Consider the following 121,896-nt stretch of genomic DNA (forward strand, 5'->3'; position numbering starts at 1 on the left):
AAAATGTTATTGCTTAACATAATACTTTTTGAGTAAAAAGTAAAAGTACCTCAACTACAATTAATGCAGCTATTGTTAACAGCTTTATTGCTCTACAATTCAATCCTCTTTATTTTTGATAAAACGAAATTTGAAAATGACTGTCACTCATGTTAGTGTGCTTATAAATCATTAATGCAGCACAGGTAAAAAGCAATAGCAGGAAGCGGAATCTTTAGTCTGATAAAAAAAATCTTTCAAATCAGGTCAGGCTGTGATATTACTAATGTCCTCTGTGTCTGAAACACTTGACTTCTGTATAGCAAACAGTACTTTATTATCATTATTGTCATTATTATCTGCATTAGAAGTAGTGCTGTCTAATTCATCACTTGCCTCTTCGACTTTATCTTTGTTATCATGCTGTCCAATTACAAAGAAAGCTTTCACAAAGTTGGAATCATTGTCTATTGTTGTTCTAGCAATTCTTTGTGTGATGGCAAACTCTGAATAACTTTGAGAACTGATGCAAGAACATCAAATGTGTGGGAACCCTTCAGTCTTAACGCCAGACAAGCAGACTTCATCTCTAAAAGGCTCTATCAATCCAGTGGACAGTCACCCAAAGTGTAAAATTTTCCATGGTCAAAATTCTGTGAACATATTTGTCCACTAAAAATTGCGACCAGCTTCAGCTTCGTCTCTGCTTCAAAGTGACCCAATTCATCACTGTTCTCTTTGGATGGAGACCAGTAATAGCAAAATCCTGTTCTAGTTTTGCTGTTTCATTTGGTTTACTGAGAAATCATCATTTACATCTCACTTCCACTTTTACTTTTTCCTTTTAACTGCAAGTGTAACTGAGTAAAAGTAGTAAAACTTGGCAAAATTATTACTTCAGTAAAAGTAACAAATGTTACCCTGTAATTCTTTACAAGTAAAAGTAACAACATTTTAACTTAAGTACAATAATTAGTTACATTTACTTAGGGGGTCTTTTACTAAGCAACAGTAGCATTTTTTAGCTGGCGGTAAATGCCGAGATGACCATTATATTCCTATGGATACCTCAGCGTTTACCACCAGCTGATTTCTACTGCAAACTAAAAACGCTACCGAGGCTTTGTAAAAGACTCCCTTAGAAAGATATAGTGGAATTGGAAAAGGTGCAGCGAAGGGCGACAAAAATGATAGCGGGGATGGGACGACTTCCCTATGAAGAAAGACTAAGGAGGCTAGGGCTTTTCAGCTTGGAGAAGAGACGGCTGAGGGGAGACATGATAGAGGTATATAAAATAATGAGTGGAGTGGAACAGGTGGATGTGAAGTGTCTGTTCACACTTTCCAAAAATACTAGGACTAGGGGGCATGGGATGAAATTACAGTGTAGTAAATTTAAAACAAATTGGAGAAAATGTTTCTTCACCCAACGCATAATTAAACTCTGGAATTCGTTGCCGGAGAACGTGGTGAAGGCGGTTAGCTTAGCAGAGTTTAAAAAGGGGTTAGACGGTTTCCTAAAGGACTAGTCCATAAACCACTACTAAATGGACTTGGGAAAAATCCACAATTTCGGGAATAACATGTATAGAATGTTTGTACATTTGGGAAGCTGCCAGGTGCCCTTGACCTGGATTGGCCACTGTTGGGGACAGGATGCTGGGCTTGATGGGCCTTTGGTCTTTTCCCAGTGTGGCGTTACTTATGTACTTAGTTACTATATAACACTGTTAATGAGCATTGCTGCTTTGGGTCTGTGGGAAAAATGCTTTTAAGTCCCATTTTGCAAAGGATAATGAAGTAGGAACTGGGGTGTCCAGATCGGAATGTTCACAGTATTTTACATAAGTCTCTGTTGAGCACGAAATCTTTGTAAAATACCTATAAGGATGCTGGCAGCAATTTCAAGGACCTACATGTGCAGTAAAAGAAAAGCATCACTCGGATATTCCATGTATATTGCTGGTAATTATACATGAAAATACAGATTTTTCACTATTTCCAGTATATGAACTGGTGATTATACATATTGAAGCTTTATTTCAGACACTTATGTGGTCTAACCTACAAATTCCCAAAATGAAATTTTTACATTTTAAGTCTTAAAACGTTACGAGGAGGCTAAGCACAATTACCCTGTCAGTCACTTGTTTGAAGCCCTGCCAAAACGAGCATTTTGCAGAATTTTATGCACGCCTTGTGGAAGATGCAATAGCCGACATGGAAGTTTTTGGAACTAAATGTGTGTTTTTCCATTGTATCTATAGGGTGTAACATTCATCCCACAGTGGTCAGCTGTGGACAGAATTAACATAGTAGATGATGGCAGATAACTGTACAGTCCATCCAATCTGCCCAACAAGATAAATTCAAAGTATAAAGTATGATATGTATACTTGTCTTGATTTGCCCTTGACATTTTCAGGGCACAGGCTGTAGAAGTCTGCCCAGCACTGGCTTCCCTTCCCAATTATTGGTGTGCAATCTAATTACCGCTAAGCTTGTTTAGTTCCATGCCTTCTGTACAGGATTCCTTTGTGTTTAACCCAAGCATTTTTGAATTCCGTTACCATTTTAATCTTCAGCACTTCCCACGGGAGGGCATTCCAGGTATCTACCACCCTCTCCATGGAAAAGTACTAAAAAACATTATTTCTATCCCCCCTCCCCCCCCCCCCCCCCCCCAAAAAAAAAAAAAACCTCAGTTCATGTCCTTTAGTTTTACCACCTTCCCATCTCTGGAAAAGGTTTATTTGTAAATTAAAACTTTTCAAATATATGAACGTCTGTATCATATCACCCCTGTCTTTCCATTCCTCTAGGGTATCCATGTTCAGGTCCTCAAGTCTCTCATATGTCTTGCAACGCAAACCCCACACCATTTTGGTCTCTTTTCTCTGAAGTGCTTCAAGCCTTTTTATATCCTTAGCAAGATATGACCTCCAAAACTGAAAACAATACACCAAGTGGGGCCTCACCAACGACTTGTACAGGGGCATCAGCACCTCCTTTCTTCTGCTGGTTGTACCCCTCTCTATGCAGCCTAGCATCCTTCTGGCCTTAGTCACAGCCTTGTCGCATTGTTTTGACACCATCACCCCAAGGTCCCTCTCCTGAGCTGTGCTTATCAATCTCTCTCCTCCTATCTGGTACATCTCCTTTGGATTTTTGCACTCCGAGTGCATCACTCTGCACTTCTTGGCATTATATTTTAACTAAATGCAGAAATACAGGGGAATAAAGCATATAAATCATCTGTGCTCAAAACAATAAACAAACTGATCACGGAAATGAAATATAAATAAAGAATAAATTAAATAAATCATATATAATATAAATACAATATTAATGATAAATAACAAACGAGGAAGGAAAAGCGTTTACAAGAAATAAACTGATATCATGCACATGTTTATTTATAATAAAATCTAAACCCCCTCATACATATAAACCATATATTTGAAGCAGGGATGAAATCAGTTCTACTAGTTTCTCCACCCTAGGGTTCCCACTAGAAGACCCCTGGATATTGGATATCGAATGGTTATCTAGTAGAAAATGTATCAGTGATCCAATGATCCAGACAAACTTTGGAGCACTATAGCTGATGACCCATATACGTCTTCCAATTCAATACATTGAGGGGGTCTTTTACTAAGGCATGCTAAATGTTAGAGACGCCCATAGGAATGCATTGGCCTCTCTAACGTGTGGCATGCGCCCAATCTTAGTGCGCACTAAACGTTAGCGCGCCTTAGTAAAAGGGGGTCTGAATTGGGAGTCGTATACTTTGGGATTCACATTGAGCCTTTAAATACCTCAGCAGTTTCGGAAACCGAGGACGCTGGATTTGATTGAGCACTTTATGGCTGAGACCCCCACATGATTTTAAAATATTTAGGGCCCTGTTTACTAAGGTGTGTTAGCTTTTTTAACGCACCTACAATTAGCACACGCGCTAACCAGTGTTGTAGCTATGTGGGGCCACGGGGCCTGGGCCCCCATAGATTTGGCCCTGGACCCCCCTGCCGACGACCCTCTCGACCCCCCCTCCTGCCGCCAACCCTCCCCCACCATCGGCTACCTTTGCTGGCGGGGGACCCCAACCCTCACCAGCCGAGGTCCTCTTCTTCCGGTGCAAGGCTTCGTTCTGTTTCTGTGAGTCTGACATCCTGCAGGTACAACGTGCAGGACGTCAGACTCACAGAAACAGAACAAAGCCTTGCGCCGGAAGAAGAGGACCTCGGCTGGCGGGGGTTGCAGTCCCCTGCCAGCAAAGGTAAGTGGCAGGAGGGGGGTTGAGAGGGTCGTCGGCAGGGGGGGTCAAAGTTGGAGGGGGCGGTGGCGGGGGGGGGGCCTAAAATGTGCCCCCTCACCTCGGGCTCTGGACCCCCCTCCCGCCGAAGTCTGGCTACGCCCCTGGCACTGTGTAGGTGCCTATAAAGATATTGTAGGTGCATACACTGTTACCATGCATACATGGTTAACGCGCGTTAAAAACGCTCACACACTTATAACGCGGCTTAGTAAACAGGGCCCTTATGTTGTTCGTCATCAAGGAAGATAATTGAAAAGTTTATCTGAATGAGAATGGGTCATCACCTATTAGCATTCCAAAGTTTGTGTGGATCATTGATACAGTGGTGGAAATAAGTATTTGATCCCTTGCTGATTTTGTAAGTTTGCCCACTGACAAAGACATGAGCAGCCCATAATTGAAGGGTAGGTTATTAGTAACAGTGAGAGATAGCACATCACAAATTAAATCCGGAAAATCACATTGTGGAAAGTATATGAATTTATTTGCATTCTGCAGAGGGAAATAAGTATTTAATCCCTCTGGCAAACAAGACCTAATACTTGGTGGCAAAACCCTTGTTGGCAAGCACAGCGGTCAGACGTCTTCTGTAGTTGATGATGAGGTTTGCACACATGTCAGGAGGAATTTTGGTCCACTCCTCTTTGCAGATCATCTCTAAATCATTAAGAGTTCTGGGCTGTCGCTTGGCAACTCGCAGCTTCAGCTCCCTCCATAAGTTTTCAATGGGATTAAGGTCTGGTGACTGGCTAGGCCACTCCATGACCCTAATGTGCTTCTTCCTGAGCCACTCCTTTGTTGCCTTGGCTGTATGTTTTGGGTCATTGTCGTGCTGGAAGACCCAGCCACGACCCATTTTTAAGGCCCTGGTGGAGGGAAGGAGGTTGTCACTCAGAATTGTACGGTACATGGCCCCATCCATTCTCCCATTGATGCGGTGAAGTAGTCCTGTGCCCTTAGCAGAGAAACACCCCCAAAACATAACATTTCCACCTCCATGCTTGACAGTGGGGACGGTGTTCTTTGGGTCATAGGCAGCATTTCTCTTCGGCGAGTTGAGTTCATGCCAAAGAGCTCAATTTTTGTCTCATCTGACCACAGCACCTTCTCCCAATCACTCTCGGCATCATCCAGGTGTTCACTGGCAAACTTCAGACGGGCCGTCACATGTGCCTTCCGGAGCAGGGGGACCTTGCGGGCACTGCAGGATTGCAATCCGTTATGTCGTAATGTGTTACCAATGGTTTTCGTGGTGACAGTGGTCCCAGCTGCCTTGAGATCATTGACAAGTTCCCCCCTTGTAGTTGTAGGCTGATTTCTAACCTTCCTCATGATCAAGGATACCCCACGAGGTGAGATTTTGCGTGGAGCCCCAGATCTTTGTCGATTGACAGTCATTTTGTACTTCTTCCATTTTCTTACTATGGCACCAACAGTTGTCTCCTTCTCGCCCAGCGTCTTACTGATGGTTTTGTAGCCCATTCCAGCCTTGTGCAGGTGTATGATCTTGTCCCTGACATCCTTAGACAGCTCCTTGCTCTTGGCCATTTTGTAGAGGTTAGAGTCTGACTGATTCACTGAGTCTGTGGACAGGTGTCTTTCATACAGGTGACCATTGCCGACAGCTGTCTGTCATGCAGGTAACGAGTTGATTTGGAGCATCTACCTGGTCTGTAGGGGCCAGATCTCTTACTGGTTGGTGGGGGATCAAATACTTATTTCCCTCTGCAGAATGCAAATAAATTCATATACTTTCCACAATGTGATTTTCCGGATTTAATTTGTGATGTGCTATCTCTCACTGTTACCAATAACCTACCCTTCAATTATGGGCTGCTCATGTCTTTGTCAGTGGGCAAACTTACAAAATCAGCAAGGGATCAAATACTTATTTCCACCACTGTACATTTTCTACCAGATAACCATTTAATATTCAGTGCTGGGGCTTGCATACCTAAGCGGCCAAAATTAAGACAGCCCCCTTTACCATTCCTGACCTGCCCACATTTTGTTTTAGCCAGTCAGAGCCGATATTCAGCGGCACTGTCCAGATAAGTGTCACTGAATATTGGTGGTTTGGCGACCCCAGGTGATTTAAGTGGGCAGAAGCCTCTCCTGCCCACAAATCACTTTGAATATCAGCCCATATAATATTTTGACCCACATAAAACATGCTCCTTTTATATCTGTGCATTCTGGGCCTCTCCATATGCAATAGGAAGCATCCTAAAGCTGGCATTTATATGTGTCTGCAGCCTACATTTATTTATCTATTTGGAATTGGCTAATACCTTCTACAGTTATACTTCACGGCGAGTTACATTCAGGGACAGCAGGATTTCCCTTTCCCACAGTTGAAAATATGTAAAAAAAAAAAATTCAGTATGTCTAATTAGCTGATACACCAAAAAACAAGAGGGTCAAAGAGACAAATTCAATTCAAAATACAAACTCTTATCTGTTAAAATGATCCAGCAATTAGCTGATATGACACCACTTTGCAGAGGATTGTTAGCATAGGGGCCTTGGGCCATCTATCCCCCCTTCAGTCCGTTCAGAACGCTGCTTCACGGCTTATCTTCCGCCTGGACCGATATACTCATATCACCCCTCTCCTCAAGTCACTTCACTGGCTCCCGATCAGATACCGCATACAATTCAAGCTTCTCCTATTAACCTACAAATGCACCCGATCTGCAGCCCCTCCTTACCTCTCTTCCCTCATCTCCCCATGCGTTCCTACCCGTAACCTCCGCTCTCAAGACATATTCCTCCTTTCAGTACCCTTCTCCACCACCGCCAACTCCAGGCTCCGCCCTTTCTGCCTCGCCTCACCCCATGCCTGGAATAAACTCCCTGAGCCCATACGCCAAGCCCCCCCCCCCCATCTTCCCATCCCTGCCCATCTTCAAAGCCTTGCTCAAAGCCCACCTCTTCAATGTCGCCTTCGGCACCTAACCACCATACCCCTATTCAGGAAACCTAGACTGCCCAACTTGACATTTCACCCATTAGATTGTAAGCTCCTTTGAGCAGGGACTGTCCTTTTTTGTTAATTTGTACAGCGCTGCGTAACCCTAGTAGCGCTCTAGAAATGTTAAGTAGTAGTAGTAGTACATGCAGTTACATAGTAAGTGACAGCAGAAAAAGACCTATATGGTCCATCCAGTCTGCCCAACAAGATAAACATATGTACTACTGTCAGGCCTGTGTCACGAAAAGTGAGCCCTTGGGCCAAACAACGTCTGGCAGCCAGACAGTTCTGATCTTACCTGGAGAATCAGGGCTGAGACCTCCGAAGAAGGACCGGCTAGGATAGACAGAAGCAAAGTCCAGGCTCAATTAGAGGTTCAAAGGCAGGCGGCAGGCAATAGCAAAGTCCAGGTTCAATCAGAGGTTCAAAGGCAGGCGGTAGGCAATGGCAAAGTCCAGGTTCAATCAGAGAGTTAAAGGCAGGCGGCAGGCAAAAGCAAAGTCCAGGTTCAATCAGAGGTTCAAAGGCAGGCGGCAGGCAATAGCAAAGTCCAGGTTCAATCAGAGGTTCAAAGGCAGGCGGTAGGCAATGGCAAAGTCCAGGTTCAATCAGAGAGTTAAAGGCAGGCGGCAGGCAAAAGCAAAGTCCAGGTTCAATCAGAGGTTCAAAGGCAGGCGGCAGGCAATAGCAAAGTCCAGGTTCAATCAGAGGTTCAAAGGCAGGCGGTAGGCAATGGCAAAGTCCAGGTTCAATCAGAGGTTCAAAGGCAGGCGGTAGGCAATAGCAAAGTCCAGGTTCAATCAGAGAGTCAAAGGCAGGCGGCAGGCAAAAGCAAAGTCCAGGTTCAATCAGAGGTTCAAAGGCAGGCGGTAGGCAATGGCAAAGTCCAGGTTCAATCAGAGAGTCAAAGGCAGGCGGCAGGCAAAAGCAAAGTCCAGGTTCAAACAGAGGTTCAGAGGCAAACGGAGGGCAATCCAAAACACAGAACTCAGGGATCCGCAAGTAGAAGCCGAAGCAACGAATACTGCCAGCGACTGCCCTTAAATAGCCCCCTCCGTCTGGAGAACACTCAACAGCTGTTAGAAAGGAGGGGCACACAACCAGCCCCAGGGCTCCGGATAGGCTGGTCCCAGAGAGAAGGCGGAGTCCAGCCGCGACCAGCCAATCCGGACCCTGAAGGGGCGTTTCCTCTGCTCCCAGGTCCCGCACCCGGAAGGGATCTGCTAGTAAGAGAGCGCCGGCCATTTTGGCAGCGCCGGCGCTCTCCGGCCGCCACCGCGCTGAAGCGGCGAACCGGCATACCCCAGGAGGCGGGTACAACTCTCTGCCCACGCCGCCCATAGCCAGCGATAGCCCGCTCTCCCCTGCTCGCGGAGCGGGGCATCCCAGCGGGCAAGGCGGCGCAGGTAAGGGGCGCGACAGTACCCCCCCCGTAAGCCCCCCCTCTCCGTCTAGGTCCAGGCTTAGTAGGATAACGAGAGTGGAACTCGTGTAACAAATCAGGGGCAAGGATATTAGCCACTGGCTCCCAGGAGTTATCTTCAGGCCCAAAGTTCTTCCACGAGATCAAGTAAAACAATCGACCCCGCTGGAGTTTAGAGTCAAGTATCTCTTTTACCTCGAACTCTGGATCAGGATCAGAATCAGGAACCAGTAGCTTCTTTGGAGCAGGATGCCAGTGGGAAGTCCTAAAAGGTTTAAGCAGAGACACATGAAAAGCATTGTGAATGCGCAGATTACCAGGTAAGTGAAGGCGATAGGCCACCGTCCCCACTCTAGATGACACAGAAAATGGCCCGATGAAGCGAGGAGCAAACTTTAGGGAGGGAAGACGAAGTTTGAGGTACTTGGTGCTGAGCCATACTCTCTGTCCCGGCTGAAATACGGGAGCGGCACGGCGACGCTGATCAGCATAGTGCTTGTACCGAGCAGCCGCCCTCCCCAACTGCTGACGGACTGTCCTCCAAGTTGCATGAATGGTGGTGAGAGTGGACTGGAGTAGTGGAGGAGCTGTAGTCAAAGGAATCGGAGGTGGAAGACGTGGATGACGACCAAAAACAGTGAAGAAGGGTGACGTCCGTGAAGCAGAATGAAAACTATTGTTGTATGCAAATTCAGCCCAGGCCAGGAGATCAGTCCAATCATCTTGACGAGCATTGGTGAAGGCCCGAAGAAAGGCTTTAAGGGTCTGGTTCGTACGTTCTGCCATGCCGTTGGTCTGAGGATGATAAGCTGACGAGAAATGCGTGGTAACCCCAAAGGCAGAGCATAATGATCTCCAAAATTTAGAGGTGAATTGCGACCCTCTATCACTGATAATACGATGCGGCAGTCCATGTAGCCGAAAAATGTGCTGGATAAATTGGGAAGCCAGAGTCTTCGCGGATGGCAGGGACCGCATGGGAACGAAGTGAGCCATGCGAGAAAAACGATCCACCACCACCCAGATGATCGTGTTGCCCTTGGAACAGGGAAGATCAGTTATGAAGTCCATCGAGATCTCCTGCCAAGGTAGATGGGGTACAGGTAATGGTTGAAGAAGCCCCCACGGCTTGCCTGGCAAGGACTTGGTACGGGCACAGGTAGGACAGGTAGAGACAAACTGCCGAATCTCCTGGGCCATGCGGGGCCACCAAAAATAACGGGAAATAAGGTGATAGGTTTTACGGAACCCAAAATGTCCTGAAAATGCAGCAGAATGACCCCACTGAAGAACCTTGCGACGAGATCGAGCAGGAACAGTAGTCTTGAGACAGGCGGATGCCCCCACCATAGGAGAAAGGCAAGCAGGATCGAGCATGGGATAGAGCTCCTCAGGCTCCTCAGGAACGTCAAACGCTCGGGAGAGGGCATCTGCCTGAATATTCTTTTCTGCGGGACGAAACACCAAATGAAAAGAAAAACGAGCAAAAAATAGTGACCAACGGGCCTGCCGGGGATTCAAGCGTTTGGCATCTTGCAAATAAAGCAGGTTTTTGTGATCAGTGATGACTGTAATAGGATGCGCAGCACCCTCCAGTAGGTACCGCCACTCCTGAAAGGCGAGCTTTAGAGCCAGCAGCTCTCTGTCCCCGATGGTATAATTACGTTCTGCTGGCGAAAACTTCTTAGAAAAAAAAAAACAAGGATGTTTCTTACCAGAAGAAGTTGTCTGGGACAGCACCGCTCCCACCCCCAGAGCAGAGGCATCGACCTCCACGATGAAAGGCTTTGTGACATCAGGACTCCGGAGCACAGATGCAGACAAGAAAGCCGTCTTTAAGGCAGAAAAAGCCTCCAGGGCAGCAGGAGACCAATGCCGAACATCCGCCCCCTTCCGAGTAAGGGCTGTCAAAGGAGCGGTGAGGAGCGAATAATGGGGAATGAACTGTCTGTAGTAATTAGCAAAGCCAAGAAAACGTTGCAAGGCACGGAGACCCTGGGGCAGCGGCCAGTCCCGGATAGCCTGCAGTTTAGCAGGGTCCATTTGTAATCCAACAGCAGAGATAATATGTCCCAAAAAAGGAATAGTGGATTGATGAAATGCACACTTTTCCAACTTGGCAAACAGTCGATGATCCCGGAGTCGTTGAAGCACAGTGCGAACATGCCCGGGATGGTCCAGAGGTGAAGCAGAGAAGATCAGAATATCGTCCAAGTAAACAATGACTGAAGAATACAGAAGATCCCGGAAAATGAAGTTGATGAAGTCTTGAAATACAGCCGGAGCATTACACAGTCCAAAAGGCATGACCCGATACTCAAAATGGCCTTCGTGAGTATTAAAGGCAGTTTTCCAATCGTCCCCCTGACGGATACGAATCAAGTTGTAGGCCCCTCGCAGATCCAACTTAGTAAAAATGACAGCCCCCTGGAGTCGATCAAAAAGCTCCGGGATAAGCGGAAGGGGATAACGGTTCTTGACTGTGATGTTGTTAAGTCCTCGATAGTCAATGCAGGGCCGCAAGGACCCATCCTTTTTAGAGACAAAAAAAAACCCCGCCCCGGCAGGAGAAGAGGATGGACGGATAAATCCTTTACGAAGGTTGTCCCGAATGTAGTCCCGCATGGCAGCAGATTCCTCCCGGGACAAAGCATATAATCGCCCTCGAGGAGGCATCGTGCCGGGCAACAAATCAATGGGACAATCGAACGGGCGATGGGGCGGGAGGGAATCTGCCTCCCGGGCATCAAAAACATCAGAAAACTTCTCGTACTCCCTTGGAAGATGAGCATCACAGGGGTGGAGGACTCCAGGTAGCGCTGGCACATTAATAGGAAGAGGGTGCACTGGTGTCAGACAAGTTTCAAAACAATGACCACTCCATTGGCTGATCTCTCCCGAAGGCCAGTCTATGTAAGGCGCGTGCAGCCGCAGCCAGGGCATACCTAGAATTACAGGATGGATGGCCTGAGGTAAAATAAGAAATTGTATCTCCTCATGATGAAGAAGGCCCACCTGCATCTGAAGCGGGAGAGTGAGATGAGTAATAGGCTGAGGTAAAGCAGAGCCGTGTATGGAAGTGACTTGAAGAGCTGGTTTACAGGAAATAACCGGCCTTCCTAGGCCCTGAAGTAGCCTAGCATCAATAAAGTTGCCTCCTGCTCCTGAATCTAGCAAGGCTAGGGTGTTTATCCTGAATTCTTGCCAACGTAAGATAATAGGTACAGTCATTAAGTTATCCGGAAGGGTTCCTGAACGACCCAAAACCACCCCCTTCACAAGGCTAGGGTCTAAGCATTTCCCGGCTTGTTGGGACACCCTTTCACAAAATGGCCAGGTTTCCCGCAATACATACATAGTTTATTCTCCCTCCGGTGGGTTCGTTCCACAGCTGTCAATCAGTGCCTGCCAATCACCATAGGCACCTCCGGTGCCTCCACAGTCGGAACCACCGCCTCCTGGGGAGAGACAGTTCGTGGTCTTTGAGGGGAAAACCTGCGAGGCGGACGAGAGGCAACTTGTTCTCGTGCCCGTTCCTGGAAGCGGACATCAATCCGAGTACTTAGAGAAATTAGAGCGTCCAAGGTACTACGAACCTCCCGGCCGGCTAGCTCGTCCTTAATGCGCCCACTCAAGCCTTGCCAGAAAATGGCCGTAAGAGCCTCTTGATTCCATTTGAGTTCCGCTGCCAGAGTACGGAATCGAATAGCATAGGCTCCAACCGTACTGCTTCCTTGCTGGATCCGTAGTAGTTCTCCTGCCGCAGAGGAGGGACGCCCTGGAACATCGAAGACCATGCGAAACCGACGCAGGAATTCTCCAAGTTCCGAAAGGAGAGGATCCTGTTGCTCCCAGAGAGGTGAAGCCCATGCCAGGGCCGCACCGGAGAGTAATGAAATAATGTAGGTAATCTTTTGTTTGTCCGTAGGAAAAGAGGCAGGTTGCATGTCAAAGAGCATCTGACATTGGTTCAAGAATCCGCGACATGCGGAGGGTGTGCCGTCAAACCGGGGAGGTTCCGGCAAACGAAAGGCAGGCTGAGGTGGAGATGTCCTACTTGCCCCGGGAGCCGGTGCTCGCTGTGATGACATCTGGGAACACACATCTTGCAGTACTCCAGACAATCTGTTAAGCTGGGCCTGCTGCTGTTGGAGAGCTTGGGCCAAGTCGGTTAGATCAGGCTTATCTGGCGAGCTCATGGCTTCGGCTTTCTGTCAGGCCTGTGTCACGAAAAGTGAGCCCTTGGGCCAAACAACGTCTGGCAGCCAGACAGTTCTGATCTTACCTGGAGAATCAGGGCTGAGACCTCCGAAGAAGGACCGGCTAGGATAGACAGAAGCAAAGTCCAGGCTCAATCAGAGGTTCAAAGGCAGGCGGCAGGCAATAGCAAAGTCCAGGTTCAATCAGAGGTTCAAAGGCAGGCGGTAGGCAATGGCAAAGTCCAGGTTCAATCAGAGAGTTAAAGGCAGGCGGCAGGCAAAAGCAAAGTCCAGGTTCAATCAGAGGTTCAAAGGCAGGCGGCAGGCAATAGCAAAGTCCAGGTTCAATCAGAGGTTCAAAGGCAGGCGGTAGGCAATGGCAAAGTCCAGGTTCAATCAGAGAGTTAAAGGCAGGCGGCAGGCAAAAGCAAAGTCCAGGTTCAATCAGAGGTTCAAAGGCAGGCGGCAGGCAATAGCAAAGTCCAGGTTCAATCAGAGGTTCAAAGGCAGGCGGTAGGCAATGGCAAAGTCCAGGTTCAATCAGAGGTTCAAAGGCAGGCGGCAGGCAATAGCAAAGTCCAGGTTCAATCAGAGGTTCAAAGGCAGGCGGTAGGCAATGGCAAAGTCCAGGTTCAATCAGAGAGTCAAAGGCAGGCGGCAGGCAAAAGCAAAGTCCAGGTTCAATCAGAGGTTCAAAGGCAGGCGGTAGGCAATGGCAAAGTCCAGGTTCAATCAGAGAGTCAAAGGCAGGCGGCAGGCAAAAGCAAAGTCCAGGTTCAAACAGAGGTTCAGAGGCAAACGGAGGGCAATCCAAAACACAGAACTCAGGGATCCGCAAGTAGAAGCCGAAGCAACGAATACTGCCAGCGACTGCCCTTAAATAGCCCCCTCCGTTTGGAGAACACTCAACAGCTGTTAGAAAGGAGGGGCACACAACCAGCCCCAGGGCTCCGGATAGGCTGGTCCCAGAGAGAAGGCGGAGTCCAGCCGCGACCAGCCAATCCGGACCCTGAAGGGGCGTTTCCTCTGCTCCCAGGTCCCGCACCCGGAAGGGATCTGCTAGTAAGAGAGCGCCGGCCATTTTGGCAGCGCCGGCGCTCTCCGGCCGCCACCGCGCTGAAGCGGCGAACCGGCATACCCCAGGAGGCGGGTACAACTCTCTGCCCACGCCGCCCATAGCCAGCGATACCCCGCTCTCCCCTGCTCGCGGAGCGGGGCATCCCAGCGGGCAAGGCGGCGCAGGTAAGGGGCGCGACAACTACTTTATATGTATACCTGACCTTGATTTGTATCTGCCATTTTCAGGGTACAGTTATCACTGCTGTCCTATCCGAGGGACAGTGCTGGCACCAAATACATTCTCTGTTGGAATACTTGTCTCTTGTCTTTGACATGTCCTGCTGCCTCGCAGAACTTGACCTTGGATCAAACAATGAATCCCTGTTTCACAGACTAGACCTCCAGGGATTCTGATTAGGAATCCAGGATTCAGTGCTGCCTGTGTTGTTCACCTTCTGTCTGCTTTAGGACTTCTTTATTGGCATGGAAATGGTGGAAAGTTCTTTCCATGATCATTCTCTCTCTAAGGTGGGTCTGAGCACAAATTCCAGCTGCAGTCAGCCACTGTCCTTCAGGACTCCCTTGTAAGTAACCTCATTGCTCCCTCTGCCGGTTGCTTTGGATTCTTCAGTATTGTCAGGAAATTCCTTTCATTCTTGCTTCAGAGTATGATGAGCCAGTAGAAAATCTCAGACAGTGCAAATGTCTCATTGTATACAGTCATGTTTCTGCCATTTTATGTCCAATTAACATATAGTGGAGGTCATTTTAGAAGGGTTGATTTTTTTTTTTTTTGCACAAGTAAATAGTAACATAGAGGGGCATAATCGAACGTCGCCAGCCAAATAGATCGCTGGCGGTCTATGTTGGTGGCAGCGCTACAGCTGGTCGGAACCGTATTATCAAAAAAGATGGCCGGCCATCTTTTTTTTTTCGATAATACGGTTTAGCCTGGCCAAATGCCTTGGAGTTTGCCGGATTTGAGATGGCCGGGTTTGTTTTTCAGCGATAATGGAAAAAAATGCCGGCCATCTCCAACCTGGCGAAATCCAAGGCATTTGGTCGTGGGAGGAGCCAGCATTTGTAGCGCACTGGTCCCCCCTGACATGCCAGGACACCAGCTGGGCATACTAGGGGTTAGTGCGGTGGACTTCAGAAAAACCTCCCACATACACAGCTCCCTTACTTTGGGTGCTGAGCCCCCCAACCCTCCCCAAAACCCACTACCCAACACTACCAAAGCTCTTAGGGGTGAAGGGGGCAACTACATGTGGGTACAGTGGGATTTGGAGGGCTTCCATTACCAGCACAAGTGTTACAGGTAGGGGGGGATGGGCCTGGGTCCACCTGCCTTAAGTGCACTGCGGTACCCACTAAAAGTGCTCCAGGGACCTGCATACACGCAGGCCTGTAGGACTTGTTGCTGCTGTATAACCTTGGCACACCAGTTGACACCTGAAGACTAATCTCTTTGAAAAAGTCCTTTATTTGAATAAGCACATTTACTCACAGTTAACTGCAGATCAGCGGTTGTGCCCCACTGGCAAAGTCTCCCTGGTACTGAGATTAGCTGTAGGTCAGAGCTGGCAGAATGGTGTACAATGCCCTCTTTCAGCCACTTTCAAGGTAATAATGTTCTCTAACGTGGGTGACACATGAAAGGAATCTAAAACTGGCTTACAAAAATGGCCACTACCTCATGGATTACCGGAAACAAAACAGGGCACACTCTGAACCAGTTAGCAGGTGGGAAAAGCACCATGGGAGTAGAGCCCAGTACCCTACACCCACCACAATGCATTGCTGATGTGACTCTGCAGGGCACCTAACAGAAAAGGTGTCACACTCACCTGAGAGCCACATCGCAACCAGGGAAGGGCTGTCGGAGGATACAACACATTCTGCTGTCATGGAGGTGGGTACGGCATTTGAGGCTGGCAAAAAAGGTTTTTAGTTTTATTTTTTTAGTATGGGAGGGGGTTGGGGTGACCACTGGGGGAGTATGGGGAGGTCATCCCCTATTCCCTCCATTGGTCATTTGGGGCACCTTTTTGAGGCTTGGTCGTGAACATAAAAGGACCAAGTAAACCCGGCGATATACTGCTTATCACTGTTTTTGTTTTTCCATTATCGCCGAAAGCCGGCCATCTGGTAGCCACACCCATGCCCACCCATGTCCCGCCTTCGCTTCGCCGCCGACAGCCCCTTTGAACTTTGGCCAGTGACGCGACGGGAAAGCGGCGATGTTGGCAAAAAAGCGGCTTTCGATTATACCGATTTGGCCGCTTTTCCGAGATCGCCGGCCATCTCCCGATTTATGTCAGAAAATGGCCAGCAATCACTTTCGAAAATGAGCTGGATAGTAACATAGTAGATGATGGCAGAAAAAGACCTGCACGGTCCATCCAGTCTGCTGAGGTGGAAGGAGGTGTTTCAGAGAGCTCTGCAGACTTCCAGTGGGAGGAGAGTGAGGCCTAACTCCCTCCCCAAGGATGTGGAGGGCCTCTGGGGAGCGTTCCCCAGGACAGGCCCAGGCCATGGGGCCTCTTGGGCTCAGGGACCAGAGGGTCAGGAAAAGCGGTCTCCTCCCTTGCAGTGCCGCAGGGAGGAGGGAAAGGAGCCCTGTGGATAGAAGAGGGCCAGACTCCAAGGGAGGAAGCCGGACTGGTACCCCCCTCGCGGCCGCACGACGTCCAGCAGGTGAGGGGGAGAGAGAGCTGGCGGAGACCCTAGAGAAGAGCTGGTCTGAGAAGGAAAGAGTGGTAATGGAGATCTGTCAAGAGGCCCTGCCGGAGGTGGAGGAGGAAAGCAGTGAGGATAGTGACGATCTAGAGGAGGAAGAGCTTGTGGACTACTGCCAGGATCCAGAGGACCCGGCCAGTGGCATAATTAAAGTGGTGAAGAGAATTAAAAGTACGGAGAAGGAGGTGGTGGACCTGGGGAAGCGAGTCAAAATGGCAAAAGCCCTGAGCAAGCTGGCCCCAGCAGAGCATCGCAAAACCTATATGAAAGAGGAAACCAGGCTGCTTAGGCTTCTCCAGAGAAAAGAACAGCTGCTGAGGGCCCTGAGGAAAGGCCCTGGAAATCCTCTGAGAGAACTCTATATCAACAGAGACAGGATGGCCTCGGGGGGACAGGCCCCGTCAGCCTCGGTACAGTGGAAGCAACAAACAGAGCAGGAAGGAATCAGCCCAGGCTTTGGACCCCAGAACATTGAAGCATCAGGGGAGCTGCCAGGAACTAGCACCCAAAATACATTGAAATTCATGCAATACCTTGCTAGTCAGTCAGGGCCTCTGCAGGCAGCTTCTGGAGTAAGCAGGACTGAAGGTGGGGCTGTGGAAGCCTCATTGAGAGCACCTGAGTGTGGGAGAACAGAACAGGAAAAAAACTTAAACACTAAGACTTTTCACATTGTTGAAACAGAGGCTGCAATTTCAGGAGAGAGACCTTTTTCCACAGAAGTGGTGGTGGAAGTTGAAACAGAGAACTTACCTGGAGAAGAGGAGGTTGTCCTGTTCCCATTGCCTGTAGTAAAAGCAGACGGCAAGGAAAAAATGCCTGGGAGGCCTCACCCACAAAGCTCTGAGGAGCAGGATGTTCCAGCCAATCAGCCTGCAGCAGGGCTAAGGACTGAAAGTGGAGATGTTCCTGCAGGGAGCTGCCTCTTAAAGGAGAATGCAGGAAGAAAAGCAGGTGAAGACAAGGAGTGGTTTTCCATAGAGAAAGCACAGGAGGCCACACAGTGTTCCCCACATAAAGGTTCAGAATGGCAAGGAACTGCGCTGCCGGGTGGCGGGATGCCATGCCCGCCCAGCACATTGGAGCAGGAGGCGCCAGCCAATCGGGCTGGAGGAGCAGGGATGGCCGCAGAGGAGAATGCTACAGCGCAGGAGGATTCCCCATGTTTGGGAGAGCGAGTGGTGCTGGAGTGCGGGAAGCCACTCTTACTTTGCAAAACGGCAGAGCAGGAAGTCCCAACGAAGCAGGACGCCAGAGGGGAGACCAGTTCCCAGGAAAACAGCGGGCCCGCACAGGGAAAGCTGGAGCAGCACGTTGCAAGGAGGGACCCAGCACAGAGAGCAGGTTCCGGGGGGGAAGGAGGGGGGGAGGAGCGGGAGGTGTTTGCCTTGCAGTGTGCGCCAGAAGGAAACTTGACTGGTACCTTTGACTTTGCAGTTGGCCAGGCTGCAGGGGTGCGAGCCAGGGGGGAGTGTTCGGGCCGGGAGGGGAGGGTTGGCTCGGTGGGCGGGGGAGGGGGTCAGGGGCATTGGGAGGGGAACAAGTATTTAGGGGAACCTGCTCTCACTGTCTCTAGCGAACGTTTTGAAGGGGACAATGGCAGGTTTTTTGCTGCAGGGGAAATGGTACAGAAGCACACTGTGAAGGCAGGGGATGTGCAAAGTCTGCTGACAGAAGGGAGAGAAGGGAGGGAGGCTGAGAGGGGAGGCAAGAGAGAGAGGGGGGGTACGGCGCAGCAGGAGCAGGGGGGTCTCAGTGCAGGAGATGGAGGAGGGGGACGGTGGGGGGGGTGCTCCATCCTTTGCGGCGGTAGTAGGTGGGAGGGGCGGGCGCAGGGGGAATGGGGGGGCAGGAAGCATTGGGGAAGGATGGGGGGGAGGGTGGGGGGGCCAGGTTCCCAAAAGGAGGAATGTGATTCAGTTAAGGTGGGTGGGGGAGGGGGGGATGCCAAGTAGGGATGAGGCCCTGAAGTTGGTCTTGGGTTTAGGATTTCTCCCAGAGGACCTCTATGCCTGTATCCACCCGGTGAATATCCCAGAGTATGATGTTAGTTTTCTGACCCAGCGAGGCATGGAGGTCTTCTGGGAGAAATACGAGGGGGTAAGGGGGAAAGGGGATTGGAGAAACTTTAGGGCCGTACCGATCAGCAGACCTGACCTGGTGCAGGTAACCCTGCTGGTCCGAAATGAATCCATTTCAGGGGCGGACCTGGCCTTCTGGCTACAGCGGTACGCAGAATTGCGTACCCCCTTGTCCAAACTCCCTGACCCCAGTAGGGTGTGGGCGGGAGGATGGTGTGCGCAGGTTAGGCTGAAGCAGGCAGGACACGTGACCCAGCACATTCCCTCCGCGGCGTTCATTGGCAGGGATCGGATCCTCTGCTTTTACAAGGGGCAGCCGCGGCAATGTCACAAGTGCGGGTCATTCAGACATTTTAGTATGTCGTGCCCAGTACGGCAGTGTGGGAAGTGCGGGTCTAAGGAGCATCCTACGGAGTCTTGTGCATCTATCCGGTGTAATTTGTGTGGGGGTCTGGGGCATGCATTCAGAGCTTGCCCTTGGGCCTCCCATAACGGGGGAGAGGAGGACATGGGAGGGGGCGGTCCAGTTCAGAGGGAGAGGGGGGGAGTGAATGTAGGGCGAGATCAGGTTCCCGGGGTGGGGGGGAAAGGAGCTGCGGAGGGACAGGGAGTGGGAGGTGGGGAAGGGTTGGGGGAAGGGCGGAAGCGGCAGGACGGGGCAGATGAGGGTTGGACGCGGGTGTCAAAAAAACAACGGAAGGTGACGGGGGTACGGGAGGAAGGGGGAGGGGAGGCAGGAATGGGGATAGAAGTAGAGAACAGATTTAGGGGATTGGAAGATGAGGAAGGGGGTGACGAACTGGCAGGAGAGGAAGGAGAGGATGGGATGAGCCGGCAGGATGGATTGGAAAGCATGGCAGACGCTGGAAAGGGAACAGCGGGTAAAAGGAAGAAGAAGAAGAGGGAGAAGGTTTGAGGGACGAAGAGGAGGAAATGGTAGTGGAGGAGGTCGGGGAGGTGGTGGGCAGATTGGGGGGGCTGAAGGGAGGGTGGGGGAGAAAAGGAGGGTAGGACAGGAGGCAGGGATGAAGGCAAGAGAGGAGAGGGAGGATGGGCTGGAGGCAGGATTGATGGAGGGGGTCGAAGAAGGGGCAGAAGGGGCGGGAGAGGAGGCAGGGGGGGGAGGGTCAGTGGACGACTCCCAAGAAGGAGGGAGGTGGGCGAAGAAAAGAGGAAGAAGGGGAGGAAGAAAGTAAGGAAAGGGGGGGGGCTTTTTGAGCTAGGGGTCCGGGACTGGGCGGACGAGGAAGGGGAGGGTGAAGGGGAAGGGATCCCTGGAGGTAGTATGGAGCAGAGGGAAGGTAGCCAGGAGGGCGGGGGGTATGGAACGGCACAATGATGGCTGGACTGCTGTTAACATTCGCCACACTTAATGTGGCTAGTGTCGCCTCCCAGAGGGCGAGATGCTTGGCGTTCGATGGCCTCTCTGCCGTGGCGGTGGACTGTTTTCTTCTGCAGGAGACCAGGCTGCGAACGCTGGAGGAGGTTCGGCGGGCAAAGCAGGCCTGGAGATGGGGGCCCTCTATTTGGGGTCTGGCAGGGGAACGGTATGGGGGGATAGGCATCCTCTTCAAAACATTTAAAGTAGAGATCCAGAGGGTGGTGGAGCTGGGAATTGGGAGGTGTCTGGTGTTAGATGTGAGATTGCGGGGGGTGGCTTTGCGGGTGATTAACATCTACGGGCCGCAAAGCAAACGGGGAAGGGCAGCACTGTTTGGGAAAATTCGGCCGTACCTTTACACCTCACGGCAGCTAGTTTGGGGGGGGGATTTTAACACAGTCCTGAGGAAGGAGGATAGGGGGAGGAGGGCGGCGCAAGTAGGTTACGATGGGGTACGGCTAGCAGGGATCATGAAGGGAGCGGGATTGGTGGACGCGCACATAGAGTTTGGTGGTGGGACGCAGGGTTTCACTTTTGCCCGGGGCACTTGTAGAAGTAGAATCGACCGGTTTTTAGTTCGGGGAGGGGCGTGTGGGAAGGCACCAAGGGTGGTAGAGGTTGATTTCTCAGACCACAAGATGGTGCTGGTCGAGCTGGGGGGAGGGGGGATTCACGGATTGGGGAAAGGATTGTGGCGTTTAAATCAGAAATGGTTGAGGGAGGGGGTGTTGTACCAGGAGTATTTGGAGTTTCTGGCAGACCAGGTATCCATTCAGGGTGTCTTCCCTTCCCTAGGGGACTGGTGGGAAGTTTTGAAACACCGCACCAGGGGGTTCTTTCTCCGTCAGGCGAGGAGGCAGGGGAGGGAGGTCACCCGGCTAGGAACTGCTCTGAGGAAGCGAAGGGACAATTTGATTTCCAGGGGAGGGAAGAGGGAGGACATTGAGGCCTTGCAGCAGGAGGTGGAACGGGTACAATACAATCGGTACTCTTCCCTCGTCTATGAGCGGGACTTCGGGAAGCTGCTCAGCCCGAACCCTTATGACTGCTGTAAGGAAAGAAGGGAGAGGAGGGTGGTAGAGGGGTTAAGGGATGAGGGGGGGACGCTCCAGCAGTCTAGGGAAGGTATCTTGCAGGTGGTGGGGACCCACTTTGGGCGGGCCTTTTTGGACCAACGGTTGGGGGAGGAGGCCATGGCGAGGTACATTGAGGAAACCCCAGGGGTGGGTAAGGGGGGGCCTCATCTTCGGGCCTTGCTGCGGCCGTGGACGCTGCGGGAGGTACAGGAGGCCATTGGGGCCTTGCGGCGCAGGACGGCGCCGGGGCCAGACGGACTCCCGGCAGAGTTCTACCAGCAGTTTAGGGATCAGTTGGCGCCAGTCTTGTTGGCAATCTGGGAGGCGGCACGAACAGGGGGATCCTTGCCTGAGTCGATGGGGGCATCAGCTTTGGTCCTTCTTAGCAAAGGCAAGGACCCCCAGGATGTGGCAAATTGGCGGCCGATTGCACTTCTGAACACCGACCGGAAGATCTTCGCTCACATGCTCCTTGCCCGCATGAGGAAGATCTCCGGGGAAGTGCTGGCAGCCCCGCAGGGGTGTGGGGTCCCGGGAAGGGGGGTGCTAGAGGCAGTGGCCTGGGTGAGGGAGGGCCTGGAACGTAGTCGGGTGGGAGAGGGCAGGCTGGTCGTGGCCTTGGACCAGGACAAGGCTTTCGACCGAGTGCAGTGGGGTTTTTTATGGAAGGTCCTAGACCACTATGGATTCCCGGGGGAATGGATCGCGCAACTTCAGTTATTGTATGCGGGGGCGCGATTCTTTCCCCTGGTGAATGGATGGAGGGGGGCGGAGGTGGGGATCTCGGCGGGGGTGCGGCAGGGGTGCCCGTTGAGCCCCCTGCTGTACGCTTTCGCCATTGATCCCCTGGTGAGGAGGCTGGAAGGGGGGGGGGAGGACGGGCTCAGAGGAGTGGAAGTAGGCAAAGGGAATGTGTTGCGAGTCATCGCCTATGCGGACGATATCACCGTCTGGGTGGCGGATCGCAGGGAGGGGAGGAGGCTGCAGGAGACCCTTGCAGCATACTCCCAGGCTTCGGGGTCTCGGGTAAACCTGGGCAAGAGCACCAGCTTGTGGGTGGGGCCAGAGGGACGGCGGTTTAATTTAGGTGGAGGGTTCCCGGATGGGATAGAGAAAATGAGGGTTTTGGGAGTGTATTTTGGGGGAGGGGATTACGGGCGGGAAAATTGGGAACAAAGGATAGCGGAGGCGAGGGAGAAGGTGGACCGCTGGAAGGGGTGGCGGATGCCCATGGAGGACCGGGTCCGGTTGCTGAAGAGCCAGGTGGTCCCCATGTTCCTGTTCCTGAGCTACATCTGTCTCCTGCCGGAACGCTGTTTCACGGCAATTTACAGCGTGTTCTTTCAACTCCTGTGGGGGAACAGGATGAACCCAGTTCGACGTAATTTCACTTACCGGTCGCGGGAGGAAGGGGGGGTGGGAATGGTAAACCCAGTCTTGCTATTCTCCTCCCTCTTCATCCAGTTTAACCTGGGGCGGGCGGGGGGTCTGAATGCCCCAGGATGGGTACACAGTGTTGTCCAGTGGTGGGAGGGATTTTGGGGTCCTTGGTTGGGGGGAGGTAGGGTGGGACGGTTGCGGAAAGGGTTCCCGGAGGGGGTAGGCTACTATAAATCTTTGGTAAAGCTGGTTCGGCTGTGGGACATTACATGGGAGGAAGTTAGGGCAGGACAGAGGGAGATCTGGGTGGAGCGGGTTCGCTCCCAACGCTTCTCCTCTCCCCTGGCTCTTAGGGATGCTCCGGAGCCCGTGCTGAGGCAGGGCCTGCGGTTTATTTCATCCAAACGCATCCCACACAAGTACAGGGACATTGCTTGGCTGTCCCTACATGGCAGGTTGTATGTTAGGGCAAACCTTCGGTGTAGGAACCAGCAGGACCGAGACTGCCCGAGGGGGGAGTGTGCTGGCCGGCTGGAGACCATGGACCACTTCCTGAAGGAGTGTCCATTCTCCATAGCGGTTTGCCGGAGAGTGGCTGCCTTGCTGGCCATCCCCAGCTTCACGTCCTACACCTATGCGGACTGGGTGTATGGGAGGCAGGGGGAGACGGGGCGGCTAGAGCCAGGTACCGCCTTTCTAATCTCAGTTATCATCAGATACTGCCTATGGATGGCTCGCTGCGGGGTGTCCCTGGGCCAGGAGTGCAGGTCTGCTGAGCAGGTCTCCTGGGACGTTGTCCGAGCTGTCCAGGAAGTGGCCCGATGGGAACGGGTGGAGGTGGGGGTAAAGACCTTTGGGGTTTGGTGGAAGCATGTACGCTTGAAGTTGAGTTGAATGTTTGGGGGGGGGGGGTTGGGGGGGATGGTTTTTTGTGTAAAATTTGCATTTTTGTATAAAAGTATAGAGGGGCTGGCTTTATAACTGCACAGTGTAATGTATTGAAATTTGATTTTCCGCTTTCATTTAATAAAGGAATTCTCCAGTCTGCCCAACAAGATAAACTCATATGTGCTATTTTTTGTGTATACCCTACCTTGATTTGTACCTGTCCTCTTCAGGGCACAGACCGTATAAGTCTGCCCAGCACTATCCCCGCCTCCCAACCACCAGCCCCGCCTCCCACCACCGGCTCTGGCACAGACCGTATAAGTCTGCCCAGCACTATCCCCGCTTCCAAACCACCAGTCCCGCCTCCCACCACCGGCTCTGGCACAGACCATATAAGTCTGCCCAGCATTATCCCCGCCTCCCACCACCAGCTCTGCCACCCAATCTCGGCTAAGCTCCTGAGGATCCATTCCTAAAAGAACAGGATTCCTTATGTTTATCCCACGCATGTTTGAATTCCGTTACCGTTTTCATCTCCACCACCTCCCGTGGGAGGGCATTCCAAGCATCCACTACTCTCTCCATGAAAAAATACTTCCTGACATTTTTCTTGAGTCTGCCCCCCTTCAATCTCATTTCATGTCCTCTCGTTCTACTGCCTTCGCATCTCCGGAAAAGGTTAGTTTGCGGATGAATACCTTTCAAATACAGTATTTGAACGTCTGTATCACATCACCCCTGTTTCTCCTTTCCTCCAGAGTATACATGTTCAGGTCAGCAAGTCTCTCCTCATACGTCTTGTAACGCAAATCCCATACCATTCTCGTAGCTTTTCTTTGCACCGCTTCAATTCTTTTTATATCCTTAGCAAGATACGTCCTCCAAAACTGAACACAATACTCCAGGTGGGGCCTCACCAACAACTTATACAGGGGTATCTACACCCCCTTTCTTCTGCTGGTCACACCTCTCTCTATACAGCCTAGCAACCTTCTAGCTACGGCCACCGCCTTGTCACACTGTTTCGTCGCCTTCAAATCCTCAGATACTATCACCCCAAGATCCCTCTCCCCGTCTGTACATATCAGACTCTCACCGCCTAACACATACGTCTCCCGTGGATTTCTACTCCCTAAGTGCATCACTTTGCATTTCTTTGCATTGAATTTTAATTGCCAAACTTTAGACCAACTCAATGGTCCAACTCATCTAAGTAGTGATTTAGAAAAACTACTATTTATTTATTTTTTGCTCACACCTTTTTCAGTAGTAGCTCAAGGTGAGTTAAATTCAAGTACTCTGGATATTTCTGTGTCCCAGGAGGGCTCACAATCTAAGGCCCTCATGATCAAAAGCAAACTCCGGTGCTAGAGGCTGTTAACGCCATACTAGTGCCAGAATGTGCAGCCGACCCATGATCAGAGACCTCGAGCGCCTGAAACAGCGCACTCAAGGGCTCTCAGCATAAGTAGCATGCAAATGCATGCTAAACAGGGCTTCTAGCGCAATTAGCTTGCAAATGCATGCTAATCGGCGCTTAACGCATTCATCCCCAATGATCAGCGACCAGCGCGCCAAAGATTGGGTCGCTGGCCGCAGCAAAATCAACGCCAGCTCCGAGCTGGCGTTAGATTTTGCGGATCATTGGGGAGGAATGGTGAGCCCTGTCCAGCATGCAGTTGCATGCTGGCAGGCCTCCCTTCCCCCCCAAAGCAAACGCGAATGGGGGGCTGGAGGTCCGGTGGACCTCTGGTCCCCCCGATGATCCCCCCTCCATGTTCACAGAGGGCTGGAGATCTGCTGGGTCTCCAGCACCCCCACCCCCTGAATCCACAGAAATCCAAGTGGCCACCTCCCAAAAAACACTGTCCTACCCTCCCACCCAGCGACGGGGGGGGGGGGGGCTGGAGGATCGGTGGGTCTCCAGCCCCCCAAACCCCCACAAATTGTTGATTGGCCGTCTCTGGCCAAAGGATCGCCCACCCCAACTCCTCCCCCCCAGTGTTCTACTTAGATTCCCTGGTGGTCTGTGGTGTGGTGTGGTGAACCCCCCCCCCTCCCGACCCCCCTACCTTTTGTTGGAGGAGGGACGCAGCCTGCTTGCCACCCTCCTCTTCTAGTCAGTCGACGCCCAGCCCCGCCCATTGCATCCTGGGATGCGCTGGGCGGGGCTACAGACCATGTAAGGAAGCGAGTCCCTTATATGGTCTGTAGCCCCACCCAGCGCACCCCAGGATGCAATGGGCGGGGCTGGGCGCCGCCATTTTGGGCGTCGACTGACTAGAAGAGGAGGGAGGTAGGGAGGCTGTGTCCCTCCTCCAACAAAAGGTAGGGGGGTCAGGAGGGGGGGTTCACCACACCAGACCACACCACACCACACCACACCACACACCACCAGGGAATCTAAGTAGAACGCTGGGGGGGAGGAGTTGGGGTGGGCTGGAGGTCCACCGGACCTCCAGCCCCCACCCCCGTCAATACATCACCGTGTGGGCGATCCTTTGGCCGGAGGCAGCCAATCAACGATTTGTGGGGGTTTGGGGGCTGGAGACCCACCGATCCTCCAGCCCCCCCCCCCCCCCGGCCCTGGGGGGGAGGGTAGGACAGCGTTTTTCGAGAGGTGGCCACTTGGATTTCAGTGGGTTCAGGGGGTGGGGGTGCTGGAGACCCACCGGATCTCCAGCCCTCCGTGAACATGGGGGGGGGGATCGTGGGGGGGGGATCGTGGGGGGGGACCGGAGGTCCACCGGACCTCCAGCCCCCACCCCCCATCGCTGGGTGGGAGGGTGGGAGGGTGGGAGATGGTTTGCCCGGTGGCGGCAGCTTCGTTGTTCGGGCCTCGGCAGGCTGTTTGACAAGTTTGGGCTTTTGACAGCCCAGACCTGTCAAACAAGTGCGGGAGGATTGTGCTGAGCGCATGCTCCGCACAATTCTCCCGCACTAAAACATGATAATCAAAGATAATAGCGCTGCTTAGATTTGCATGCATTATCTTTGATTAGCGATGCAGAAAAGCCCTGCGCTGTCCCGGCGCTATTTGGAACAGCGTGGGGCTTTTGATCATCTGGGCCTAAGTTTGTACCTGAGGCAATGGAGTGTTAAGTGACTTGCCCAAGATCACAAGGAGCAGCAGCGGGATTTGAACCAGCCACCTCTGGATTGCAAGACGGGTGCTCTAACCACTAGGCCACTCCTCCACTACTAGTTACACATGTATGTCTGCAGCATGCATGGTTTTCAAAGGGGTGAGCCTAACAAGTATGGGCCCAATATTTAAAATGATTTAAATGGTCAGGAGAGGCTCTCGGCTGTTTTAAATCGACTGTCCAGGGCTAACTGGGCACATTCAGTGGCACTTAACCCGATGCTGCTTTTAAAAATGTCTGGTTAGTACCCAAGCCAAAACTGGCTGCTAATGAGGGTGTTCCAGGGGCAGACTCAGCACTTGGCCAGTTAAGTGCCGATTATTCAGTCACCACATAAACAGGACTGCATAAATGTCAGTTCAGTATTTATGCGGTTCACCATAGCCTGTTAAGTGCTGATTATTGCACTTAACTGGCTATTTGCGACACCTCCTATACCTGGACATGGCCCATCATTGAAATTCTGGGGATTACGGCAGCAGCAGTTAGCCAAACGCTGATCGCCACTGGCTGAATATCAGGTCCTATGGACTAGATTCTATATATGGTGCTGAAAATATTTCCACCTAGGCGTCAGTGGCATAGCTATAGGGGGGCCAGGGTCCCCGTAGATTTGGCCCTGGATCCCCCTGCCGGCGACCCGCCCAACCCCCCCCCCTCCTGCCACCAACCCGTCGTCGCCGTCACCTGCCTTTGCTGGCGGGGGACCCCAACCCCTGCCAGCCGAGGTCCTCTTCTGCTCGCAAAAGGCTTCCTTCTGTTTCTGACATCCTGCACGTACAATGTGCAGGACGTCAGAAACAGAAGGAAGGCTTTTGCGAGCAGAAGAGGACCTTGGCTGGCGGGGTTTGGGGTCCACCGCTAGCAAAGGCAGGCGACGACGGGTTGGCGGCGGGAGGGGGGTTGAGAGGGTTGGTGGCAGGGGGAGGCAAAGTCGGCAATGGCGGGGTGGGGGTGGGTGGGTGTTGGCAATGGCGGAGGAGGGGGTGTCGGCGCCACCGGGGGGGGGCTAAAATGTGCCCCCTCACCTCGGGCTCTGGACTCCCCTCCTGCCGAAGTCTGGCTACGCCCTTGCTACATGTATTCTGTAAACTGTGCCTAGATTTAGGCAGTGGCATAGCTAGGTGGGGCACCAGGGGAGCGACTGCTCCCCAAAATGGACTTCCGGCGGTGCCAGCGCCTATTTTTCAGGCTGTCTGTCATATCTATGCAGAGTGCATGCAAGCGCTGCTCCACGCCCCCTTGCCTCAAAACCTGACTATGCTTCTGAATTTAGGTACATTTTATAGAATATATCTAGCTGGTTTATAGAATATACCTAGCGGCCATGCCTGCATCTAACTCTAGGCACGTCCATTTACGCCAAGTAAAACTTGGTGTAAATACTGGTGCCTAAGTTAGGCACGAAGCAGAGGTATTCTGTAGCCCTACACGTGGATTTTTGGAACACCCATGGTCTGCCCATTCTATGCCCCCTTTTTGACAGCGCCTTGAGAAGAACAAATATAGCAGATGAGCCTCTGGACACGGGCTTACATAATGCATCAGCGCTGGGGATGTCACTTGACTAAGACAGCCTTCAGTGCGTAGCAGTAACCCCCGTAGGGGAGTGGAAGACCTATTACAGTCACTCATGCAGGTAAAGCAGAATAACAGAGAATAAAATGTTGCAAGTAGTTTCCTAATATAGTAGATGAGCCTCCAACATGGGCTTATGTAATGCATCACGTGACTAGGACAGCCTTCAGTGCGTAGCAGTAACCCCTGTAGGGGAGCAGAACACCTATAACACAAATACAAACAGTCACTGGTGCAGGTAAAGCAGAATAACAGAGAGGAAGGACTATGAGATCTTGAAATCTAAGAGAAGCATCAGTAAGGCAAAGAAGGTGGACAATAGCAGAGTAGAATATGCAATGGAGGAGGCAGTAAGTTTAGGCAGATGCACTAAAGCTTAATGAGCCTTTAATGACCCTCCAACGAGGAAATTTTGATCCGTTGCATGCATCAAAGGGCTTTTACCGAGGAAGCTAGCAGCTAATGAAAATGGAATGGAGATGAGCAATTAGTGTAAAAACCCCATTGAAACGAGATGCAGTAACCTTTTCCAATTGCCTTTACGCAGGAAAAAGGCAAGAAATCTAACGAGAGGTCTGGACCTCTCGTTAGGACAGCTCTGTGCCAGGAAAAATCGTAAAGTGAAAAAATAAACAAACTTTGAGCCAATCCCAGCGCATTAGCAGAGCTAAAAGCCAGGGCCATGCCTAGGGTCTCTGGCGCCCCCCTGCAGCCTATCAGTTGGCGCCCCCCCCCTGCAGACTATCAGTTGGCGGCGGCGGCGGCGCCCTCCCCCCCCCCCCCCCGTGAAAATGATCGCTCACCACTTGCCACACTGACAGGAATTGTCAGCAATATTCTTAGAAACAAATTGCTATACATTGCAAAATAAGATAGCAGATGTAAATTCTCAAAGTGGACATATTCCAAACACTAAAATGAAAATAAAATGATTTTTTTTCTACCTTTGTTGTCTGGTGACTTTCTTTTTCTGATCATGCTGGCCCAGTATCTGATTCTGCTGCTATCTGTCCTCTTAACTCCGTTTCCAGGGCTTCCTTTCCATTTATTTCTTTCCTTTCCTCCTTTCTTCTTCATTTCTGTTCCTCAGCTTCTGCCTATTTTCTTCATCCATGTGCAGTTTTTCTCCTCTCTTCCTTTTCCCTCATTTCATCTCCTTCATCTCTCTTCCCTCCCCTCTATGTCCAGCAATTTCTCCTCTCTCCCTGAGCCCTGCCCTCCCAATCCATGCCCATCCATGCTCCTCTGTCCCCTGCCGCCTTCATTCATCCTTTTCCAGCAATTCCCCTCTCTCCCTGAGCCCTGCCCTCCCAATCCATGCCCATCCATGCTCCTCTGTCCCCTGCCCCTCCATTCATCCCTTTCCAGCAATTCCCCTCTCTCCCTGAGCCCTGCCTTCCCAATCCATATCCATCCATGCCCATCTGTCCCCTCCATTCATCCCTATCCAGCAATTCCCCTCTCCCTGCCCTCCCAATCCATGCTCATCTATGCTCCTCTGTCCCCTGCCCCCTCCATTCATCCCTTTCCAGCAATTCCCCTCTCTCCCTGAGCCCTGCCTTCCCAATCCATGCCCATCCATGCTCCTCTGTCCCCTGCCCCCTCCATTCATCCCTTTCCAGCAATTCCCCTCTCTCCCTGAGCCCTGCCCTCCCAATCCATTCCCATCCATGCTCCTCTGTCCCCTGCCCCATCCATTCATCCTTTTCCAGCAATTCCCCTCTCTCCCTTCCATGACCCCCCTCGCATCCATGCTCCTCTCTCTCCCATGTCCGAGCCTGGCCCGCCCTCTTCTCCCCCCCTTCGCATCCATGCCCCCCCCCTTCGCATCCTTGCTGTCGTTTCTCCTCTGCCCTCCCTCTCCCATTGTTCAACTGCCCACCCTCTTCTCTTCCCCCAACATCCCTTTTCTTTTTAAATTTACCTCCGTGGCGGCGGTTCCGGCAGCGCAGCGTCAGGGAAAGAGGCGGCGCTCCCGACGTCTAGCCTTCCCTTCGCTGTGTTCCGCCTTCTTCTGACGTCATCCTTGACGTCAGAAGAAGGCGGAACACAGCGAAGGGAAGGCTAGAGACGTCGGGAGCGCCGCCTCCTTCCCTGACGCTGCGCTGCCGGAACCGCCACCACGGAGGTAAATTTAAAAAGAAAAAAAAAGAAAAGGGATGTTGGGGGAGGGCAAGCGAGGTGAGCATGGTGCGGCGGCGCCCCCCAGATGGAAGCGCCCCCCTGCCATGCTTACCTCGCTTACCGGGTTAGCACGGCCCTGCTAAAAGCGCTGTGATTGGTCAAAAGGACGTTGCATTACATATGTCCAAAAGAGCTGTGTTTGAGCTTAAAGAAAACGTGTCATAAAACACATCAAATTTAAAAAATAAAAAAAGGATCGGGAGGGGGTAAGGGCGTTCATCAGGAGCGTCCTGTATGGACAGCCATGCCCCCCCCCCCGCTGCTCCCCACTGTCCGCCACTTCCCCCCCCCCCCCCACGAAAAAGCGAAATTCTAGCAGCCCCGGTCCCCCTCCCTTCCTGTTCTTCTGTTTTGCAAAAGCTAGCTCCGCCTCCCATCATTCCTCCGCCCCGTGCACCCCCCCCCCCCCGCTGCTCCCCTCCTCATCCTTTGTTTTTGTATTTTGCTGACCGTGTAGCCACTTGTATGTGTTGTGGCTTTTTTGTTTGTTTGTTTTGACATTTGCAGCATGCGCAGAGCAGCCAGCAAAACACTTGGCTGCTCTGCGCATGATTTAGGGGCCGATTACTGACGTGTATTGTGATTCCTTGATACATTGTACGTTTCAATACCGATCTGAGCATGTGTGTTTTTTTTTTTTTGGTGCATTCTTCGTTTTTTAAAAATCGTTAGGGACTTTAACGATTTAGATTTGTTAACGTTTGGTTGATGCATCTGCCTTGACCTTATCAAGCAGTAGAGAACTTTGCTGGGCGGTAAATGCGAGGACATAATGCACACGCCCCAACAGTTACCACCCAACCTTGACACTGTCCATGCATTAAATTCTGCTGTTAAAGCAAGGTAAGTACAAAAATGTACCACATTTTAGTAAAGGGGCCATTCTGTATGTCAGAAGTCTGTTTTTTTTTTTTTAAATGTATTTCCTTCATACTTCAGTGTTCTGTGGAATGTAATTTTTGAAAAGATAAATTAGTTTTGGTTATTTTTTGAGTGGGAACCAGTTTGTCAAACAAAATTCAGGTGAGAACTAAAACCATACTTGGAGGATGTAATGGCACAATTTGACAAATTGTAGAGTAGCAAATCTCCTGAACCAGATAGTATTCATCCCAAAGTACTGATAGAATTGAAAATTTAACTTGCAGAACTATTGTTCGTAATATGTAATTTATCTTTTAAAATCAAGCATGGTACTGGAAGATTGGAGGGTGGTACTGGAAGAGTGGAGGGTGGCCAATGTAACGCCGATTTTTAAAAAAGATTCCAGAGATGATCCAGGAAATTATAGATCGGTGAGCCTGACGTCGATGCCAGGCAAAATGGTAGAGACTGTTATAAAGAACAAAATTACAGAGCATATTCAAAAGCATGGATTAATGAGACAAAGCCAACGTGGATTTATTAAAGGGAAATCAATCTATTACATTTCTTTGAACAAACATGTGGATAAAGGTGAGCTGGTCGATATTGTGTATCTGGATTTTCAAAAGGCGTTTGACAAAGTACCTCATGAAAGACTCCAGAGGAAATTGGAGAGTCATGGGATAGGAGGTAGTGTCCTATTGTGGACTAAAAACTGGTTAAAAGATAGAAAACAAAGAGAAGGGTTAAATGGTCAGTATTCTCAATGGAGAAGGTTAAATAGTGGGGTTCCCCAGGGGTCTGTGTTGGAACTGCTGTTTTTTTAAACATATTTATAAATGATCTAGAGATGGGAGTAACTAGTGAGGTAATTACATTTGCTGATGACACAAAGTTATTTAAAGTTGTTAAATCACAAGAGGATTGTGAAAAATTACAAGAGTCCGGACGTTAAGAGACTACGCATCTAAATGGCAGATGACGTTTAATGTGAGCAAGTGCAAAGTGATGCATGTGGGAAAGAGGAACCCAAATTATAGCAACATAATGCAAGGTTCCACATTAGGAGTCACCGACCAGGAAAGGGACCTAGGCATCATCGTTGATACTAGGACTAGGAGGCATGCAATGAAGCTACTGTTATGGCTGGAAATGTGAGCCCTTGTGCCCCGACTGAGCACGGCGAAGATGGAGTGATGCCGCACTCCATCAGGCAGCCAGTCAACCCCTAGCTTCACCTGGGAAGCGACCGCCGTTCCCTGAGAGTTGAGCCCTCAGGTGCGGGCAGCCACCAGGACTTCTGGAACCGGTGGGGTTGCACGGCCACCGACCCGACAGGCGAGAGCAAACACAGTCCAGGAACAAAGGGGTCAGCAGTGCAGCGAGTAATCAGGAAACAGTCCGAGGTCTGGGCAGGCAGCAACACATCGCGAAGTCAAGAAACAATCCAAGGTCTGGTACACAGGAAAACACTGGAACAAGGTAGCCGTCCAGGAACACTGGACGAGAACCATGACCTCTATGCAGCAGAAGCCGAAGCATGGAAGGACTGGAAGCAGGGCTTTAAATAGTACAGGAATTAGGCTCAACCATGTGCAGCTGTTCCAAGATGGCTGCCCCCCCCCCACCCCATCATAGGAGATGCTCTAAGCCCAAATATGGGCTTCCTTCCTGAAGCAGCTCAGCTCCAAGATGGCTGCCACCACCTGAGACGCCCATCACCAAGATGGCCGCCCTAACCTGGAGATACCCACATCCAAGATGGCCACCGCATCCTCGAATGCCCATACCCGCCCATACCCTTTGCAAGCAGAGTGTAGCAGAGCGTAACAGCTACAAAGTAGTAAATTTAAAACGAATTGGAGAACATTTTTCTTCACTCAACGTGTAATTAAACTATTAAACTCTGGAATTTGTTGCCAGAGAATGTAGTAAAAGCATTTAGCTTAGCAGGGTTTAAAAAAGGTTTGGCTGACTTCCTGAAGGAAAAGTCCATAGACCATTATTAAAATGGTCTTGGGGAAAAGCCACTGCTTATTTCTAGGATAAGCAGCATAAAATGTATTGTACTTTTTTGGGATCTTGCCAGGTACTTGCCAGGTACTTGTGACCTGGTTTGGCCATTGTTGGAAACAGGATGCTGAGCTTGATGAACCTTCGGTCTGTCCCAGTATGGCAATACTTATGTACTAAGCAGCAGACACCCTGTCAACCTCCACCAGCTGTCTCCACCCCTATCCCCTTCAAGCAGGCTCTACCCACCTCTCTAGTTTTCATTTTTTCTCTGGACGTTTGCCTGCTTTCTTACAGCACACATAGCTCAAACTAACTGAGGTACAGATATTAAACAGAATAATTGTTATGGAGGTATGCCAGCAGCAAGTTCGAAGAAAAGGTGGGGGAGATCGTGCACTGAGGATTCAGGGAGCCACACTTAGGGTTGATAGGGGCTGCCACTTGCCCCCAGGCCTTTCAGTGAAGAATGCTACTGTATGATTGAGGCAGACCATATTTCAGTTTCAGATTCAACACCAAAACAGACCCAAACTCCAGGTTTGGGTTTCAGCCGAAAATGCCTGTGCAGGACGTCAGACTCAGAAACTTGCGCCGGAAGAAGAGGACCTCGGCTGGCGGGGGTTGGGGGTCCCCTGCCAGCAAAGGTAGGCGGCGGCGGGGGAGGTTTGGCGGCGGGAGGGAGGTCGAGAGGGTCGGCAGGGGGGGGGGGTCAAAGTTGGTGGTGGTGGTGGCGGCGGCGGCAGGGGGGGTCGGCAATGGCGGGGGGGGGGGGGGTCGGCAGCACCGGGGGGGCTAAAATGTGCCCCCTCACCTCGGGCTCTGGACCCCCCTCCCACCAAAGTCTGGCTACGCCCCTGGCAGGAGCCCTCAGTGGGTAGTAGCAACTACCCCCAAAATGGCCACATGGCATGTGCTTCACTTGCTGCACAGCTATTTCCTCAAAAAAGAAAGAACTACCCTTTACCCAATGCAGTAGAAGGGGCCCTATGTGCTTCAAAATATGGACTTTGAAACAGTTCCATAACTAAAGTGTTGCAATAACATCCCACAAACTGTACTACTCAGTGTGTTTTTTCTAGAGAAAAGGTGCCGGTACTCAAATGCCAGGCCACTCTTCAGTGGTGGGGTGATCATTCAGGGACCCACCCCACAATAGCCAGACCCTCTGCAGGCTGCAATCAGTCACATAATCTATGACAAGGCAGAATTGTTGTATAGAGCCCGAGCTCTTTCATTAAAACTTGGGGACAATGGGTCAATTTTAGCAGACAGTGTAAAAGGTGCCGGTACTCAGTACCCCCTCAAAAAAAGCCCTGGTACTACTCAACCTAAGTGAAAAAAAAAAAAAACAAGACAAGACAAAAGAGCAACTAAAATATCAATAATAAAAGAGAAAGGTGAGCAAATAGAAAAACATCTGCAATGCTTAAGGTTTGTTTTGTTTTGTTCTTTCCCCACACCCCCACCCTAAATGTTTTGTTCTTGGTGGTAACTGATCTAGAATAGGAAGAGGAACCCAAACTATAGCTATGTGATGCAAGATTCCACATTAGTAGTCACCACCCAAGAAAAGGATTTAGGTATCGTCAGTGATATGTTGAAACCTTCTGCTCAGTGTGCAGTGGCGGCTAAGAAAGCAAATAGAATGTTAGGAATTATTAGTAAAGGAATGGAAAACAAAAATGAGAATGTTATAATGCCTTTGTATTGCTCCATGGTGCGACCACATCTCAAATACTGTGCAATTCTGGTCACCACAACTCAAAAAAGATATAGTGAAATTGAAGGGCGATGAAAATGATAAAGGGAATGAGATGACTTCCCTATGAGGAAAGAGACTAGGGCTCTTCAGATTGGAGAAGAGATGGCTGAGGGGAGATGTGTTAGAGGTCTATAAAATACTTCTCCTTCTTACCTACAAATGCACTCAGAGGCAGATGCAGCAACCAAACGTAAAAAAATCTAAATCGTTAAAGTCCCTAACGATTTGAAAATAACGAAAAATGCACCAAAAAAAAAAGTCACACATGCTGAGATCGGTATTGAAACGTACAATGTACCAAAGAATCACAATACACATCGTTAATCGGCCCCCAAATCATGCGCAGAGCAGCCAAGCGTTATGTTAGCTGCTCTGCGCATGCCACAAACAGTCAAAACACAGTCAAATCACAAGCACATGGCTCCCAAATCAAATCAAAACAAAAATAAAAAAAAAGGGTCGGGAGGGGGCAAGGGCGCTCATCAGGAGCGTCCTGTACGGACGGCCTTGCCCCCCCCCCCCGCTGCTCGCCACTTTCCGCCGCTCCCCCCACCCGAAAAGCAAAATGCTAGCTGCCCCGGTCCCCCTCCCTTCCTCACTACTCTCTCACTTCAGCTCCGCCTCCCGACATCCTCCGTCCTGTGCCCCGCCCCCTTTTGGGGTCGCCGCCGCCATTCCCCTCTTCCATCGGGCCCCCCTCCCTCTTACCGGGCCCGTGCAGCGCCTCTCTCCTCTGTCCGAAGGCGCTGCACGGGCAAGAAGAAAGCTGATGGCTGCCTTCGCCCAGCTTCGATGGCGCGTCTGTCTCCTGCTGGGCCCGCCCCTGTCTGACGTCAGACAGGGGCGGGCCCAGCAGGAGAAAGACGCGCCATCGAAGCTGGGCGAAGGCAGCCATCAGCTTTCTTCTTGCCCGTGCAGCGCCTTCGGACAGAGGAGAGAGGCGCTGCACGGGCCCGGTAAGAGGGAGGGGGGCCCGAGGGAAGAGGGGAATGGCGGCGACGACCCCAAAAGAGGGCGGGGCACAGGCCGGAGGATGTCGGGAGGCGGAGCTGAGGTGAGAGAGTAGTGAGGAAGGGAGGGGGCAGGGGCTGCTCGAATTTTGCTTTTTCGGGGTGGGGGGAGCGGCGGAAAGTGGCGAGCAGCGGGGGGGGGGGGCAAGGCCGTCCGTACAGGACGCTCCTGATGAGCGCCCTTGCCCCCTCCCGATCCTTTTTTTATTTTATTTATTTTTGTTTTTCTGACGTCCTTTGGACCATCACAGCGCTTTTAGCTCTGCTAATGCGCTGGGATTGGCTCAAAGTTTGTTTATTTTTTCTCTTAATGATTTTTCCTGCCACAGAGCTGACCTAACGAGTGGTCCAGACCTCTCGTTAGTTTTCCTGCCTTTTTCCTGCGTAAAGGCAATCGGAAAAGGTTAGTGCATGTCGTTTCAATGGGGTTTTCACACTAATTGCTCATCTCCATTCCGTTTTCGTTAGCTGCTGGCTTCCTCGGTAAAAGCCCTTTGATGCATGCAACGGATCAAATTTTCCTCGTTGGAGAGTCATTAAAGGCTCATTTAGCTTTAGTGCATCTGCCTCTCAGTCTGCAGCCCCTCATTACCTCTCTATCCTCATTTCCCCTTACGTTCCTGCCCGTAACCTCAGCTCACAGGACAAATCCCTCCTCTCAGTACCCTTCTCCACCACCGCCAACTCCAGGCTCCGCTCATTCTGCCTCACCTCACCCTATGCTTGGAATAAACTTCCTGAGCCCTTACGCCAAGCCCCCTCCCTACCCATCTTCAAATCCTTGCTCAAAGCCCACCTCTTCAATGTTGCTTTCGGCACCTAACCTTTATACCTTTCAGGAAATCTAGACTGCCCCTATTTGACTGACTGTACATTTGTCCTTTAGATTGTAAGCTCCTTTGAGCAGGGACTGTCCTTCTATGTTAAATTGTACAGCACTGCGTAACCCTAGTAGCGCTTTAGAAATGTCAAGTAGTAGTAGTAGTATAAAATACTGAGTGGAGTGGAAAGGATCCTTTAATCGTATCAAAAAAAAGAAGGTGGCTGCACATCAACCTTAAGATCGCAGCTTCATGGTGGGCTTATGCATTAACACACACACAAAAACAAACAAAACCTGAAATGTAAGGGCACTGGAAAGAAACCTTTCATTTTCTGTGTGTAGCGGTCTGCTTTGGGAACGGAGAGGCTGACGGTATGCGTCTGTGTCTAGCATGGAGCAGCCAAGATAATGGGGCAATCCCATTAGCCTGTGTCTGTTTGTGAAAGTTCTCGGCAAGGTTCTTTCTTGCTATGCAGTTATGAGTATACGGATTTTTTTGTTGAAGTCAAGGCCTGGTAAAGCAAAACATTTCTTGTGATCTCTTTTAGGTCCCAATTCACGCAGCTACAGATTTGCAGCTGGGGCGTACATTCTCTCAAGGCATCAGTGTGGTGCTGCAGGAATCTTAAGTAGGCTGTATTTTTCATCAGGAATAAACAGGAGATTATCTTCTGTGGGTTGCTGGGATGGGGATGGCCTATTTTCAATAGAACTCCTTAGAGGCTGCTGGTTGAGTCAGGACCAGTGCGTAGTACAAAGCTCCATGATTTTTGTTTAGTCTTAGTAGTTTATTGAAATTATAAAGTGAACGTTACAAAGAGAAAATAATATACAACAAATTTAACAAAGTTGCTTTTGCCGAACATTGTGTACGATCATGATTAATCATGTAATTAATAATACATATATAGAATACACTTAATAAGAGTACGGGAAGTGACTTTGGGGCCCTTTACTAAAGGGTTGGTGCGCACCAATAGGCTTGCCATGCCCCAATCTGGAAGTACCACCAGGCTACCGCAGTAGCCCAGCAGTAATTCTGCTCCCAGCGTGGAAATTTATTTCCATAATTTTACCGCTGGGGTTACCCAGCAGTAATTGGGCAATGCCGCATGCTGCCCAGTTACCACCGGGTTAGCGCAGGAGCCCTTACCGCCACCTCAATGGGTGGAGGTAAATGCTCCCCCATGAAATGGCCATGTGGTAAGTGCCAACTAACTGCACAGCCATTTCTTTTTTCAGCCTTTTTACCCACTGCGGTAAAAGGAGCCTCGCCACATGGCAAAAACACACGCTGCCATTAGCGCAGGGCCTCTTTTACCGCAGCTTGGTAAAAGGAAAGAAATATTAGGGAACTTTAGATATGTAAGCTTTCGGAGCAGACCATTTTGTAAGGGATTTAGAAGTAATCTTTGAATTTTTTTTTAGCTAAATGCTCCTCACATCTATTTGTGGTACAAAATAAATTCCACCAAGTAGTGTGGTATAGCTGTGGCCTCAAAATTATACGCTGGACCTCAAAATTAGATTATTGTAATGTCATATACGCCAGACTCCTTTCAGGAACTGCAGTTCATTCAGAATACTGCCGTTCGCATTCTTTTGCATTCCCAACACTATGACCATATCACACTGTTACTGAAAGAACACCACTGACTTCCTATAAAATATCAGATTATTCATAAGTTTCTGACCATTACATTTTAAGGCTTTACATTCAGGTTCCCCTCCTTGTCTGGCCAACCTTAAGTTATTACCCCTTACTGCCCTGCTCATGAGCTTTGTTTTGCATTTGATTTCTGTTCATTGTGCTTGTCTTTCTTCCACAAGTGCTTCTGCATTCTTCTGTTTGGCCCCTTCTCTTTGGAATTCGTTACCTCTTCCTCTGAAGTCTGAGCTTTTGTTCTATCATTTTTGGTGTCTTCTTAAAGCCCATTTGTTCTCTCAGATGTTTCCTGTATATCAAGTTTATAAATAAACATAGGGGTTTTTTTTACTAAGCCACGTAGGCACCTATGTACGCCCAATGCATGCCAAATTGGAGTTACCACCCAGTTACCGCATGGCCCTTGAGGTAATTTCAATTTTGGTGCACATCCGCTATGCGTGTCTGAAAAATATTTTTTATTTTCTGGTGCACGGCAGCTACGCGCATCAAGCGGCATTTGACGTGCATAACTGCCCGGTTACCGCATGAGACCTTACCGCTAGGTCAATGGCTTGCGGTAAGGTCTCAGACCCAAAATGGACGCGCAACATTTTTCATACGTCCATTTTCGGCAAAAAAAAGGCATTTTTTGTAGGTGCGCTAAAAAATAATTCTGCGCGTGCCCAAAATGCGTCTACACTACCGCAGGCCATTTTTCAGCACACCTTAGTAAAAGGACCCCATAGTTAGCTTGTTTTTTATAATTTTAATTTTATTCATTTATACATTATACAACTCAAAAAGAGATTGAGAAATTTAGAAAATAACAACTTAAATCATTTATACATATTATCAATTAAGTGGAAATGAATATTTTACTTTCGACCATTATTCTTAAGCAATTTTGATCCAAGAAAAGAAAAAAATTCAAATAATAATTTAAAGAAATTAGTAAATAGGCTTGAGGAGGCGTGATGGGTAGCAGTAACTATCATACAGTGTGCTATCTGTTAACAATTACATTAACATCCTCTTTAGCTAACAAAAATTCCTCTAAATGTTTAGGATCAAAGAATTGAAATTGCTTAGACTGAAACAATATTTGACAAATACAGGGAAATTTTAGTACAAAATTAGCCCCAAGGGCTAAAGTCCTCAGGCGCATGGCCAAAAAAGCCCTGCGCCTTTTCTGAATGTCTCTAAAGAGATCAGGGTAAATTCTTATTTTAGATCCTAAGAACGTGGAGTCCAGATGTCTAAAGGAAAGTTTCAGGACAGCATCTCGGTCCATCTCCAGGGCAAAAGAGACCACCACAGTAGTTCTTTGAGTGATAACTTCCAATGAGTATTCTAAGAATGATGTTAGATTCATACCGTGTCCTATTTGAGGTTGAAAAGCTCCACCATCCAATATTGTATTACTTTGTAGATATTGTGCCCGAACTATAGGAGGCAGTGAGTCACTTGACATCCCTAATATTTCAACCAAGTATTTCTTTACCATATCAATTGGTGATATTAAGGGGGATTTAGGAAAATTAATTAGTCTCAAATTAAGTTTTCTAGATTGATTCTCCAGGTATTCTAAACAACATATGGTAAAATTTCTATCCTTAATTGAGACTTGTCCCAAGGTTTCCAATGTTTGCAATTTTTCCCCTGATTGTTTTACCTCAGAGGTCTGTTGGGCAGTTGTCTGTGCCTGCAAAAGGACTGCTTCAGACAATACCTTAATTTCAGCAGTATTTTTAAGTGTTATTTGTTGCAAGGAGGAATGCAATGTAAAAGTCAAATCCCAGAGTGACTCCATTGTCACTAGGGCAGGTTTAACCAAGGACCCCAAAGAAGAAGCAGGAGAGGGAGTGCTTAGAATCTGGTTCAGCGTACTCACAACCTGTGAAGGCATAGTTTGTGAGAAGATTCGTTCTTCCACCAAGCCAGTCCTCAGCGTTTCTGTCGGCGTAGGCAGGTTCCCTCCCTGCATGTTCGTATCCCCATCTGGAGTCTGAGTTGCAGGACCTGCCTCCGCTTCTGCCCCTCTTGGCTGTGGGGGAGCCGCAGGCTGGACCGGGTTCAGAGAAACCCTGTCTTCACTGCTGGCCAACTCAGGAGCGTCAGCACCGATAGCAGGGGAGGAGGCATGTCTGGGACCAGTCATCATCCCAAACTGCTCCAATGTCGGTTGCTGCAAGAGGTGGATCCCAGTGGGGGTAGAAGGAATAGCCCGTACTTTGCCTCTTCTTTTCTCCATATCACAGGGGCTTCGGAGCTCCTTCACAGCGTTTGGCGCGTCTGAAGCAGACACTCACTATGCGGCCATCTTGGATCTCTCATAGTTAGCTTATTTTAAGTTTTTCAGGATGACAATAACATTTTAATTGCTAGAGATAACAAAGTATCTAACAGTTGGCAATCTGTAAGTTAAGATTAAAAATAAAAAGATGTAAAAAAGAACCCAGGTATGTATAATATAATTTCTCCTTAATATTACAAATCTTACAAATAGTGGACCACACAGAGGTCCAATAATTATGAATTAAGGAACCTTCAAAAAGTAGGTGTTTACATGTGCCTGTTTGAAGATTATATGTCCAGCAATTTTTCGTTGGAGATTCATTTATGTAATGAGATTTAAGAGAAGTCTAAAGAGATCTATGTGCTAGAAAAAAGCATTGATTGAACTACAGAGGATGATCTAGAAGGTTTGAAGATCTTAGTCCCAAAATATCTCCCATTCCTCATTGTTGCAAGCATATTACACATCTTCCTCCCAACTTTTACGCAGACCAGAATATTTAGATGGAATTTGATTTGGAAGGCGCTTATAAAAGTGTGATACACAATGACCCAGGCTATGGAGTGTTATACAGAGAGTAATTAAGTCAGGATATAGAAACATAGAAACATGACGGAAGATAAAGGCCATATGACCCATCCAGTCTGCCCATCCTCTGTAACCCCTAATTCTACCTGTTCCTAAGCGATCCCAAATGCTTATCCCATGCCTTTTTAAATTCTGGGTCATTGACTCTACCACCTCCACCGGGAGGCCATTCCATGCCTCCACCACCCTTTCTGTGAAATAATACTTCCTTAGGTTACTCCTAAGCCTATTCCCTCTTAACTTTGTCATATGCCTCCTCATTCCAGAGCTCTCCTTCATTTGGAAAAGGCTCTCTTCCTGTACATAAATGCCCATGAAATATTTAAATGTTTCTATCATGTCTCCTCTCTCCCTCCTCTCTTCCAGCGTATACATGTTGAGGTTCATAAGCCTGTCCCTATAATTTTTGCATTCAAGATCGCTTACTAATTTCGTAGCTGCCCTCTGGACCAACTCCATCCTGTTTATATCTTTCTGTAGATGTGGTCTCCAGAACTGCACGCAGTACTCCAAATGGGGCCTCACCAGAGACTTATACAACGGCACTATCACCTCCTTTTTCCTGCTGGTCATGCCTCTCTTTATGCACCCAGGTATCCTTCTGGCTTTGGCCATCGCTTTTTCTACCTGTTTGAAAGCTTTAAGGTCATCAGACACAATCACCCCTAAGTCCCACTCTTCCTTCACACACTGAAGCACTTCACCCCCTATACTGTACCGTTCCCTCAGAGTTTTGCGACCCAAGTGCATGACCCTGCATTTTTTGGGATTAAATCTTAGTTGCCAAATATTGGTCCATTCCTCTAGCTTCGCTAGGTCCTTCCTCATGTCAATCACACCCTTCAGGGTGTCCACCCTGTTGCAGAGTTTAGTATCATCTGCAAAGAGGCAAACCTTGCCAGACAGCCCTTCCGCAATATCATAGTAACATAGTAGATGACGGCAGAAAAAGACCTGCACGGTCCATCCAGTCTGCCCAACAAGATAACTCATATGTGCTACTTTTTGTGTATACCCTACTTTGATTTGTACCTGTGCTCTTCAGGGCACAGACCGTATAAGTCTGCCCAGCACTATCCCCGCCTCCCAACCACCAGGTCCGCCTCCCAACCACCAGCTCTGGCACAGATCGTATAAGTCTGTCCAGCTCTATCCTCGCCTCCCAACCACCAGCCCCGCCTCCCAACCACCGGCTCTGGCACAGACCGTACAAGTCTGCCCAGCACTATCCCCGCCTCCCAACCACTAGTCCCGCTTCCCACCACCGGCTCTGGCACAGACCGTTTAAGTCTGCCCAGCACTATCCCCGCCTCCCTACCACCAGCCCCGCCTCCCGATCTTGACTAAGTTCCTGAGGATCCATTCCTTCGGCACAGGATTCCTTTATGCTTATCCCACGCATGTTTGAATTCCGTTACCATTTTCATTTCCACCACCTCCCGCGGGAGGGCATTCCAAGTGTCAGTTGTTGTCAGACATAGGACAGGAAGGAGGTGCTGTCAGAGGCTCTGAGGAAAGGGAGCCAGGCCTGGTCCCTTCCCCAGCTAGGCGGAGGGGTCCTGGGGAGAGAGGCCCAGGAAACTCCCAGGCTATGGGGCCTACAAGGCCGAAGGATCTGAAGGCCCGGCGGAGTAGCTCTCAGCCAGCCCCTCCTCCAGCACGAAGGGAGCGTAGTCCCCTGGACCGTAAAGCTTCCAGGGCCAGGGAGGATTGTGGATCTGGCGCCTCCTCCATGACCCAGCGGCGTCCAGGTAAGGAGCCTGAAGATCATGGGGGAGGAAGGAGGAAGGTTGAGGCCCTAAAGGTGCAGACCCAGAAGGAGCAAGGACAAGAAGGAATGGAGGTGGGGCAGGAGGCCCAGTTGGGATTTGAGGAAGCCGGCAGTGAAGAAGAGTGGTCAGAAGAAGGGGAGGAGGCCGGTGAGTGGGAGAAGATGGACCCAGGACAGTGTGCCAGAGAAACGGTGGAGCGGGTGAGGCACATCAAGTCTCTGGAGAAGGAAATAGAGGAGCTGGGGAAACGGTTGAAAATGACTAAAGCCATGAGTAGGCTTGCCCCAGCAGAGCATGGTCAAAAGTATAAGACGGAAGAAAAGCGCTTAACAAAGTTGCTGAAACAGAAGGAAAAAAGAATTGCTTGTTTTAAAACAGGCTCTGCAAATCCCTTGAGGGAGGTTTATGAGAATCAAGAGAGGATGCAGGCTGGTACATCTAAAACTATGAGCCAGGAGGTTTTCTCCCCAGCACAGGAATCTACCAGTTTAAACTCAGGAACATTGTTTCACAAAAGGCAGTTGGTAACAGAGATTGTACAAAGTCCAAACAGTCAAAGTACATTGCAAACTATGAAAGCCCTGATGAGCCCAAGGGAAGAGGGAGTACTCAGGTTGGATACGGTTCCAGGAGAAGGGGGAGGGGCGGATTGTTTGGCCTCAGGTATTCCGGTAGAACAGAAAGGAAAAGACACAAAGTTACAACTGTTGGAATGTAATTGTATTTTTACATGCATTGCCTGTCACCTATTATTTCTCTGTGATTACTCTGTGACCTCTGATGTGAATTACTTAGAGAGGTCACACTGCTATGCAACTTCCTGTGGGGGTCAGACACAGCAGATGCAGCACATGGAGCACATGGAGCTCATGATCTCTCCTAACCTGAGAGGATCTATGGTGGTGTGAGCATCCATTACCATCTAAGCACATGGAAGGAGCTGATAATACAAATGTATAGTAATATGTATATATAAGCCTGTCTGATTATAATCTAACTGCAAACTGTGAGTAAACAGATGTTTTGTTACTTCAACTTTAAAGTGACTCAGCAGTGAATTATTCAGGGGTGAATGAGAGAGAGATGAAGAAAAGAAATTAACATTTCTAAAGCTGAAGCTGTGTGTACTAAAATCTGCTAATTATTTACTACAAATAATCCAACAAAAGGGTTATGGGCCCAGGGCTCAGGAATTGAAAAAGAAGAGAAATATTACCAGGCAGAAAAAAAGGCCACATTTTTCTCTTAAGTTTTAAAGGAAAGATTCAGTCTGTCTCTCTCTCCCCCCACACAGCAGACAGAAGGACTGGAAAAATTCCTCATTTTTAGGTATAACTTGTCTGGAATGTTTTTACGTTTGGGGAGCGTGCCAGGTGCCCTTGACCTGGATTGGCCACTGTCGGTGACAGGATGCTGGGCTAGATGGACCTTTGGTCTTTCCCAGTATGGCACTACTTATGTACTTATGTACTTATGTAAGGCTAAGAAAATGGCTGAGGGAAGAAATTCACCATTGTTCTATTCTCTCAAGGTGCCTAGATTAACTGAGTTTAATTATCAGAAGTGGGAACTAAGATTCATATGTCTCCTTCGAGCAAAAGGATTAAATATATGCTTAGACCAAGACAGAACAGCTGAAAATATGGCTGAATGGGACAATGCAAACTATTATGTGAAGTGCATGCTTTTGGAAGCTCTCTCAGAGAAACAAGCCATATTAGTGGAGGGAAAAGATACACCAAAGGACATTTTATATAAACTGAGAACTATGTATGCAACTACATATGCAAAGCAGCAACCAATTTGGTTGGCAGAGTTGAATGAAACCAAATTAAGGGATAAAAGTAAATGTAATGATCACATTATGTATCTTATGTCTTCATTTCAAAAGTTAGAACTTTCAGGAATTCCCATGTGTGATGCATTGAAAAGAGCATTTCTTTTTACCTCACTATCAAAGAAGTTTGATGTTTTTAGGTCTGTAAATGAGGCCATTGAAGGGCAATCTTTTGAACAGACAACATCAAAACTAAGGCAGGAATGCATAATAAATGATTCTGAGGAGATGTGTTCTCAAAGCAAGTCAGAGAGAAATGAAACAAATTTCTTGGCAAAGAACAGAGGAAGGCGGAGCTATGGGAAAACTCCACCCAAGGGCAAGCTGATTTGCTACTCATGTGGAAAGGAGGGACATGTATCTAAATGGTGTAAGGAAACACAAAACACTCCCTCTAGCTCACCTAAGCCAATGGAACTAAAGAATTTTCAAACCAGGAAATGTATGAAGGACAAAGATAAACACAAGGGCTTTCTAATGGCAGAAAAATCTTTGACTATGGTAAATAATAATTCAAATGAAAGTACTTGGATTTTGGATTCAGGGAGCACATGCCATTTAACCAATTGTAAGGATTTCTTTCAGGAAATGTGTCCAGAGGAAGGTATTCTTAAAACTGCAAACGCAGGGACTGCTAAGATCCAAGCAAAAGGTATTGGATTCTTAAAATGCAAAGTGTCTGATGAAGTTAAAGAAATTCCTGTAAGTGATGTCTTGTATATTCCCCAAGCAGTTTGCAATATGCTTAGTGTATCTACATTAGATAAGAAGGGATTTGTGATTCATTTTGAAAACAGTAAGTGCACAATCTCTAAAAATGATGAAGTGTATGCTGAAGCTTTTATGCATAATGATGTTTATAAGCTGAACATTTCAGGTGAAGCCTCACATATGGCGCAAGTAAGGAAGAATGATGGTAAATGTAGTCTGGAAATCTGGCACCGCCGCCTGGGACATCGTGATTCTAAGGTGATCCAGGATCTTTACAGTAAGCAACTGGCCACCGGCATTCAGATAAGTGCAGATGCTGGTAAAATGGAGAAATGCATAGACTGTGTTACTCAAAAAGGTGTGAGACCCTCATTTCCTGCATACACAGGAAATAGGAGTAATAAAGTGCTGGACTTAATACACAGTGACTTATGTGGACCGTTTAATATCCCATCATTGGGAAATAACAGATTTGTGCTAATATTCTTGGATGATTTCTCTAGATATTGTGTGGCCTATTTGCTGAAAGAAAAAAGTCAAGTCACAGACATGCTGAAGAAATACGTAGCCATGGTGAGCAACAAATTTGAAAGAAAACCAAAGGTTCTTCAGACCGACAATGGTGGTGAGTTCACTTCACAAAGCATGCGCACATTTCTAGAACAGGAAGGCATTCAGCATATCACAACAGTAGCATATACACCAGAGCAAAATTCTGTTGCAGAGAGAAAATTTAGGTCACTTGTGGAAATGACCAGATGTATGCTGTCAGATAGCAATCTCCCTAAAAGACTATGGGGGGAAGCCATTCTCACAGCAGTGTACCTACAAAACAGAATGCCAACTAAAGGCGCTGAGCGCACACCACATGAGACATGGCATGGTAGGAAGCCAAACCTGTCACACATAAGAACATTTGGAAGTACAGCATATGCTCATGTACCAAAGCAAAGAAGGCATAAGCTGGATTCCACAACAGAAAGGGGCATTTTAGTTGGCTATACTCCAGGACACAAAGGATATAGAATTTTGAATCTGAAAACTGGCATTGTTGGCATAAGACATGTTACATATTTTGATGAAAACAAAAGGGTTGATAAAGGCTGGATTATCCCAGATGAGCCTTATCATCCAGAATATGAAACTAGAACCATAATAGACATGCCAGTGTATATAAATGCCATACCAAGGCAGATGTCTGAAAGCAACTCATCTGTATCTAACGAGGAACAGGCAGAGGAAGCAGACACAGAAAGGATCATTGAAGAAGACAGTACAGTTGGAGAAGGGGAATCAATTGGAGAAGTACTCTCAGATTTAGAGGATGCGGAAAGGTCAGACCAACCTGTTGTCAGACGCTCATCCAGGGAAAACAAAGGTGTTCCACCCCAAGACTGTCTTACCTAACAAAGTCAGCAGAAGCTCAAGAGCCCTTAACATGGGATGAGATTGAGAAAATGCCAGCAGAAGAAGCTGCTGAATGGCATAAAGCTGCACAAGAAGAAATTGATGCATTGGATAAAAATAATACTTGGATTCTTACAAAATTACCTCCTGGCAAGAAAGCTATAGGATGCAAATGGGTATTCAAGTTAAAAAGGAATGCACAAGGAAAAGTGGAAAGGTATAAAGCCAGATTAGTGGCAAAGGGATATCTTCAAAATATGGAGAAGATTTTGATGAAGTGTTTGCACCTGTAGTGAAACACACGACAATTAGAACACTTCTGAGCATTGCAGTCTCAAAAGGCATGCAAGTCAACCACATTGATGTGAAAACAGCATTTCTTCACGGAGATATAACTGAGGACTTGTACATGGAACAGCCAACAGGTTTCATAAATACAAAACAAAGACAGCTAGTGTGTAAATTAAACAAAGGTCTTTATGGATTAAAGCAAAGTGCAAAATGTTGGAATGATAAATTGCATGAAATATTGACAAATTTAGGATTTAAGCAAGGTGAAGCAGATAAATGCTTGTACACTAGGTGCACAAATGGACAATATGCATACATTTTAGCTTTTGTTGATGATCTGCTCATTGCAAGCAAAAGTGAGCAAGAGTACAAGGACATTGTAAAGTGTTTAAACCACAATGTTGAGATAAAAGAACTTGGTAATGTGTCATACTATCTTGGTATAGAAATTGAGAAACAAAATGATGGTTCTTATCTTCTAAGCCAGAAGCAGAAAATAAATGAGCTTATTGAAAGTTTAGGTATGCAAGATGCCCAAGTTGTAAGCACTCCCATGATCACTGATTTTCTGAAGGATGAAACAGTAAGAGAACCTTTACCAGATAACATCCAATATAGATCAGCCATAGGTAAGCTTTTATATCTAGCTACCACATACAGGGCTGATATAGCAAATGCAGTAGGAATTTTGAGCAGAAGGGTCAGCTCACCTACCAAATCAGATTGGACTGCAGTTAAAAGGATGGTAAGGTATTTAAAGGGTACCATTGATTGTAAATTAAAGATTTCAGCCAATAGTAATCCAAAACTAATATGTTACTGTGATTCAGATTGGGCAGGGGATCATTCTGATTATAAATCCACAAGTGGATATGTGTTTATGTATGGAAATGTACAAATTTCATGGGCCAGTCATAAACAAAGTATTGTGAGTTTGTCTTCTACAGAAGCTGAATATGTGGCTGTATCGGAAGCGTGCAGAGAACTGATGTGGATTGAAAAACTTTTGCTGGATTTCGGAATAGCTGAAAAGAGACCAATCCAGATAATGGAAGATAATCAGAGCTGCATCCGACTGTCACAGAATGACAAGGTTCAGTCACGCACCAAGCACATCGCAACGAAATACCACAACGTGCGAGAGTTGGCGAAAGAAGGGGTCATCAGTCTACACTATTGTCACACCAGTGAGATGACAGCTGACATCATGACCAAACCGTTACCCAGAGAACATTTTGTGAATCTGCGTATAAAGCTTGGACTTTGTATGAATAAATAATTGCATGACAGTTATGCATGAGAAGGGGTTTGTTGGAATGTAATTGTATTTTTACATGCATTGCCTGTCACCTATTATTTCTCTGTGATTACTCTGTGACCTCTGATGTGAATTACTTAGAGAGGTCACACTGCTATGCAACTTCCTGTGGGGGTCAGACACAGCAGATGCAGCACATGGAGCACATGGAGCTCATGATCTCTCCTAACCTGAGAGGATCTATGGTGGTGTGAGCATCCATTACCATCTAAGCACATGGAAGGAGCTGATAATACAAATGTATAGTAATATGTATATATAAGCCTGTCTGATTATAATCTAACTGCAAACTGTGAGTAAACAGATGTTTTGTTACTTCAACTTTAAAGTGACTCAGCAGTGAATTATTCAGGGGTGAATGAGAGAGAGATGAAGAAAAGAAATTAACATTTCTAAAGCTGAAGCTGTGTGTACTAAAATCTGCTAATTATTTACTACAAATAATCCAACAACAACACTGTCATATTATTGAAACGGATGGAGACAGGCTTTTCACCCAGGACAATTGTTCAGTACCCACTAGTGGGGAAGAAGAACAGGGTGTGGAAAAAAGTATTGAACTTACCTGTATGGAGAGATTGCAAGAGAAGCAAAAGCCAGCAGGCTTCCAACTGCAGGAGCACTCCAAAGGTGCTCTGATTGAGGCAGCAGTGTCTGGTAATCAACTATCATCAGCTGTGCAGCTTGGCTCAGAGCAGGTCTGCCCGCGAGGTCAGGACGGACAGGAGGAAGAATCAGGAGAGGTCTCTGTTCAATCTGCAGTCAAGGTTGCAGGGGACCTGCTAGGGTATGGTTCCCAGGACATGGAGAATCAGCAGGAGAAAGAGGAGCGGGAACAGGAGTTGCATGGAATGGAGCAGGACATTGGACCAATTGCTCAGTCCAGAGTAGGCTCTGAAAGTGCACTAATTGCTAAAGCTCCTGATGTCCCAGTTGAAGGTCTGGGTTTGAACTGGTTGAGGGGGGGCTGTGTGCGAGGGGAGGGTGGGGGGGGCGGGGGGAGGGTCTTGGTCAAGAGAGGGGTATGCTTTCTTGTCGGCAGGTGGGGGAGGGGGATGTGGGGAGCCGGGATTCGGAGGAAGGGAAGAAGGGTATGGGAGAAGTGAGGGGGGCGGGGGAGGGGCAGGGTGCTCTTTCCTTTGCGGCGGTGGTGAGGGGGGAGGGGAGATGGGGGGGCGGCCAGTGCCTGTGGAGGGATCAAGGGGGAAAGGGGGGGAAGGGAGAGGGGCGGGGCAAATCCCCAAACGAAGGAATGTTGTGCAGATTAGATGGGTGGGGGAGGGGGCTATGCCTTCTCGGGAGATGGTTTTGAGGATGGTCATGGGTCTGGGGTTTGTGCCGGAGGACTTCTATGCCTGTATTCATCCAGTTAATTTGCCTGAGTACGATGTTAGTTTTCTAACGCAGAGGGGTATGGAAATCTTTTGGGAAAGGTATGAGGAGGTGAAAGGAAGGGGAGATTGGAGCAATTATGTGGTTATTCCTATTAGTAGACCTGACTTGGTGCAAGTCACTGTATTGGTACGAAACGAGTCCATTTCAGGGGCAGACCTGGCCTACTGGTTACAGAGGCATGCGGATTTGAGAACCCCGTTATCCAAACTCCCGGATCCAAGTAGGGTGTGGGCAGGGGGGTGGGGGGCTTGGGTTAAGCTAAGACAGGAAGGGCAAGTGGTCAAGCACATTCCTTCTGCGGCTTTTATTGGCCGGGACAGGATTCTCTGTTTTTACAAGGGACAGCCACGGCAGTGTTTCCGTTGCGGATCCTTTCGCCATTATAGTATGTCTTGCCCAGTACAACAGTGTGTAAAGTGCGGGAGTAAGGAGCACTATACAGAAAATTGTTCCTCTATCCGTTGCAATTTGTGCGGGGGTCTGGGGCATGCCTTTAGAGACTGCCCGAGGGCGCGTCATAATAGGAGGGATGAGGGCAGGGGGAATATGATTCGGGGAGAGGGGCAGGATCTAGGTCAGGGTTCTGGGGGTCTGGGGGTTGGGAGGGCTTGGGAGGAAGGGGGAGGAGAGGGAGGTTTGGGGGTACAGGGGAGGGGTGGTTTGCAGGGGGAAGAGGAGGGTTTACGGTTAGAGGAGGGCGGGGGTCTAGAGAATAGAGGGGGACAGGAGGGGGAGGGAAAGGGAGAGTGGGTTCAAGTGTCAAAATTAAAGAAACGGAAGGTTTCAAAGGGTAAGGGTTTGACATTACAGGGGTCGCCTGGGGTGGGGCAGGGGGGTAATCGATTTCAGATTTTGGAAGAAGAGGATGGGGGGGCAGAGATACAGGGGGAGGGGGATGATGGGGAGAAGGGACCTCAGGAAGAGGGAGGAGGGGAGAGGAGTCGGGGAAAGGATAAGGGGGAAAGGAGTCAAGGTAGGAAGGGAAGGGGTACCCATGACGAGGAGGGGGGGATGGAAGTGGAAGATGCTGGGGTTGGGGAGGAGGAGGGGGTTCCGGTAGGGAAGGGTGGGGGGGGTAAGAGGAGGATGGGGCAGGGGGTGGTTAGCCAGGAGCAGGCTCAAGGGGACGGTAGTGTAGAGGTAGGAAAGGAGGGGGAGGGGGTGCAGAGGGGAGAGGTTCAAGAGGGGAAGGTTGCAGGGAGGGATTCCGTAGGGTTTAAAAAGAAGAAAGGGAGGAAGAAAGGAATGAGGGAGGGGGGAGGGGAAGGTGGGGATCAGGATACAAGGATAAGGGACTGGGCGGCAGAGATAGGGGATAATGGAGAGGAGGATTACATTCTGGGTAGCAGGTTGCCACAGAGAGTAGATAGTATGCAAAGGAAGGAGGAGAGTGAGGAGTTGCATGAGTCCTAATGGGGGGTATGGCAGGGCTTCTTCTGACGTTCGCCACCCTAAATGTAGCGAGTGTGGCTTCCCAGAGAGCTCAGTGTTTGGCCTATGAGTGCTTTTCTCAGGTTAAGGCCGATTGTTTTCTGATTCAGGAAACGCGTTTGCAGAACCTGGAGCAGCTGAGAAGGGCGCGCAGGGATTGGAGATGGGGACCCTCGGTGTGGGGGCTGGCAGGGGAAAGATATGGGGGAGTGGGGATTTTATTTAAGTCACATAAGGTGGAAATTCAGCGTGTGATGGAACTCGGGGTGGGGAGGTGTTTAGTGGTAGACGTATTATGGCAGGGTATGGCGTTGCGAATTATTAATCTTTATGGGCCACAGACTAGGAAGGAGCGCAGTTTGTTATTAGGGAAGATCAGGCCTTACTTGTTTACTGCACGCCAGGTAATTTGGGGGGGAGATTTCAATTTAATTCTTAGGAAACAGGATAGTGGGGGTACTAAGGTACAGGTGACATATGATGGGGTGCGCTTGCTCGGGATCATGAAAGAGGGGGGGTTGATAGATGTTCACATAGAACATTTCCCAGATGAGGATGGATTCACGTTTAGCAGGGGGAGATGTAGGAGCCGTATTGATCGGTTTTTGGTTCGAAGAGGGGTATGCCAGCGGGGGCCTCGCCTGCTGGACGTGGATTTTTCCGACCATAAACTGCTTCTTGTGGAAGTAGGGGGGTCGGCGGCTCATAGGATAGGTAGGGGGTTGTGGAGGATGAATTTAAGATGGGTCCAGGATGAGGAGGCTCAAAAGAAATATTTGAATTTTTTAGAAGACCAGTTATCCTTACGGGGGATCTTTCCCTCCAGAGGAGAATGGTGGGAGGTGGTGAAAAAACGGACGCGTTTCCTTTTCATGGGACAGGCACGGAGGAGGGGAAGGGAAAGGACACGTTTGGGGATGGCCTTGAAGCAAAGGAAGGATTATTTGATTTCCAAGGGAGGGAGGAAAGAGGATATCCAAGAATTACAGTGTCTGTTAGAGAAGACTCAATACGATCGGTATTCCTCTTTAGTTTATGAGAGGGACTTTGGTAAATTGATTAGCCCAGATCCCTTCGTTTGTTGTAGGGAAAGAAGAGAGCATAGGGTGGTGGAGGGTTTTAGGGATACTAGGGGGGTGATGCAGGATTCCAAAGAGGGAATATTGAAGGTGGTGGAAGAGCACTTCAGGGGTTTTTTTTTCGGATCAGCACTTGGATGGGGGGAGGATGGATCAGTATGTGGAAGGGACTCCGGGGGTGGGGAATTGGGGGTCTCATCTCCAGGCCCTTTCGTGCCCCTGGACACTGCAGGAGGTTGAGGAGGCTATAGGGGCCCTGAGAAAGAGGACATCTCCGGGGCCGGACGGGCTGCCGGCAGAATTCTATCATACGTTTCGCAGGCGCCTGGCTCCGATTCTATTGGATCTCTGGGAAGAGGCACGTCAGAGGGGGTCTCTTCCAAAATCCTTGTTGGAGTCTGCATTGATTTTGTTAAGTAAGGGCAAAGATCCGCAGCTGTTAACTAACTGGAGGCCTATTGCGCTACTAAACTGTGATCGTAAGATCTTTGCGCAGATGCTCTTCAAGCGTATGCGGCAATTCTCGGGGGACTTGTTGGCAGCCTCACAGGCTTGTGGGGTGCCGGGTAGAGGGGTTCTGGAGGCTGCGGCATGGGTGAGGGAAGGTTTAGAGCGGAGTCGGGAGGAGGGGTCAGGGTGGCTGATGGTGGCGCTTGACCAAGAGAAAGCCTTTGACAGGGTCCAATGGGAATTTCTCTGGCGGGTTTTAGAGTATTACGGGTTCCCTAGGGATTGGGTGGCACAATTACGATTGTTATATTCTCATGCACATGCATTTCCATTGATCAATGGGTGGAAAGGGGGGGAATTTGAGCTGACGGCAGGGGTTCGGCAAGGGTGCCCTTTAAGCCCTTTGCTGTATGCATTTTCTATAGACCCTTTTATTAGGCGTCTGGAGCAGGGTGGGGTGGGAGGATTGAGGGGGGTGGAGGTAAGCACGGGAGAACAGTTGCGGGTGGTGGCATACGCAGACGATATTACTGTGTGGGTGGCGAACAAAGCAGAAGGGGATAAACTTTTGGAGTTCATCCACGATTTCGCAGGGGCTACAGGGTCACGGGTGAATATCCACAAATGCAACAGTTTGTGGTTGGGGCCAGGAGGGGAGCAGTTTGAATTAGGAGGGGGTTTCCCGGGGGTGGTGGATAGAATGAGGGTTTTGGGGATTTACTTTGAGATAGGAGATTATGCTAAATTCAACTGGGACAGTTGTCTTCAGGAAGCAAAGGGGCGGGTGGACAGGTGGAAGAGGTGGAAAATGTCCATGGAAGATCGGGTGAAACTCATCAAGACCCATTTGGTGCCCCTCTTTTTGTTCATCAGCTACATTTGTTTGGTACCTGAAAAGTGCTATGCCTCGTTGTATAGCATTTTCTTCCAGCTGCTGTGGGGCAATCGGTTGAATCCAGTTAAACGAAACACCACATATCTATCTAGGAAGGAGGGGGGGTAGGGATGATCAATCCGGTTTTGTTTTTTAGTTCTTTGTTTGTGCACTTTAATCTAGGGAGAGCGGTGGGTCAGGCTCCTCCAGGGTGGGCGAGTAGTGTGCTGGGGTGGTGGGAGAGGGTTTGGGTGGGGTGGAGGAGAGGGGAGAGGGTAGGGGTATTGCGGAAAGGGGCTCCGGAAAGGGTAGGGTACTATAAAACGTTAGTAAAATTAGTACGGGTCTGGGGGATTCTAGTGGGGGAGATTAGGGATGGGAAGAGAGGAATCTGGGTGGAGAGAGTGCGCTCCCAGATGTTCTCTTCCCCTCTGGTACTTAGGGATGCTCCTAGGGAAGTGCTGAGGCAGGGGCTACGGAATATCAATTCGGAGAGGATTCCGGCTAAATATCGGGACATTGCCTGGCTGTCCCTACACGGCAAATTATATGTCAGAGAGAATCTGAGAGATAGGAAGATCCAGGACAGGAACTGTCCAAGGGGGGAATGTGTGGGGAAGTTAGAAACCATGGACCACTTTTTGAAGGACTGTCCCTTTTCCCGGGGGGTGGGTGACAGGGTTTCTGCTCTCCTCCAGATCCCCACGTTCCGTTCCTATACATATGCGGACTGGGTGTATGGATATCGATTCAAGAGAGGTCAGCTGGATCCAGGGACAGGGTTCTTGATTTCGCTCATTCTCCGGTTCTGTCTTTGGATGGCTCGTTGCCGGGTATCCTTGCACCAAGAAGATAGATCCATTGAACAGGTCAGTTGGGATGTGGTGCGGGCGGTACAGCAAGTGGCGCAATGGGAAAGAGTGGAGAGGGATTCACCGATGGTGTCCTTGTGGTGGAAGCATGTGAGGTTAAAGGCCTTATGATTATAGTTACTGTGATGTTGTGTTGGTTTTAATTGTAGGGGGGGAATAAGGGGGGGAAAGGGAGGGGGAGGGGTGTATATACGTATAGGGGAAGAAGGGATTGTTTTGGTGATAGAATGGTTTGTGTTAGGCATGTGAATAGTGGTATTTATATGATTTCTGTATTTTTGTTATTCGTTGCTGTAAATAAAGAAATCTCCAAGCATCCACTACTCTCTCCGTGAAAAAATACTTCCTGACATTTTTCTTGAGCCTGCCCCCCTTCAATCTCATTTCATGTCCTCTCGTTCTACTATCTTCCCATCTCCGGAAAAGGTTCGTTTGCGGAATAATACCTTTCAAATATTTGAACGTCTGTATCATATCACCCCTGTTTCTCCTTTCCTCCAGAGTATACATGTTTAGTTCAGCAAGTCTCTCCTCATACGTCTTGTTTTTTTTATATATATTTTTATTCACGCAACAACAAGTTGTGAATACAAAATACAGCAACTCTGCTCAGTATACAATTCAAAATCGTCAATCCAAACTTACGTTCAACATTTATGTCTATTCTAAAATCTTTTACACAACCTGTAGTGCATTTTATTGTTTTATCCCCCCAAGCATCCCACCTTACATTCTATCAAATATTCCATTCTACTTCTCACCTTCCACACCCTCCCTCCCCCCTCCCCCATTCATCCCTGCATACTCCTTCTCCCAGTGTCCCCTCCATCTTCAGGTGATTAATTGTAGACATTCTTCCCACAACGTGGCATACTTGCGAGTCTCTGGTTTATTAGCCTTGGAGTAAATTTGCTTCTCGTGTGTGCCTACTTCCCTCATTTTTATTTTCCATACCACTCCTAGTGCACCCTCCTCGACACCCCAAAACTGCAATATTGTTTTTTTAACCAGCAGGAGGGAGACATATACCAGCCTCCTGTATGGCTGAGTCAATCCCTGCCCAACTAAGAGTGACTGTTCTCCAAGCAGTAAAGTGGCATAGTCCCAGTCTAATGTTTTCTGCACCACCTTATTAAGCAGCTGTATAGCTTCATTCCACAACCCCAGAGCCGGGCATTCCAGGAAAGAGTGCAGCAGCGTCCCCTCCGTCCCCTGGCATTTAATACATCGCTCGTCAGTCCATAGTCCTATCCTTGCCCCTTTTGCCCTGGATATGTATGCCCTATGTAATATCTTGTATTGCGTTTCCTGTAAGTCAGCTGCCTTGACCATGCCGTATAGGGTCGTGAACAATTTCTGAAATGTTTGCTCAGTATAAGTAGTGCCCAATTCTTCGTTCCATTTGGCTATCAATATCCCCATTTCCTCTTCCCGTCTATGTTCATTTAACACCTTATACCATGTCGACAAACTATTTAACTGATATGGAATTTTGAGTAGGATTTTGTCTAATTGACCCCACGTCCACGCCTCCCCGTGTTTTTTTCTTATGGTAGTCCAGTAATGTCTGACCTGAAGGTATTGTAACAAGTTTTTATTCATCAGTTCCCATTTTTCCTTCACCCGGTCAAATGTATCAAAAGTGTCTGTGTCGTTTTCCAGTAATTGGCCCAAGATCCTGCACCCATTGTCCCTCCAGGTACCAAATGCTGTTCTACCCATTCCCGGTGGGAATGCTGCATTACCCACCAGGTTCATGAAAGGTGAGACCTCTGGTGTTCTCTGTTGACGCTTCCTCCACCACCCCCAAGCTCTCCGCATGGGCTCCAACAGTTCTCTCCTATCAGTAATATTTATGTCTCCACTAGGGCCCCCGTGGATTAAGTTGATAAAGGACCAAGGTCTGCTCCAGATCTCCATCCCCCGCTCTGGTAAATATCTCTGCTGGCCTATGATTCCTTCATATATAAAGCGCATTAGCGCTGCAACATTATACATGCGAAGATCTGGTAGACCCAATCCACCCCTCTCTCTCCTAAGGGAGAGTTTAACCTGACTTATCCTTGCCCCTTTTCCTCTCCAGACAAAGTTCCTGATAATTGATCGAAACAATCGCTCCTCTTTCCTTAACACCCATATAGGTGCTGCCTGTAGAGGGTAAAGAATTTTTGGGAGGAGGATCATTTTGACCAGAGTTACCCTGCCCATCAAGGAGAGTGGTAGGTCTTTCCATTTACCGCACAGTTGCCTTATGTTCTCTATCTGGTTAATTACATTTTTTCTATAAAAGGTTTTTGCATTAGTACTAAGGAAGACCCCCAAGTATCTCATTGCCCCTTTAACTGGTGTTATGGGTAATCCCTCCATCCCAGGATCTCCTTCTATTCCCGACAACGGGAGTAGCTCTGACTTAGCACAGTTCACTCTCAGGCCCGATATATCTCCAAACTCTCTAATTAACCCCAGTGCCCGGGGCAGATCTCTGGGTCCATTTGCTAAGTATAGAAGAATATCATCAGCAAATAAGTTAAGCCTGAGCTCCTTGTTTCGTACTTGGATCCCCCGTATCTGCGTTGTACTACGAATTCTTATGGCCAATGGTTCAATTGCTAATAGAAAAAGGATTGGAGACAGGGGGCATCCCTGTCTGGTGCCTCTGCCCAGAGAAAACCGCTCAGTAAGCTTCCCATTTACCATTAACCGGGCCATGGGGTTTCTATAGAGAGCCTCAATCCAAGTCACCACTGGACCCGACATCCCAAAGTGTCCCAGGGTCTCAAATAGGTATCGCCAAGATATGCTATCAAAGGCCTTCTCCATATCAAGCCCAGTTATAACTTCTAGGCCCCCTTCTCCTCGAAATTTGTGGATGGCCATCAAGGCTCGCATTATATTCATGGAACCATGACGACCCGGCACAAAACCCACTTGGTCTTCATGAATGAGTTCGGGTAGCACTTGGTTCAAACGCCTAGCCAAGGTAGCCGCTAAGATTTTTATATCTTGGTTTAATAAAGATATTGGTCGGTATGAGCCCACCTGTTCCACATCTTTACCGGGTTTTGGCAACAACACTACATGTGCCTCATTATGTTGTATATTCAGGCCCTCTCTCACAATACCATTAAACCATGCTTTTAGTGGTAATGCCACCAGATCGCTCAATATTCTATAGTATTCAGGGCCAAACCCGTCTGGTCCCGGTGCCTTTGTAAGTTTCAACCCTTTTATGCTGGACCGTATTTCTTTCTCTGTTACGGGCCCATTTAAGAGGTCCAATTGCTCTACTGTCAGTGTTGGTAGCTGCAACCCTTGAAAAAAGGCTGCCGATTGAACAGGGTCATATTCCCGCTCCTTATATAGAGAGCTATAATATTGGGTAAATTGTTGCATAATTTGGGCCTCGGTAGTAAATACCTCTCCCCGGTCGTTCTTTATAGATAAGATTAATTGCTTTTTCCGTGGAGGCCTCACAAGATTTGCTAACAGCCTTCCTGCTTTACTACCCCATTTGAATAATTTAAACCGCTGATAGTATATGTCTCTCTCTGCTCTCGCATGCAATATGTCATCAATTTGTTTTTTGAGTTGGGTCAATTGCATCTTGTGTGTGTCACTTATAGTCTGCATATGTGCCCTCCTTACATGATGGTATTCCTGCGAGAGCCGCAGTAAATCTGCCACTCTTTGTTTCTTCTTACCCGCCATATATGCAATGATGTATCCCCTCATAACTGCTTTAGATGCTTCCCAGTACGTGCTAGCACTAACTTCTGATGTGTTGTTATGTGTCTGATATTCTAACCATTGAAGACGCAGAAATTCTCTAAACTCTTTATCCTGGTAAAGGTAGGGGGGAAGCCGCCACACCCTCTCGCCCGGCTCCGCCGCAAAGGAAACCGCCACCGAAACCGCCGAGTGATCACTAAGTGCACTGTCCACTATTTCTGCTTTTACAATTTTTGGGACCAAAGAGGGCGCCACCAGTAAGTAATCTAGTCTCGAGTATATCTTATGTGGGTGTGAGTAAAATGTATATTCCCCATCCTGAGGGTGCAGAAGTCGCCAAATGTCTACCAGCCCCAACTGAGACATCACAAAAGGTATTCCCTTATCTTCCCAGCTCCGCACCCTCATTTTCCTGGGTTTACAATCATTGGTGGGGTCTGCTACTATGTTAAAGTCCCCTCCCATTATAATCTGATAATTGGAGTAAGGAATCGCTCTAGCCACAAGATCAGAGAAGAATCTATGGGAGTATACATTGGGTCCATATATGTTACAGAAAAGAATTTGCTGTCCCCATAGTTCCCCCATAACTAACACATATCTACCCTCTTTATCTTGGATCACTTTATGACAGTGAAATGGGATTTGTTTATGAATTAAAATTGCTACTCCTCTCTGTCTGGAGTTGTATGCTGAATATCCAACCTCTCCAACCCATCCCCGTTTCAGCTTTTGATGTTCTGAAGCCGTGAGATGGGTTTCCTGTAGGTATGCAATGTCAGCTTTTTCTTTCTTCAACCATGAGAGAATCTTAGTTCTTTTAATAGGTGAATGTAAACCATCCACATTAAGCGTAATAATTTTCAAGCTTCCCATACTAACAACAGGTGTGCATAATAACCCAGTTCATTGTGTGTTATACCCTGCCCGTCTCCCAGCCCGACACGCAAGGTTTTGATTGTACCATCATTCCAAATATATTTCCTATATATCTTCTGCTTCTTCCCTTTATTCACCTGAATCCCTTCATATCCCTGGGCTCCCTTTTTCCATGTATCCCCCTTCACCGAAGCCCTTCTTCCAATTCTTATCCTTTCCTTCTCTTCCCCTCCTCCTTCCATTTCTTCTTCATTCACACTCTCACACACACCCCCCTCCCCTTCCCCCCCCCTTCGTCCCTCCCTCCCTTTTGCCATATTCTTCCCCCACATCCTTCACCTACTCAATCCAACCCGAGGACATCCGAAGTCCCCCTCCCCCACCCTTCCAATAACTATGTTACACAGATAGTTACCCATTGCTTATTACAGGTATATTCATGACAGTCCATAGCGTCCTGGAGGCACTATAACTGCCCAGCTCCATTTTTAAGTCTATGTCCGACCAGCTTGACTAAGAAAGGCTGTTCATTTTATGAGTTATCTATGATGTTTTCACCTCTCCCTGTAACATGTTGCACGTGCTCATCGCGGGTTTCCTTCCCACCGCCATGTCTTCCAATCTTGCTGAAGATGGGAGAGATGCTCAAACCCAGCTCTTTCTTTTCTTTTCAGTGTCATTGGAGTGCATTAAGTTCATATCCTCTAACATAAAATCAACACCAAACATGTAGCGCTTCTACTCTTTCAGCTCCACCTGGCCGTTTTACTCTGGATCCTTAGGCCTCGACATGTCCAGCAGATGAAGTTTGTTCATATATTCTTTTGCTGTAGCTGCATCATTGAGAATAATAGTCTTTCCATCGGTCCAAATTTTCAATTTAGCTGGGTATATCAGGGCAAATCGTACCCCCCTCTTGTAGAGTGCAGTGCAGGTAGGTGTCATGGCTTTCCGCAGCAGTGCCACTCACGTCGAATAATCATTAAATAACAATAAGCGACGGCCTTCATATTGTAATCCCTCCTTGCCTCTCGAAGCCTTCAGTATCTTTTCCTTTGCCTGCCAGTTCACAAAGTGCGCAATCGCTGTGCGGGGTCTGGTATTATTGTCTCCCCGGTTCCCAATCCGATGGGCTCTGTCGCACGCGTAATGGCTCTGATTCTCTTCCAGGCCCAGGTGGTCAGGTATCCATTTGGAGAAAAAATCGCATAAGTCTTTGTCTAGCACTGTTTCAGGCAGTCCAGTTACCCGCAAGTTGTTCCGTCGGGAGCGATTTTCCTGCTCCTCAACTCTCTCTTTCATCTCTGCCAGCTCTTTCTGGAGTGCCTCCAGCTGCGTGGCGGCAGTTTGGGCCTCTTCCTCCCTTGCAGCTATCCTGTTCTCCACAGCGGTAAGCCGAGCCGCATGGGAGTCAAATTTTTCATTGATTTCGTCCACCGCTGACTGTAACTTATTCAGTTTGTCCTCCAAAGCAGCTGACACCGAGCGAGAGATTTCCTGCGCCCAGTCCGCACTCACCGCAGCAGGCATACTCTGTACCGCTCGGTGTTCCGCCATCTTGCCTGGCTCTTGTTTCTCGGAGGTCGTCGTTTTTTTGTGTGATTTCGGGGGCATTCCGCCCTTGGCGTTACCTCAGCTTTCACCCGCGATTTCTCGCTACTTGGATCGGTTTATGTGCTGTTCGTCGTTGAGTGTTGACCCGCTGTATAGCAATTTTAGGGTGGGTAGGCGCGGAGCCTCGTCTTCCCGTGTCTTCTCAAGTAGCAGGCATCACGTGATCTCCCTCATACGTCTTGTAACGCAAATCCCATACCATCCTCGTAGCTTTTCTTTGCACCGCTTCAATTCTTTTTACATCCTTAACAAGATATGGCCTCAAAAACTGTACACAATACTTCAGGTGGGGCCTCACCAACGACTTATACAGGGGCATCAACACCCCCTTTCTTCTGCTGGTCACACCTCTCTCTATACAGCCTAACAACCTTCTAGCTACGGCCACCGCCTTGTCACACTGTTTCGTCGCCTTCAAATCCTCAGATACTATCACCCCAAGATCCCTTTCTCCTCCCGTACCTATCAGACTCTCCCCGCCTAACACATATGTCGCCCGTGGATTTCTATTCCCTAAGTGCATCACTTTGCATTTCTTCGCATTGAATTTTAATTGCCAAACCTTAGACCATTCTTCTAGCTTCCTCAGATCCTTTTTCATGTTTTCCACTCCCTCCCGGGTGTCCACTCTGTTACAGATCTTAGTATCATCCGCAAATAGGCAAACCTTACCTTCTAACCCTTCGGCAATGTCACTCACAAATATATTGAACAGAATCGGCCCCAGCACCAATCCTTGAGGCACTCCACTACTCACCTTTTCCTTCTCCAAGCGAATTCCATTCACCACCACCCTCTGGCGTCTGTCTGTCAACCAGTTCCTAATCCAGTTCACCACTTCAGGTTCTATCTTCAGCCCATCCAGTTTATTTAAGAGCCTCCTGTGGGGAACCGTGTCAAAAGCTTTGCTGAAATCTAAGTAGATTACGTCCATAGCTCATCCCTGATTCAATTCTCCTGTCACCCAATCAAAGAACTCAATGAGATTCGTTTGGCACGATTTCCCTTTGGTAAAACCATGTTGTCTCGGATCTTGCAACTTATTTGCTTCCAGGAAATTCATTATCCTTTCCTTCAGTATTGCTTCCATTACTTTTCCAATAACCGAAGTGAGGCTTACCGGCCTGTAGTTTCCAGCTTCTTCCCTATCATCACTTTTGTGAAGAGGGACCACCTCTGCCATTCTCCAATCCCTCGGAACCTTTCCCGTCTGCAAGGATATATTAAACAAATCTTTAAGAGGACCCGCCAAAACCTCTCTGAGCTCCCTCAATATCCTGGGGTGGATCCCGTCCGTTCCCATGGCTTTGTCCACCTTTAGCTTTTCAAGTTGTTGATACACACTTTCTTCCGTGAATGGTGCTCTATCCACTTCATTCTCATTTGTCCTATTTGCAGTCCATCGCGGTCCTTCTCCAGGATTTTCTTCTGTGAAAACAGAACAAAAGTATCTATTTAGCAAATTTGCTTTTTCTTCATCATTTTCCACATAGCAGTTCGCAGTATCTTTTAGTCTCACAATTCCCTTTTTAGTCATTCTCCTTTCACTAATATACCTAAAGAAATTTTTGTCACCCCTCCTTACATTTCTAGCCATTTGTTCTTCCGCTTGTGCTTTTGCCAGTCGTATCTCTCTCTTGGCTTCTTTCAGTTTCATCCGGTATTCCTCCATGTGTTCCTTTTCTTGAGTTTTTCTGTATTTCTGGAACGCCAACTCTTTAGCCTTTATTTTCTCAACCACTTGCTTGGAGAACCATATCGGTTTCCTTTTTCTCTTGCTTTTATTTACTTTCCTTACATAAAGGTTCGTGGCACTATTTATAGCTTCTTTCAGCCTGGAGAAGAGAACCAACTGAAAGTAACAGGATAGATCATAAGGAATGCCAAGCCAAATGCAAAGCGGAGATAAGGAGGGCAAAAAAGGACTTTGAGAAGAAATTAGCGTTGGAAGCAAAAATACATAGTAAAAATTTTTTTAGATACATTAAAAGCAGGAAACCGGCCAAAGAGTCGGTTGGGCCGCTGGACGAAAATGGTGTTAAAGGGGCGATCAAGGAGGACAAAGCCGTAGTGGAGAAATTAAATGAATTCTTTGCTTCGGTCTTCACCGAGGAGGATTTGGGGGGGACACCGGTGCCGGAAAGAATATTTGAAGCGGGGGAGTCGGAGAAACTAAACAAATTCTCTGTAACCTTGGAGGATGTAATGGGTCAGTTCAGCAAGCTGAAGAGTAGTAAATCACCGGGACCTGATGGTATTCATCCCAGAGTATTAATAGAACTAAAAAATGAACTTGCGGAGCTACTGTTAGAAATATGCAATCTGTCCCTAAAATCGAGTGTAGTACCGGAAGACTGGAGGGTAGCCAATGTTACTCCGATTTTTAAGAAGGGTTCCAGAGGAGATCCGGGAAATTATAGACCGGTGAGTCTGACGTCGGTGCCGGGCAAGATGGTGGAGGCTATTATTAAGAATAAAATTACAGAGCATATACAAAAACATGGACTGATGAGACAAAGTCAGCACGGATTTAGTGAAGGGAAGTCTTGCCTCACCAATCTAATGCATTTTTTTGAGGGGGTAAGCAAACATGTGGACAATGGGGAGCCGGTTGATATTGTATATCTGGATTTTCAGAAGGCGTTTGACAAAGTGCCGCACGAAAGACTCCTGAAGAAATTGCAGAGTCATGGAATCGGAGGTAGGGTATTATTATGGATTAAGAACTGGTTGAAAGATAGGAAGCAGAGAGTAGGATTGCGTGGCCAGTATTCTCAGTGGAGGAGGGTAGTTAGTGGGGTCCCGCAGGGGTCTGTGCTGGGTCCGTTGCTTTTTAATGTATTTATAAATGACCTAGAGATGGGAATAACTAGTGAGGTAATTAAATTCGCCGATGACACAAAATTATTCAGGGTCGTCAAGTCGCAGGAGGAATGTGAACGATTACAGGAGGACCTTGCGAGACTGGGAGAATGGGCGTGCAAGTGGCAGATGAAGTTCAATGTTGACAAGTGCAAAGTGATGCATGTGGGTAAGAGGAACCCGAATTATAGCTACGTCTTGCAAGGTTCCGCGTTAGGAGTTACGGATCAAGAAAGGGATCTGGGTGTCGTCGTCGATGATACGCTGAAACCTTCTGCTCAGTGTGCTGCTGCGGCTAGGAAAGCGAATAGAATGTTGGGTGTTATTAGGAAGGGTATGGAGTCCAGGTGTGCGGATGTTATAATGCCGTTGTATCGCTCCATGGTGCGACCGCACCTGGAGTATTGTGTTCAGTACTGGTCTCCGTATCTCAAAAAAGATATAGTAGAATTGGAAAAGGTACAGCGAAGGGCGACGAAAATGATAGTGGGGATGGGACGACTTTCCTATGAAGAGAGGCTGAGAAGGCTAGGGCTTTTCAGCTTGGAGAAGAGACGGCTGAGGGGAGATATGATAGAAGTGTATAAAATAATGAGTGGAATGGATCGGGTGGATGTGAAGCGACTGTTCACGCTATCCAAAATACTAGGACTAGAGGGCATGAGTTGAAGCTACAGTGTGGTAAATTTAAAACGAATCGGAGAAAATTTTTCTTCACCCAACGTGTAATTAGACTCTGGAATTCGTTGCCGGAGAACGTGGTACGGGCGGTTAGCTTGACGGAGTTTAAAAAGGGGTTAGATAGATTCCTAAAGGACAAGTCCATAGACCGCTATTAAATGGACTTGGAAAAATTCCGCATTTTTAGGTATAACTTGTCTGGAATGTTTTTACGTTTGGGGAGCGTGCCAGGTGCCCTTGACCTGGATTGGCCACTGTCGGTGACAGGATGCTGGGCTAGATGGACCTTTGGTCTTTCCCAGTATGGCACTACTTATGTACTTATGTACTTATGACCATTGTCCTTCCACTTCTTGTACTTCCTCCCAGCCCATCATCTCCTTCCTCAGGTATTCCCCCCATTTTACTAAAGTCAGCACACTTGAAATCCAGGACTTTGAGTTTTGAGTGGCCGCTCTCCACTTTAGCTGTTATATCAAACCAAACCATTTGATGGTCACTGCTGCCCAGGTGGGCACCCACTCGGATATTTGACACGCTATCCCCATTTGTGAGCACCAGATCCAGTGTCGCTCCCTCCCTCGTGGGTTCCATCACCATTTGTCTGAGCAACACACTTTGGAAAGCATCCACGATCCCTCTACTTCTTTCCAATTCCGCAGACGGAACCTTCCAATCTACATCCGGCAGATTGAAATCTCCCAGCAACAGCACCTCTCTCTTGCTTCCCAACTTTTGAATATCTGCGATCAGGTCTTTATCTAATTCCTCCAATTGTGTCGGAGGTCTGTAGACAACACCCACGTGGACAGAGGTTCTATCATCTCTTTTTATGGTGATCCATATCGCTTCTTCCTTTCCCCAGGTCCCTATCATTTCAGTCGCAGTGATATCATTCCTCACATACAGAGCTACTCCTCCACCTTTACGACCCTCTCTATCCTTCCTAAATACTTCCACTCTTGTGCAAAGGAACCACATCCGCCCTTCTCCAGTCCACCAGGACCACTCCAGTTTCTAAGGAAGCATTGAAGAGGTCCATCAGCGGAGCCGACAGAACTTCTCTGAGTTCCTTAAGCACCCTCGGGTGTATCCCATGATTGAGGTCTGTAAAATCCTGAGTGGTATAAATGGGTAGAAGTGAATTGATTTTTCACTCTTTCAAAAAGTACAAAGACCAGGGAACACTCAATGAAATTACATGGAAATACTTTTAAAACAAGTAGAAGGAAATATTTTTTCACTCAAGGAAGGCCAATGGTAGTGCCAGTGTTGTCTAAGGGCTCCTAATTTTGCAATTAGCGTGCTTAAAAAAAAATAAACTGTTATAGCGCGTATTATATATGTGGGCATGTTATATGAGTTTATTTTTACATAGTCATGCAATTTGCATGTATTATATGAATGTGCACTTTATACATTTGGGCATGTAATATGCATAAAAATAAGGTATATATAAGAGAGATTTGCATAAAGGAGGCAGTGCATGCAAATCTATCTCATGCATATTTACTGTGGATATCCTTAAAACCCGGCTGGCTGGGTGTTCGCCGAGGCCTGGGTTGAGAACCCCCCACCTAGCTGATCACAAGGACAACTTTCTGCTCAGGTAGAGATGCCAAGTGTCACTCATTAGGAGCAGGGCCGCCGAGAGACTGAGCCAGGCCTGGGGCAGGGCCGCCACACCCACCCACCCATCAGAACTGCAAAATACCTTGGCTGGTGGGGATCCTGAGACCCCACCAGCAGAAGGTCTTTCTCCAGCACAGTTCTTTCCTCTGCCACATTGGCTGCCCCTGCGGCTGCTTTTTCTCTCGCGTTGCACATAGTCAGTTTCAAAACCGAGCATGCGCGGCCTGAAGGCAAAAGCAGCCGCATGGCAGGCAATGCGACAGAGTGAAGAGCAGCAGCACTGGAGGAAGATCTCTTCTGCTGGCAGGGCCTAGGAGGGATCCCTGCCAGCCAAACCAGACGTCCTGCTGGGAAGGCCCTGCGCCGGAGTTTTCTCTCTCCTGCTCCTGACGGGACGCAATCACCTGGGTCCCATCAGGAACAGGAGAGAGAGAGAGACCCCAGAGCTGGGCCTCCATTGGAGGCCCAGGCCTGGGGAATTTTGGCCCCCCGTCCCCCCTCGGCAGCTCTGATTAGGAGTCTGTCACACTCATTTGAAAGCTCCTCACTCCCACACACTTTGAGCCCTGTTTCGCACTCATCAGAGCTTCAGTACCAGTGCACTGATCTTGATCACTGCTTTCATGAGAGGGAACTGGGAAGCCTTAAAGAGGTAAACCAAGCGGTCCAACCAGTAGGAAGAAATCTGAGCACACCTTCTTACATACTGTTTCCCCCTGCCCTGTCCCTTTTCCCTTTACTGCAGTTCTGAAAATGCTGTGAGGTACCCGGTCAAAATAGCCCCCCGACAAAAAAGCTCCTGACATAACAGTTACTGTCAAAACAGCCTGCCCACAATATAGCCCTTGACAAATTAGCCCCCCCCCCCCCCCTGACAAAAGGACCCAATCAGGCTGCCCAGAATATAGCACCACATTTTTTTACTAATAATCTTACCTTGCCAAACAGGATAAGGTTGGTAAGACTATGAAAATGATGACTCTATTGTTTGTTTTTTTAATTAGCATGTTGATAGAAGAATAGTTTCCTTAAACAGCAGAACAGATCATGAATACCAGTTGGTAGCTATAGAATTTTATTTATATATGCTTTATCCAATGCAATGCTGGTAGGAGCCTGTATCAGTGAAGATTTCACTTGTAGTTTATCATCTTTTTTTCTGATGTGTTATTTTTTTTCTAGGGAGCTATTTTGTCAAGGGTTATTTTGTGTGAGGAGCATTTTGTTAAGGGCTGATTTGTCAAGGGCTATTTTGTTACAAGGCTGTTTTGTTGGGGCTTTTTTGTCTGGGACATTTTGTCAGGGCTATTATGTGGGGGTGCCATGCTGTGAAGCCAACGTACATATGTTTAAGTGCTGGGTGGAAAACAATTTTCAGCTCAAACAATTTACTCAGATTGCTCCCCGCTTTGTCTGTATTCCTTCAGAGGCTTCAAAGACAAGCCAATATCATTTAATGGTGGCTTTATTCATTTGTAAAGCAATATTACACGTAAATTGTTCTAGATTTATACCCTGGCTGTACTGTCTGAAAAATTGCACTCTGTGGCTTTCAATCTCACTCCTTCGTGTGATAAATTTCACTGTTTGGGATGGTTCACCCTTGGCATCTCTGCTCATGTAGAATGAGAAGGGATGTGCACGAGTGACGAGATTACCAGTCACAAATACTTGGGGGAGGGGGTCTTTTACTAAGGCGCGCTCACATTTTTAGCGCGTGCTAAAAACAGGTGCATGCTAAACATTAGAGACGCCCATAGGACTACATTGGCATCTCTAACGTTTAGCGTGCACTCAATTTTAACGTGAGCGCACCTTAGTAAGACCCCCTTAAAGACTTATTTTTAAAATCTGTCCATCAATATCTAAAACAGCATTTTGAGCTGAACATGCAAAAATGTGACTTCTCCCACTCATACCATTTCCCTCCATCCTCCTAACTCTTCCCACCACCAATACCTTCCTCTCTAGCTCCCACTCTCAGATTACAGGGCAGGAAGCTGGAATGTGCTTCCAGAGTACAGATGAGAAAGGGGTTTGTTTTAATCTGGCTCCTCTGGTCAAAACATGTTAAAATGATTCACCCTATTCCTTAGATATTTGTCTGTATCTACAAAAAAATAAATTATTTTCTAATTTTTATAGCTAATACATTCACTGAAAAAATATAAAATAAACCCCAAAGAGCTCTTTGGAATAAGCACATACAGAAGGCACTTTACAAACTGTCCAGACTGGGACAAATACTGCAGATACTTCTTAAAAGGCACATCACACCAGTTTTCAAAGTGAAAATATATGTGTATTCTGGTGCAAAAATCACACATAAATCTTCCCAGCAGAATTATACCAGTTCTCAGAGTAAAAGCCCACAAGTACTCTACTCTGTTGCAAAGACCACACCAGCCATGTACCATCTGGTGCAAACACTGCATATACATCTTACCCAAGGGAATCACACTGATTCTCAAAGTGAAAACAAGCATGTACTCTGGTGCAAAGACCACACATACATCTTACTGAGGGGAATTGCACCAGTTCTCAAAGTGAAAGCACCTGAGTACTTGGTGCAATGTTTTACCCATGGGAATTGCACTGGTTCTCAAAGTGAACCATGTACTCTGGTGCAAAGACCACACATACGTCTTACTGAGGGGAATTGCACCAGTTCTCAAAGTGAAAGCACCTGAGTACTTGGTGCAAACACTGCACTTATGTCTTACCCATGGGAATTGCACTGATTCTCAAAGTGAAAACAAGCATGTACTCTGCACATACCTCTTACTGAGGGGAATTGCACTAGTTCTCAAAGTGAAAGCAACTGAATGCTCTGGTGCCAAAGACTACACATACATCTTACTCAAAGGAATTGTACCAGTTCTGAGTAGAGGAGTGTGGTAGCCGTGTTAGTCCACTCTTAAGGTTATCAATAGAAATCAAACAAAATAAAACATGGAAAAGAAAATAAGATGATACTTTTTTTATTGGACATAACTTAATACATTTCTTGATTAGCTTTCGAAGGTTGCCCTCCCCTCACCTATCCACACCCATCCTGTTAGAGTATCAATGATATGCTTTGATGTCCCCATGCATACTTCCTACCCACCCCCATCCTCCCACCCTGTCAGACTGTCATAGTAATGCTTGAATGTTTTCACTTATATACACTGTCAGCTTGCACATTTGCTTATTTCCGATCTGAGGAAGAAGGGCAACCTTCGAAAGCTAATCAAGAAATGTATTAAGTTATGTCCAATAAAAAAAGGTATCATCTTATTTTCTTTTCCATGTTTTATTTTGTTTGATTTCTATTGATAACCAGTTCTGAGTGAAAGCATTTGCATATTTTGGTGCAAAATTTGTACGTGTCTTACCCAGGGGCCCCACACAGAGTGAAAGCATGTGAATACTCTGGTGCAAAAACTGTGCATGCATCTTACCTAGAGGCATTGCTCCAGTTCTGAAAATGAAAGCACACAAGTACTCTGGTGCAAAGATCACACATGTGTCTAACTAGAGGCATTGCACAAGGTTTGAAACTGAAAGCACATCAGTACGCTGGTTCAAAATCCACAGGAAAAAGTAGCTACTGATTTTGTAGCAATGTGGACAGTTTGAAAAGTTCCCCCTAAAGATTTATAAAGCTTTTGACTGCTGTTATTGAAATGAATGAATGTAATAATTACATCTATTTTTAATTCATTCTCTGGAAGTTTTCCTTATTTTAGTTCATAAATGATCGTTATTTTTAATCAAAATAAAATATTCATTCTCTGGAATATTTTTTTCCTTTAGTTCATAAATGATCATGTTATTTTTAATCAAAATAAAATTTGTAAAATAACTTAATTAAACGAAATGGGTTTTTTTTTAAGTGAAATAGTGCATGCTGTGATATGCGCTTGTTCAGATTCAGCCACATCACTTTGTTGCAGAAGGAAGGAATTCTTGCAGCCTGTTATAGTTGTTGGTACTTCTGTTTATGATCACACATGTCCCATGCTATTCCTGCCTCGCGTGATTCTGAACTTCCACCATCTCTGATGGATCTGTAAGATGCAATTAATGTTTCAGTCAACCAGAATATTATGTCTTTATCATGATGAGAAGGGTAAACATTTCTGTGTTTCTTGTTCTTCTTGTCAAATGAAAGGAATCTTGATTCCCTTAATTAGAAAATTCTTCCTTACAGTCTAATGTAAAACAGGTTTTGTTGTGTATCTTTTTGAGGCCAGGATGTTAGCTTGAGTTTCACAGCTGCCATTTAAATATCTTTGTTTGCATAGAGTCCTGCTTCCCAGCGTAAAGCCATGACACTCTTATGGCGATTCACTCGGGTAGATTCTACAATCTAAGGAAGAGAATGAAAAACAAATTTTAAGAAGATCAATGTTACAAGTGGCACCTTGGAGACAAGTGATGCTTTACACTCAGGCCCACCCAACAGTGATGTGACTGGTGGGGATCCCCAAGCCCTGCCAGCTGATGACTCCTAGCATCTATCTCTCCAGGAGATTGGGAAGGGGTCACTTAAATCCATTCCCCCACCAGCCACCGGTACTTTTAAATCCTAGTTCTTTGCTGGCTCAAGCAGCAACATATTCCCCCTGCTCACGCTGGCTTGAGCCTTCCCTTTGATACAACTTCCTGTTGCGTCAGAGGGAAGGCTCGGAGCTGGCATGCGTAAGTGCTGGTGAAGAACTAAAGGATTTAAAGGTACTGGGGGGGGGAGAGATTAGGGGAGTGGAGTTGTGGGGGGGTGGAGGGGGGTGGGGGTTCAAGCCCACCCAAAATTGAATGTCTGGCTACACCCCTGCTTGGACAGCTGCTTCCTACCCTCTTGCCACATGGTGCTGGATGCCTTATGCTTAATGGTAAGGAGAGAATAGAATACACAGCACTCGGCTGGTTGGTGTAGCACAGAAAATAAGCGATTCCTCAGATGCCACTGCCCTGCTGTCTGTAATTAAATGTGGTTGGTAAGTGGGATGAATTTGTGCAGTGAATCTGACAGTAATAGATGGGGCTATTCTTTTTCCTGGTCATGTCAAATCTTTCATTTCTTGCCACTGGAGCTGCTAGAGGTCAGAAGTCCAATGTGAAAAAATCTTGTAGGAGGGCAACTTCTGAAACGCTATATAGTTGTGCAAAGTGTGATTTACTTACATCTGTCTCGCCAGTCTGGCTAACACTGGGGGGCAAAGGGCATGGAAGTCATATTGGCAGTGGGGCTAGTGAGCCAACTGAGCATTAGTACCTGCAACATTTGGGAAGGGGTGCTGCCCCTCCTCATATCCACTCCAAACTATGCTTATGCTGGGGATCTACAGCTTGCATTCCTGGGAGCACGTTTAGGGTACAGTGGGAAAACACATAGAAGAAGCAGGTGCAAAGTGAGGGGGTTCTTAATACCCCTGGCCAATTTTCAAAGGGAAGCTTAGGTACAAGATGTACAGATAGTGCATGCAGGTGGACTCTTTGAAAAGTGTTCCTTAATGAATAGAAAGGGGGGTGAACATGTTCACTAATCTCTGAGAGATGCATACAGACGACATAATGAGGTAACACATGCAACCCTTGTCCACGCCTACTCTAGTGGAAATCATTCTCTTGCACATTTTTTGACTCCATGTGCAAGTTTTCCGGACATTACTCACCCTTAAACTCTTTTTACTCTATCTTATCCCTCTATATATTCTACCTCCATTTACACCCTATGCTCAGAGGCATAGCTGGGTGGGTCGCCAGGGGGAGCAACTGCTCCCCCAAATGAACTTCTGATGGCACCGGTGCCTGTTTTTGATGTGATCTGTCACATTTAAATTAAGCACCGTTGCCACTGGCAGTCCGCTCTCACTCCCCCCGTGCCCTTAACCTGGCTACACTTCTGCCTATGCTGTCTATTAAGACTTTTTTTTAATGTGTCTTCTGTTGACATTGTAAGTACCTTACTATGCTATAATGTGTGTATTATTATTATTTGAGTAGTTTCACTGCTGTAACTGTCTATTGCCTATGTATGGCTTATTCTTGTGGTACAGGCAAAACACAGAAGAATAAATCTGTACAAATAACACAAAACAGAAGAACACACTGGAGAAGGCAAAGACAGTTGCTGTAGATTGCGAACTGCAGACCTTTGGGACACACACACAGATATATATATATATATATATATATATATATATATATATACATATACATATATAAGCACTGAAATCCAGTTGGGTATTTCATCCCTTACACTTCCAGACTCCTGATTCAGGTATTGTAGCCGAAACATGGCCCGTGTCGAGTCATATAGAAGTGTAATAAAAGTCTGCTGACGCCTACTATATTTGGTCTTTGTCTTTTCCACCATATTCTTGTGCTACACCACCTTGGGTGAATATCTTCATAAAGGCATTAAAAAAACAAATCCTAATAAATAAATAAACCCTGGAGTCTCTCCTGTACATTACCTTAGTATTTACAAGGTCGCTGGGATCAATGCCTGCATACTGAAAGAGAAAAGCAAGTGATTAAAGTGTAAGCAGGAATGATGGACATTGTGAACATACAGCAGAGTACAGGGAATCCTCAGAAATCCCTGTTTTTAGGCCCCTTGTACCCCTCCCAAATTAGCATATACCAGCCATCAACAACTTGGGGGGGGGGGGGGATAAAAGAAACCAGGGCTACGCGCATATGAGAAAGTCAATTGTTTATTTACTTACCAAATACAGATACAATTATAGTTTCTCATGAGAGATCAGTACAGTTACATAAAAAAGATGTTCACTGTGACTGCATCTCTGAAATACTGTTCTGAGACAGCGGCTTATATAATTTGTTTCAGACAATGATTTACATTACTTTTTCTGCAAATTATCCTTCTCATAGATTATTATCTGGTTCTTACCATCTGCTTTACTAAACCTGTTAAACCACATTCTTTCTTTTGTTTACACTAGTTTCTTTCCCAAGCCTGCTTGCCCATAAGGGTATCATAATAGATCATAAATTCCAGAGTCACACAGACTTATCAATCTCTAGCCTTTTGACCCATTCCATAGTGTATGACTGTGCTCATAATTCTACATCTGCCCCCTTGAAGGCCTTGAAAGGTTCTTTCTTACTTAAAGTAGTTTCAATTAATTGTTGCACTAAACTCCTAATACAGGGTATTACACAACAGCCAAATATTACAAATACAGCAACATTGAGTATAAGGTTTTGGTTCCACAATACCACCATATGTCCGCCCGAGGACGAGAAAAGTCAAGGTCAATGGTAGAGGTTAAGTTAGTTACATAATGAAAGATTACCAACTGAGTAAGGATTCAGGATTTTTTTCTCGGGTTAGACAGATCCCAAAAATTGTCCCAGGGACTGGTGGTCTGAATACCGGGGGTGTTTTCACTCCCTTGGGTAAATTGGGGAACAGTAGACTGAGGGAAAGGCAGTGTGGTTCGATAGTTTTCAGATACAATTAAACTCTGGATAGTATACCAAATCCAGTCTAGCCACACATTAGCTTCAACGAAACCAGTCTCAAGAACAAAAGTTTCCCACAAGAAAAACACTATTTTATCCATGCAAATGTTATTCAAAATTGTTTCCTAACACTGGGGTTTGCTAAGCTGATAGCGTGGCTGGCTGTGCGCTAGTGCCAACACAGCCCATTCACTGTGTAAACAGACCCCTGAGAGTCTTGTAGAAAAAGAGCAAAAATGCAACCTGAGGCTAATTTCTATTTGGGTTTTGCACTTATATAGTACCTTATTCCCCCCGAAAAAGGATCCATGGAGGGGCATAATCGAACGGGGACGACCATCTCTAAGGGCGTCCATCTCTAAGGATGTTCCGGCAAAGGGGCAGGAAAATCCGTATTATTGAAACGAGATGGACGTCCATCTTTTGTTTCGATAATCCGGTCGGGGATGCTCAAATCTCAACATTTAGGTCAGCCTTAGAGATGGTCGTCCCCGATTTTTGGCGATAATGGAAACCGAGGGCGCCCATCTCAAAAACAACCAAATCCAAGCCCTTTGGTCATGGGAGGAGCCAGCATTCGTAGTGCACTGGTCCTCCTCACATGCCAGGACATCAACCGGGCACCCTAGAGGGCACTGCAGTGGACTTCACAAATTGCTCCCAGGTGCATAGCTCCCTTACCTTGGGTGCTGAGCCCCCCAACCCCCCCCCTAAAACCCACTCCCCACAACTGTACACCACTACCATAGCCCTTAGGGATGAAGGGGGGCGCCTAGATGTGGGTACAGTGGGTTTTTGGTGGGTTCTGAAAGGGCTCATATTTACCACCACAAGTGTAACAGGTGGGCCTGGGTCCGCCTGCCTGAAGTGTACTGCAGTACCCACTAAAACCGCTCCAGGGACCTGCATATTGCTGTGATGGACCTGAGTATGACATCTGAGGCTGGCATAGAGGCTGGAAAAAAATGCTTTTTAATTTTTTTTTTTAGGGTGGGAGGGGGTTGGTGACCACTGGGGGGGAGTAAGGGGAGGTCATCCCTGATTCCCTCCGGTGGTCATCTGGTCAGTTCGGGCACCTTTTTGAGGCTTGGTCGTGAAAAAAAAGGGACCAAGTAAAGTCGACCAAATGCTCGCGAGGGACGCCCTTCTTTTTTCCATTATCAGCCGAGGGCACCCGTCTCTTAACCACGCCCCCGTCCCGCCTTTTGTACACTGCCGACATGCCCCTGTGAACTTTGGTCGTCCCTGCGACAGAAAGCAGTCGAGGATGCAAAAAATTGGCTTTCGATTATGCCGATTTGGGTGACCTCAGGAGAAGGACGCCCATCTCCCGATTTGTGTCAGAAGACGGGCGTCCTTCCCTTTCGAAAATAAGCTAGATAGTGGTTTATATTTATACTTAAAAAAATAGAATACATCAATATAACATACATAGAATTCCAGCAGTGTGTATTGCAGATGTAGCACCTCCCTTCTGTTGAGTGGAGGAGTAGCCTAGTTATTAGTGCAGCCGACTTTGATCCTGGAGAACTGGGTTTGATTCCCGCTGCAGCTCCTTGTGACTCTGGGCAAGTCACTTAACCTTCTATTGCCCCAGGCACAAATAAGTACCTGTATATACTATGTAAACTGCTTTGAATGTAGTTGCAAAAACCAGGTCCGCCGAAAGGGGGGGGGGCAAAATTCCCCAGGCCCTCCAAGGGGGGGGGGGGGTGCAGCGCTCTCTCCTGCTTCTGACAGGACTCGGGTGTGTCCTGACAGGAGCAGGAGAGAGAAAACTCCGGCACCGGGTCCCCCTTGGAGGCTGTGGAGGACCCGGAGGAGCAGACACTGCAGATCTTTCTCCAGCGCTGCTCTTCACTCTGCCCATTGCCTGCCAAGCAGCTGCTTTTCTTGTCATGCACTGAGAGAAAAAGCAGGCAATGGGCAGAGTGAAGAGCAGCGCTGGAGGAAGACCTCTTCTGCTGGCAGGGTCTCGGGATCCCCGCCACCCAAGGTATTTAAATTGCAGTTGTGGCGGCAGCAGCAGCGGCGATAATCGTAGGGGGGGGGGGGCGGCCCTGCCCCAGGCCTGGCTCGTCTCTCGCCAGCCCTGTCAAAAACCACAGAAAGGCAGTATTTCAAGTCCCTTTCCCTTATTAAGGAAGTCATGAAGCACATGGACAGGGCCTCTCCCTCCAAATTACTTCATTTCAATATTCTTGAACAGCATATTATGAACAAAACTTCTCCCATTTTTCCTAAAATCACAGACCCCTTGGTAGTATGACCTGGCTTTTGTATTTCCCTGTACAAGTGCACAGTGTCTGAACTTGAGACAGCTTAGATCTGTAACATTAAGATAAATTCCCTCAGTATCCCTGATTCAGGGTCAGCAACAGACAGATCACTACGGATGACTTACACACATCTCTGTGCTGTGCTTCCCTGCTCTGTCCTCGGGATCATGCAACTGGTCCTCCTTTGTACCCTGGGGACTTCCAGGTCCTGTAGCTGCAGTCCTGCCCCAGGAGTCATCTGGATAGGTGCTTGGTTTGAACATACAGGCTTGGAATGAAGATTCTGAAGGCAGCAAAGAATCAGAAGAGGCAGAGGCCATTCCCCGCAACTGTGGATGAGGTAGTATGGGGGACTGAGAGACCAAATAGCTGCCACTGCCTCCTAGATTGATATACAAGAGAAGTATAAAACCAAGGATAAGTTTGAAAGGAAATAAAAATAATAAAAGCAGTAGAAAAGACAACCACACCCATTCAGACAACTTGCAAAACATTTATACACCGTAACAACCTCACACACTCAAAACAACTTAAATAAATATATACACAGTATTAACCACACCCATTCAGACAACTTGCAAAAATATATACACAGTAGCAACCTCACACACGCAAACAACTTGTATAAATAAATATAGTCACAACCTCACACACTCAAACAACTTGTATAAATATAGTCACAACCTCACACACTCAAACAACTTGTATAAATAAATACACAATGTCAACCACACACACTCAACTTGCAAAAATACACAGTAACAACCTCACACATTCAAACAACTTGCATAAATAAATACACAATGTCAACCACACACACTCAACTTGCAAAAATACACAGTAACAACCTCACACAAACAACTTGTATAAATAAATAGTCAACCTCACACACTCACATAAATATATACAGTATTAGCCACACACATTTAGACAACTTACATACATATACACACAATCTGAAAGACACGTTTATTTTTTAAATTTATTTTTAAAACATTTTCCGCACATTCCACAGTAGATCACAATTGTAAATAAATATAATTAAAATATAAACAAAAAAATTTAAAACACCATAAAACAACAGATATAAAACAAATAATATGAGAAAGTCATATCTTTAATTGTCACAATCAGGATATTTAAATGTTAATACGCACATGTACCAAAATGAGCAATATATCATGAAAGCATTTAATGAAAGAAATATCTTACGCAGTTTTCTAAATGACGTAAGTGAATCAGTTTTATGAAATTCCAAAGGCAGTGAATTCCACAGTTTAGGACTTTAAGTAAATGTTTATCAGCTGATCTTAAACTTTGTACTGGTTCATACAGTTTGAGAGTTACAGACAAAACAGATGGAACCCGAATTAAATACTTATCAACCAAATTTAAATTTCACTTTTCATCATCATACTCAAGGGTTGGAATTTTTGGATGCCTGGGACTATAGATTAAATAATCAGATCCACACCACTCTTTTTCGGAAACCTGCTACACCAGTGGCGTAGCCAGAAGTCAATTTTTGGGTGGGCCAACAGGTTGGATGGGTGGGCACTAGACAGTGGTGTGCTGGTAAATGTTTAACAACAGGCTCTCTCCCTGGTTCACCTCTGCGCCCCCCCCCCCCCCCTGTCCACCTGTGCACCTCCCTTCAAAATTGCAGAGCTGGCTATAGCCGGGGAGAGAGCCTGGGGGGTGGAGGAGGCAATGCATTACTCTCTCCAGGAAAAAAAACATTAAATGATCCCAGGTTCCAATCTAATTCATGTTTAATGTGGGATAAAATGCCATAAATAAGTAAATAAATATAAACTTTTAATGTTGAGCACCTGATTCTCAAATTGGACATGTTCCAATCATTATAATGAAAATAAAATGATTTTTTTCTACCTTTGCTGTCTGGTGACTTTGTTTTTCTGATCATACTGGCCCAGTATCTGATTCTGCTGCTATCTGTCCTCTTTACTCCGTTTCCAGGGCTTCCTTTCCATTTATTTCTTTACTTTCCGCCTTTCTTCTTCATTTCTTGCTCTGGGTCCTCCGCAGACTTGACTGTCCAGTGGATCCAGCTTCTGCCTATTTTCTTCATCCATGTGCAATTTTCTCCTCTCTTCCTTTTCCCTCATCTCATCTCCTTCCTCACTCTTCCCTCCCCTCCATCCATGTCCAGCATTTCTTCTCTCTCCCTTCCCTCTCCTCCATCCATATCCAGCAGCCTCCTCTCTCCTGCCCTTCCCTCCATCCATCCATGTCCAGCAACCCTCCTCTGCCCCCTGCCCTCCCCTCCATCCACCCATGTCCAGCAACCTTCCTCTCTCCTCTTCCCTCCCCTCCATCCACCCATGTCCAGCAACTCTCCTCTCCCCTCCATCCATCCCCAGCAATTCTCTTCTCTCCCCTGCCCCTATCCATCTATCCCCAGCAATTCTGTTCTTGCCCCTGTCCCCTCCATCCATCCATTCCCAGCAATTCTCCTCTCTCCCCTGCCCCCCACCTCCATCCATCCCCAGCAATTCTCCTCTCTCCCCCTGCCCCCCACCTCCATCCATCCATCCCCAGCAATTCTCCTCTCTCTCCTGCCCCCCACCTCCATCCATCCATCATCCTCAGCAATTCTCCTCTCTCCCCTGCCCCCCACCTCCATCCCCAGCAATTCTCTCTCCCCTGACCCCCACCTCCATCCATCCATCCCGTGACTCTCCTCTCTCCCCTCCCCTTCCGCTCCCATCCATGTGTCCAGCGATTCTCCATCACCCCCATGCATCCTTCCCTCCCATTCCACCTGCCCGCCCTCTCTCTGATGGTAGCGCTTCCCAGACGCTGCCTCCATCCGCCGCCATGATCTACCTCCTCCCTCTGTCTCACTCTCAACAGCAGCGGTAGCGATTCAAACACGCTACCTCCTGCTTCTAACCCGGAAGCGTCTCCTCTGCTTCCGGGTTAGAAGCAGGAGGCAGCGTGTTTGAATCACGACGCTACCGCTGCTGTTGAGTGAGACAGAGGGAGGAGGTAGATTGTGGCGGCGGAGGCAGCGTCTGGGAAGCGCTGCGCTGCCGTCAGAGAGAAGGAGGCAGATGCAGGATCAGCGCTGCCTGCTCCCTCCGCTCCGCTGCTGGGTGGGCCTGAACCCAAACTGGGTGGGCCTAGGCCCATCCAGGCCCACCCGTGGCTACGCCCCTGTGCTACACGAAATACTCTATTACATTTTTCCATCTCCCATCCCTACCATCTGAAGGCTGATTTACCGAATAGCCAGTTTTTAAGGATAAGAAGAATTTGATCAAACAATACTACATTTGAAATTCAAGCATTGGCGATGTCTAAACATTTTCAAGAAAGTGGTTATCCGAAATCGATGGTGCGTAAAGCCTATTTGAGAGCGAAATTCTCACAGAGGGATTTGTTGCTTCAGTACCGCTCTAAAGCAGAAGAGGACAAATTAATAGCTGTGATCCCTTTCTCTCCTTTATGTTCTAAGATTAATAACAGTATTCATGCATATTGGAGGATGTTACAAGTATACGATTGATTTTCGGAGCATCCAATGTGTGCATATAGTCATAGTAAAACTCTGGGAGAGTTGCTCACTTATAAACGTCTGGACTTTGTGAATTCTCCTTTTGAGACTCTGGGACATTATAGATGTGGATCCTGTCAATGGTGTGACTTAACCATTGAAGGCCCTATATGGCAATACCTGTTGGCTGGAAATTCGATCCAAGCTCGCTCTCATACCACCTGCTTGACAAGTAATATTGTGTATGCGATCATATGTCCTTGCCAGAAAGTATACATTGGCAGATCGAGTCGATCTGCGCGTGCTCATTTAAATGAGCACAAATCTAGAATCAAAAATCAGGTCCTGACGGCACCACTAGTGCAACATTGGATGGATTGTCATCATTCGCTTAATGATATCAAATGGAGAATTCTGGATCATATACAGTTGGGATGGGAGGGTGGCGATATGAATCTACTTTTAAATTTTAAAGAACAATGTTGGATATTTCAATTACAAACTTTATATCCTGCAGGGCTAAACTCTGAACTTGACTGGTGGTCTTTGGTTTGATTGGATGGGAGATATTTTTCCTAATCCAATCAGAACACTGTTGGTTTTTTTTTGTTACATTTGTACCCCGTGCTTTCCCACTCATGGCAGGCTCAATGCGGCGGGCAATGGAGGGTTAAGTGACTTGCCCAAAGTCACAAGGAGCTGCCTGTGCCAGGAATCAAACTCAGTTCCTCAGTTCCCCAGGACCAAAGTCCACCACCCTAACCACTAGGCCACTCCTCCACATTTTGTGATCAGCTGTGTACTACTTAAATCAGACGCTTATGCCGGCAAACCGCGGCCATTTTTTTCAAACTATTGCAGGAGCGTGACTACTCTGTAGCTGTAAGTAATGAAGTATAGATAATGCGCAATTTTTATCACATCCAGGACAGCAGTAAGTAGGATTCTTTGAACTGTATACTGTAACTGATTTTTGTTTCTTAGAGAACCTTTTCCCTGAGGAAGACATTGAAACTTGGCCATGTTGGCGGAGGTTCTCCTGTTGTTTAAAATGCTGCCGATGTAAAAGATAAGTGTTGCTATGATCTTTCAATTTCAATTTAATTCAAAAAATTGTTAAAGATTTCAAGAAAAAACAAATAGTATAAATATATATAAAAAATAAGTCATGTGCGTTGATCTATGACGATTTGCACTTCAACCATTTCCCTTGGTGGATATTAAAATTTGAACACTGTGTTCATATGGTGAGAGCAGCAGGACTATCTGTTTAAAAGTAGTTGTTACATTGACTGAGAATTGTTCACTACAGAGAGTTATGCGATTGAAGTGAATTAATGAAATAATGAATAATATACATATGAGATAATTGGATGTTTGGGACAAGGTATAGATGATTATATTAGAGAAGTCCCCCACATAAAATAGTGGTCTGCTACATTGAATATTTCTAGGATAAGCAGCATAAAATCTACACTGGCTCCCTATCAAAGCACATATAACATTCAAGCTATGTTCCTTGGCCTACAGAATAATATTCGGCCTCACACCGGAATACATGACAAACCTGATAGAATTACCAGTGTGCAACGCAATTAAAGGCACAAGCACCTATCTCACCCTTCATTTCCCCAAATGTCAAGGTCTGAAATACAAATCAACACATACAACTAACTTCACATACCTATGCACCAGAGCCTCAAACACACTCCCGAAAGACCTAAAATGCACAAACTACTATCTAACATTTAGAAAACTCCTGAAAGCCCACTTCTTCAAGAAATTCTTCTTCTGCAAACCCACTTAATCGAGTTCAACACCGGCCAACACACCACAATCTAGAAACACTGACAGAACTGAACATTGTCTATGTCCAGTCCTAAAATGCTCTGTAACATTTCCAAAACAACCTAACTGTAAGCCACATTGAACCTACACTAGTTGGAAAATGTAGGGCACAAATGCAGAAATAAATTAAATGTATTATACTGTTTTGAGATCTTGCCAGGTTCTTGTAACCCAGATTGACCACTGTTGGAAACAGGATGCTGGGCTTGGTGGACCTTCGGTCTGTCCCAATATGGCAACACTTGTGTACTTATGATTGTGAAAAATTGCAGGAGGACCTTAGGAAACTGGAAGATTGGGCATCCAAATGGCAGATGAAATTTAATGTGGATAAATGCAAAGAGGGGCATTTTCGAAAGGGACGTCCAAGTTTTGATTTGGATGTCCTTGCAAAACGTCCCGATCCATGGGCGGGGAAACCCGTATTTTCGAAACAAGATGGACGTCCATCTTTCGTTTTGAAAATACTGCCAGGGACGTCCAAATCCTTAAATTTGGTCGTCCCTAGACATGGACGTTTCTGATTTTCAGCAATAATCGAAACCAAGGACGTCCATCTCAGAAACTACCAAATGCAAGCCATTTGGTCATGGGAGGAGCCAGCATTTGTAGTGCACTGGTCCCCCTGACATGCCAGGACACCAACTGGGCACCCTAGTGGGCACTGCAGTGGACTTCATAAATAGCTCACAGGTACATAGCTCCCTTACCTTGTGTGCTGAGCCCCCAAAACCCACTACCCACAACTGTACTACTACTACTACTTAACATTTCTAGAGCGCTACTAGGGTTACACAGTGCTGTACAGTTTAACAAAGAAGGACAGTCCCTGCTCGAAGGAGCTTACAATCTAAAGGACGAAATGTCGTTGGGGCAGTCAAGATTTCCTGAATAGAGGTGTAGTGGTTAGGTGCCGAAGGCGACATTGAAGAGGTGGGCTTTGAGCAAGGATTTGAAGATGGGCAGGGAGGGGGCCTGGCGTATGGGCTCAGGGAGTTTATTCCAAGCATGGGGTGAGGCGAGGCAGAAAGGACGGAGCCTGGAGTTGGCGGTGGTGGAGAAGGGTACTGAGAGGAGGGATTTGTCTTGAGAGCGGAGGTTACGGGTAGGAACGTAAGGGGAGATGAGGGTAGAGAGGTAAGGAGGGGCTGCAGATCGAGTGAATTTGTAGGTTAGTAGGAGAAGCTTGAACTGTATGCGGTACCTGATCGGAAGCCAGTGAATTGATTTGAGGAGAGGGGTGATATGAGTATATCGGTCTAGGCGTAAGATAAGACATGCAGCCGAGTTCTGAAGGACTGTACACCACTACCATAGCCCCTACGGGTGAAGGGAGGCACCTAGATGTGGGTACAGTGGGTTTTGGAGGGCTCGCTGTTTCCTCCACAAACGTAACAGGTAGGGGGGTGGGGCTCGGTCCACCTGTCTGAAGTGCACTGCACCCACTAAAACTGCTCCAGGGACCTGCATACTGCTGTTACGGACATGAGTATGACATCTGAGGCTGGCACAAAATATTTTTACAGATGTTTTTTGAGGATGGGAGGGGGTTAGTGACCACTGGAGGAGTAATGGGAGGTCATCCCCGATTCTCTCCGGTGGTCATCTGGTCATTTCGGGCACCTTTTTGTGCCTTAGACGTAAGAAAAACAGGTCCAGGTGAAAACGTCCAAGTGCTCGTCAGGGACGTCCTTCTTTTTTTCGATTATGGGTCAAGGACGTCCAAGGGTTAGGCATGCCCAAGTCCCGCCTTTGCTATGCCTCCGGCATGCCCCCGTTAACTTTGGCTGTCCCTGCAATGGTGTGCAGTTGGGGACATCCAAAATCGGCTTTCGATTATACCGATTTGGATGACCCTGGGAGAAGGACGTCCATCTTCCGTTTTGTGTCGAAAGATGGGCGTCCTTCTCTTTCGAAAATGAGCCCAATAGTGATGCACATTGGGAAGAATAATCCAAATTATAGTTACCTGATGCTAGGGTCAACCTTAGGCGTCAGCACTCAAGAAAAAGATCTAGGTGTCATTGTAGATAATACGCTGAATCTTCTGTCCAGTATGTGGCGGCGGCCAAAAAAGCAAACAGGATGCTAGAAATTATTATGAAAGGGATGCAAAATAAGACCAAGAATATTATAATGCCTCTCTATTGCTCCATGTTGCGACTTCACCTTGAGTATTGTGTTCATTTCTGGTCACCGTATCTCAAAAAAGATATAGCAGAATTAGAAAAGGTTCAAAGAAGAGTGACCAAAATGATAAGGGGATGGAACTCCTCCCAAATGAGGAAAGGCTAAAGAGGTTAGGGCTCTTCAGCGTGGAAAAGAAACAGCTAAGGGGGTGATATGACTGAGGTCTATAAAATCCTGAATGGTGTAGAACGGGTAGATGTGAATCAATTTTTCACTCTTTCAAAAAGTACAAAGACCAGAGGACACTTGATGAAATTAAATGGAAATACTTTAAAAACAAGCTCTAAAACTCACTGCCAGAGGATGTGGTAACGGCAACTAGGGTATCTGGGTTTAAAAAAAGGTTTGGACAAGTTCCTGGAGGAAAAGTCCATAGTCTGTTATTGAGATGGGTATGGGGAAGCCACTGCTTGTCCTAGGTTTAGTAGCATGGAATGTTGCTACTAATTGGTTTTATTTTGTGACCTGGATTGGCCACTGTTGGAAGCAGGATACTGGGCTAGATGGACCATTGGTCTGACCCGGTATGACTATTTTTATGTTCTTATGTAGTATTTTGGAACAAGATCTCCCAACATAGAGCCCGTTCTAAAATTCATGGACAAATAGATGTCTATGTGCAGGTTACGTGCAGCATGAACATCCATTTTAGAATTTACCACACCTGCAGGTTACTGACTACTGCGCTAAATGAATAAACATTGATGTGAGTTCCAGCAGCCCGGGAGCATTGGGCCTCAAGGTCATTCTCCCCAACTTCCTCCAAGGAGATCCTCCCACCCCATCAAAGGGCACCCCACCATCAAGTGGACCTAAAAGAGTAGAGGAGTAGCCTAATGGTTGGTGCAATGGACTTTGATTCTGGGGAACTGGGCTCGATTCCCACTGCAGATCCTTGTGACTCTGGGCAAGTTACTTAACCCTCCATTGCCCCAGCTACAAATAAGTACCTGTATATACCATGTAAACCGCTTTGAATGTAGTTGCAAAAACCACAGAAAGGCGGTATATCAAGTTCCATTCCCTTTCCCCTTACCTGGTGGTGCAGTGGTATTATGGCAGGAGTAATTCCAAGTCCTCCTGCCCTGTCAGCACTGTTTCCAAAATTGCACCCCTGTGGTAGTCTTGTGCTAATACCTCTATGGGTCATGTTTCCACAAGTTGCATTCTGGTTTATACATACTAATGAGCTGTTTTTACGTGCTTTGCATCTTATTACTATGCATCTTATTACTATGTAATCCAAGGTGATGTAACTATCACCGTGTGAGGGCAAGACAAGCTGCATTAGAGCCCTTATTAAGGGGCAAATAACGTAACTTACGACCCTAATGCAGCTTGACAACTTTCCTTCTAAATGTCTGAAATATCAATAGGTCAGATAGGCACATACATGATTATGTGTGGGATAGCAACATAATCATCTATCCAAGCCATTTTAGAAACATAAGCATTTATTATTCCTGAGGTCATCACAGACCCCAATATTCCCTTGCAAGTTTGGCTTTTGTGAGTGTGAGGGGAGGTGGAGGGACATCAAGAACAGAGGGATGAAGGGGATCATCTCCCCTGATCCCTGCAATGGAGCATTGCTCAATAGCAGCACTTTTTGGGAACTGAGATGTCCCAGGTAGTAGGTGTAAATCCTGATATCAGTCTTTATCCGCAAACAAACCTTTTCCGGAGACGGGAAGGCGGTAGAACTAGAGGACATGAATTGAGGCTGAAGAGGGGCAGACTCATGAGTAATGTCAGGAAGTATTTTTTCACGAAGAAGGAATGGATCTACAGAAGCTTAGTGGAGATTGGGTGGCAACACCGGAAATTGTGAAGCAAAGCTAGTGCTGGGCAGACTTCTACGGTCTGTGCCCTGAAAATGGCAAGGACAAATCAAGGTCAGGTATACATATAAAGTAGCACATACAATGAGTTTATCTTTTTGGGCAGACTGGATGGATCATACAGGTCTTTATTTGCCATCATCTACTATGTTACTATGTTAGATGTTCGTTCCCCTTCTGAAATGGGGAATAAGTGTTCATTTTTCAGGCCTGCCCTAGTCCTGCCCAAAACACATCCAGACCACGCCTCCTTGTCGTTTGCATGTTCTATATATCTCGGCTTTATAAAGTTGGAATTTAAACCTTTATCAAGATAGATGTTTGTGCCGATTTATGCATGTCTAAATGTGATTGATGCTTGTAAAATAAGCACCAGTATCAAGTTGATACTATCAACCACACATGTTCAGACAACCTGCACAAATATACCTACAGTATTGACCTCATAGATTCAGACAACTTGCATACATCTATACACTTAACAATCTGCAAAAATATACACGCAATATCTTTTCTTCAAAATAGACCTTGGCTCTAAGAAATTGCAAAGCAGCAAAAAGAGAGTGCTATTTTTTTCATCTTGTTTTGTAATTGCTATCCCAGTTCTGGAAGCCCCAAGTGCTGCTACTTCATGTCTAAGAAACTGAAGCCACATCTGCTCTGCAGTGTTGGTCAGACTCAGCTCTGAGGCTGTGAATTATAAAAGGTGCAGGCCTAGATTTTAAATGAGGAGGACCATCCTCCTACCCCCTCTCCCCCCATCAATTGCCCTGTCCAGATTTTTCCCTTGCTGGATAGACTCCCTCACCTTACTCTGAATACCAGTTAATTCTATCTTTTTTTTTCCCTCCGACTTATGAATTTTAAGTAGTTCCTTTCTGTTTTTCATGATTTTATTGTACACTGCTTTGACTTTTATTTACTCACTTTGTCCGCACTGTGGTGGTCCAGAGCAGAAAACAGCGTAGGGCTCCCGAGCCTTCCGGTGCCAACAGTGCCCTGTGACACTCCAGTCCCATCTCTCCCATGGACTCCTGTTACCATGGCAGCCAGTGCAAGCAGAGGGGACGGGGGGGGGGGGGGGGGGGTGCCACTGGAGCTGTCAGTGCGGGTGGGCTTTGCAGGTCCCATGCTGAATTCAAGTGTAGAAGTTACTACTGCTAACTGGCACCACCGCTGTGGAATGCCATGGCATCAGACCCGAATTCCAGCATGGCAGTGGCAGTTGTGCTCCGGACCTCCGGTGCTTATAAAAAAATTTAGCACTGGAGGTAGTTCCTTGTGTTACTTTACCTAAATCTGGGCCTCAGAGGGACTGTTGTATGTTAGCAAAGCATATGTCCACATGTACCTTTAGAAGGTAAGTTTATAAAGAACTGCCTATGTGTAAATCCAGGTGAATGTTCCTCTGCAAGATCTAAGGGTGACCATTCAATGTATGGCGACAGCCAGTCTCATCAGACTGTTGTTAATCAATGGCAGTTGCTGATGAAGCTATAAAAAGTATCTGGCTTCAAGTAAACTGCCATCAGTATTAACAGTCTGGTCAGACACGGCTGCTAAAGCCATTAGATCTTGCAGAGAGACACTCATTTGATGTAATTATATCAAGTTACCACAGCTGCACTGTTTGGTGCTATCCAGATAAGTAGGTATTTGATGTTATTTTGCACATCTTTAACATTTGACTGTGTTTTGTTTCACATGGAGGGGTTTTATTTTTTTTTCTTTGTTTTTACAAGTAACAATGTCTATAAACAAGTAGGAAAAAAGCCTTAGAAATATGAAGGCGTTATATATCTTTATGCCTCACCTTTTCAATCATTGGCTTTTAAAAAACCTCCATTTTTCTAATTCAAATATCTTCTCTTTTGTATATGTTTATCTTATACGGTTTTTGCACTTTCATAAAAAATATATATTTCACTTAACATCTGTGTTCATATTAGGTCTCCCCTAATATGACTACAGATAAAATATATATGATATAAGTGGAGGAGTGGCCTAGTGCTTAGAGCACACCGGTCTTACAATCCAGAGGTGGCCAGTTCAAATCCCGCTGCTGCTCCCTGTGATCTTGGGCAAGTCACTTTACTACTACTACCCTCCATTGCCTCAGGTACAGAAAAATATCCAGTGTACCTGAATGTAACTCACCTTGAGCTACTACTGAAAAAGGTGTGAGCAAAATCTAAATAAATAAATATACAAAGAGAAGATATTTGAATTAAAACAATGGAAGTTAAAAAAAAACCCAGTGATTGAAAAGGTGAGGCATAAAGATATATAACACCTTTTGTATTTCTGAGGCATTTTGCCTCCTTGTTTACTGTTGTATGACAAAAAAAAGTCTTACATTGTATTAGTGAATTAATATTGTTTGTTATAGTTGAGTAGCTTCACTGTTTTTGTTGGGAGGTGTTTTTACAAAAACATGTCTAATGTTTCTCAGATCTCACACTAACACTATTTGCTTCTGTCTCACCTAGAATGTAAACCACACTGAACCCTGGAAAGGGGATATTAGAGTTTGAAATTACACAGCAGTTGTTGCTTCAGTCTTAACCTAGGAGGAAAGAGAGACAGATCTCTTTGCTGAGGCTCAGTGAATTATATGTCCTAACCTTCCCAGGTACTATTTAGACAGTATACAGATGTTTAGTTAGTGTTATAATTGATCCATATTTCAGTTACCTGTTATTGTTTGCTGATTGCACATTTTGTTGTTCATTGTTCCAGTATGACAATAAACCTGTTTAGTTTGTTGACTCTGCTGTCTGTACTGATAAAGAATCCTGGTGATTTGTGTGTTGGGTCTGTGAGTGCTTTCTGGGAACTGTGAGACCTCTGGGAGTGTAGCTCTTGTAACCTAGAAATCATTGGGGATAATTTGAGAACGGGAGACTCGCCCAGAGGCAGTTGTGACCCAGTCAGTGGGAGGAGGCTGCTAGTGTAGAGCACAAGCAGCAGGTGCAGGCGGACCTGAGCTGTGCTAGGGATAGACCCTCTAAGTGGCTGCAGGGAACCCCAGGCAAGTGGCTAGGCATTTCGTGAGAACTCCCCATTCCAATTCTTCTCCAGAAAGTAACCCTTTAAATGTGGTAAAAGTCCCTGTGCTGTTCTGCTAGATGCACACAAGGTGGGTAATTTTCAGACTGCCCAATTTTGAAAGGTAAAACACTTTAACTGTGGAAATACCTTTCAATATTGCCCTTTGGGGGTAATTATTTAATTGTGTGCATGGTTAAAAAGTATATGCATACTTTTTCTCTGTCTAAGATTTTTAAAGCAAAAGAATGCATATATACCTCTACTTTGAAAATTAATCCTGAAAAACCTTACAAGAAGCACGTTTTCTCAGTTCAATTACAAGCATACACTTGAATTTTCAAAAGTATGAATGTCAGTACAAATCCCACCCTACCCCCACCCTCAGGAACACCTTGTCCAGCCATGAGTAAACTGTGTGCACACAGGCTGTATGCAGATAAATACAAACCCACCCTACCCCCTCCCTCGAGAACACATCCAGCCATGAGTACACACACAGGCTGTATGCAGATAAATACAAATCCCACCCTACCCCCTTCCCTTAGGAACATCTCTTCCTGCCATGAATAAATTACGCACACACAGGCTGTATGCAGATAAATACAAATCCTACCCTACCCCCACCCTTGGGAACACCTCATCTAGCCATGAGTAAACTGGGCACACAGAAATACACAAGGTTACCTGCAAACTAGAGAATGGCATGGGGGACAAAGTTTGTCCCTGTCTTGTCCCCATGGGTTCTGTCTCTGTCCCCGCGGGCTCTGTCTCCATCCCCAATGTTACCCCGCAGACCCTGTTTCCATCCTTGCAGCTTTTGTCCCCGCCCCATCCCTGCAGGCTCTGTCCTCATCTGAAGAAGCCTCAAACACTTATGATTTTATATTTAAATCTTTTTATTAAAGTATAAAAAGGAGCAATATGCTGTGCAACTGTTGTGTATGATAGATAACAGATAACAAATAGATAACAATAATAACGAGCAGCTATAACAACCCTCCTCCCCACCACCACCCTCTACCCTTCCAACCCTAACCACAGCTAACTTCTACAAAACCCCAAGGAATCCTAATCCACCCTGTTAAAATGTCCAGGGGTACAAAATACAACCCATTTTGTATGCCCTATTGGAGGAGAAATATGCCCTATGAAGCATTGTTACGATTTTTAAATTCTGTGGATGAATAACTCATCAACAATCTCAGGATTGTGTATATCACTCTGCTTTATCTGCAGATTTACCCTTGAAAATTACTCATTCACCACATTTCCCTGCCGAGAACAGGATAATCTGCCTTCTTTTCTAATATCTGGATGAGTTTCTGCTCTCTTCCAGCAAGCCTTCGTTATGATTTTAGAGCAAAAAAAAAAAAAAAAAACCCATTCCAAGCCATCGTAGCTCTAATATGTATGAGCACCACAGCTTTCACGCACATGTTTAAGGGCGACCGGGTCATCTGTATAAGCCACCCTATTCCCCTGGGTGAGCTATCGCAGGGTCTGGTTCACAGCTGGCAAGGCCTTGGGGGATGGGTCTTTCCCACACTAGGGACACCACAAAGGTGCTGGGAAAGGCCCGAAAAAAGGGTTGGTCGTTCTGCCCGATTAGACAGGTTATATCTGAAATTGCCTGGGCAGGAATTATCCACCAAACAGGGGCAATTCCTCCCATGCATCAGGAAGGAAATTGCGGGGCCATATAAAAGTGCATCGCCTCCGAGGACCAGGATCCTTCCTGATCCTCAGAGGTGGCTTGCTTACCCAGCTCACCCTCCCTTAGTGTCTCCCAAATGTTCCTTGTTGAGATAATGTTGTTGTTTCTATTTGAACTAGCTGTTGAGCCCGTAAAAACAGGCTAGTAAAGGAAGGGGGGGTTTGAAAGGCCCCCCCCCCCGGATAGGTCAATGACGCCCCTTCCCCCCGGGGTCGCCGCCACCCCCCCCCCCCCCCCCGGAGTCCCCTCCGCCACCCCTCCACCCGGGCCGGGTACGTGGCTTCACTATTCAAACCGCCGGAACGCAGCACACAGCTCATGTGAGCTGCCTGCCATCGGCCTTCCTTCTTCTCTGTGTGTGTTCCGCCCTCGTGTGATGTAACGTCGGCGAGGGCGGGACACAGGCAGGTAAGGAAGGCCAACGGCAGCTCAGATGAGCTGTGTGCTGCGTTCCGGCGGTTTGAATAGTGAAGCCAGGTGGCCGGGTGGAGGGTGGGTGGCAGCGGTGACTCCGGGTGGGGGGGGGGAGCGGTAGCGGCAACCCTGGGGGGGGGAGCGGTGGTGACGGCGGTTCCCTCACTCACAGGTGCGCAGGTTCCCTCTCTGTCACGCCCCCATCACGCGGGGGCAGGACAGAGAGGGTCTCTACTGCGCATTTGCGAGTGAGTACGCCTCTTGCCATTTATATGTTTGATTCTTGTCACAGTGTTTGTGTGTGGGGAGGGAGGGGGGTACCCGAGTTAGAGTCTTCTCAAAAGGAGGTCCTTTTGATTAGGGCCTTAATATTCAGCAGGAGGTGAATGTTGGTCCCAAGTTCTGAAGTAGAGGCATGGAAATCCATACCCCTACTTTAAGTCTAGCTGCTGTGGCAGAGAATTTGTTTACATACTTTTCCTGTTCTTGCATTATGACTCCTAGCTACTAACGGCAGGTACTTCCGTTTCATTGCTTTAAATAAATAAGGTGGACTTGTTTTTTGTTAGCTCGGGTTAAGAAATGTTCACCAATAAACAAAGCTGCGGCCTGCTTTTATTCCAAACAAAGTTTTGTCCGGGTTTATTTAAGGGCCCTTTTACTAAAGAGTTGCCACACAGCAATGGGCTTGCCGTACGGCAACCCGGAACTTGTCAAGACTCTTGAGGCTTGTTAACTTGAGACCTCAATACCTTGGAGTATAACCTTGGCACACCAATCACCTGAAGTCTCTATTATTTTTATGAAGTCTCTTTTATTGAATAAATCACAGATAATTTACTCACAGTCAGATGTTCAGAAGTGCTGCCCCAGGGCACAGAGACTCCACAGTTCTGGGAGCTGTTTCAGTGGTTGGAGGTGAGATCTGAAGAGAAGTAGCTTATTGCAGGTGAGAAATAGTTGAGTAGATAGAAGTGGTTCAAAGCTGGGTGACTGGAATGTGTGATATCTCGTTAGGGAGGAGATATTTTCAAGGTAAAAAAAACAGGTTCGTTACAGGGAGTTTCAGCAGGACAGAGCTGTCTGGAGTAAGATGGTGCATACTCCATGTCTCTGGCTAGATGGTGGAATGCCTCATGGCTGAAGGCACAAAGAGGTGTTGAGGCTTCACACAGGCTCAGGAAGGAGGAGATAGAGACCAATGAGGGCAGAGCCTGCCATCGGGTAGCAAGGGATGGCTCTCGATTGGAGGGAAATGTCATACCTGGCTGACCTCCCAGGACAGAGAGAGCGAGAATGACCAGGAAATGATAGCAGGATAGCAGGAAGACAAAAGAGCCAAGCTTGGCAGAGAGAGAGAGAGGAGGTCTGGGCAGCCTCACAACCAGTGGTAACAGTTCTTACACAGCCAAGTAAGTGTGGTTGCACTGCCTGTGAACTACATTACCCACAGTGCATTGCTCATGTATCTTTGCAGTGAGAAACTGCAGCAATGATAGTCCTTAGAACTGAGAACTGAGAATAACAGTAAATGCATTACACACATTTTAGGATCACGTTATAAACTAGTGTGAGGCTGGCAGAGGACAGAACAGAACTACCGCTTGCCCAATGCGGCCGCTGGCGGTAGCTGCGCCTCGAGCGCGTGCCATTTCTGGCATTATGGAAAATGATTCCATCATTTCTAGCACGGTGCCAACCCAGCGGTAATTGGGCAGTGCCGCATGCTGCCTGGCTACAGTGGGAGCCCTTACCACCACCTCAGTGGGTGGCAGTAAAGTGCTGCCCTCCATGTGGCCACATAGTAAGAATAATCTTACCGCATGGCCATGTCTTTTTTAGGAGCTTTTTACCCGCTGTGGTAAAAAGGGCCCTGGCATGCAGCAAAAACAACCCCTGTCGCTAGCGCAGGGCCCTTTTTTACCACAGCTTGGTAAAAGGACCCCTTAGTGTCTTCAATGATTCATATTAATTGCTATTGTGTTATCTAATTATGCATCTGTGAGGAAAGGAGGGTCAATTGTCTCATATCTCTCCCGCCCATTAATGTACATGACTTGACTTTTCTCTACAATGTCTCAGAACAACAAAACAGAACCTTTGATGAGTGTCCTGGAGAAAATACCTACACCTACCATCACAACCAGATGTCATATGTATATTACCTCATCCCAACAAGACATCAAAACCCCAAGAATGTACGTACTCACCTGATCTCTGAGAAGAGTGTTGAGACTGGGGTTCATCAAAGTCACTGTGGCCACAAATGGAGTCTGGAAGCATAGAGTCCCTCCTCCTCCTCTGCTCCTGCAGCTCTTCTTCCCTTTGCAAAGCTTCTTCGATCTCCTTTTCAATCAAAGATGATCTGTGGGGCTTCAAGGGCTTCAACCTGAAGTTTTCATCTTGAAAAAAGATGTTTTCTTGCTGGTTTCCCTTTAGAGGAGTATCTTGACTGTCAACCTCCTTCACTCTCAGCCTGGGCCTCCAGGGCTGTAGCTTGAAGTATTTCTTATACACAATGAATGTCCCTTGCTCTTTTTCCTTTCCAAAACCACTTGGCCTCTTCTCTTCATTCATGATAGACTTGCTCCCCAGGCCCAGGCTGGAGTAGTCATTTTGCAAAATGTTTTCTTGTTCATTTGTAGGCCGAGAAACTGTTGGCTGTTCCTGTTCAGGAATTACAGAAAATCTGGGCATTGAAGGTCCCAGGTAAAAGTGATCTTTCTGTATAAAAAAAGTTTCTTCAGACCTTGAGGCAGGTGTTCCTCCAGCTTCTCTGGTGCTAAGAGGCTGTGATGCCAAGAAGTACTCTGAAGATCCTCTGCTGGGCATAACAGATGTTTCATAAGAGGAAGGCTCAGCTGTGGCACTAGTAGAAAAAGATTGATAGGGCTCTAATCTTGAACCTAAGTTTCTGCTTTCTGCTGTATTATAGCTTGGTTTCACATCTTCTTTGAGGTTTAAACTTCCTTCCCACTCAGGTTCTTCAAAGGCTGTTTTATTTGGCCGGATTGTTTTAAATGGGAAGACTGGAATATCATCTTTCTGTTCAAAGATCTTCCTGCGCTCTCCGAGCTCTTGAACCATCCCCTTGTCATACGTGCCAGTGACGTTCCCTTCATTTTTTAAGTCAGCTTCTCTTTTGGTTTCCTTTTCAATTTCCCTCTGAAGGAAAATGTCACCCCGCCATTTGTCCCTTGTCTTCCAGGAGGGAGAGGAGGGATTTGTCAGTGATAAGAGAGGTCTCTTTGGAATTTCCATCAACTCATCAGGATTAGCCGATTTCAGGATCCCCCTCTCTCTCCGTAGCTCTTCCTCTCTTTCCAGAGCTAAACGTATTTCTCTTTGTATTGGGGTCTCATTTAGAACCAGTTGCTCTCCAGTAGAGTGCAGATCCTGAGTGGAACCAAACAGTTCATGGGATGTACTGCCATCACTAGCATAACCAGTACTGCACTCAAGAGGCATCTCGTCCAGACCGGAGTCCAGATCTTCCCTGGAAGTAGTGATGAGACAGTGTTCTTTGAGGCTACTGGCTCTACCTCCAGACTCTGCCATTGTTTTGGTGCTGTTCGGCAGGCCATACACCTCATCTCCTCTAGAAGCCACCTTGGTCAGGGTATTGTAAGTATCAGCCACTCCATGGCAGTATGTATTGGAACTATCCTGGGCAATAGAAGAGTGTTCGTAAGGATTGGGCCAATTTCTTTCAGGAGAATTTCTTGTCAGTGTTACCACTCTTGAATTTCTGAGTTGTGGCTTTGGGCTGAACTGAACATTTTGATTCTCCATTTCCAACTTTATAAATTGCTCACGAGCAGCAGCAAAATTAATTTGCTCTGTGTCGATATTTTCTGAGCTTATGGGAGTGTCTGTCTTCTGTGAGGAGGGGTTATCGAAGCAGAGTGCAAAGCTAGGAGAATAGCCATCCTCTAACCTTTTAGGGGAGCTGGTGCTTCCGGAATCCAGGTCCTCCATGGAGTGCCACCTTTCCGCTATGGTGCATCTTTTCTTCACTATTTGCTTTTTGATGATGTCCTTTCTTTCCTCCTCAAGCTCTCTCATTTTTTCAGGTGAGGAGTCTATCTTGACCCCTTTACTCGCCATCTCATGGTCTGGCTCAGAGAAGAGTTTAGAGGGGTTTTTTCCTTCTGTATATGCCCATATGCCATATGAGTGTTCCTGCTTCAGCAGCTCTAGTTTGGTTTCTCTATCTGGGGATTGCATCCACACATCTGGCTTCTCTGCAAAGGAATCAGTCATTTCAGCTGTGTTGGACATTACTTTCTTCTCGTCTAGAACTGACATAGTCTCTGAGTTGGAAAGAATATTCTTGTCAGGGCTGCAGGAGGAGGCTACTTTTACGGCAATGTAAGAATTTACAGGGCTGATCCCATTTTCTGTTTCCTCATTCCTCTGCTTGGAGACTTTGTTAATCCAGTATGGGTCCTCCTCAGCTTCTCTGGAGCTCGGTTGCACAGAATAGTAACTCCCATCCTGTGGGGTGGTATGGTGGGGGATATTGAAGATCAGGTTTCTGGTGACTCTGTCCATTGCTTCTACTTCATTCACTTGTTCTGCAATTTTATGAAGCACCTGGATCTCTCTGTTAAGGGCTGGATTGATTCCTGTTTCCTGGTTAATTTGAAGATTTTCTTCAACTTCAAGTGTTGTGCTATCAAGAGGAGAAAGTAATGTTAGATGGAAAACACCCAGTGTTTTAATTTTTCTGCTACTGTTCTCACATCTCAGATTTCTAGCAATTAAACAAAAGTCAAGGTAAAAAGGTGAAATGCTGAGAACAATTTTCAGAGCTATTTGCTTGGGTAAACAGTGATCTAATTCAACAAGCTATCACCATTAGCCATGCTAAAAAGTGCATGTGAGATTCAGTTGAAAGTGGATTTTGCTAGAGGTGTACATAGGTCGAGGGAATGCACAGAATGGAATTTTCAGATCAGTACATGTGCATTTCTCCCCATTTTCACTGTCCACAGAAGTGGAAGCTGCATCAGCCATGAGTATGTTTTGATTAAAGGGAAACTACTGCTCCAGGCACTTAAGCATCCTGTAGGATCTTCTCCTGCTCTGTGGCAGACACATTAACCCCCAATGGATCTTTTTATTGGTGAAACCTATTGCATGGGAAAGTTCTAGCAGGCTGCAGTAAAAGTGCATGGGAAAAACCTGTACAAGGGTGCATTAAGGCCAGCTTCTACCACAGCTTAGTAAAAAGGACCCCTAAGCTTTTTAGACCCAGTATATGGAACCAAATACCTCACGAATCCTGAATGGAGAGTGGTTACTTGATATTTAGAATGAAAATTTAAACTTGTCTTTTTGCTCATTATTTTTATTAATTGAAAAATGTGTTAGATGACCTGAATTTTATTCAAAGCTGCCAAATCACCCTGTTCCAGGAGGGAGATTTAGGCCAGGCCTGGTCTTCTGACAGCCTCATCCATTGCATTTTGGGACCCTCAACACTGATTTCAGTGAATAGAATCAGGGACTACAAATCCCACACTGCTTTGAGATATAAGTGCAAAACCTCCTGGAACTGGGTAACTATTTAATTTTGGCTGGTTCTAAATGTGGTATTCTAGAAGAGTGGTCACATCTTCATTTGATTTCACTTCTCAGACAGATGCTGTTCATTTGTTTGTGTACTTAGGGGAATTAAAAAGAGTTTCTTGTAATTATGGAAGTCAATTTAACTTGTTTAAGCTTTCTGTAATTCACTTTGATTTATCCATAATGAATTAAGCAAAACATCAAAAATAATATGTGTCAAGAGAAATAAACATTGACCAGTAGGGTGAAGGTGGTGGTTTTCTTACTGGACCTGATGATGGGTAGGTAAGCCTCTAAAACCAGTGTTAAGTTAGTATAATAAAAGGTCTTACTAATACCTTTTTCTTTAGCCCTTGTGTCTGCATCTGTAAGTTGGCTAACACAGTCAGCACACTATTATACTCAGGCCCAGATGCACTAAACTTTAACGACCCTTTAACAACCTGTTAACGAAGAATTTTTGAACCGTGGCATGCATTAACGGCCATTTTCCGACACTGTAGCAGAAAACGAAAACAGAATGCAGATGATCAAATTGTGTAGAAACCCCATAGAAACGAGATGCATCAAAGTTTTCCGACTACCCTAACGCAGGAAAAGTGCAGGAAAGCTAACGACAGGTCTGTATCTGTCGATAGGGCTATCCGACTAAAAACTTCAATGTAAAAAACAAAAAAAAAAGCGAGGGGGCGAAAACGCGTGTCAGGGGTGTCTTTTATTGACGCCTGAGGTCGCTGCTGCTCCCCGCTCCCCCTGCATCACTATAAAAGCGAAAAAGAAAAAAAAAAGGTTCATGAGGGGGCAAAGGCGCTCGTCAGGAGCGTCCTTTATGGACGGCCTTGCCCCCCCCCCCCGCCCGTGGTCGCCGCTGCTGCTCCCTGTTTCCTCCGCCAGCATTAAATAAAAAAAAAACAAAAGTCAAAGCTTTAAGAGCCCTGGACCCCCTCCCTTCCTGTCTCTCAACTCTTTCTTTCTGCACACAGCTACGCCTCCCGCCATCCTCCGCCCCCGTGCCCCCCCCCGCCGCCCCCCTGAGATCGTTGCCGCCGCACCCCCCTCCACCGGGCCCCCCCCCCGCATTACCGGGTCCATGCAGCGCCTGTCACCTCTGTAAGAAACCTACGTCAAACGGGGGCGGGCCCAGGTCAGGGAAGACGAAGGAGAGAGACGTCCTGAAGACTGCAACGATCTGATGGTCTTCTTGCCCGTGCAGCGCCTTCATACAGAGGTGAGAGGCGCTGCACGGGCCCGGTAATGCGGGGGGGGGGCCGGTGGAGGGGGGAGCGGCGGCAACGATCTCAGGGGGGGCACGGGGGCGGGGCACGGGGGCGGAGGATGGCGGGAGGTGGAGCTGTGTGCAGAAAGAAAGAGTTGAGAGACAGGAAGGGAGGGGAGCCGGGGCTCTTAAAGCTTTGATTTTTGTTTTCTTTATTTAATGCTAGCGGAGGAAGCGGGAGCAGCAGCGGCGACCACGGGCGTGGGGGGGCAAGGCCGTCCATACAGGACGCTCCTGATGAGCGCATTTGCCCCCTCCCGATCCACGTGTTTGTGTTTTGGTTTTTTGACGTTTGTGGCATGCGCAGAGCAGCCGCATAACGCTGGGCTGCTCTGCGCATGCTTTAGGAGCCGATTACCGATGGGGATTACACCAGTTTGATGCATTGTTCTTTACAATACCGCACCGAACATGTGCGACTTTTTTTTTTGGAGCATTGTTCGTTTTTTTTAATTCGGTAATGGCTTTTACGTTTTTGCTTTTTTTACGTTTGGTTGATGCATCTGGGCCTCAGTGTCGGAGACAATCCAGTGTGTGTTGAGTAATTTGTACCTTGTGTCCAAGGCTGCCTGCCATGGCAATGTACAAAAAAAAATTTCAGAGACAAGGACTTGGCAGGCATTACAGATACCTACTAACCTTTACACTGCCAAATGGTCATAAACTCTTTCTCTAAAGCAATAAATCTGAGTTGGGAGGTTAAAGTCAATAATCTGTGATCTACAGGAAATGCAGAAAGAATGTGCTTTACAGTCTACTGGGAACGGTAATGGCCACCACTTGCCCGCCCTTTTCAGAACTGCTCTCTGATTGCATCCACTCAGCTTTCAGATATGGAGAAACTGAAAGGAGGGGAGATTTTAATTAGCACACGATTGAAGAGGTATGCCGCACAGAATACACAACAGTTCTCAAAGGTTTTCTTTAGGAATTCCTTTTCCTCTTTGCCTGCTGGGTCCTGAAAAGCCTTGTTAATTCAGATTTGATTTCAAATGTAATTCTTCTCCTTTCCATTCAGTAATTGCTTAACCGACTTTCACACAGGCAACAGTGTAGTGTAGAACAATAAAAAATAAACCAGTATAATAAAACAACAAAGGGTAGAAAGCATATAATCAGCAAAAAGAACACAGCACAGCACATGGTGCCTCCCTCCACCCCCAGCAAAAGCCAGTCCATCTGAGTGCGAGGTTATGGTCTACAAAATCTTGAGTAGTGTAGAAGAGTAGAAGTAAATCTTTTTTTTTTTTTTTTTTTACTCGTTTCAAAAGTACAAAGACTAGGGGACACTCGAGGAAGTTATATGGAAATACTTTTAAAATAAACAGGAGGAAATATTTTTTTCACTCAACGAATAAGCTCTGAACTCTTTGCTGGAGGAGGTGGTAACTGCAGTTAGCGTATCTGGATTTAAAAAAGGTTTGGGCAAATTCCTGGAGGAAAAGTCCATAGTCTGCTATTGAGACAGACATGGGAAGCAACTGTTTGCCCTGGGATTTGTAGTATGGAATGTTGCTACTTTTTGAGATTCTGCATGGAATACTCTTTAGGATTCCAGAATCTTGCTGTTCTTTGGTGTTCTACGTGGAATGTTGCAACTGTTTGAGATTCTGCATGGAATCTTGTCACGCTTTAGGATTCCAGAATCTTTCTATTCCTTGGGGTTCTAATGTTGCCATGATTTGGGTTTCTGCCAGGTACTTGTGACCTGGCTTGGCCACTGTTGGAAAACAGGATACTGGGCTAGATGGAGCATTGGTCTGACCCAGTATGGCTACTCTTATGTTCTTATCTCAGGTATAGTCGATTTTGCTGCTCTGCCTTCAGCTTCTTTTCCAATTCAAACTTTTTAAAATTAAATTTAGAAACTATAACAAGACATAATTAACAACAGAACATGGGCAGATGTTACAGAACAAAGGCATACATTAAGGGGGAAATTCTATATATGGCACTGAATGTTAGGAGCTACTTTCGCACTGAGGGGTCCTTTTAGCAAACTGACATAAAAAGGGCCCTATGGTAGAGGCAGGGGCCATTTTTTCCATGTGCCAGGGCCCTTTTTCCTGCAGTGGGTAAAAAAAGCCCCCCCCCCCCAAAATGGCCATGCGGTAAGATTACTCTTACCGAGTGGCCAAGCAGCGGAGAGCAGTGCTGCCCGATTTCCACCGGGTTAGTGCCCCGGTAAAAATTCCACTATTTTTCATTTACTACTAACCCACTGTTGCCTGTGTGAAATGGCACACACTCAAGGTGGAACTACCATCGGTGGCCGCGTTGGGCTGGCAGCGGTTCCAGGTTGCCACACGGCAACTCTTTAGTTAAAGGACACCTGAAATTTCAGTGCAAAAAAAGCCTTCTAACAGATGGAAGGCACCAAAATGGAAGCTAGTAATTGCAAGGAGGAGCAGTTTTTCAAATTTTCTAGATTGATGGAGCTCTTTGTTTTTTCTAGTATGTATTAGCTGTAACCAGTTAAAGTAGTAGGAAGATTGAACTGATGGGTTAATTCTTCAAATGTGAGAAAAGTTGGGTTGTTTTATAATTTGTTTTATTATTTATATATTTTAATTATTTATAGTCTGCCTACAACCTAGGCCGATTACAAAAGAACATGCACAGTCAAATATATTTTAAAATGCCATACACACTGGTTCCTTGCTACCTCAGCTGTAATATTTGATTCCTGACTTTCTTTTCAAGCTCAAAAAAACTTTTTTTGTTCCTGCATTAAGGAACGGAGGAATTCTGACTTCAACGCATCAAGCAACTATTTTGTAGAACAGTAAGGATACATTCCTATTCTACAAGAAAGAAATTTGATTGCTGCATTTAGAGCTCATCTACTACTACTTAACATTTCTAGAGCGCTACAAGGGTTACGCAGTGCTGTACAAATTAACGAATAAGGACGGTCCCTGCTCAGAAGAGCTTACAATCTAAAAGTATATTTTGACTCCTGATGCAGACGCTGTGTGTCAAAACACAGCCCGTGTCGGGTCCACACTGGAATATCAATTTTTATAATAAACAGAACTGTGTCCCATTTTTGAAGGCTCCTGGTGCTTTTTGCTATGCTTTGTTATCTGTATATCAGCCCAGGTGGTATATCAAAAATTTTGATAAACAACTTCTTGCTGCTGCCAAGCTGCATCTACCAAAACATCTGAACATAAAAAGTTAAAAGGGTTAAAAAAAATTGTCATTGCCTGCACAGATAAATGAGTTTTAAAAAGTTTCTTAAATTGCTCACTTTGTCATGCTGGATTGATCTACTTTAAATTTTGGGTTTATTTATTTATTAGGATTTATTTACCACCTTTTTGAAGGAATTCACTCAAGGCAGTTTACAGTAAGAATAAATCAAACATGAGCAACAGACAATTACAGCAGTAAAAATATTCAAATAATACAAAGTATGGCATAGTATACTACTTTCAATGTCAATACAATATATAATAGAACATTTTAACAGTGTAGGGTATAAGCAAAGATGGATTTTGCCATATATAGATATTAGAGAATTGTCATCTATTGATTTTTAGATGCTTATCAAATTCTAAAAAAGCTTGAGTCACTGGGCATGTCAGGACCCATTTCTGACATGAACTGTAGAGGAGTTTCTGACATGAACTGCAAATGTCTACCATGAGTTTTAGTACCAGGATTGAGATTTGATTTAAGATGACCAAAGCTAGTGTTGCATGTGGGCATAAATGAGCAACATACAGATGAGGCAAAGTAGAGGTTTCTAAGCACAGTGTAAAAGTGTCCAGACCCAGTATTTTGGATGGGCCCAGAGTTAACTTGGATGAGCCCTTCCACACGTCCTCCCCCCCCCCCCCCCCCCCCATCTTCCCAGAGATATTTTTAAAAATTACAGTTTTTTCACCACCCACCCCGCATTCTACATCACTCCCCTCCTTCGCGGTGTCCCAGCATCTGCCTTCCTGTCTCTGAACCTCGTCTCTCCCTAGTCTAATTTAGAGGCATCCCCAGTGCCTGCAGTGATTCATTTTTGCCTCTTGCATCAGCCCTGCAGGCTTCTGTCTGCAACGTCCTGCCCTCGCTGACATCATTGCTTGTTTCCTGTCTGGCAGGATGCGGCAGATGGATGCCTGTGGGGCTGGCGCAAACAGCAAAAATGAATCGCTGCACGTGCCAGGGATGCCTGAAAGGTACACTGGGGAGGGATGTGGGTCAGAGACAGAAGGGCAGATGCCAGAACACCATGGAGGAAAGAGGAGAGAGCAGTGTGGTGCCACCATTGGGTGGGCCTGAGCCAAGAATGGATGGGCCTATGCCCACTCAGGCCCACCCATAGCTACTCCACTGCCATGTGCTACTTGGAGGCTGTAGACTGAAAGTTATAGCAGGGTTGGTAAAGCTCAGACACTACCATAACATTGCTTGCTATTTGCCCAGTGCCTGGTATTGCTGTAGGCAAACTGGGGGAAGTCTGACAGCAATGCATGACTTGCAGAAGTGACATTTATATCTTAATATCCTACCCCCCCCCCCCCCACCCTCCCCCCAAGTTCCTGTGGAGATTCACATTTCTCTGCACTCCCTTGGGTTTTCTCTCCCACTGACAGAAAGTCTAACTCCAGGTTTTGATAGGAAGGGAAAAAACAGGATTCATAAAGCAGTTTCACTGTTCATAAAAAGGAAAACATTAACTTTACTATCAGGCTTATTTTCGAAAGAGAAGGGCGCCCATCTTTCGACACAAATCGCAAGATGGGCGTCCTTCTCACAGGGTCGCCCAAATTGGCATAATCAAAAGCCGATTTTGGGCATCCTCAACTGCTTTCCATCGCAGGAACGACCAAAGTTCATGGGGGCGTGTCGGAGACGTAGCGAAGAAGGGACTTGGGTGTGCTTAACACATGGGCATCCTCGACCGATAATGGAAAAAGGGCGTCCCTGACGAACACTTGGATGACTTTACCTGATCCTTTTTTTCTTATGACCGAGCCAAAAAATGTGCCCTAAATGACCAGATGACCAAAAAATGTGCCCTAAATTACCTCCCCTTACTCCCCCAGTGCTCACTAACCCCCTGCCACCCTCAAAAACATTTTTTTAAAATATTTTTTTGTCCAGCCTCTATGCCAGCCTCAAATATCATACCCAGCTCTGTGACAGCAGTATGCAGGTCCCTGGAGCAGTTTTAGTGGATGCAGTGCACTTCACGCAGGCGGACCCAGGCCCATCCCCCCCTACCTGTTACACTTGTGGTGGTAAATGTGAGCCCTTCAAAACCCACCATAAACCTACTGTACCCACATGTAGGTGCCCCCCTTCACCCCTAAGGGCTATGGTAGTGGTGTACAGTTGTGGGGAGTGGGTTTTGGGGGGGGGGGGGGGTTGGTGGGCTCAGCACACAAGGTAAGGGAGCTATGCACCTGGGAGCAATTTCTGAAGTCCACTGCAGTGCCTCCTGGGGTGCCCGGTTGGTGTCTTGGCATGTCAGGGGGACCAGTGCACTACAAATGCTGGCTCCTCTCATGACCAAATGGCTTGGATTTGGTCGTTTCTGAGATGGGCGTCCTCGGTTTCCATTATCGGCGAAAATTGGGGACGACCATCTCTAAGGTCGACCTAAATTTTGCGATTTGGGCGTCCCCGACTGTACTATCGAAATGAAAGATGGGCGCCCATCTTGTTTCGATAATACGGGTTTCCGCGCCCCTTGGCCAGGACGTCCTGCGAGGACGTCCTCAGGAAAACTTGGGCACCCCTTTTGATTATGCCCCTCTATGTCAATCAAAAGGAATATCATGTTGGCCTAACCTCAGGACCTTCTCTTATCTCTCACTGACACTGGTTCATTCCTCCCTTCCACATACACTTCACACCTTTGTCTCAAAATTAATCTTATTCCAATACCTAGGGGCTCATTTTCAAAAGAGAAAAATGTCCAAAAAGTGGCATAAATCTACATTTGGACGTTTTTCTCACAAAAAAAAAATCAAAATTGGTATTTTCAAAACCAACTTTTAGATGTTTTTCTATTAAGGTCATCAGAAGTGCATTCAAATCACAAGAGGGCGTGTCAGGGGCGGGATCTGGGCGTTCCTAACACTTGGACATTTTTCTGTCATAATGGAACAAAACAAAAACATCCAGGGCTATAAGCTGGATGTTTGGTCTAGACCTGTTTTATTAATGAACTAGCCGTTGAGCCCGTTAAAACGGGCTGGTATTGGGGTTTCCGGAGGTCGACGCTGCCCCTCCCCCCGTGTGGTCGCCACCGCTCCCCCCGCGAGGTCACCGCTACTGTTCCCCCCCCCACCCCCGGAGTCACCGCTGCCGCCGCCAGCCCTCCACTCGGCCCAGGCCCTCTCTCCACTACTGAACTTACATCCATTCGCCGGAACGCAGCAGGGCAGATCAGCTGAGCTGCCATCGACCTTCCTTCTCTGCCTGTGTCCCGCCATCGTGTGACGTAACGTCAGTGAGGGCGGGGCATAGGCAGGGAAGGAAGGCGGACGGCAGCTCACTCAGCTGATGTGCATGCTGCGTTCCGGCAAATGGATGTATGTTCAGTAGCGGAGAGAGGGCCTGGGTGGATGGCTGGCAGCGGCGACACCGGGTGGAGGGAGTGGTAGCGGCGACCTCGGGCGGGGGGAGCGGTAGCGACCTCGGCGGCTTTGCGCAGTTTCCCTCTCTGTCCCGCCCCCGTCATTACATATTGACGCGAGGGCGGGACAGAGAGGGAAGTCTCTACTGCGCATTTGCGAGTGAGTCGGTCACTTGCCGTTTATATGTTTGATAAGCCACAAAAAAGTGCCCTAATTGACCACTGAAGAGAATCAGGGATGATTTATTTGAAATCCAGTGCAGTTCCCCTTAAGCTGCCCCACTGCTCTTCTGCGATGTCTGTGTGGTCAGTCTACTAAGAATGCTGGCTTCTCCTACATCACAATGGCTTGATTTTGTGCATTTTTCACTTTGGACTTTTTTTTCCAAAAATGGAAAAAAAAGATAAATGCTCAGAAGACAAAAACATCTAACAAATAGCCATTTAAAAAAAAAAAAAGATAGACGTTTTTCTGTTTTGAAAATGGTATATTCCCCAATTGAATTTTGGACATTTTTAGGAAAACATCCAAAGTTGGACTTAGACGTCATATTGAAAATGCCCCTCCTAGTGTACACAAGTATTGACATACTGGAACATGAACGTCCATCAAGCCCAGCATCCTGTTTCCAACAGTGGCCAATCCAGGTCACAAGTACCTGGCAACATCCCAAAACATTACAATACATTTTGCGCTGCTTTCAGTCTCCTTTTCTGAAGAATATTAATCCCTCAGCCCCGAGTTCTGCTGTTTGCTAAAATATAAAGTGAAAGAGCCCAAGCTTAACTTCAAAGGAAATTAAAGGCCCTGGCTCTCATATCTGACCTCCTAATGAGCAAGGGTACATAAGTACATAAATGTTGCTATACTGGGATAGACCAAAGGTCCATTAAACCCAGTATCCTGTTTCCAACAGTGGCCAATCCAGGTCACAAGTACCTGGCAAGATCCCCAAACAGTATAATACATTTTATGCTGCTTATCCCAGAAATAAGCAGTGAATTTTCCCAAGCCCATTTTAATAATGGCTTATGGACTTTTCTTTTAGGAAGCTATCCAAACCTTTTTTTAAACCCCGCTAAGCTAACTGCTTTTACCACATTCTCTCGCAACGAATTCCAGAGTTTAATTACACATTAAGTGAAGAAATATTTTCTCTGATTAATTTTAAATTTACTACGTTGTAGCTTCATTGTGTGCCCCTTAGTCCTAGTATTTGGAAAGAGTAAACAAGCAATTCACGTCTACCCATTCCATTCCACTCATTATTTTATAGATCTCTATCATACCTCCCCTCAGCCATCTCTTCTACAAGCTGAAGAGCTCTAGCCACTTTAGCCTTTCCTCATAGGAAAGTCGTCCCAGCCCCTTTATCATTTTCATTGCCCTTCTCTGTATCTTTTCTAATTCCACTATATCTTTTTTGAGATGCAGTGACCAGAAGTACACACAGTATTTGAGGTGCGGTTGCACCATGGAGCAATACAAAAGCATTAAAAAGTCCTCATTTTTGTTTTCCATTTCTTTCCTAATAATACCTAATATTCTATTTGCTTTCTTAGCTGCCACCAAGGATTTCAATATATCATCAACGATGACACCTAGATCCCTTTCTTTGTCGGTGACTCTTAATGTGAAGCCTTGCATTACGTAGCTATAGTTCGCGTTCCTCTTTCCCACATGCATCACTTTGCACTTGCTCACATTAAACGTCATCTGCTATTTGGATGCCCAGTCTCGTAAGGTCCTTTTGTAATTTTTCACAATCCTCTTGCGATTTAACAACTTTGAATAACTTTGAGTATCTTAACATAACTCACCTTGAGCTACTACTGAAAAAGATGTCAGCCTTAATATAATTATATAAATAACAACCAAATCTGCTTCATCTTTCAGTAAGAAATTATTCCATTCCTCAGTGGTTCTTCCAACTTCTAGAGTGAACTTTGGCAATGAGCATGGTAACTGAGGTTTCTAACCTTCACAGGAGACAGAGAGAGAGAACTCTTCTTACCTAGGCAGATACAGAAAGGGGCTTCTGACCTGTTCAGTGGTGGCTTGTTACGTACAAAGTGAATGCTTTATAGATCGTTGTAGCATGGCAACTGCAAGATTTTCCCCACCTAAGACATTACTTTGGTTGGTTCTGGAAGAAGTATTAAAGTGTCAGTACCTACCATCTGCCCTAGCAGAGGTGATAGAAAACTACCCAGAAACACTAGGGTCCACTGTGTCTAAGACTGGCCCTGAGGACATCTCCATGATGAAAGGAGTCAGGAAAGTTGGATAGTTCTTATTTTTTTAAATCAGCTTGGAGATTGGGAAAGAGAAGGAGCAATCCACCAGAATACCTGGGAAGACAGGAAAGACTAACGCCCAGTCCCTATATGCCCAAGTCCTATTTTTGTTTGTACAATCGACACACCCTAAAAGCTTCAATAAGGTCCTACAGGGTTATAATATACAGCCACGGACCTCAGTATGAACAGGCAGGAACCACCAACAGACAAACGGCACACTTACCCTATCATATAGGAGGCAAAAGAAAACAGTGATGAAGAGCTTAAGTGGATTATAGAATAGAAATGGTCTTGGACTGTTTGGAATTTACACCTCATGTGATGGCAAAGAGGCTTCAAACATGTAACTAACCTATACAGTAAATCACCTCCAAGGACTCTGGTCTGAATTTGTGGTATGAGACAGAGAGCCAAAGTCTATTAAATTAAAAAAAAAAAAAGTCTCTAAATAGAACAAAACCTTTCCTGACCAGGCATGAAACAAAGTGGTCGATATTCAGCTGGCGGCACTCAGCGTTTTGCTGACTGCTGCTGGCATTAAATCCAGAAATTCAATGCTGGGCCTTGTCCAGGCCCTGGCATTGATTTTCTGGGTTTCTGGATCTGGCAAAACCATAGCAGGTTAAGTGCAATATTCAGCACTTAACCAACTATGGCAAACTGCATAAAGATAGGACCAACTTTTATGCCATTACCTTGGCCAGTGATGTGCTGAATATCGACACATAACCGGCCAAGTGCTGACTTGACCCCCGGAATGCCCCCAAAATAGCAGGTTTCGGGTTGGGTGCTAACTGGACATTTTCAGCAGCACTAGCTGCTGGATTAGGAACTGGTTGACGGACAGACGCCAGAGGGTTGTGGTTAATGGAATTTGCTCGGATGAGGTAAAGGTGAGTAGTGGAGTGCCTCAAGGATTGCTGCTGGGCCAATTCTGTTCAATATATTTGTTTGACATTGCCGAAGGTTAGAAGGTAAAGTTTGCCTTTTTGCAGATGATACCAAGATTTGTAACAGAGAGGACACCCCGGAGAAAGTGGAAAACATGAAAAAGGATCTGCAGAAGCTAGAAGAATGGTCTAAGGGTTGGCAATTAAAATTCAATGCGAAGAAATGCAAAATGATGCACTGAGGCCCTCATGATCAAAAGCCCCGCGCTGTTCCAAACAGCGCCCTAAAAATAGCGCCGGGACAGCGCAGGGTTTTCTACATCGATGATCAAAGATAATGCATGCAAATCTAAGCAGTGCTATTATCTTTATCATGTTTGAGTGCGGGAGAATTGCGCCTGAGCATGCGCTCTGCACAATCCTCCCACACTTGTTTGACAGGTCTGGGCTGTCAAAAGCCCAAACCTGTCAAACAGCCTGCCGAGGCTAGAACAACAAGGGCTGGAGCTCCGGTGTGTCTCCAGCCCCCCCCCCCCCAGAAAATGTTGTGGCCAAACCCTCTCCCACCCTCCCACCCTCCCACCCAGCGATGGGGGGGGGGGGGCTGGAGGTCCGATGGACCTCCGGTCCCCCCGACAATCCCACCCCCCCCATGTTCAGGGAAGGCTGGAGATCCGGTGGGTCTCCAGCCCCCCCAAACCCCCAGAATTGAGAAGTGGCCGCCTCCAGCCAAAGGCTCTCCCACCCTCCCACCCAGCGATGGGGGGGGGGGGGGCTGGAGGTCCGGTGGGTCTCCAGCCCCCCAAACCCCCAGAAACCGTTGAGTGGTTGCCTCTGGCCAAAGGTTCTCCCACCCTCCATCCATCGACTGGGGGGTTGGGGGCTGGAGGTCCGGTGGACCTCCAGCCCACCCCACCTCCCCCCCCCCCCAGCGTTCTACTTCGAATACCTTGTGGTCCGTGGTGACAACACCCCCTCCAGGCCCCCCTCCAGGCCCCCCTACCTTTCGTTGGAGGAGGGACGCAGCATGCCTGCCTCCCTCCTCTTCCAGTCCACGCCGATGCAAAATGGCGACGCCCAGCACCGCCCATTGCATCCTGGGATGCGATGGGCGGGGCTACAGACCATGTAGCCCAGCGCATCCCAGGATGCAATGGGCGGTGCTGGGTGTCGCCATTTTGCATCGGTATGGACTGGAAGAGGAGGGAGGCAGGCATGCTGCGTCCCTCCTCCAACAAAAGGTAGGGGGCCTGAAGGGGGGCCAAGAGGGGGTGTTGTCACCATGGACCACCAGGTATTTGAAGTAGAACGCTGGGGGGGGGGGAGTTGGGGTGAGCTGGAGGTCTCACCATTCCTCCCCAATGATCCGCAAAATCTAACGCCAGCTCGGAGCTGGCGTTGATTTTGCTGCGGCCAGCGACCCAATCTTTGGCGCGCTGGATGCTGATCATTGGGGATGAATGCGTTAAGCCCTGTTTAGCATGCATTTGCATGCTACTTGCGCTAAGAGCCCTCGAGTGCGTTGTTTCAGGCGCTTGAGGGCTCTGATCATGGGTCGGCAGCAAACTCTGGCACTAGTATGGCGTTAACAGCCTCTAGCGCCGGAGTTTGCTTTTGATCATGAGGGCCTTAGGGAGTAGAAATCCACGGGAGACGTATGTGTTAGGCGGTGAGAGTCTGATATGTACAGACGGGGAGAGGGATCTTGGGGTGATAGTATCTGAGGATCTGAAGGCAACAAAACAGTGTGCAAAGGCGGTGGCCGTAGCTAGAAGGTTGCTAGGCTGTATAGAGAGAGGTGTGACCAGCAGAAGAAAGGAGGTGTTGATGCCCCTGTATAAGTCGTTGGTGAGGCCCCAACTGGAGTATTGTGTTCAGTTTTGGAGGACGTATCTTGCTAAGGATGTAAAAAGAATTGAAGCGGTGCAAAGAAAAGCTACGAGAATGGTATGGGATTTGCGTTACAAGACGTATGAGGAGACTTGCTGACCTGAACATGTATAACCTGGAGGAAAGGAGAAACAGGGGTGATATGATACAGACGTTCAAATATTTGAAAGGTATTAATCCTCAAACGAACCTTTTCCGGAGATGGGAAGGCGGTAGACCTAGAGGACATGAAATGAGATTGAAGGGGGGCAGACTCAGGAAAAATGTCAGGAAGTATTTTTTCACGGAGAGAGTGGTGGATGCTTGGAATGCCCTCCCGCAGGAGGTGGTAGAGATGAAAATGGTAACGGAATTCAAACATGTGTGGGATAAACATAAAGGAATCCTGTTCGGAAGGGATCCTCAGGAGCTTAGCGGAGATTGGATGGCAGAGGCGGGGCTGGTGGTTTGGAGGCGGGGTTAGTGCTGGGCAGACTTATACGGTCTGTGCCCTGAAAATGGCAGATACAAGTCAAGGTAAGGTATACACATAAAGTAGCACATATGCGTTTATCTTGTGGACAGACTGGATGGACTGTACAGGTCTTTCTCTGCTGTCATCTACTATGTTACTATGTAAATGCTGCTGAATGTGACTGGTTGGCTCTGAACAAGCGATTTCACCAGCTGGTCTGTGTCCTGCAAATGACAAAACGGATTCAGATAGGCTGGAGTGGGCTTTGACAGCAGTTCCAGTAGTTGGAACATGGCAGAGCCGGGCAGACTTCTACAGTCTATGTCCCAGAAACAGCAAAGAAAGACCACGATCAAGTATATAATACCACGTTCATTGTTGATTTAATCTTGAATTGATAATGAATGGGACTGTTGGGCAGACTGGATGGACCACTGAGGTCTTTATCTGCTGTCACTTACCATGTTAATAAATGCATAAATTTATCGCACACATAAACACACCTCAGAAGGCAACCAAGAGTTAGCGTTTGGGGTATAAAACACGATATCTGCACACTTTTAAAACTAGTCCAGTAAATAATTAGATCACCTCACATTTATGAATCTATATGTACATATCTTGACTGCAACTCAAGCATTATAGTCCTATAGAAGTAAAATAAAAATAAAATTGGAAAGCTGACATTTTGGGGTGTATTAGAAGAAGTGCCCCACCCCAACAGTGCCTGAGGATTACAGGCACATACAATGGTAATGTGCTTCTACAGATGGGAGCAGGTCAAAGTACTTCAGAGATACGCAGTCAGCTCTGGCATGGAATAATAATACACAAACATATGTAACGAAACCCAGAATCCACTCACAGTACCAATAATCCAAAGAAAGAGCAGGCCGATGGTTCTGAACCTCCTCCTCAGGATCCATTCTCTCTACAGTGGTTCTGTGGCCAGCACAAAAGAGCTGAGCTGGGTCTCTGTGGTTTTCTGCATAGTACATGTTTTCACTCTGGCCTGCAGAGCTCTAGAGGTGAGGGGAGGGGGATGACATGCGCTGGGTGATGTGATGAGCCAGACAGCAGGCTGTGCACCACTGATAAGCCCTTTGGAGCATGCACTACAACAGGAATTCCAGGAATCCGCCCTTGGTAGTGAGGGTTACCCTGGAGTTCAGTGCTCTCCCCCACCTCTGCCTCCTCCACAAAAGCAGAGTAAAAGCCTGTCAAAGTCTGCCAATTGAGTCACACTGATCTGAGAGAATGCTTTCGGAGAAGAGAAATGGTTGGATCAAATGTTAAAAAAAAAAAAGACATCCTTTTCCCACTCAGGGAAATGGGCATCCCAATGATTCCCACATTGGCTGTAGTGCATTATATGAGACACTCTCCCAACACTTACCGTGTCCTGGTATTGACACTGGCACCTCTGTGGCTGGCCTCTGGTAGCACCACGCCGGAGGATTTTCCTTGCTGCTTGCAGGTGCGATTTCTGCATGAAATGTCTTTCAAAGTTCAAACCCCCAGAGCACACACCCTGCTATAAGGAAAAGGAATATGCCACACCCTGAGCTAGAAAGGGCAGAGTTTAAACTAAGACTCACGTTGCCATCTGATTCTGCCACAATGGTACCTGATAGAGGCGGGCTTAAAATGTTGCTTCAGTTAGTGGGTGCAGGACGAGGAGAAAACGGTGATCACTGTGCGCCCAGGCCAGGCCACTGCTTCATCTGATAAATTGCTAAGTCCTTCCCTCAATCATGAGTTGGGCACGGTGCATACACGAAAGGATGTATTGGCAAATAGAAAAGAATCAATCACTTGAGAACTTTGGACTTTAAATTGGGCAGTGCCAGCCCGAGGTCCTGCCTGAGAGCTGTAAGGAAGGAAACTGCTAGGATTCTTTGTAGGCAAAAGGTAAAAAACGGATACAATATCCCTCCCTAATACCTTTACTCAGGGGATCCAGCCGAAGCAGAGGCTTCAGGAGTCTTGCAAACTGCCAACTCTGTGAAGTGAGAGAATGATAGAAACTCATCCATAGTTTTCCCACCTGCTGCCCTTTGCTTTTCTCAAAGTCGCTGTCCCTTCTCCAAGCAAGGCAGGATAAAACCCTTTCGTGGGCCTTAGATAAACAAGGATTTTGTTTCCAACCGTAATTAAAATATATTTTTAAGATTCCATAAAAAACAGGAGTCCTGGGTGGTGCTATAATGAAAAACTGGCAGAGGAGGAGGAGGTGGTAGCAGGGAAGAAGTACCGCTCAGGGAGGGTCTCCTCCTATCGACTGGATGTCATTGCATACAGGGTGGGAAGACCAGGGCAGACCTCCTGGGCAGCAGCAGTGATTCTTGGTTTCCCCCTCCCCCACTGTATCAGCAGCTGACGTAACAGGCCAAAAATTTCTCTTGGCACATCTGAGAGTTCCCCATTCAAAAAATTCAAAAAATTTTGAACCCTAGCCAGATAACTAGTTTGTCTATGCCTTAATAATCCCACTCTGACCACACACCTAGAGAATAACAGAGACCCCCCCCCCCCTCCGGCAGTGCCCATGTGGGTGCAAGAACACCACTAGGGAGGTAAGGGACAGACATGGGCCTCATGTAAAGATATATCCTGTCTTAGCATGCCCTGCTGCTCTACATATACTATAAAAAGAAGTCAATCCCAAATTCTGAAAATTTCAGTAATGTAGACAGAGCCGGTGATAAAATGTGATAAAATGAGAAATTAATATAGAAATACATTTTGTGAGTTCACAGCTTGTTGGCGGCCTGACTTCAGTTGTGCTCGGCTGCAGATGCAGCCTATACAGAGCTCTCCATGAACTCTCACAAAATTATTTCTATATTCAGTTCTCATTTTATCACATTTGTGATTACTTGTGGAGTTCTCTGTCTACATTACCACAATTTTCAGCATTTGGGATTGACTTTTTTTTTTATAGTTGATCAGTTTTGTCTCTCCATTGGGATTTTTTCTAGTTGGTGTTGCTCTACATACAGTAACATATTGAATTCCAGCAGATAAAGACCATATCCAAAATTGTTCCCAGCATCCTACCCAACTCCCATATCTTTAACTACTTTGCAAACAAATTTAAATAATATGGATCTTCAGATATAACAACACAGATACTACAGAATCAGCTTATTGTACACTGCTGAGTATGAATTGTCATTGATCCAAAATTATTTTTCAAGAATTTTTTGTTTGAATAATATTGCAGTAAAAATAAAGCTACTTAGCTTCAAAAACAGTCAGTCTGAGCCTCTGCTGACATGGCCAGGTTTCATTTTTCTTCTTCAGGAAAGAGGTTCAGTTTATTTCTTCTCACTCCATACTAAACATCAAAGAAGATGGCCAGACAAAGACCAACATCGTCCATCCTGTCTGCTTCATCTTTTATGCCTTTGACAAGATACAGCCTCCAAAACTGAAAATACAGTACCCAGTGGCGTACCGAGGTGGGGTGGTCCGCCCCGGGTGCACGCCACTGGGGAGGGGTGCCGCGCACTTGTCTGCTCCGCTTGTTCCCTGCTCCCTCTGCCCCGGAACAGGTTACTTCCTGTTCCAGGGCAGAGGGAGCATGGAACGAGCGGCGGCACCCCCCCCCCCCAGCAGGTAAAAATGCACCCGGGGGGGGGGTCACGCTGAACCTGGGGGGAGCACATCGGCGATCCGCCCCAGGTGTCAGCCACCCTAGGAATGCCACTGACAGTACCTGCTACTGGTTATTTATTTGTTACATTTGTACCCCATATTTTCCCACCTCTTTGTAGGTTCAATATGGCTTAAATAGTGCCAGATAACAGTTGCAGACTCTGGTGTATACAAATACAAGGTGAAGTTGTGATAGGGTAAGGTTCATGTGGTAGGTCCACATAGAGGAATCGTTTGACGGGAGAGTTCGGTGATGGTCATTACAAATTTAGTGTTGTTGTGTTGCAGAGATCAGGCATTTATGTTGGATCTGTAGGGTATGTCTTTTTAAACAGGTGGGTCTTGAGATTTTGCTCACACCTTTTTCAGTAGTAGCTCAAAGATGAGTTACATTCAGGTACACTGGATATTTCTCTGTCTAATTTTGGGTGGGCCTGAGCCCAAGGTGGGTGGGCATGCAATTTGCCCTGCCGTGCCCCCCCTCCGGTTTGCTCTTGCTCCTCTCTCCACCCCTCCCTGCCCACAAACCCCAAATATTAAATACTTGATCTGGCGGGGATCCCAAAACCTTGCCAGCTGAAGATTTCCTCCTCCTCCTCGAACAGCCAGCACACTTCCAAACGGCAGCCAGCAGCACTTGCCTCACACTGATGCTGCTGTCCAGGCTGTGCATGCTCAGTTCTTTTGCATGTGTGAAAACTGAGCATGTGCAGAAGGGCCGGTCTGTCCCAGGAGGGCTCACAATCTAAGTTTGTACCTGAGACAATGGAGGGTTAAGTGACTTGCCCAAGACCACAAGGAGCAGCAGTGGGATTTGAACTGGCCACCTCTGGATTTCAAGGCAGGTGCTCTAACCACTAGGCCACTCCTCCACTTCATTGGCTTTCACTGCAGGCAGGCACCATTTGGGCTTTCGCCCTGCCTTGAAATCCTCAGCCACTATCACCCTGAGGTCCTTTTCCTCTCACCTCCTATCCTTCTCTTCCTTTATTTCACAGACAGGTTTCCAAGCTTCCCCTCTTCCAGCTGAGGCTGTGTTGAAGGAACAGAGAGGAAAGAGCAAGGTGGAAGTGCCTCACCAGTAACCTCCAAACTGGAACAACCTGTGATAGTCCTAGAAGCCTAGTCATAGGCTCCAGTCAGTCACACATATTTAGAAAGAAAAATATCTCTCAACTCTGGTTTGGCCAAGGCTCTAGGAAATAATTATTTATATCAAACTATTCTCAAGCATCGAGAAGAGAGTTAATTACAGCCAGTCTAACAGCATTATTTTATCAAATGGGGTTATTCAAGGAAACATTACTTTCATTTTCTGTAAACAGAAATAAACTCAAACAGCTTTTTGGGATCAAAAAATACATAATTATTAAGATTTAGAGAAACCAAACATCTACAGGAAAATTTCAAAACAAAAGAACCTCCAAGGGAGAAAACCCTAGATTTCAAAGCCAGAAACTCTCATCTTCTTTTCTGAGTTTCTCTAGCTAAGTCATGAAAAATTTGAACTTTTGAGGCCAAAATGTTGCATTCATATGATGAAAATATAGCAAAACAAATACTGTTTCTGTCAGGTTCCAGGACAAAAGTCACAAATAATGTGGTACATTGAGTAACAACCTCCAAAGAACTCTCCAAGAATTCAGTGAGATTCAATTCAGCTGAGATCTTTTGGCAGAACTTATTGAGATTCTTGTGAAATATCGGGCTTTAACTATAGCTGGGATGACTTCAGCTGGAAGTCCCAAATTTTCCTGAAAATATTTTTTCAGCATTTCCAGTGCTGGAAAATTTAGCAATCTTAAGTTATTCTGCCTACTTTGATTATCTAAATACTTCCGAGCTAAAGTATTTCTATCTTTCACAGTCACCATTGAAAAGTTCTGAAATTCCTTGATTTCTTCTTCCAAAGCACCCACCTTAGAAGACTAATGGCCTAAATCCACAGAGTCTTAAAGTTTTCCTTCAACAATGAAATTTCACCTCTAAAAGAGGTAGAAAAAGATTGAAAAGAAGTAGTCAAGCCTTGTATAGCGTCCCATAAGGACTCCATAGTCACCACAAATGGTATTTTTACCTCTCCGAGGCTCAAGGAAGTAGCTCCCAGAATAGGGGACGACTCCACTCCCTTTCCCTCTCCCTTTCATTCACCCACAGAAATGGAACCAAACGGGGAAGATGCAGCAACTGGTCCCCCTCTTGCCACCGCTGGGGAGAGATCCACTTTGGGAGCTCCCTGAGGTGGCATTCCTGCCGTTGCTAAACCGCTTCCGCGTCACGGAGGAGCTGTGTTAAAGGACTTAACGAAACTCCATCTATGCTGCAGTCCAATGATCTTCCAGCAGACCCAACTGAAGCAAGTGCTCCCTCCTTTTGCGGTAAGAGTCCGTATATCTTTCCAGGGTTGCCTGTTTCGAGGGAAGGCTGACCACGGGGTTACCCCCCTTTGGTTTCGCCTTTTGCTTCCACATAAAACACAGGGAAGAACACCAAAACAACAAGGCAAATCCAGTGAGACGCGGACCTCACTCACACACATCTGCTTCAAACTCCATCTTGGCCCCCTCGACCCTTCAAACCTGTTTACAACATATTGAATTATAGGTAGCTAATAATTGGTTTGTTCTGAATCCATATAAGTCAGTTGCCATTTGGTTTTCTAATTATTCTACTTGTCCAAATGTATCTCCTCTCCTGTCAGGGTCACCTATAATGCTAGTTGACTTCTTTAAATATATAAGTATCCTTATTGAGTATCGGCTCTGTTTCCAATCCCACATTTCTGCAGTTGTAAAAACCTGTTTTCTAGCACATCATCAAATCCATTCATTCAGATCTCTTCTGGATGTTTCAGATTTACAAATATATTGGTTTCTGTAATTCTATTTATGCTGGTCTTTCAAAGTTCTCTATTAAATGTCTTAAGTTCATTCAAAATACTGAAACCACATTTTTTTGTCATTTAAAAAAATATGATTGGTTTTCCTCTCATCTTTTTCAACTTCACTGGTTGCCCATGAGGCAGGGGCGTAGCCAGATGGCTAATTTTGGGTAGGCCTGAGCCCAAGGTGAGTGGGCATGCAATTTGCCCTGCCCCCCCTCCGGTTTGCTCTTGCTCCTCTCTCCACCCCTCCCTGCCCACAAACCCCAAATATTAAATACTTGAGCTGGCGGGGATCCCAAAACCTTGCCAGCTGAAGATTTCCTCCTCCTCCTCGAGCAGCCAGCACACTTCCAAACGGCAGCCAGCAGCTCTTGCCTCACACTGATGCTGCTGTCCAGGCTGTGCATGCTCAGTTCTTTTGCATGTGTGAAAACTGAGCATGTGCAGAAGGGCCGGTCTCAGCGCCAGCTCAAAGCAAGTGCTGCTGGCTGACATTTGGAAGAGCGCTGGCTGCCTAAGGAGGGAAAATTTTCAGCTGGCAAGGTGAAAATTTTCAGCCACAGCAAGAATGTCACAATTTTGGGTGGGCCTGAGTCCAAAGTGGGTGGGCCCTGGCCCACCCAGGCCCACCTGTGGCTATGCCACTGCCATGAGGTATCATTATCAATTTAAGATGCTCACGTTAGTACACAGAGATATTTTCTTAGGTCTTCTCCTTATCTTGCTACAGCTATAATTCCTTACAAACTGATGCACCATCTACGTTCCTGAAATTAATCTCTTCTTACTCTCCCACTGTTTTCTTGTGCTTGGCTTGATTCTACAGCCAGGTACACGTGCCTTTTTCTACTTGGCCCCTGCCCTTTGGAATTACCTCCCACGTTCCTTGTGTGCAGAACCCAAATAAAACCTGTTTAGGAGGGCTTTAAAAACATAGCTGGCCGAGTTAGCTTTTAATCCTAACTCATAAGCTGCAAGGCTGACCTAGCGTGCATCTTTTGGTAACTGGTTGGGGGCCCTCGTTGTTTTGTGGTTCTCCAGCATCCTTTTGCTCTCATCTTCTCTGATCCTCATTTCCCTTGATCCTTCCTTCACAGTGGTCCCATGTTTGTTGTCGTATATGATCGTGTGGTACCTTCTCTATGCTATTCTGTCCTTTCTCCAGGGCATATGTTTTCTAAAGGTGGTATATCAAATTTTAAATAAACTGTAAACCACACTGGAGAGAGGAGCGACAGTGACTGCTAGGTTCAAGGGCTTTAGAAAGGACAGGACCCCTACACTGGAGGAAGGAAGAGACAGTTACTGCCAGGCAGGGGAGGGGGCTTTAGAAGAGACAGGAAACCCCCATACTGGAGGGAGCAGCAGACAGTGCCTGCCAGGCCGGGAGAGAGGGGGCTTTAGAAGTGACAGGACTTCTACACTGGAGGGAGGAGTAGATACTGACTACCAGACTGGGGGTGGGGGCTTTAGAAAAGACAGAAACCCCCACACTGGAGGAAGGAGCAGACAGTGACTACCAGGCTGGGGGGGGGGGGGGGAAGGGGGCTTTAAAAGAGACAGGACCCCTACACTAGAGGGAGGAGCAGACACTGACTGCCAGGCCAGGAGGGAGGGGTTTTAGAAGAGAAAGGACCCATACACTGGAAGGAGGAGCAGACAGTGACTGCCAGCTTGGGGGGCATTTAGAAGAGGCACAAACCCCCACACTGGAGAGAGGAGCAGACTGTGACTGCCAGGCCAGGGGGAGGGGGCTTTAGAAGGAACCAGACCTCAACACTGGAACAGGGCCGCCGAGAGACTGGGCCGGGCCCGGGACAAGGCCGCCCCCTGGGCTCCGCCCCCACTGCCACCCCCCAGGGTGTCGCAGCACCTCAGTCCCACCCGCCTCCACCACCGGGCCGGGCCCCTTCCACCTGAACCCCCGCCAGCAGAAGTGCTGTCTTCTGACTCCGGCGTGCGCAGCCCACACAGACGCGCTCCTCTCAGCTGATCTTCGCTGTACTCTGCAGGGCTTCTGTGCGTCTGACATCCTGCACTGGAACAGTGGCGTAGCCACAGGTGGGCCGGGGCCCATCCACTTAGGGCTCAGGCCCACCCAACAGCTGCACATATTTAGTGCTAGCTAGTTGGAATCCCAAGCTTCGCCAGCTGAAGACCTCCCACTGATGGTGCTGAAAACACTGCTTTCCACTTCAGCAGTCTAAGCTTCCTAAGCTGCTGATACTGGCCTCATCGCATTGTGGGGGGGGGGGGGGGGGGGGGAAGGACAACACTTGGTGCCCACCCACTTCTTGACTAGGCCCACCCAAAATCTGCTGTCTGGCTACGCCCCTGCACTGGAAGGAGGAGCAGTCAGTAATTGCCAGGCTGGGGGGAAGGGGGCTTTAGAAGAGGCAGAAACACCCACACTGGAGGGAGCAGCAGACAGTGGCAATTACTGCTGACAGAAACGCAGCACAGGAATGTTGCTGATGAATGGAAGAGCTTTATCACTACAAACAAGAAATGTTATTGTAAGAAATCCTAGAACTGAAGCCTCAGGAAAACACATAATGAGAAGCCTGACTCCCTCTTCACATTCTTTCCCTGCAGGTAAAGGTTACAAAATGTTCCAGATCTTCATCTCCGCCAAGGACCCTCGTTTAAGCTCTCAAGAATTTCTGGCCAGTGCTGCTACGACCCTGGAGGCCATGCCAAGTCCTACATGATCCTTAGAGCCCTAGAAAAGGGGCCTTCGTCCAGTCCATTCCAGAGCAGTCAGGATCTTACACATGTAGTACTCAGGGTAAGATTCCTTCTCTGCAGGACAAACAGATCTCATGTAATTCACGTAACATAGTAAATGATGTCAGATAAAGACCTGTATGGTCCATCCAGTCTGCCCAACAAGATACTTTATATGGATACCCGAGTCTGATTTGTCCTTGCCTTTCTGAAGGTACAGACCGTAGAAGTCTGCACTGTTCTTGTACTAAGTTCTGAAGCTAACGTCGAAGCCCCTTAAAATTTACACTCCAGCCCATCCCTATCTATTCAGTCACGATCAGGGCGTAGACCATAGAAGTCTGCCCAGCTCCCATTTTGTTTCCCAATTACCAGCGTCGTCACCAAATCTCCGCTAAGATTCCACGGAACCGTTCCTTCTAAACAGGATTCCTTTGTGTTTATCCCACGCACGTTTGAATTCCATTACTGTTTTCATCTCCACCAACTCCCGCGGGAGGGCATTCCACATATCCACCACCCTCTCCATGAAAAATACTTCCTGACATTAGTCCTGAGTCTGTATGTACTTCTGAAAGCCCTTACTCAAAGCAAGTCCGTCTTTGGTATGAGCCCAGGACTAGACAGTAACTGCTGCAGCACTATTTTCATATAGCACTATACGGTGTTTATAGTACATACAGTCCTTGTTCCACAGAGCTTACAGTTTAGCTAACAGATAGGCCATGTAATAAAATGATTTGAATAGCTTTATGCTCCAGTGTGGGCCTCTGTGTTAAAACGAGTTTGGGAATGAGCCAGGGGCGTAGCCAGACAACAGATTTTGGGTGGGCCTAGGTAAGAAGTGGGTGAGCACCAAGGTTTCCTCCTCCCCCCAACCACCAAAAAAATATCTCAGCTGGTGGGAAAATGCTTCTTTCCACCTTGGCAGTCTGCAGCAGGCATGCCCTGAAAACTGAGAATGCACAGGTGCCGGTATCATGGAGAGTAGCGTTTTCGTTACCATCAGGGGGAAGTCTTCAGCTGGTGGAGCTTGGGATCCCCACCAGATACCACTAAACGTGTGCTACTGTTGGGTGGGCCTGAACCCTAAATGGATGGGCCCTGGCCCACCCAAGCCCACCCGTGGCTACACCACTGGAATGAGCTAACTCTATGCAAAGAATCTGGTTATCTAACGCTGGGGTTTTCATCAGGGTCTGTTGAGGAGGAGTAAAAGGTTAGCTCGTTCTTGGGCCAGCATACAGTATCTGCAACTTTTTTCCTGGCTTCCCTGAAGCGAATGGATCAAAAAATAAAAACGACTGGGAAGATGTGCTGGAACAGTAAAGTGCTGGACACACTGCAAAAATTGTATTGGCACTCGGGAGTTGCATGTGCATACATCCACACGTACTGGAATGCTAATCTGTGCATAAATATTGGTATTGCAAAAAGCTGTGTTATGTATCCTCCCTCCCCCGCCCCCCAGACCACAAGTTCAATAAATACATGAGCTGGTGGGGATCCCCAAGTCCTGTCAGCTGAAGAGGCCTGCTCCAGCGGTCCAGAATGCTCCTGTTCTCACTGGAGCAGGCAGCACTCTCTATGGGCCGCTGCCAAGCCAGCCCTCCTTCCTTTTCTAGACATGCACAAAAACGGAGTATGCATGGATGTATGGAGGGGGCATAAGCCAGTGCAGTAGCAGCCCATAGAAAGTGCCACCAGGAGTGTTCTGGGCCACTGGAGCAGGACCTCTTCAGCTGCTGGGGCTTGGGGATCCCCGCCAGCCTTAACAAGGGTGCCACAATTTTGGGTGGGCCTGGGGCCCACCTGTGGCTATACCACTGGTGCAGATACAATTTTTCATGTGCAAAATACAGCTGCTGCTAGTGCAGACCTGGGACAGCATCCTGGATGCTGTTAGCCCCCAGTTTATTAGCCTACTACTGCATTGGGTGCAAATTACATTGGAGAACAAATTTCAGGAAAATATTTGGTTCATCAACAATTTGAGCTCATCTATAACCCTGAATCAGAATATAAGCTTGCAAATTTTAATAGTATTTCTATCTCATGTGCTTATATTAATACACAATCTATTGCTCCTAAGTAACAGATAGAAAAGGATTGGGTTAAGCTTAATCAGTCAGACTTTCTCTTTCTTACAGAAACATGGTTACAGTCAGAACAGGATCCATGGATACAAGAATTTATGCCCCTTAGGGTACAAAATGGAAGTATTATGTAGAGAAAAAGGCGGGCAGGTGGAATTGCAATAGTATTGAAACAATCTTTTGAGATTGATATCTTGGAACAGTCAGTATTGTCAGGTTTAGCAATTATGGCAGTACAAATTAGAGATCCTAATTTTGGCAAGCACTCTGACTTGTTTAATTTTTTACTCTCCCCCAGGAAATTGGATAAAGGTCAAAGATGAGTTTTATGATTTTCTATCATGTCATTGTTTTAGTTCTTATTATGTATTATTATTAGGAGATGTGAATCTGCATTTAGAAAACAAAGATTTGTCAGCTGTCGAGGAATTTAACACCTTTTTACAGACTGAGGGGTTCCTTTTACTAAGCAGCGTAAGCCCAATGTGGGCTTACCGCTCGCTTTACAGGAAATACCACTGGGCTACCGTAGCAGCCCGGTGGAACTTCCCACCTCTAGCACACCATCATTTCCAGTGCTACAAAATGTATTTATTTTTGTAGCACCGCAGTGTACTCAGGGGTAATCACTGCCCGGTTACCGCCAGGTTAACACAGGAGCCCTTACTGCCACCTCAATGGGTGGCGGTAAGGGCTCCCCCTGAAATGACCGTGCGGCAAGTGCTACATGGCCATTTCCAGTAGGAAAGCAAGGCTTCCCTTTTACCAGCTACAGTAAAAGGGTGCCTCAGTGCGCGTGAAAAACACACACCGATGCCAGCACAGGCCCCATTTTGCCGCAGCTTGGTAAAAGGCGCCCTCAGTTTTCAATATTGTGATCCCCAATCTACACATAAGCATGGACATCAGTTGGATGTGGTTGTGTTTTTAAATGCTTCAGATAGGGAGGGATTCTTGTATTTGCCCTTCTGAT

The 121,896-nt window shown here is 47.0% G+C and overlaps 1 protein-coding gene and 1 long non-coding RNA gene across 7 annotated transcripts; one reads left to right on the forward strand and one right to left on the reverse strand.

Moving 5' to 3' along the window:
• The first annotated feature begins 25,168 nt into the window (after positions 1-25,168).
• LOC115479582 lies at positions 25,169-38,005 on the forward strand. Its single transcript, XR_003943719.1, has 4 exons — positions 25,169-25,178; positions 30,866-30,871; positions 37,462-37,468; positions 37,933-38,005. It is a non-coding gene; the product is annotated as an uncharacterized LOC115479582 (long non-coding RNA).
• A 32,037-nt stretch (positions 38,006-70,042) lies between these two features.
• On the reverse strand, positions 70,043-111,815 carry MISP (mitotic spindle positioning). 6 transcript variants are annotated; one of them, XM_030218224.1, is made up of 5 exons: positions 111,155-111,815; positions 92,796-95,260; positions 76,133-76,389; positions 72,714-72,752; positions 70,043-70,603 (listed from the first exon to the last, which is right to left on the reverse strand). In XM_030218224.1, exons 1-5 carry the CDS (start codon positions 111,160-111,162, stop codon positions 70,517-70,519), a joined length of 2,856 nt encoding a protein of 951 aa, XP_030074084.1. In that variant the 5' UTR covers positions 111,163-111,815; the 3' UTR covers positions 70,043-70,516. The 6 variants fall into 6 exon arrangements, with proteins under 6 accessions (XP_030074084.1, XP_030074088.1, XP_030074086.1 ...); XM_030218228.1 differs by having other exon boundaries at positions 111,184-111,475; XM_030218226.1 differs by having other exon boundaries at positions 110,953-111,177.
• Positions 111,816-121,896: the final 10,081 nt, after the last annotated feature.

Source organism: Microcaecilia unicolor, chromosome 11, assembly GCF_901765095.1.
Source record: "Microcaecilia unicolor chromosome 11, aMicUni1.1, whole genome shotgun sequence".
NCBI lineage: Eukaryota > Metazoa > Chordata > Amphibia > Gymnophiona > Siphonopidae > Microcaecilia > Microcaecilia unicolor.

Excerpts from the sequence above, each read along its gene's own strand:
- MISP (XM_030218223.1), bottom strand. The coding sequence starts at position 110,554 with ATGTACTATGCAGAAAACCACAGAGACCCAGCTCAGCTCTTTTGTGCT. Across the intron at positions 76,390-92,795 it reads ACACTCTTCTCAGAGATCAG|GAGGCAGTGGCAGCTATTTG; the intron begins GTGAGTACGTAC and ends ATATCAATCTAG. Across the intron at positions 72,753-76,132 it reads AGCACAGCACAGAGATGTGT|TATGCAGGCATTGATCCCAG; the intron begins GTAAGTCATCCG and ends TTTCTCTTTCAG.